This window comes from Talpa occidentalis, unplaced genomic scaffold (assembly GCF_014898055.3).
Source record: "Talpa occidentalis isolate TD23 unplaced genomic scaffold, MPIMG_talOcc4v2.1 talOcc4.3, whole genome shotgun sequence".
NCBI lineage: Eukaryota > Metazoa > Chordata > Mammalia > Eulipotyphla > Talpidae > Talpa > Talpa occidentalis.
The window spans coordinates 123479721-123623181 of record NW_023603184.1 but is presented as its reverse complement, the minus strand read 5'-3'; the positions used below and the strand labels follow the sequence as shown (position 1 = coordinate 123623181).

General features: G+C 43.4%; 3 protein-coding genes and 1 pseudogene across 5 annotated transcripts in view; all 4 read right to left on the bottom strand.

Annotated features, from left to right (window-relative positions):
- LOC119254820 (aldehyde oxidase 4-like) overlaps nt 1-54255 on the bottom strand; it is a 58144-nt gene extending 3889 nt beyond the window's left edge. Inside the window, exons 1-33 of the mRNA XM_037521877.1 lie at nt 54202-54255; nt 49265-49318; nt 46900-46903; nt 45360-45456; nt 43160-43268; nt 41055-41181; nt 37187-37248; nt 34942-35025; nt 34228-34308; nt 32981-33125; nt 32661-32753; nt 29802-29953; nt 27942-28035; nt 26504-26613; nt 24378-24562; nt 22101-22263; nt 20337-20429; nt 19469-19638; nt 19011-19125; nt 18369-18491; nt 16609-16705; nt 13105-13229; nt 11022-11155; nt 9744-9831; nt 9350-9436; nt 8969-9160; nt 8435-8662; nt 6448-6543; nt 5256-5384; nt 3720-3794; nt 2833-2885; nt 2278-2392; nt 2031-2096 (exon numbers count right to left, since the gene is read on the bottom strand). Of these exons, the coding sequence (XP_037377774.1) occupies nt 2031-2096; nt 2278-2392; nt 2833-2885; nt 3720-3794; nt 5256-5384; nt 6448-6543; nt 8435-8662; nt 8969-9160; nt 9350-9436; nt 9744-9831; nt 11022-11155; nt 13105-13229; nt 16609-16705; nt 18369-18491; nt 19011-19125; nt 19469-19638; nt 20337-20429; nt 22101-22263; nt 24378-24562; nt 26504-26613; nt 27942-28035; nt 29802-29953; nt 32661-32753; nt 32981-33125; nt 34228-34308; nt 34942-35025; nt 37187-37248; nt 41055-41181; nt 43160-43268; nt 45360-45456; nt 46900-46903; nt 49265-49318; nt 54202-54255 (3600 nt within the window). The remainder of the gene's footprint in view (nt 1-2030; nt 2097-2277; nt 2393-2832; nt 2886-3719; nt 3795-5255; nt 5385-6447; nt 6544-8434; nt 8663-8968; nt 9161-9349; nt 9437-9743; nt 9832-11021; nt 11156-13104; nt 13230-16608; nt 16706-18368; nt 18492-19010; nt 19126-19468; nt 19639-20336; nt 20430-22100; nt 22264-24377; nt 24563-26503; nt 26614-27941; nt 28036-29801; nt 29954-32660; nt 32754-32980; nt 33126-34227; nt 34309-34941; nt 35026-37186; nt 37249-41054; nt 41182-43159; nt 43269-45359; nt 45457-46899; nt 46904-49264; nt 49319-54201) is intronic.
- Nucleotides 15207-15962, bottom strand: LOC119254148 (small integral membrane protein 20). Its single transcript, XM_037521278.2, has 2 exons — nt 15916-15962; nt 15207-15864 (listed from the first exon to the last, which is right to left on the bottom strand). Exons 1-2 carry the CDS (start codon nt 15960-15962, stop codon nt 15579-15581), a joined length of 333 nt encoding a protein of 110 aa, XP_037377175.1. The 3' UTR covers nt 15207-15578.
- Nucleotides 54256-74096: 19841 nt separating the features above from the next.
- LOC119255178 (glyceraldehyde-3-phosphate dehydrogenase-like) lies at nt 74097-96569 on the bottom strand (annotated as a pseudogene).
- Nucleotides 96570-129478: 32909 nt separating this feature from the next.
- NLRP7 (NLR family pyrin domain containing 7) lies at nt 129479-141563 on the bottom strand. Of its 3 annotated transcripts, XM_037523800.1 has the most exons (11): nt 141464-141563; nt 141053-141134; nt 140249-140427; nt 138525-140096; nt 136081-136251; nt 134414-134584; nt 133295-133465; nt 132827-132997; nt 132412-132579; nt 131253-131423; nt 129479-129771 (listed from the first exon to the last, which is right to left on the bottom strand). In XM_037523800.1, the coding sequence occupies exons 4-11, from the start codon at nt 140069-140071 to the stop codon at nt 129639-129641; spliced, it is 2703 nt and encodes a 900-aa protein (XP_037379697.1). In that variant the 5' UTR covers nt 140072-140096; nt 140249-140427; nt 141053-141134; nt 141464-141563; the 3' UTR covers nt 129479-129638. The 3 variants fall into 3 exon arrangements, with proteins under 3 accessions (XP_037379697.1, XP_037379698.1, XP_037379699.1); XM_037523801.1 differs by lacking the exon at nt 140249-140427; XM_037523802.1 differs by lacking the exons at nt 140249-140427; nt 141053-141134.
- Nucleotides 141564-143461: the final 1898 nt, after the last annotated feature.

Below are 143461 nucleotides of genomic sequence, written 5' to 3'. Positions count from 1 at the left end.
GGTATTTTCTTTGCTTAGCTCTTGCTTGCATTCTCATTTTCCTGTTCTCGAATTTAGAAGCCACAGTGGGAGCTGGCCTTCATGTATTCTGCTCTTTGTATGGAGCTTGGTGCTTAGATTCTCAATAAATGTCTGTCGAATTAGACAAAAAAGAAGCTAACGTTAAAGGAACATGCACTAGAGTAAATGGAACCAGGACACTGTAGTTTATTATAATACCTGGATTTCCTTGCTTTCTATTATAAATTACAGTGGAAAGTAGGTGAGTGTTAGATAAGGTGGGTTGGAAGAAATATCTTTATTAAAATATTTTTTTTTTATTAAAAGCTTTGTTAAGTTCTATTTACAAACTACCATGCTCTAGGAAAAAGACCCCTTTTAAAGGATTTTTTATGATCTCTACCTGGAGATTATACAAATTGAAGGAAAATTACAATTTGCATTTTTTAAATGCTAAAATTGGATAACATGTGAATAATAAGGCAAATTTAAATGCTAAATTTGAAAATTCTAAATAAAAAACATCAAAGAAAAAGAAAAACACTGAAGTGCAAGAGTTCTAGTCTAAGCCACTTCTGGCTTTCTGTCCTTTTCCTGTGGGACAAATGTAGGGTTTTCCTGATCATAACATCTCCCTTTCTGCCTTTGCTTAAGCAATAAAGAGCAAGATTGAGAGGGGAGTAGGGTGAAAGGAGAAGGGGAGGCAGGGCTTGGTGCCAGTTCTCACACTTCACAGGCTTTAGGTGGGTTTTAGGTTCCGGTTAAGAGTGCACACTCCAGGTCCCAGGCCAGCGAAGTTATGACGAGCAAGCCTGGGTCTATTTTTATTTATTTATTTATTTTATAGAGGCATGTTTTATTTATTTATTTGTTTGTTTGTTTGTTTTGTTTATACATGCACTGGGTACAGTCAGAAGCGCGGGAGGGTGAGAGAATTCACCAGAGCCAGAGCGGGGAGCAGAGCAGGCAGAAGGACCGAAGTACACTGCTGAGGGGAGCAGTGGGCGGCAGGAGAGGTCTGCGCGCCATGTGGGACCCTCCTCTGGTGGCCGGGGAGCAGCCGGGGATCGAACTGGCACCGCAGAGGCCGCGGGCAGCTTCACAACCCAGCGCTCAACCACTGCGCCACCGGGGAGGCCCAGCCTGGGTCTATTTTATCCACATTTGCAGAATAAGTGTTTATTTTGCTAAGTCTGAGGACCACATTTTGAGAAATACTGAAGAGCCTAAAAATTCTTCCTTATAAAGCCCCTGGGCCAATCTAGGTAAACAAGTCTCTCAGGACTTGGGATGGTGAGAAGCTGTTGGCAGACAAAAGCACCATGTCTGTTAGGTTTGATGCCAAGTTGCTCAACCTCCAGATGGTTTTCAGGTGCAGACAATGGACCAGCCAGCTCACCTCACCTGGGAGCAGCTTGGCAGGACTGGATGGGTTAATGTGACTGGCCTGGTTGGCTGCATTTTGAGAAACAAGAATAGGCAAAAAAGGCAAAGCTACACCAATAGCTGGAAAGATTTTAACTTGAAGTTTAATAAGACTTTGGGTATATAAATTCTATTTATTGTTGAGGTAAAAATTAGAACTAAATTTAGCTACTGGGGAAAGATTGCATTTAATAATTTCTTTTTCCCTTATATTTCTTTAAGTTGCACGGTCTGCCTAAATTCATATTAATATGAAAATGAATGTAATTTTATTATTATGTGCTTATATGACATTACCTAATTATGAACATTAAATCCATTGAGGAAAAATGAAAGCATGGAGAATTATATCACACATATTCCTGCTACACAAAGACAATTGTTTACTTTTTCTTGATATTTTCTTCCAATATTTTCTCTATTATTTTCACTTGTCATGTATTTATTATATATTCATATTCTTCTAATATGTATCTACTTTATCTGTGTAATTTATATTACCCAATATGTTATGCAGAATACTTGCACTAGGAATGAACAATGTTTGGAGGACTCTGGAATGGAATTCAGCAAAAGCCCCAATTGGTGATTCTGCTATCACGCACCTGTCCAATGTCCAGGGCTGGGTTTATGCTGAAAGCAGCATCCATGAAGATGTCCGTCCTAAGGAGCTGTGCCAAGAGAAAATGTATAATGGAGTCAACTATTTGTTTAAAATTATGTATATATCTATGTATCAATAATTTTACTAAAGTTATTGGGAGGATCAAATTGGTTTTTCCTTACAGCATAGAACACATCTATGTTTATGTTTACACTATTAAGATTGTGAATACAAATGTAGCTTTTTACCTTATGAGCCCCAGTCAAACAGTCAATTTCAACCTCAGAACAGGATGCTCCATAAACCCAGTATGGGTAAGGCTTGCCTTCCTCCTTCTTCCAGTCCATAAACGTCTCATAGCCTCTGAGAAGGGAAGTCAGGAGTGAAAAGAAAATGCACTTTTCCCACCAGTGGTCTGAAAGCCTGTTGGGCTCTGGGCCCTGGGGATCAGCACAGCACCCCTCTGTGACTGAAGATCCCCTTACCTGTCTCCCTCTCGGGGGACCATGGTGATAGGAATGGTAAGAGTAAACTGCAGACCCAGGGAGACCGGTGTCTGACCCCCACCCTCCCGCATGCAGACGCTAGGATCGGTCAGAGAGCGTGTAGATCACGATGGTGTCCCTGCTTGGTAAACAACAGTGGCCCTAAAGCATCCCTGGCCTCACCCAGCCACCGACCCGAGGCTGAAGGGTTGATGGTGGGCAGAGCTCCAGTGCTCTCTGCACATCTGTTCAGATTGATGAACATACCCCAGCATGGCCCAAGTGTCAATCTCAACCAGGATAAAAAATGTCCCTTACTTGAAATATCCAGTGGCTGAGAGATTGATGGATTCTTGAAAGGCTTTTGAAATCTGGAAGAGATGATTAGGTACAAAGAAATATGTTTAGGAAAAGTAATGAAAATGCCTTCTGTACTGCGCTTGCCATCTCTTGTTTGCACCTGGCTCAGTGCTCTCTTTCACCAAGAGTAAGACTTAAGAGTGTACAAGCCGTAGGACTTTTCCAAGGAAGGTGTTAAAGGCTGCTGCTGGCTATGCTTTGTAACCCTCTATTCTTTCTGGCTTTATTGTGTAAAGTTTCTTACTTTTCTTCTTTTTTTTTGAATTAGGGAGGGGTCCAGGCCATACTTATGTAGTAATGTACAGTGGTAGGTATGTAAATCTGTGTATGTGTATATAGATGCGCATCTATATAGATACACATGTGTTTACATGTATGTATGTATCTTCACCCTGCTTAGTACATTATGTCAGCTTCCCTGATGGAATAAACGGGGTAGGCTGGAAAGTTATAATAACATGGTAATTGTTACAATAATTATTAAAAATAGAATAATCCTTTGATTATTAGGACTGCTATATTTTCCGTTGCTCTGGTGAGAAAACCAAGAAGGCCTGGGGTAAGTTGTCCCACAGACCCTAGTAGTGACAGAGCAGAGACAGTGACTGAGGAGTGTTTTATTTTGGAACCCATGCTGTAATCCTGCTCTATAAGAATTCAGACTTTGAAATCATGTCAAGTTTCAATGAACACAGACACCTCTTTTACTCTTTTGAAAAAACAGAAGTAAATGCTATTAAATGTTTTATTCTAGAAAGGAGACCAATCAACTCAGGCACATAGGACTTTTATTCCTCTGGATATAGCTGCCTTTTCCTGGTTGGGATAATAAAGAGAATACTCACCCACTCCTCCCATTTTCCTTTAGGGTTTTTCTTGATGACTGGCTCAAGTCGGGACATAAGAATTTGGCAGGCATTCTAAAAATAAATATTTGAAATGGTACCAGAAGTTAAAGACACAAGAATAATGAAATGTTAAATACTGAAATCAATTAAAATGTTGACTGTCAGCTTCATAAATCCCTCTGGGCAGTTTCTTAAACTTGAATAATGCATGGAATCCGTTCAAGGAAAAATATTCTTGGGGATCTTGCAGTGTTGACTTAAAATTATTTTTATTATAGGGCCTCCCTGGTGGTGCAGGGGTTAAAGTGTCAGCACTATGAAGCTAGCCACAACCACTGCAGCACAAGTTCGAACCCCAGCCAGGGAGATGACCCACATGGTGCAGCAGACCTCTCCTGTCTCACCTGCTGCTCCCCTTGGCAGTATATTTCAGTCAATATGCCTGTTCTGCTCTCCACTATGTCTCTGGTGACTCCTCTCACCCCCTGCACCTCTAACCTATAACCCAGTTCTTGTATGCATGAATAAATAAAAAGAAATCTTAAAAAAAGGTTCGATTTAGTTTTCTGATACAACCAGTCACTCTAGTAGCTACATAGTAGTAAGGGTCTTCAATACCCTACTTTCATCAATGGATAGATCAACCAAATAGAAAATTAATAGGGAAATAATAATAATAAAAGGGATTTAGGCCACATAAACTTGATAGACATTTACAGGGCACTGCATCCCAAGAAAGCTGAGTACTCTTCTCATGCAGACATGGAACAACTAACTACTGAATGACTTGGATTAGTAAATGATTTCAATGGAAAGAAAGTACTGGAAGGAAACTGGACAGAAGTTACCCACACCTCCTTTATACCTGCAGGTGCAAGTTGCAGGTAGACAAATTACAATTAGTGGACAGTAGTGGGCACCCTACAATTTGAAGCACAATTTGTTGCTGTTTTTTTTTTTTTTTTTAATAGGGGCATGTTTTATTTATTTATTTGTTTGTTTTGTTTATACATGCACTGGGTACAGTCAGAAGTGCGGGAGGGTGAGAGAATTCACCAGAGCCAGAACGGGGAGCAGAGCAGGCAGAAGGACAGAAGTACACTGCTGAGGGGAGCAGCGGGTGGCAGGAGAGGTCTGCGCGCCATGTGGGACCCTCCTCCAGTGGCGGGGGAGCAGCCGGGGAGCAGCCGGGGATCGAACCGGCGCCGCAGAGGCCGCGGGCAGTGAAGCACATTTTGGACTGGACATTTTTAGTTATTGAAAGGAGACAGTCTGTGGCTAAACACGATCACTGGAGTTTTAATTATCTTAGAGTAATTAGAAAAAATGTAGGTAAGTTTTTTTGAAGGGGAAGGAAGAAGCTCACAGGGGAAGCGAGAAGCTCTTGAGTCTTGGTTCTATCAGGAATTAGCTGAGGGACCCAGCCCAGCCATTTGACCTCTCTCAGCCTTGGTTTCATCTTTCATAATTGGGGTAGGATAAGATCACTTCTTGAATTGTCACTGGGTGAGCAAGAAGTGAAAGAAAATTCACCTGCACGGCCTTTCCAAAGATATCTGTCCCCATTGAGCCCGCCGTGAAGACTGGATTGGGCACAGTGTCTGTGCTTGTCTCAGACAAGTGTATATAAGATGTGGGGATGTTCAGTTCCCGACTGGCCACCTGCCAGAAGAAAAAAAAAATTATTTCATATTTCATTGACTTCTAGCTTCTGCCCTCCCTTTTCCTTTCTTAAGGCATGTGGCTATGTAGAGACAAATATTTAAAATAGCATCTTTGGCTTTATATGTAGATTATGAGTTTGAAATTTTTAAGTAGCACTGCAAAAGATACATTGCTTTTCAGAGACAAGCGGTCACCAAAAAATCTCTGTTTTATTTTACACCATAAGCTAATGGCACTATGGTCACCCTGGGACATCCAGGTTGGCATGACACATGGAAGTCAGAGGCCTGGTCTCACTATTTTATCTTCATCTTTTCCTTGTGGTTTACAGACAGTTTGGCAAATTTTTTCTCTCATGTGACCTTTTGCAGGCATCGGGTTTTATTATAAAGAAGCCAGATACATTCAAAGAAGGTCCTGTGGATTTTTGTGTAATTCCAAGCACACTATTAAATAATATTCTCTCCCTAAAGGAAATCTCTCTTCTCGATTTTTCATTGGGAGGTAAGCTTTGTCCCTCTTCCCCTCACACACATTTTGGATTCAAATGTCATATTTGACAAATTCGTAATATTAAAAAAAAGAAGGGAAAATTTCCCATTGCAAATAATTTCTTGTTCTTTCAATTGTACTGGAAATACTTCTTTGAATTAGCACACATAATGGCCAATGGAGTTTCTAAGCTGATTGTGATTCGAGGGAACATAATTTCTCATCCTATTAAACATACTCATTTCTAATGGAAAATTTGAATGAACACAGTATTGTCTTGAGCCATTGTCATAAAATTGGGAAGTACGTTATCTTTGAAAACTGGAATCACATTTTTCAGAAGACCCATGGACTTGATTCTTTGGTAAGCAGGAAGGATGATATATTTCCTCAATTCTAATATCCACTTCCCACTCTCACATGCAATTTTACATTACTAAAATCAAGACATGCCTTACAATTGATCTGAGCATTTGGGGAATGATATTTCTCCTGCTCAGCAAGAAGCTGTACGCTTCTTTGTCAGGTGCTATAGTCTTTTACAGTAAGAAATGGACACTTAACTCACCTGAATCATTTTGGTATAAAGGCCTTGTCCCAATTCGCAGCCACCATGAATCACCAACACAGAGCCATCGAGATAGATGTGGACTAGAGCTGCACCCTGGGAGAAAATAATTATAATAGTAGTTTGGAAACCAGTGCAACCATATGTTACTGGGAGTTTAGCTGAGGTTGTCAGATAAATAGTTTTGCTTCATTGATTCAATAGCTCATTTTCTATAACATAGAAGAAAGCCATTATTAGTGTCTGTTGGAAATTTCCTTCAACAAGACTCCAGACTTGAAAACCATCAATGTCATGGGGGGCATGGACAAACTGGGTGAAAGGGGTCAATTGTCTGGTGAAAGATAGAATTGGAATTTTAGGGGTGAGCTTCATGTATACAGAGAGTTGATTTATAATGATATACATTTGAAACTTATATAATGTTATAATGCAATTATTTCAGTAAGAAATTCTTCTTAAAAGAGGAAAAGAAATATGTCAAAGTGGATATGTGAATGGTGGCCCATCTAAAGATGAGAGCCCTTGGGGGGCTGCCTCTCCAGAGTCCCAACCTGTACAGCAGTTTATTATACTTCCCTCCCTGGATGTGAAAATTAATTTTAAAGCAAAAGGACTAATTTATTGATGAGAGTCTCCTGGGTCTGAGACTGTATTCTCAGGACTACATTCTCAGTTCTCTATCAGAACTTTTTAACAATCTGGTTTCACCTAATGATGCTCTAAGAGGAATCAGGGATGACCATGGACATGTAAGAATGAGCATCATGAGACCATGTTGGACTTCACGTTGATGATGATATAAACTTCCAATAGGGGCATATTAGAGATAAGAGCTGGGGATGGGAGACATCCTTTAGGAAAAAGGCTTCAAAATGCCTGCACAGCAGCCATCAGAATCACCTGATTTTGTGAGCAAAGATTTAGCTTTAGAAAAGTGACATCAGTCATCCCATTAAATTAGTGTTACTATTTTGAATATTACTGACATTTATAATAATATTTCTACTTAATTTTCCAAATTTGTGTTTTATGTAGGCATAAGAGTTATATGAAGACTTGGCCCTTGTTTTGTGGTTATAAACAAATAGCATTAAAATAAATAATGAGTTGAGCAACTATTGCAAGATCACAGGATTTTTTCCTTCCAAGGGTCTGTATATGTTACTCTGGCCTGGACAAAAGACTAAATCTATTCCAAGAGGTGTTGTGTTCCTAGCCTTCCCCCTTCTTCCTCTTCTTGTTTTCTACTTTATTATCAGGCTCTCAGGAAGTGTGTGATAAGAAGTTAATTTTAGTGAGAGATAGTCTGGCTACACCTCACTCACACCATGTAAGGGCTATATCTTTCCTTGATAGAGATTTGGTTATAGGGACTTTTATTGATGGACTGAGAGTGAGAGAGAGACAGACAGAGAGAGAGAGAGAAACAGAATTTCCACAAAAAATAGTTTAATGATGAAACTAAAGGGAAGGAACACTAGTTCCTGAGTCTCATATAGTAACTCCAAGTTTCTCTGTGAGTGGGGTAACTCCGTCTATTCTTGTGTATTTTTGAAAGCTCTGTCTTCAAATGACCCTATTCTTGTTACTAAGAAATTATAAAGGACAGAATGGAATCTTCTTGTTTCCTCCACTTCTTGCAAAGACTTGACATTCTATCCCATCCCCCAATGCCCAAGTTCGGAGCTCTGCCCAAAGTCAGCCCCCCAACACCTGCAACCCCAGCCTCCCAAAGCAATCTGTTGAATATTTTCTGAGGTCTCTGATGCTATGTACCATCAGGTCAGCTCTGAAACCTGTGCCTTCAATTGTTGCCCAACTGCGCTTTGTTTTCTGCCTAGGAAGTTGCCCTCATTTCTTCTTATTTCCTCTTTTCTTCTTATTGTGCACACTTGTCTCTTTGTGATAGTGAGTCATTTGGAAAAGGACTCCTGGCAAGAAGACAACCTCACCTGATTGTAGTAGGTCACCTCTCCAACCTCACCTGATTGTAGTAGGTCACGGGGATCCCAATTGTAAATTTCATGGGGACCACAGCAAGCCCCTTCTTCTTCCAGAAATTCTTTTTGTTAAATTCCTCAGCAGCCAATTTCCTGTTATAGAATGAAGATTTCTCCAGACATTCTTTCCAGCATCTTCGCAAGAGCTCTGGATTAAATGTTTCCTTAAAGGCTGTTTTGCTAATTTTCTTATACATGTTTATTTCTTTAACCTGAATGGCAAGAAAATAAAATAGATTTCAAGTATAAAAGCTTATTCCTTATGTGAAACATACATTTTTATTATGTACCTGATATAAAGGAGGTTTTTGTTAAAAAAAAACTAAGTGACTGTAAATATGTAAGTGTAAATGTACATGTATAACAGAAAGATCAACAACAAAAGTAGCTAATACATAGATGATGTACTTTATTCCTTTGAATAATGTGCTTCGAAGTTGACATAATACTACACGTAGGATGCATATTTGAACCAGTGAGTGATGTTAGAATTTTTTAGGGAGGCTCTGACTGATTACCTCTTCAGGGAGTAAGTTACACTGAAATGCCACAGCAGTGACATAAGCTTCAGGTACCACTGTACCCTGGGGAAAGCCAAATCCTCGAAAGGCGGTATTAGATGGCAAATATGTTTTGCAAGCTCTACCACGACATCGGTAATTAGGAATATCGTATGCATTTTCAGATTTCAGCACAATGAACTCTACCACCTAAATGAAAACAGAGCAAAACTTCATATTTATCAAATATTCAAAACCACGTACCTGAATTTTATCTCTAATTAGAGCCTCTCATTAGAATTTATCTAATTTGTAATGCAAATATTCAAGCAAGTAAAATATGACACTTGCAGTTCAATTATTATAGTAGCCTATGGGAAGGGCATGTTTGTTATTTACCATCTCGGACTCATCAGGAGTGCATCCACCATTGACATAATATTCAATATCAGCCGCTTTGATCACACCATTGTTCATGAATCCAACCTGGAAAGTAACATTACAAGTCATGCCATTGTTTTCAATAGTCCTTTACAATCAGACCACACTGTACACAAACGCCTCTGATCACAGTTGCCAACTCATAGCTAGTTCAGGCACGTGGTTTGACCTGACAGTCATCAGAGGAACAGTGAGGATGGTGAGAAAGTTGACCAAGAGCCCATTAGAAAACTTTAGTTAGTTTTAGGCAACACCCGCATGTCCCTTCAAGTGCCATTTAGTCACCGTCTTTATTATTGGTTCTCACTGGACAATATTTTAGACAGAACCTGAAATTTTTGCTCTCACTCACTTTGTACTTTGCGAGGAGTGGGTGTCGGCCAGCAGTTATCAGCATGTCATCACCACGCTCGAGAATAAACCGGATTGGGCGGCCTGTCCTGTAGGAAATGACTCTGTTACCATGTTGGATGCATCATAAAATTATAGTACACAGACATGGGGAAAAGGGGTTTGAGATAATCTAGCTTAGTGGTTTTCAGTAGAGGTAATAATGTGCTTTAAACAATATTTTGAAAGTTGGTGGGGACATCAGAACAAAAAAAGTCCTATTGCAATTTTCATTCCAGTTTAGTGATCTCTGAGAATTTAGATATTAAAGTGATATATTATTTGGTTATAAGTTTTATTTCTTTTTCATATTACTTTAAGGAGCTGTATGATAATTTTGCAGTTATGTATATAAGTAGGTAACATCACTATGAGTTTCACTTTGGGATATTGAGCTATTTGCCATAAGGGATATTGAGACCCAAAGGGTTGAGAACCAGAGCTCTGTTGAACTCAGCTTTCCTTGCATTCAAACTTCCCTTTCATTAAAGCTCATCAAGGACTCCTCTGGCTTCCTCTGATGAAACATTCCCAGTGCCTGCACATCTGTATTTACAAATCAGCCTTTTCTATTGTTTTAAAGCGATACTGAGCTAAGACTTCCACAGTTTTTCTTTCCAAAGCAGTAGCCTGGGATAATTTAAGTTTGTCCTTTCTTTACTTAGTGAACAAGCAGTTGCAAAGTTCACAGAAGTCATGGCTACTCTTGTGTCTGGTTATTCCATCCAGATGCTGCAGAGGCTAAGCGAACATCCTGGGCATCTTCAGACCCTGCTTATCTCACAACAAAATGCATGCCTTGTAAGGTTGGAGTTTTAACCCTCCCTCCAGTCACCTCAGTTTAATTTAATGATTCAAAATACAAACATTTAAAGAGTGAAAGTCAATGCCATTCATTTAAAAATAATCCATAGGAATGTGCATGCTATGAGTCAAAAAAATAAAGTCATTTCACTTAATTCACACAATAATTTTGAGAAACAAGTAGATATTATTTTTCCCACTTTATGGATGAGGAAGCAATAACTTGCCCAAGCTTGACCTGGTGAGCAGGTAGAGCAGGGTGTGAACACAGGTCCTCTGGTTGTGACCTGGTGCTTCTTCATCCACAAGGTAACCACACTCTTTGGAAATGAAAGGCTGTGAGTACTGGGATCCAAGGGGCTGCAGGGTTGGAAGGATGCTGGTGGCATCTGCACCACTAGGACCAATGACACTAACAGCTGTCACTGTGACTTACTTGTTGGCGGCCACGGCACTGACAGCTCCTAGCAGAGCAGGCTTGGTCACTTTCCCCCCAAACGCTCCTCCAGCTCTTTTCATATGGCAGGCAATTCTATTCCTTGGGACCTTTAGTGCTGCAGACACAAATTCCTGGAGGAGGTAAGTCCCCAGAGTCACATAAGAGCGATTTAATACTTTATTTCCTCAGTCCGATACCTCCCCTCTGCCTAGTAAGAGGAATTCAGTGATTCAACAAATATAACAAGTACAACCATCAACAAGATTTCATTTTAAACATCCCCCAAGAAACCTGATTGCTCTTAAACAGTCACTTCTCATTTCCCCACAACCTCGACTTTCTCCAGCACGAGGCAACTGCTAATCTGCTTTGTGCCTAGAGATTTGCTGGTGCTGAATCTTTCATATAAATAGAATTATGCAACATGTGGTCTTTGTGACTGGCTTTTTTCATTTAGCATAGTTTTCAAGATTCATCTATGTTCTAGCATATGTACCAGGTTCATCTCTTTTTGTAGCTGAATAATATTCCATGCAGGTATTACCCATTGAAGGACATTTGTGCTGTTTCCACTTGGGGCTATTGCGAACAATGTTGCTATCAATATTCACATATAAACTTTTGTGTGGACAAATATTTTTCTAGTCATGGAATTTCTCAGTGTGTTAAATACTCTTTAACATACTGAGAAACACTGTTTAACATACATGATTGGTTGTTAAACACTCTTGAACATACTGAGAAACTTGCCAAATTGTTTTCCAAAGCGACTGTGCCATTTCTTCTGTCGCCAGCAGTGTGTGAAGGTTCTGATTCCTCTGCAGTCTTACCAGCACTTGTTATTGTCTGTCCTTTTGATTACAGCCATTCCAGTGGTGTGAAATGGTATCATGTTAGTTTTGATTTGCATTTCCCTGGTGACTAGTGGTGCTGAGCATCTTTTTATGTGTTAATAGTTATCCAGAGACTTTCTCTGGAGAAATGTCTACTTAAATCCTTTCTGAGAACTGCTGTTGATACTGTCCCAAGTTCTGGGCTGTGGGCTCTGGGTGCGGAGAGCCCTAGTTACTACTGGGAAGAGCCTGCTGACCGTATTCTAGAAGGTACTGAACTTGACTGCAATGGTGACCTCGGGACATAGATGTTAGCCATGTAGAGCCCACAGCCACTAGTCTGCCGAAAGAGAGCTCAGAAGTGGTCACAGAAGTGATCACCTCCTTCCATGTACAGAAAAGGACATTGTAGGCACTCATGTAGCCCTTTGGGGCACAGCCTATATAGCCTCAGTCTTATGTCCATTTCAAAACTTGCAACTGGGGAGGTCCTGGCCACATCTCAGCTCAGCATCAGTCACTTCAGATTTTCCTTTTTGCCTTGAATGGCAGCCGGTAGGTTTCTCCTCCCACTGTGGCTACCCAGTACTTTAGGGCTCAAAATACCAATTCACAGCGCTCCACCAGGAAGCCCCAGCTTTCCCCCTCATTGATGCTTGTCATTAATCCTCCTCCCAGAATAATTGTCTAAGAATGCACGTGTGCCTGGCACTACTCTGGGACCAACAACTCATACTTCAGGAGAGGAGAACGTCTGTGGATTTGCTTTACTGGCCCAGATGCAGCTGCAGCTTCTATCTCACCCACTAGAACAGGGCTGGACTTGCCATGCTACTGCTGGGCTGGAAATGTCTTGGAAATGCAATTGCTTCACACATGTAGCACCAAATACATAAAAACCATAGAGAAAAGCAGAGCAAATGGGACACAGAAGAAAATGTAAATGTAACACTAAGGCTCTGATCTCTCTGAGATTAAGTTTTACATGATTGGCTGTTATAAGGGAAAGATACACTTTGTTCTGCTTTGGGAAATAGCAGTGCTTTCAGATTTCTTTGAGAGGTCTGCTCTTTTAGGAAATATTAGCCCAATGTCCTCATCCTGGACTTGAGCTAACATCAAGAGTTCGGGAAGTTTGAGAAGCAGGTGTGTGAGGAATCAAAAGACCCCAGGATCAAAGTGCCCTGATCTAGGGACCTCAGGCCACATGTCATGTGCAGTCTCAGTTCCCCAAAATATCCTGTTACCTGCACGTGGGTTGGAAACTGTGTTCCAAGATGCAAAACCATTTCTTTATCTTCTTGTTTTGGGATAGCCAGGATAGATTGGGTCTCCATGTAAAAATGTTCCTGTCCTTCCACATGGACCTCACCTATAAAGCAAAAACACAGGACAATGTTTAGTTGGAAGTCCCAACCTGGGGATGCTCAGCAGTGTTTGGTTTATATCATGGGGTTAGGCCACTTTTTCTTTTTCTTTCTTTCTTTTTTTTTTTTCTTGGTACAATTTATGAGCTCATAAAAAAGGATTTACAAAAGAAACCTTACACCCCATTGTAAAGGAAAAAGAAATCATTTTAATCTATACATTATAACTTGTTAATCCAGCATGATCTCTACTCCGAATGCTTACCACCCCCCTCCTTAGCTTGATTTGCTTCATATCTATTTCCAACGTGCAGCAATCTTCAACAAGATAGTCAAAATTTCAATGTCATTCTTCAAAGAAATAGAACAATTATTGATGAAATTCATATGGAATCACCAAAAACCCCGAATAGCCAAAGCTCTCCTGAAAAAAAAAGAAGGGAATGGAGGCATCACACTCCCAGACTTCAAACTCTACTACAAAGCCATAATCATCAAAACTGCATGGTATTGGAACAAGAACAGACATACAGACCAATGGAATCAAATAGAAAATCCAGAAATAAACCCACAGATTTATGGTCAACTAATCTTTGACAAAGGAGCAAAGACTATGCATTGGAGCAAAGAAAGTTTGTTCAATAAATGGTGCTGGGAAAACTGGGTCACTACATGCAAAAGAATGAAGCTTGACCACTACCTCACACCATATACAAAAATCAACTCAAAATGGATTAAAGAACTAGACATAAGACCTGAAACCATAAAATACATAGAAGGAAATATAGGCGAAACACTACGTGATTTGCATATCAAAGACATCTTTACAGACACATCACCCAAAGCAGTGATAGTGAAGGCAAAGATCAACAGCTGGGACTACATCAAATTAAAGAGCTTCTGCACAGCAAAAGAGACAATAACAAAAACAAAGAGAAACCCCACCAACTGGGAGAACATTTTTGCACCCAACACTAATGATAAAGGACTGATCACAAAAATCTGCAAAGAGCTGATGAGACTCAACAACAACAAAGAAAATAATCCAGTCAAAAAATGGACAGAGGAACTAAAAAGAAACTTCTCTGAAGAGGAAATGCGAATGGCCAACAGGCATATGAAAAAATGTTCAACATCACTTGCAATCAGGGAAATGCAAATCAAAACTACCATGAGATACCATCTTACACCAGTGAGAATGGCACATATTAAAAAAACTAGCAACAACAAATGTTGGCGAGGTTGTGGAGAAAAAGGAACTCTTCTGCACTGTTGGTGGGAGTGCAAACTGGTCCAACCACTATGGAGAGCTGTGTGGAGATTTCTGGACCTACTAAACATAGAGCTTCCACAGGATCCAGCAATTCCACTCCTAGGTATTTACCCAAAGAACACAGAAACATCAATTCCAAAGAACACCTGCACCCCTATGTTTATAGCAGCACTGTTTACAATAGCTAAGCTTTGGAAACAGCCCAAATGCCCAAAAATAGATGACTGGATCAAGAAGATGTGGTACATATATACCATGGAATATTACTCAGCATTCAAAAAAGATAAACACATGCAATTTGCAGCAACATGGATGACGCTGGAAGGGATCATGCTCAGTGAAATAAGCCAAAAAGAAAAAGAAAAATACCGGATGGTCTCACTCATAGCAGGGATCTAGAAAACTTAAATAAGGGACCAGGAAAATGAATAACTATAAGAAAGTGAAAATCAAAATCAACAAAAACTATGAACCAGAGACACTTTTTGGGGGGTGGGGGGCGGGAGGGGAGGGATTGGGGTCAGAATGGGGGGATTGCAATTGTATGGGGAATATAAAAATAAAATTTATTAATTAAAAAAAAAGAAAAAAAATTAAAAAAAAAAAGAAAAAAAAAGTAAGAGATACTTTGTTCTCAAAGAGTTTTATCAAGTTTAGCATTTTCAAAGAGCCCTATGAGACTGCTCAGCATGGTGGTTTTTCACTGAAATTTCCTATTAGAAAGATGGCAAAACAGACTTGGATCTTCCCAAGTCTGCAGGCTGCCTGTATTCATATCACAGCTCCGCTGGGTAAGTAGTAAAGGCTGAATAACAAGTAGGTCTCCTCCAAACACAGCTGGGTGAGAGAGCAGCATTTTTAGAAAGTAAACGGAATCATGAAAACCTTCCTAATCGTGTGATTTGTTCCAGGGCTCTTTGGAGACTTAGGAAGGGAAATAGGAATCCTTGTGGGCAGTACTCTTATTTACAGAGTTTTCTTCTCCAGCTGTCATTCCATAGCGAGGCGACTTATTGTATTTGCTGCAGAATCCAAAGCATGAGGATGTCTACTTTCATAATCAGAGCTGGTGATTGCCTTCTCACTTCCTGCCAAACGGATCAGACCACACTTTTAATCCTGGTGGCTGCACATTTTCTTGAACGATACCTGCTCGATTTATGGCTTGTTCTCTCTGGTACTCCTCCCGCATCATTAGGGGCCGGAAGTAGATGGGGTAGAAGGCAGCACCGATCAGGGAGACAAAGCCGCCGAAAATAAAGGCGGTGCGCAGGTTCCTGGACAAGGTGCCGGGTCGGGGCAGCCTGACCCGCCGCGCTGGGCACCCGGCGCGCCCAGACTCCCGCTCCTGCCCTAGGCCACTTTTTCTAATTGGTCCTTACCGTGCCCAATCAGCTAAGCGACCTTGGGTCATTCACATCCCCTCCCTTGGTCTCAGTTTCCTCATCTGTTGAGTGATATCCATGTGGACTTAGTGCATGGCTAACATGGTCACATATCCAGGCTCTGCCCTCTCCCTGCTCAGCTAGTCTGACCAAGCTATTAAAGCCTCATTTTCTCATCTCTAAAATGTGGGCAGGTGCATCTCAGGTGATATGAGTTATGATATGATAATTGAATCACAGAGAAGACAAGTAACTTGCTCAAGGACACAAAAGTTTGAAATGGCCAAGCTGAGACTTTTCCCCACCCTCCAATCAGCTCATTCTTACTCGCTAATCTGAGATTTTTGGTTTGTTCAATACATTATTTTGTAGGCTACACCAAGAGAGTTATTTGACCCTAGTTTAAATATTTGGAAGGAGATATTATTTAGACTTCACAACTAACCAAAAAACTTGTGTGATGTTAAAATAAGTGAATTGTTTTACCAGGAGTCAAGGGATTTCAAGAATTTTTTTCTTGGGACAATAGAATGTGAGTCATGCAAAAAAATTGTTGCTTTCTGTATATGAATACTGAGTATGCCTAACATTTCACAGAAAATCAATTCATTTAATCCCCATAACTAATCCTACAAGGCAGGAATTAAGAAATAGATGTGGAGAGGTTAAGAATGACTTAAAGATGACTGAATTTATTTTTCATTTTTCTGGCTCAAGATCACTTACCTTCAATGACTTGATCAACATTTTTAAAGGCTTGCTCTACATCTCCTTTCTCAATTTTTTTCTCAGGACAAAGAAATGAATTGTGCTCTAGGGCTTGCTGAAAGCAAACAAAGAAAAACAAACAAAAAAGTTTTTTTTTTTTTTAACATTCTTATAAGCCATTCATTCCTCATCAAAAGCCCATGCTTCCCCTCTATTTTATCTTCATACACCTAGACCTTTTGAACAATGTGGAGTGTCAGCTGAAATAGGGTGAAAATTGGTCACGAGGATTGGCGACACCTTAGTTTTGAGGGGATCTAAGGAGAGATGAGGATACCTAAGACTAGGTACCACCCTTTAGGTTGCTGAGTGGTCACCTTAGGTCATTGGTATTAATGTGCCAACTTTGTGGTGGCGGTGGTGAGGCAGATAATAAACAGAGGTCAAAAAGGAAGGGGATGGTGTGGCTGGAATGTTCAGAGATATTCCAGTGAAGTTAACTTAAACTGGGTGCTGAACTGGATGGGATTAAGGCAGTTAGAGAAAGGAGGGGGAATCATTTGAAGTTGAGAGTGCCTTGTAAAACAATAGTTTGAAGTTGAAAACAGGCTGAGGAATTAAAGTGAGACTAAGGCCAGGCTGGTTGGGGAGCAGGCTTTCTATCAAGAAACAGTTGAATGAGCTTGAAAGGTGATTGAGGTTAGACTATGAATCTTTTCTAAGAACCTTATTAAGAGAACAATGTTGTATAGGAAAAGTGATGTGATGAAATTTGTGACTTAGCAACGTTCATGTGGTGGGTATGTGGGTTGAAACGCAATACAGGAGTCTCTTTAAGTGATTATTGTGGCAACTCTGAAAATAAGAGGGTGACGACCTGGCTAGAGGGTGGGATGGGAGTCAAAGGGAGAATGGAAAGAAAGGGGAAGACTTAAAGGATACCCCAAAACTTGAATTTGGCAGCTGTTGGGAAGAACTGAGGAAAACCAGTGAGAATGCTGAAGACTACAGCCTACTTGGTTGGCCTTCCTATAGCTTAAGTACACACTTATCCATCCACCCCTCCATCTTGCACATTGAGTTCCCCCCTATGGGTGTAGTGCTTTGCTAGACACCAGAGACATGTTCCTGACCTCATTAATAACCAAACTAAAACAACACTACAGCGAATATTTACTGAATGTGTTCCATGACTCAGGTATTATTCTAAGTCTTTCTCTTGGTTTCTATTGCATAATACTCACAATGACTTCCTTATGCTTCCCATTTCACAGATGAGAAAACTGAGATATGAGGCGTTTAAGTAACTTGACAAAGCTTTCACTGCTATTAACAAGCCATTAAATGGCAGAGTCAAAATATGAATCAGTGTTGTATCTTTAGAGTTTGTGTTTAACTAGGAAGTGGGCAAGGAGGCAGAGGGCCCAAAAGCAGAAATTCAGTAGATGTCACACCTTTTTCTGAGTTTCACAGTGCTCTGGATTTGCCCACTAACTAGTTTTGTATCTGAGGTCATAAGGACATTCCTCTGGTGTTGCTTATCTGTATTCTTAGGTCATGCTTTGGCAAGAGGTCACTTGAGTAGAAGTGACTGTGGGAAGAAAAAGCGTGTTCCAGGCAGGAAAATTCTCACTATTCTGTCTTGACGTGCAGAATGCTAGAGCCTTCTGTGCAAAATGTAGATAATACCAAAGTATAGATGGAGCCCAAATTATACTATTTTATGACTCCAGGGGCTGATGCCTTGCTCATTTTAGAAAACATAGTGACTTGACTACCTCTATTGTGATAATCTTTGGTTCAATGTCTTCATAAGCGATCTTGACTTTTTTAGCAGCCTCCTTTGCATGAGCATAGGTATCAGCAGCCACAGTACAGACGATCTGACCCACGCAAATGACCTGCAGAAACGTCACATGTAATTAAAACAAAATTGTTAAAAAGGAATTATAATCTTTTACTTACCCAATGGGTTCTTATGACCAAAATAAAGATTATATTCTACATATGAAAATAAATTTAAAACAGTGGCTTGAGTGGGATGTAGGGGGTACACACACTGAATGTAGAATTTAATTTCTTGACCTCTGATTTTCTTTTTTTTTTTTTTTTGCTGCTCCTCACCATTTCCATATCACACCAGTGATCCAGTCATCCTGAAATTCCACTGTTTCTTCCAATGTTCTATGTGCTACCTTGTTTCTAAGGCTTTCATGACGGTTTAGAAACTTTCTTAGGGCTTTTATCAGAATCTTGAGGGAGCCACAATTCAAGAGAGAACTTGAGAACCACTAAGTTGGAGTCATTATTTCCCTGCAAGTCTGACTACAAAGCCATGGATGCTGTGGCCATAACCAATAATCCATTTCTGGCATTTCCAGCAAAGGACTTGAATAATAAGCCTCACACAAATCACACACCTCATTCTGTGCATAGAATATCTCTCCGTGATGGTTATTTTCTCCTGGAACATCCTCTGCTGTTATCACATCAACAACACCTGGAAGTGCCAGGGCTTCTGAAGTGTCAATTTCTCTAGGAGGGAAAATTTGAAAGTATACATTAGAGCTACAGGAGTAAGTTCATGGTACAACAAAAGTGATTTGTCAAACACAGGGAAAAGCAACAATGGATCTCATGAGTGAATCATGGGGCAATAATCTATACTGAAGAAGTACTGGTATTTAGCAGGTGTTCTGACTCCTGGCCACAAATTCTTTCAAGATAATATATAAAAAGTGACAGATTCTCATCCAGTAGAGCAAATGAATATTCTTACTTGACTTAAACATATAGATATGTAAAATAAGTCCTCAATTTGAATATGAAATTGTGAATACATTCTAGTAATATATAGGAACACCTATTATTTTCTTACATGATCTTTGCATAAGTTCTGGTGCTAGTGACTACAGCCAGGAAAAGTTCTTCATCAACGGGCGGCATGTCATCAATATAAACAGCTTCCCCTGTAGTGTGTTTAATGGCGGACTGGTGCATCATTGGGTGGCCAACTGGATCTTGTGGGGGTTGGCAGGGATCCACACACTGTTAATCAATAAAGCAAGCTATTTTATCTCTACATTGTCATACCCTGAAAACTGAGTCTGATATATCTGGTTTGCTCATAAGTCAAAAGGACAATCTAGGTGTTCATATCGGTGAGTCAAAGTTAACAACCATACATTGAGTACTATGATAAAATGGTAGAGAATAGATTCTGGCTTTACGTCCTTCTCCCATGAGGGGAGACATTATTTCTGACCTTAAGGATCTACAACCTTGTTGAGGAATCAGAACACACGCGAACACACATTAAAATAATGTGATCACTTCACATAGCAATAAAGAACAGTTTACACAACTACTATTGTTCAAGGAAAATATACAAGTTCTTGGGTGATTTTAATAAAGCAGGGAAGGCTTTCTCAAAGCAGTAAATGTTGAGTCAGCTTCAAAGGAATGCCAGGCATTAACCAAGAAAAGGATATTTTAAATAACAAAACTGAAACGTGGAGAAGGAAGATTCAGAATCTAATTCCTTGTGTAGCCTTAATTAAAGCACAGACAATAAACAAAGCAGGTAGTGTGTGGGTGGCAATGGGTAACATCAGCTAGTTCTAGTGGACTTTATCTTTACAAGTAAAAAAAAAAAAATAACGGTGTTGAAAAGAGGGAAATATATGCAGAATGCACATATCTGAATTCATGGACAGATTAAAAAACAGGCAGTCCCATCTACCTACCTGGAACATCTGAATTCCTTGGGGTGTTTCTATGGGGAAATCTTGCAGAGCACTCATGAACTTTTCTGGGATATCAGGAAACTTCTGGGGATCCTGAAAAGAAGATAATTTCATATTTAATCTCACAATCTGAGGGACTAACTTGGAAAAACACATGTAGAAGTAGGGTATTTCAATTTATTCTCCCAGGTGTTGGATGCCTGTTCTTCCAGGAGAGAGTACTGAGTTTTGAGCTCCCTAGGCTCCCTAAGTTGTTTGAAGAACAACCACATTTTCTTAGCCACACACAAAAGTGAACACTTACTTCCAGGGGAGGACCTCCCTTTATGCCAAGGTCTCTTTCTGAATGGGTGGAATACGTACACTTCTAAAGAGAGGCTTTCAAATCCAGGCCAATCTTTTTGGCATTATCTTTAAGAGGCAACTCAGAATAGGCAAAGAGAGTCAGCTATACGGATGTTCAATTACAGATGATTTGTGTTAATGGAGAAACTAGAATGAATATAAATATCCAACAACAGGGAAATGGCTAAAACACTACAGCACATCTGTAAGTTACAAATATTCTGTAGTCATTAAAAATGATTTTATAGAAATGAATATTAAAAATACTCATGAAATATCATAAATGAAAAAATGGTTTACAAAAATTCATATACAAGATGATCCCATTTTTTAATAAAAAAGATGTATTCCAAATATTAATAGTAGGATTGTTGCATTAAAGTTAATTAAAATTTTTTTCTTCTGTGTTTTGACATCTTTTATAATGTTACAATGTATAACAGAGTAAGTGATTATATGATTATAAGTAATAGATATAAAACAAAACATGCTTATTAGATTATAGATTATAATGTATTAGAAATATACTGGCTTTGTATTTATATGCTGAATATATTATAGAATATGCAATAAAGTATATAAAATATATACTAGAATGTGATATCAATATTACTAATAAATAATGTAAATACAAGTAATGAAAAAAAGCAGGCAGAACTAACAGAGTAAAGCTCTCAGCCATGGAAGAAATATGGGTGCATTTCTTGCTATTTTGGGGTCAGTTCATGACTTGTCATCAAGGGAACACTCACAGTCATGGACCATACTCTGAGAAACAGTGTTATGGAGCTCATTTTAAACTAGGTTAGGTAAGAAAAAAATTATTATGAAAAACTAGAAATAATCTAAAAGTCCAAAACCAAGAAATAGATTAAATAATGGTACAGGTATCTATAAACGCGCCTTGCCACCATCACGTCATGATGTCACTGAGTGTATATGATGACTAAAGCATGTTTATGTTACGATATAAGTAAGCTGTGCTAGCCAGGTCTATAGAAGTGGATGTGTGGGACACACACACACACACACACATGTCCATAAAAAAGGTGCTTAGAAGACACACACCAGAGTATGAATAACAGTTATCTAGGAGTGATAGGATTACAAATGATTTTCTCCTCCTTTTTGCCTTGCTCACACTTTCTAAAGATCAAAGCAGGTATTATTTTATTAAGAACATTTTCTTTGAAGAGGAAAAAGTTATAAATGACTTACTGAAGACTTTTTGCAGCTTACTGTTGATCAACCTGACATTGTGAATTTGTATTTGTTACACAAGTTATAGGGCAAATGGAATTGTGAGGTCGTACTCCCCTGAGCTGTTGGAGGCTAGCAGCATCCACACTGACTCCCCCCCACAATGGTGTGGACTCACAATCAATGTCCAGGGACCAGCTATACAAAGAAGTCATTTACCATTTTATTCAGTCCTCGCCTAACTTTGAGGTAGAATTTGAAGAGTAAGCTGATGATGAGGGTTCGCCTGTACTCTACCATGCCGCCCTCTGCATCTGCCGGGATGTGAATCTCATCCAGGACCAATCGACACGCATCACTCAGCATCTCATCATCCCATTGCCTAGTAGGAAAGGATAGAAACATTTCAAGGAGATGCAAGCACAGATGCTAAACTGACACAGCAAGGAAAGAGGAAGTCTAAACAAAATACCTTGACGTCTAAACAAAAATACCTTCAATATTTCTGGAACTTCCTTCAGAATCTGAAGCAGAGTTTCCCAAATTTTCCTTGCTAAGATTATTCACTATTATTTTTAACCTCATGGCCTAGGAATGTTGATGCATCTCAAATAGCTTGGATAAAAAGTACTATAGTACAAGTTTCCCAAGATCTGGATTTAAGTTGTATTCATTGCTGAAGCTTTAGCAAGCAGACCCTGCTTGACACACAGATGACACAGATAATGCTGGGAAGTAACTGTCTAGTAAAATTTTTCACAAATACAAGTTCCCACAGAAATGCTTTGGAAGCATCAAATAAGTTCAGTATCTGAGAAAAAATGGTATTACTTTCTAATTATTGACAATGAATATGATGGGTCAATAAAAATTATAAAAGCAGAAGTTAGAAGAATTTTAAAAACGTACTTTCCAAATGCTAGAAATAATGAGACTGATCAAAGGAAGGCCATTTAACCTTTTGGCATATTTGACCTAATTTATGTGGCTTAAGGACATTTTCAGTTGTCTTGGATAACTGAAACATTTACTTCTTTTTTACAGGTTAATTAAAAACTTGAGGACAATAGCTAATTAGATTAATTTGTACATTAATCTTATTACAAAAACGGCAACAAAAATTCATTGTAGTCTACTTAGCTATTAAAAAAAAGATGAAATCTTGCCATTTGTGACAAGAATAGAACTGGAAGGGATTATACTAAGTGAAATAAATCAGAAGGAAAAAGGCATATACTGGATGATTTCATTCATGTGTGGAATATGGAGGAACAAAGCAAAGGAACAGACACAACCAAATCAAAGCACCCCCTAGAAATCTGCCTGCAGAACTGAAACTACCAGAGGCAGAGGTTGGGGAGCAGAGGGTAGAGGGTGTGCAGAGGGCTATGGTGGAGGATGGTGGGTGCCTGGATTGTGAGGATGGTGTGGTAAATGCATCTAAGGAGGTATGAGCCTGTACCTTCTACTCATCTATAGTGTTGCAAATCTCAATGAAAAAAAATCCTTGTATCTTGAAGGAGGTTGGATTTTGGATGACTTTTCTTTATACTTTTCTATAGTGCTTAAATTTCTACAAGAACCTTTAGCTATTGATATATTGATCTTTTATTTTCTTACATTGTTGTTCATTTTTGGACAGTATTTGATTTCTCCCCTCAGCCGTAGTCCCTGTAGTTCTCCCACCACCACAGCACCCAGGACCTATCACCACAGTCTCTCGTGCTCTTCACTCTGTTGTTTTGACCCCTTTCCCTCCTCCACCCCTGTTGTGTGCCTCGTATCTATAGTTTGCCTGCAAATTTTGTCTTTTTCCTGACCTTTTAAGGACATCTATATATTTTATAATCAGAAAAATATTTTCCAAGTGTTACTTTCATTAAAATGTTAAAACCAGGGCCTCCCTGGTTTTAGCAAAGGGTTAAGTCTCAGCACTATGAAGCTCTCCGCAGCCACTGCAGCATGACTTTGATCAACTGGCCAGGGAGCTACCCACATGGCACAGCAGACCTCTTCTGACATGCCTGCTGCTCCCCTCAGTAGTGTATTTCAATAAGTCTGCCTGTTCTGTTCCCCACTCTGTCTCTGGTGAATCCTCTCACCCTCCCACACCTCTGGCTTGTACCCCAGTTCTTTTTTTTTTATTAATTAATTATTTATTTATACAAGCACTGGGTACAGTCAGAAGCACAAGAGGGTGAGAGAATTCACCAGAGTCAGAGGGGAGAGCAGAGCAGGCAGACTGACGAAGTACACTGCTGAGGGGAGCAGCGGGCAGCAGGAGAGGTCTGCACGCCATGTGGGATCCTCGCCCGGTGGCTGGGGATCGAACCGACGCTGCAGAGGCTGCAGGCAGCTTCGCAACTCAGCGCTCAACCGTTGCACCACCAGGGAAGCCCTGTACCCCAGTTCTTGTATGCATCAATAAATAAATATCTAAAAAAATATTAAAACCGCAAGGTCTGAGTCCCATGTTTCAGACATGCTGTGACATACCTCCCAATGAGCTGCTTGCAGGTTTGGCTTGCAGAGACCACAGTGGGGCCAACACTTCCAAAGAACATTTGAAGGTCCTGGATCGTGTCTGTGCCACCTTCAAACTCCACACTCATGCCAGCATTGACAATGGCAAAGGCATTCTCTTGACGCTGGGCCAGCCGGAGCCCTGACATGAAGCGCCACTGGAAACAGAGAAGCACCCAGTGGTCACCGCTGCTGGACAGACAGCAGCAACTTTGATGATAATTTATAGTGAAAGTGTCCTGTGAATAACAGAGCTCTCAGGTCTTTACTGCCTTGTGTGTTTTCCATGTGTTAATATTGAACCCTCTCAACAACTCATTTCCAATTTCCTGATGAGGAAATTGAGAGGTTAAGTAACTTGCACAAAGTCACACAGAAGGTGGCAGAGCTGGGGTTCAAATCCCAGCAATCTGGCTTTAGATCTGCGCTTATCTGCTCTCTCCTCTGAATCACCACACGTGGTCTCGGGCAAGTGATTGAAACTGTATGGGTCTAAATTTCTTTTAAGGGGAAAGTTGAGTTTGATCACATAGTGTCTCCTATGCTGCTGAGATGGGTGGGGTAGGGGGAGGATCACGAGGTGGGGTGTATCTCACCACATATCTTCTCTTTTAGTTTGATGTTTTAGGTAAACTTCATTTGAAAAAAAAAAAAGATTACTACTATTAAAAAATAGAAAGAAGGCTTGAAAATCACTGGGACAAATGGTCTCCAACATTCTTTCTAGGTCCAAGTCTGTCATTCTAATTTAAGCCTCATTACTAGTCTGAGACATTAGCTTCACAAAGTGGGAACACCCAGATCAATTGACAGGCACAGTAATGTGTGGCTGGCATCTTGTTAGGGACAGGAGGAGATTAAACTCTACCACCAGGGGCCCTGCAAGGATTAAATATTTTTGATCTAGAAAGCAAAGGTGTTAAAGAAGTATCTGAGACACACTGATTGTATTTACTCTACTATAGTGATTGGTGGGGATTTTCCATTCTTGCTGCCACCACCCTTCTTACCTTCTTTATAACATTAGCCTCCTAAATGGTCATTCAACCTTCAGTCTATTTTCCACCAATGTTTCCTCTAACTTTCTCATGGACTGTTATTCCTAAATACCACTTTCATTCAGTTTTAACTTAGCTTTAAATCCTTCAAAGGTAACTCTCTGTTAGAAAACAAACATATTGATGGAGCAACAGACCAGCTTGGTGATGGAGCCCTGCTCCCTCCCAGGCTCATCCTATGAGGCTGCTCCAGTCACATCATAGGACTGCCCAGCCTCTGCCTGCCTGGCAACCTGGCACACCCTCTACCCCACCCCATGCTGCTCTGCCTGGAACAACTACCCCCTTCTCTCCACTATCTGTGCTGAATTCCCATTGGGTTCCCTTCCTTTTGAACAACACCAGGGGACGGCTCTCCCTTTCATCTGAGCTACTCATTTCCTTTCTGAATAATTAGCAAATTGCTACTTCAAGTCCTTCCTCTTAGATTTAGATTTTTCAAGGCCAGGACCCCATGGCTTATGAATCCATGTCCTATCTTCTGGGTGGAGCACTGTGCCTGGCATATAGTGTTGTGGACAGTGAATAGATACATGCTCTTTTGGTTGACTTGGAAATATCTTTATGATAATGAATTTTTAGTTCACCAGGAACTTTCTGTAGATAGTCTGTAGATAGTTTTACTCAATCTTGGTTAAGTTACATATTTCTCTGAAACCAAAATTTAAACTCTTCACACAAAAAGCCCTTGTTTTGCAGAAAGATAAGGCTCATGGAAATGTTTTAATTTGAACAAAAGAAAAGTATAAATATAACAATAGTGAACATATAACTGAATGCACATTCACCTTCAAACAGACACAGTTATATTTTTTTATGGAAGAAAGGGCTCATGGAGATGAAGTAACAAATCCCAATGTGGCCCTGATATGAAAGCAGATCAAATGATTATGTGGGAATTTCCTGTGAGCAGTCCCCAAAGTCTCCCTGAAACCGTTAGTTGGAAACTGAGAGTACCCCAATTACAGGAACCTGTCTGCACTTTGAGGCCAAGGGCAAGTTGGCTCCTCTCGGTGGGGCAGCAGGTCAGGAGAGCCTTACCTGAGTGGAGTAGGGAATATAAACAGATAGTACAATCTCCTCTGGCTTAAGGTTGGCTTCTGGTAACTTGCCAAGGAAAGGTCCATCTAAAGGAATTTGCCGTTCTCCATCTGTTAGAGAAAATGATCTTGATTAGTATGAAGTATCAGATAGGCAAATACGCAGCAAGGTATAGATGTGATGTATCTGGTAGAAAGAGAGAGGGCTGGCTGAGAGCCAGAGGATGCGGCTCTAATTCCAGCTTCCCAGCCGGGTCACCTTCAGCAACTCATAGGATATTTGGGGCTTCTGGCAAGCTAAGAGTAACACTAGAAAGTTGACTACAGAGCTGAGGTTACCACAGGAAGCGTGGAGAAAGGAAGGTGAGGAGGGAGCACCGCAGACTATGGTGGTGGACTGAGGGTGTCCTGGTGATGGGTGTGAAGGGGTCACAATATCTGAGGGGGGATCCTATACTTCTAATATGTAAACAATGATGGAAATCAATGTTACCTCAATTAAAGAAAGAAACAGTGCGTGTACACACACACACACACACACACACACACACACTCACACACATAGACACACATCTGGGCTTCTGGTTCCTCAACTGCAGAATGACAAGGTTGATCTAGAGAAGCTGAAAAGTCTTTCTGGATCCTTTTTTTCCTCCCTGGTTCTTATAGCTCATTCCACACCATACACAGATTTTGGTTTTAAAGAACATCAAAGCTATTTGGAAGAAAGTCAGTATAATGTAGGTTAACAAGTGGATACAAAGTATTTCATAAATGGAAAGACTGAGATCCAGATAGTGTTAGAGGTGGGCTAGTGACAGTGGCAGGACCTGATGTATAACTTTTTTCTTGAACAGTTGACCACACTCTTACTTAATTTCACCATATTTAAAAAATGTGATCTTAAAGAGAAGATACCAAACATCGATAACCCTCTGAATAATATGCTTTTATTTCTTTAAGTTTAAATCATTTCACCTGCAAAGCTCAAAATGCCTCTGGATAAAGGGAGACATAATGAATAATATGCCCTGGCAGCTTGATTTCATTTAAAATGAAAAGTCCTATGAAAAATTTGCCATATTTATAAAACTCTGAAATAAAATATGCCATTAAACTTTAAGATCACAGAGAAGAGCTTTCATTAATTTTTTCTTTAAAATTTTTGATAGTACAATTTGGACTGTTCATAAATGTGGCCAAATAGTTAAACTGTCTGATGCAACAACTTATCTGACCTACAAGATATCGAACATCTGGAGAACAGGATAATCAACTTCAGTTTCATCTTTATATTTGAGATAAGATAAATCTAGCCTATATATAGTTGATGAGTTTAAGTCAGATGCTCTGGGGTCCCTACTTCACAGTTCATGGAAGGAGCTACATAACTGACAGTGATAATTATAACATATGATGCCTAAAGCTTGATCTCTTACCTTTAGATACCAGATTGATGACAGCATTTCCTGCTGCTAAAATAGGATTTAGGTCAGAAAAATCAGGTCTGCTCACCACATGTCCTCCAAAAGTCTAAAGTAGAAAAAAAAGATGGCATTTTAAAAGCTACACTTCATTATTTGACAAATAACGAACCATGTATATAGGAAGCTTATGTAAAATTTTAATTCTTGTCTTTGTTTTATAGAAAGAGCTGGCAGAGTTTTGATGCACCTAAACAATTCAGACAAACTATTATATAAGATTCCCATGCCTGAACCCAACCCAAAGTTAGTGCTTGTGAAAATATTCCTGTCCATGTGCCATAAGGAGGGAAAATTTCTTTGACAACTGACCTAGTATGAGTGTTTGCTAAAGCAGGAAAGGAGATGAGCAGAGCCTGAGAAACACGCAAGACCTGGGATGGGAGCATTCACATCCCAGCTGTCTTCTGTGCTGCTGTGCTCAGTTCTTCTGTATTGCCACAGAAGAACAGTAAGTCTGCTTCACAGCCTTGGCCGGGGCCACTCAGTGGGGCTAAGAAGACAAGGTGATAGGGAGAGGAGCAACTTGGTTCAGAAAAAGGGCAGAGATGCCAAAGGTGAAACACATGGTAAAATTTGAGAACTGGCAGAAATAAGGCCAGAGATAATCAAGAGAAATGCTTTCCAGCAATGCTCGACTCCCCAGTATGTGTGAAATGGGCAGTATTTTGAACCAATTCCCCTGAAAGCATAAACAATAAAAAGCTTGATAACTGGAAATATAGAAGAATAAACATGTGGGGGCACATATTTAGAAACTAACCTCAGTGCAAAGATTAAAGAGGAGAATCAGTCACAAAAGGGGATTTTGGAAGTGTAGACTCTTGTTTATTATTCTACCTTGGGTAAGACATATTTTACAGACTGTGAAAGCTGCATAGGATCTTATAGACAATCCACTTAACTGAACCACCATTTTTAAAATGAAGAAACACTGACTTCAAAAGATCATATGGAATGATCCAGCCATTCCACTCCTAGGTATTTACCCAAAGGACACAGAAACATCAATTCCAAAGAACACCTGCACCCCTATGTTTATAGCAGCTCTATTTACAATAGCTAAGCTTTGGAAACAGCCCAAATGCCCAAAAATAGATGGCTGGATCAAGAAGATGTGGTACATATACACCATGGAATATTACTCAGCATTCAAAAAAGATAAACACATGCAATTTGCAGCAACATGGATGGCGCTGGAAGGGATCATGCTCAGCGAAATAAGCCAGAAAGAAAAAGAAAAATACCGGATGGTCTCACTCATAGCAGGAATCTAGAGAACTTAAATAAGGGACCAGGAAAATGAATAACTATAAGAAAGTGAAAATCAAAATCAACAAACAACTATGAACCAGAGACAGTTTTTGGGGAGTGGGGGGCGGGAGGGGAGGGATTGGGGTCAGAATGGGGGGTTGCAAATGTATGGGGAATATAAAAATAAAATTTATTGTTTAAAAAAAAAAATCATATGGAGCCTCCCCGGTGGCGCAGTGGTTGAGCACTGTGCTACAAAGCTGCCCGCAGCCTTTGCAGCACCGGTTTGATTCCCGGCCACCAGTGAGGGTCCCACATGGTGCGCAGATCTCTCCTACCGTGCCCGCTGCTCCCCTCAGCAGTGAACTTCATCAGTCTGCCTGCTCTGCTCTCTGCTCTGACTCTGGTGAATTATCTCACCCTCCCGCGCTTCTGACTATACCCAGTGCTTGTATAAATAAAGTATAAATAAATAAATAAATCTTTAAAAAAAAAAAAACTGAACATAACTAGAGGACTGTCTATAACTGTGGCTTAGCTCATCTAATCTAGAGAACATACCGCCATATTCCTAATCTGAGCTCCGGCAAGTGTTCTCAGATGCTTCAGGAGGGCACTGAAGGTCTTTGTCTTCTCCTTTGGTTGGTCCGAAACAATAAATTGCAAGGCATCATTCAACTGGGCCAGGCTGTATCCTGCGCCTATTGTCACCCCTGAAAGTCAGATAGTGGACTATAAGCTTCAAGTGAAGTGTGACAAGATAGAACTGCAGGGAAACAATCTTTCAAATATATCTTCTCTTCTCATATGAATTTAGAATGACAAAAATCAGAGATTATTAAAAATATGGCTGGCAATTTTCTTTATTACCAAATTTAAGTACCAAATTCTCTTTCTCTAATAAGTCAGAAGGAAAGAGAAAAGTATCTCTTTTCTAAACTAGGGTTCAGAAAAAAAAAAAAGACAAAACTAGTAGGCAAATTATAAATTCAAGAGATATACAGCAGGGGAGGGCCAAAACAGGGGCGGGAAAAGCACAAAGGACTATGGTGATGGTTCATGGGTGATATAGTGGTGGGAGATTTATGGGGACTAAATCTGAGGGGAGAAGTCAAATATTGTACAAAAATGAACAATGATGTAAAGTAAATAATAAATAAATAAATAAATATCACCCTCCCCCCAGAAAAAAAAAAACAACAACCCAACAAATTCTCTTTCTCAGTCATTATGCCACACATTGTAGGACATGGGAACCATAGATATCTAAAATATGTTATTCCATTTATTCTCAATTTAATGTTTTCCTCAATAAATTAATCAAATGCAAAAATTTCAGCCAAGGCCTTATAAGACTTTAAAAGATGGTTAATCTTAAATGGGAATTGACATGCAAATTTGCACTGTCTTTTGGGGCTTTCTCCATTGTCATTTCTTTCTATTGTTGTTCCCTTTTCAAAACAGCAAAAGCACATACTCCCTTGGGGTCAGTTTTATTTGCAAGTGTGTTTACAGGGAACACTTTCAGCTGTGACGTCATCCAGTTCATGCATTCTCAAAGTGGGCAATACACTAGAGAGGGTGAAAAAAATCTTGCTCTTTATATTCTGCTCATACATAGATAAAAAGCCTATCTGTAGTGTTAAAATTTCATGGGAGGATGATAAAGAAAAACTGTCTGTTGCTTCTTAGAGGCACAATAATAAATAAAAGGTTGGGAAACACTCATGGAGTTCTAAAGGCTCTACTTATTCTGTCCCTTTAGCTTGGACTTCCCTTCTAGCCCTCACTCCATCTCTTTCTGTGGGACTCTTGATAGGGGCTTGACAACAGCTAAAAAGATGAATGGGCAGGCTGACTTAAGATTGACAGATCAGAAGGGAGCAATTGATTTTCCATCTAATATCTGTTTGCTCACTGGGGAGACTCTGATTTTATGTAGGATTATTAGCTCCTGTAACCTGGTAGTCATTCAAATGCTGAGTTTGGGTACTTCAACAGTGGAGCATGTTTCTCAGACATCTTTATTTCTTGCATTATGTGGAAGAAATATTTGACTAAGAGTATGAAGACCTAGGAGCTACTCCTGCGATGGTAATGTGTTGGCTGTGTAAAGTTGAGGCAAGTTCAATGGAGTTGTTAAGTCTTAAAGTAGAGAAAGTTACTTAAACCCTTTGATTCTACATCTTCTTTAAGAGAATGGAGATGCCAAGGTTACTCGCTATGTCCCCGTCCCAGGGTGACTGTGAGAATCCAAGGAAACAGGGGATGAAAGCATCTGGTAAATTGTAAAGAATATAAAAATAAATAAGGTGGTGTTCACAGCTAAATTTTCTAATCTTATTACCCACACTAAAAAAAAATTGTTTTTTTGGTGAAAGTGTGTGGGGTGAGTAAACTTTGTGATTCTGGCAAGAACCTTTCCCTTTGTCCAGCCAATATCTCAGATCATTCCCTTCAGTTAATCCTTCCATATCAGGCCAAGCCACAAGGCACCTGCCCATAGTTATGACTCTCGGGGCAATGTAGTTCTGGGACACAAAGCTGAGTGGGCCAGCTGGCAAAAGTTCATAAAGGATACACAGTATATACTTAACAAATACATATTTTTTGAAGGTTTCCATACACTTTTAAATATCATTTTGGTCCAAGATGTCCTTAAATATTTGAAGTGTTATGAGTGGTTGCATATGTCCATTTTGTGTGGGGAGAGGGTATATGTTTTAACCTTTAGGTTCTAAAGGAGATCATTACCCTAAGAGACTAAGGAATGTCTGCATAGCTTAAACAAAACATTATGATAAAAGAATTGCATAGAATGCCACCTAGAATATCATCTCTGCTATCAAATCTGTTTTTCCGGATCATAGGCAGAATTAAGCATTTCCCCCCCTATATATTTGGAAAGCAATGTGTTCACACTTTTATTATAAAAGTCATTACAATTTATTTTTAGTTATTTGTTACAGTTGCTACTTGCTGCTAAACTTTCCCACTGTTACTAAGTGTTTTTGAAAGAGTAATTGAAAACTAGAGGTCAGTTAGTCTAGGAAGTGCTCAAATTAGCATAGTGCATGATTATCGACAGCCTGTCAGTAGCTACAACTAATTTGAAAAAGAAGGTTCTTGGGGCCTCCCCGATGGCGCAGTGGTTGAACGCTGGGTTGCCAGGCTGCCCGCAGCCTCTGCAGCTACGGTTCGCTCCCCGGCCACCAGGCAACGGTTCCACATGGTGTGCAGACCTCTCCTGCTGCCCGCTGCTCCCCTCAGCAGTGTACTTCATCGGTCTGCCTGTTCTGCTCACCGCTCTGGCTCTGGTGAATTCTCTCACCCTTCAGCACTTCTGACTGTACCCAGTGCTTGTATAAATAAATAAATACATCTTAAAAAAAAAAAAAGAGAAAAAAAGAAGGTTCTTACCGTCATTTGTGGTGTTCACAAAATGTAGCTCTGGAAGCCTGAGTGGAGATATGAAAACTGGATGGAATTCATTTCTGAATTTAATATTTGGTCCTTAAGGAGAAAAGTATTAAAGCAGTTAGTCAAGGAAGACAGTGGGTGCTAACAGATGTCATTTACTGATGATCCTGAGTTAAAATTGTGATGCCAATGACTCATTTGTAAAATGAAACAGTGGAGTGCTTCAAAAGACCATAGGTCATCATTAGTAAAAATGCATGACATTCGGATTTTAAAAAGACACGTGTTCCGGTTACCTAGTCTTGCCGAAAACCACCTACCCACTGTGGTGTTGCCCATGATGATGGGGGCTTGGGGGAAATTGGCTTTCAGCTCCAGAAGGTCACTCAGGGTCACAGGAGTATACCAGGTAGTCTTCTCCCCTTGGAATGTCCATCTTCTCTTGTTTGGGTCTTCTGCCATTCTCTGCAGAGAAGCAAAATCAATAGGTTTGCAAGCACAACTGTTGAAGGACTGTTCAAGCTGTATTTCCACTGTTCTGGGTGTCCAATTAGCCTGCTGGTCATTGCAACTTTTTGAGGTGACACAACTTCAGGGGATCAGGAAAGGATGGCCTAGTTTGAAACTACCTAGACTGATAAGATCTGTGTGGGCTCCACAGAATAAATGTTAACTAGGTGTCTGTCCATCAACTGGATAGAGCGGAAACTCCATCTATATTAGTAAGTATGTGAGGAGGATGTTACAAGGTATAGTAAAAATACCTTAGTCTGGAATTAAGGGGCCAGGCTTCTTGTTCTAGTTCTGCCCTAATAGTGACTCAGAGGAGCCTCATCTTTGGGAATTAGTTTTTTTATTTTTTGGACAGGTATCACTCAGAGGCAAAATTATCCTTAAAAATAATCCCTTGAGTCATTCACCAAACATAATAAGGGGGATATATATATATATATATATATATATATCTCCACAGTGTATTACATATATCCATACATCTATAGGTATTCACCTATATCTATACATATAATCTTTAAATGATAGTGAGTCCAAGTTCCCATACTCTGAGGGGCATGTGGAGACGAGACTCTAAAACCACGATCATGTCCATAGTCATGGAATGGAATGGTGGGCCTACCACACTGTTTATATATTATATTCTCTCTTTTTTCCCACTGGGTTGACATCATAGAGGTTAATTGTAAGAACAATGTAATCCCATTGTAATAAGTATTTTTTGATTTTTACTTTATTTTACAAAATGCCTTTAACATCATTCATGAGGTGGCTGTGTGACCTTGGGTAAGTTACCAACACTCTCTGAACTCAATATCTTATACCAAGGAGGTTAAACTGAAATATCTCTGAATACTACTCTTCTAAGTTGTTCTCTTCAAGTTACCTATAGTGGAGCTGAACCAGTCCTTAAGTGTGGGTTACTGCCCTACTGTGTGCTCCATGCTGGGCACAGTTCCAACTTTCAGTGTCTAATCCCCAGTGTTTCTATAGTATAATACAAACAGGCTTAAACCGTATCATGTCATAAGACAACAAACATAAAGTAACTTACTATTAGCTCAGGTGGAAATATAGGTTCCTGGGATGGATCCAAGGGCTGGAATTCATCTTCGTTGTACAGTTTGGTACACATCTCAACAAAACACAACAAAATACAAATGGATCTTGAGCTTCTTTGAGAGTCTGTAAGCCAGACTTCAGGGTCTGGGCCCACAGTGCTGACTCTGCAGTCACAAAATGGTGGGGCCCGAGCAGGGGGTGTCCCTGAGAGGAGTCCTTCCTGTCCCTACCTCCACCTCCTTCAGAGGACCATGAAGGGTTCCCAGCAGATTTCATGTCCTCTGGGGTCCCTCTTTTAGTGTCAGAAATTGGGTTTGGAACTTTAGTGCTGGACTTCAGAGGTTACTTGAAGATAATGATTTGCCCCGAGCATGAAGACACACTTCGGCCCCAGGCCTCTTAGTGCTGGAGGGGCAGGGGACAGGTGTGGGGGAGAAACCAGATTAAGGTGTAGGAACTTGGGATTCTTCTGAAGGAAAGTATCTGTGGTGGCCAGCCTCGATAAAGTCAAGGGTTTGCTAATTTGGGGGGTAATCTTCAAGACTGTTTATGCCTTGAGTTCACTAGCTTTGACGTTTCTCACTAAAAGAAAACTTGAATAAATTTGGATGTATATTGTATTCTTCAGGCATGTATATTGTATTCTTCAGGCATGTATATTGTATTCTTCAGGCATCCCAGTTGAAGTGGAATACCAGATACTTACTTTTTCCGGCTCCTCCTCAAAAGGCCTCTCTTCCTGATCCATGCAACATTTCCCTGATCCTTTCAATTGACAAACAGTTGATCCCTTAGGAAGTAATGCAGTTTAAAACAAAATCACTTGTCCATTCTTTAAACACCAACCCAGCAAGAAGCACCAGCCATATCTGGGCCCACAAGAGCTGTGGAAGAAGTAACAGAGTTCCTCAAGGACTGTGGTGGGGGTGGGGGCGTGGGGACCGAGAACAAACTTCTCCACTGCTGGACAATTAGGGCAAACTGAAGGGAGCATACTCGGGATGGAATCTTGGTGATGGTGTAACTCAGTTCTCATGGGAAGAGGAAAGGGGTTAGAGAACAGGGCTCAGACTTCTAACTGGGAGTGAGGTAAAAGGCATGTAGTTCAAGGTGGGAATATGTCCTTCCCCTTTTCCTGTGTCAAGAATTGTATGCTAACTAACCAGTTTTATCAATGTAAAATAGTTGGGTATAAAAGAAACTCTTTGTCTCTAGACCAGTGCTCAGACCTTATGGGACTACGCAGTACTGAGACCTCATGCATGAGTAATAAAACTTTCCTGGCCTCACCACAAAAAAAAAAAGGTGGGAATGAGAAAACCAAAAGTGTTGGCTGGCTCTTGAAATATGGTTCATATGAACTGCCTTTAAGACTTTCCAAGTATAATTATAAATAAACTGAATACCTGAGCATCTATGGACGTTATTGGAGTTATTTTGGACTTTTGTATCAGGTTTAAAATGATTTTAGTCTAATTTCCAGCACATTTCATGCAGACCCCAAGTGCTGAATTCATCGGTCAGTTACTGCAACTCTTAGACTAATCATTTCAGTATTTGGAATTAACTTGTATATCCTGAATTGTTTCTGGTCATCTAATATTGCATAAAATTTATTTTTACCTGGGCCCCTCTGGTGGCACAAGGTGTTAAGCACCGCACTATGAAGCAATCCACAGCCTCTGCACCACGAGTTCGATCCCCGGCTGTCCAGGGAGCAACCCACATGGTGAGGCAGACCCCTCCTGTCTCGCCTGCTGCTCCCCTCTGCAGTGTATTTCAGTCAGTCTGCCTTTTCTGTTCCCCACTCTGTCTCTGGTGAATCCTCTCACCCCCGGCATCTCTGGCCTGTACCCTAGTTCTTGTATGCATAAATAAATAAATCTTTAAAAAAATTATTTTTACCTAAAATTGGATGCTGGAAAAATACATTAACTGAAATCTTATGAAAGGTATGTCTCCTCTTGCCATTTAACTTTCTAAAAACTTAATATATCCCCAAACTATTCTTCTCTGCCATACACCTTAATCATTCTTTTCCAACTTCCTCCTTCTTATCTGGTTTCTTGATCTCTCAACCTTGAAGGTGACTTAGATTCCTTTCTCATCCTTCATTGTCCAGAGTTTATGATTCCAGAACCCCTCTATTTCCTGAAAGCTATTTTTCTGGGCACCTATCTCCCATACTGGTCTGGGTCCTCCTTCCCCCATGCGTGGGATACTGTGCCCACTCTCCTCGTATCTTTCTAGGATTATCCTTATCACAGGCAAGGTGCCAAGAATTTTCATTCTGAAATATTGTCCTTATTGTGTTGACTTCTGCTCTGAGAAAGACAGTAACTGTATATTGGTATAGCTAGCTGAAGTCTAAATTCCTTGGTCACATCAATTTTGTATCTTTCTCTATTTCTTACTTTCATGAATTTTTTTACTTGGAATTTTCTACTGACCTTTAAAAAAAAATCTATCCATTTCTGTCACTTGCTTAAAGACTTAGCTGGAAACTCCTGTTCTCTAATAAGCTTCCTTTATGTCTCTCCTTCCTGCTCACTAATTCTCTTTATCCCATGTTCCCTGAAAACTTACATACTTGGTATATATTGAACTTCTAATAGCTTGCTTTTCAATTATGTTTTATTGTTTCTTAGTCTATAGTTTATTTTCTTCAATAGACTTTGCATTTCTTGAAGTTATGGACTATATACTTCTTAGGGAAGTGCTTAATTTAGGGCTACAACAAGATATATGCCAAAAGTTTATTTAAAAAACAACAAAACAACAGTGGCATTCAATATGTAGAGTAAAACAATGAACATTAGAAAGGTCAACATGGGATCATTATTGATTATTGAATGCAATAGATGATTTTATACAAATTCTTATTAATATAGTAAATCACTGAATATATAATATGATATGATATGACATGATATAATATAATTTTAACTTACCACACTGAAAGTTTTTGCACTTTCTATTATTGGCCGGTATCCAGTACAGCGGCACAAATTACCTGATTGAGAAGAGATCAACTTTTAAGGAATGATATAGAAATATATTGTTCATTTATGTTTCATGATTCTTCTGTGTTTGCCAAACCAGCAAAATGACTCTTTCAAAAGTAGATTCTGTGATTGCATTTTCTTCCTGAAATACCACAAAGATATCCATAGTTTTCCCCAATCAGCTCTTTTACTTCATTTCCCACCCTTGACTTAGCTCATGTAACCTGTCACCCCATAATATCCCATGTGTAACCTTTGCTAAACTTTTCTCATGCAATATCCTTTCCCTCACATGTCCTCTTAGGCAAAGCATGCAATTTTTCAGGGCCCCACTCGCCCTATTCTATTGGGGTCTGGTTTAACACCCTCCTCAGAGCTCGTTAATTCACCATCTAGATCCTTCTGTAGACCTTTCATTGACTGTGCTGAGCGAGGCAGGGTCATTGGATCTTGAGCTTTTGGAGAGGGTAAGGATTTCCTAGATATTCTTGAACCCTCTCGGCACAGCACAGTATGTGTTCAGCAAGTTCAGTATTGTTTTAATCAGTCAACATTTCAAATGCAGGGTGTAAAAGGTGAGGAAACCACTTTCTAAAAAGTATATTTAAATTTTGTAGCCATGATAAATGATATTTAAGAAGAGGCTCTATTAACATGGGGAAGTCTTATGGAATACTGTTAAAATTATATACGTAATATAAAATTAAATATATAACAGTCACAGTATTTAAGATAAGCAAGCAAGAGCTATGCATAGAAAAGACTGAAAGAAAATACAAATAGCTGATTGTGCCTGTATCTTGGCGGCAAAGAGATGAGTTTTTTCCTTGTTTTTAATTTTTTTGGATTTTTATAAAAGGAATGATTGTTTTTATACTAGAAAATTTTAAATGTTTAAATACAGTTTAGAAATTTAAGAAATAATGTATGTATATAGATTGAACAGGTTTAACCACTTGAAAGTAAAGTGTTATGTGGAAGTTTGAGGCCAGTGAGTCATGTGGAAAGATGGTTAACAGACACACTCCTTTGTTTTTTATTGGAATAAGAATTGTTTAGGAAGAAATTGAAATCAAAAGATTGAGCAGCCATTATTTATTTATTTTTGCTAAGAGGAAAGAACATAAAAGGTCAGTTTACTAAAAATGGACTACCATATGACCCAGCAATTCCACTCCTGGGGATCTACGCAAAGGACATAAAAACATTGATTCAAAAGAACACCTGTACCCCTACATTTATTGCAGTACTATTTACAATAGGTAAAACCTGGAAACAACTCAAATGCCCAAAAATAGATGACTAGATCAAGAAGGTGTGGCACATATACACAATGGAATATTATTCAGCAATCAAAAAAGATAAACTCATGCCATTCGCAGCAACATGGATGGAATGTGAAGGTATTATGCTCAGTGAAATAAGCCGGAAGGAAAAAGAAAAATATTGGATGGTTTCACTTATAGCAGGAATATAGGGGAACCCAATAAGACATCAGTGTAAAAAATTAATAACAGTACAAAATACAACAAAGCAAAACCAGACAATTGTAAATCAGAGACATCCTGCAGGGGAGGAGGCAGGAGAGGGATCAGAGGGAGGAAGGGAGGAGCACAAGGGACTGTGGTGATGGTGCACGGGTGCACTGGGGAAGGAAACCCTATGGGGACTACACCTGAGGGGGTGAGAGGAAGCAAATATTGTTTAAAAATGAACAATGGTGTAAAAAAATTATTTAATAAAAAAAACACACACACAAAAATCCCTGAAGCTGTTGACCTAAAAAAAAAAAAAAAAGGAGCTGAAAAGTCTAGAACATAACTTCATGGCATGAGGAAAAACACTTAAGAGGCAATGAACACCTTCTCTACAGTAAAGCAAAAGCAAACATGAGAGATCAGAGGAAGCTAGTATCAGAATTTTTTTTTTTTAATATTTATACACGCACTGGGTACAGTCAGAAGCGCGGGAGGGTGAGAGAATTCACCAGAGCCAGAGCGGGGAGCAGAGCAGGCAGAAGGACCAAAGTACACTGCTGAGGGGAGCAGCGGGCGGCAGGAGAGGTCTGCGTGCCATGTGGCGCTGCAGAGGCTGCAGGCAGCTTCGCAACCCAGCGCTCAACCGCTGCGCCACCGGGTGAGGCCCAGTATCAGAATTTTTTGTCTTAGTGACATAATTAGTCTGGTGAGCCCCACTACAAGGCTCACCAACGGAAAGTTAATAGCACCCATTACAGAAATTCTTTTAAGTAGAAAAAAGAAGAAAATTAAAAATACTTTATTTCCTTAGTCTTGAAGGGGAAGAAAAGGTTAAATAAAGTGGTGATTTACACAAATGGACCTTTTTAAAAGGAATGTGTCATACATGACTGCACTTCTTTGAATTTTATTTTACATAATCATTTTTCTTAAAATACGAACATGAAGTTTATCAGTGTCTAATGCTGATAATTATAAAAAAGAACTCCAGTACATCAATTGTGAACAAAAATATACTCTCCACCTAGGTATATAATACACCTAGAATAAAGTTATCTATTTCACCAATTTAGCCAAATTTGACAACATAATTTCCTGTTGGTTGTGTTAATTACAGGCATGAAATCTGGGCAGAAGTTCCATTTCTGTAAGACTCTGTGCACATTCAAAGAAAGAAACAAAAAGTATGGCAAATCAAAAGAGCTCTGCTTTTCAAAGTCCGTATTACCTCATCTGTGTAGATTACTTCATAGAACGAAGTATCTATTGTTCAAACCCTTTCAGGTTTGGTTAAAATTACCATTGAATTCATAGGGCAAAGTTTTAATAGCACTGAATGAAAAGCTAAAAAAAAAATTGAGTAAAGAAGTTCTGGAGATAAGGTAAAATATTAGAGAATATTTACAGATCAGTTACAATAAAATTTAAGTTAAATTTTTGCCTCATTTTATTTTATATTTTTTCATTGTAAAACTGAATATATATCTAACTCTGTTTATCAAAAGGAACAAAGAGTTTTCTTACAATATTCAGAGGTTTGCTTTCACAACTTTCTTGCAAGAAGTTGTGACCAGTTACTTGAAAGTAGGCATGTTTGTTACAAAAAAACTACACTTATTAATGTACTTTCTTTTGGTAGAAAACTGTGTTTGCTTATTTAAATTTAATAGTTATTTTGTCTTAAGAGATTGAATTGCTCCCCAAGCTTACCCGTGATAACTAATTGCTATCTATGACCTCCTTGATATTATAATGAACTCAACCAGAACATAAAAATGTGAAGTATCTGAAAGTCTATTTTCTTTGTAAAATTAATTTTAGTAATTAAAGGTAATAAATTATTCTACTAGATTAACTTGATTGAGCAAAATCTCATTATTCTGCACTACCCAAATTTCCACATTTGGAAAAGATCATATTAAAAGTGTTAGAGGACCTCCCCTGGTGGTGCAGTGGTTGAGCAGTGGGTTGCGAGGCTGCCCCGCAGCCTCTGCAGCGCCAGTTCGATCCCCGGCCACTGGCGAGGGTCCCACAAAAAAAAAAAAAAAAAAAAAAAAAAGTGTTAGAAACAGCTCATTTGACTTTTGCATGATGACAAAGGCCCCCATTAAGGAAGAAAAGTTTATAATAAAATCAATTTCTGGCATCACTGCTGCCAAAATGAAGAGAGCTCTTCCTGGAAAGGATTTGAGTTAAGTAAGTGCTAAGAAGGTCTGCATCCTGGCCAGGAGATTGGAAATCCAAAGTTGGTCACACCTTCTCCCTCTGGTCTGGGGTCTCCTTCTCTAGACATGTGGGCACTTCCACCCTTCCTGCAGAGGACCAGGATGGCTCACCTCCAAGAGCTTCCATTATCTGCTCAGGGGTCGGCTCCACATGGTTCCTCAGCAGGGTGTAGATGGACATCACCATCCCGGGGCTGCAGAAGCCACACTGCGTGCCGTGGCATTTGGCGAGTCTTTCCTGAGAAGAAGTGTACATTATTTGCACTTGAAACCTCTCGTTTGCCTACTTTGGTCACCAGGCAGGAACAATGCTTATATATTTCGCTTTCCAGAAATACCTGCAGGGTAATAGATGTCATTCTGGGGAAAAAACAGCAACTTTCATTTCTTGAAATCATATTTGTTATTTTCCCCTTCAAGAAAAACCTAGTGTCAGGCATTAAGTCACTTTACTCTTTAGATGCTGGTTTCTTTATAGGTGAAATGGGAAGCGTAGTTCAGAAGAATAAGCAAAAAGCGTTTATGTCTATATGAGTTTTGGTCCTTCCTGCAACTGATTAGTTGTATGATCTTTACTGACTTACTTGACTTTTTCTTCACCTTTAAAATTAGGATAATACAATTCCATAGAACACCTGCACCCCTATGTTTATAGTAGCACTGTTTACAATAGCTAAGCTTTGGAAACAACCCAAATGCCCAAAAATAGATGACTGGATCAAGAAGATATGGTCCATATACACCATGGAATATTACTCAGCATTCAAAAAAGATAAACACATGCAATTTGCAGCAACATGGATGGCGCTGGAAGGGATCATGCTCAGCGAAATAAGCCAGAAAGAAAAAGAAAAATACCGGATGGTCTCACTCATAGCAGGAATCTAGAAAACTTAAATAAGGGACCAGGAAAATGAATAACTATAAGAAAGTGAAAATCAGAATCAACAAAAAACTATGAAACAGAGACACTTTTGGGGGGGTGGGGGCGGGAGGGGAGGGATTGGGATCAGAAAGGGGGGGGTTGCAACTGTATGGGGAATATAAAAATAAAATTTATTATTAAAAAATAAAAAAAAATAAAAATAAATAAAATTAGGATAATAATGGTATCCACTTGACAGGAGGTGGTGAGGATAAATGAATGACTATATGCAAATCATTGCGCATAGCCTCTGGCAAGCCATTGTCATGCCCTTCACCATCTCTATTAGAGAGCTTTTGATGGTTAGATGACATCATCTATAGAAATGCTTTGAATATTGTAAATTCATATTTAGTAGCATTGTGTCATCCTCATAATTAATTTATTTTTAAAAATTTATTTATACATACAAGAACTGAGGTACAGGCTAGAGGTGTGTGTGTGTGTGTGGAGGGGGTGAGAGGATTCACCAGAGACAGAGTGGGGAGCAGAATAGGCAGATTGACTGAAAAACACTGCAGAGGGTGAGACAGGAGAGGTATGCTGCACCATGTAGGTCTCCTCCCTGGCCAGGGATGGAACTTGTTCTACAGAGGCTGCAGGCAGCTTCATAGTGCTGCGTCTCACCCCCTTGTGCCACCAGGGAGGCCCCAAGAGAAGGAATTTCATGGTGATAACATAGCTCATAATTTTCTTTCTACACTCTGCTTTTAAAACAATGTCTGCAGAAATTCCTATTCTTGTATATAAAAATAACATTACCATTTCTTTAAAAAGTTTTCTAAGCTTTATTGAACACTTTGCATTTGGATTAAATGTGTTTTATTGTAGCACGGTATACAATCACTCCTGAGACATTTGGGGAGTGATTTGTACACACAATTAGCCTTTTTATTAGAATTCAGTCATTTTGAAATGTGGTAGACAACTAGTATCTTCTAGGAACTTCTAGTCTCCTATCTCATTTTCTTTTATCATACTGGACTGTCCTTATTTTAGTTTAAGTCAAGGAGAGGTCTGAGAAGTTAAGATATATTAAGATATATCATTAAGATACATTAAAATGAATGCAGATTTATTATAGTTCTTTGGGTTAAGATATAGTTACATCAATGAAGGGATATATTTTATACACCAATCTATGAAAAGATCCATAACTATGAAACACTGAATTATAAAATGAGAATTTAATAATGTACAAAGGATCTCAAGGTTAATGACCTAATGGGAGTCCTTGGAATACTCAGAATGTCTATGACAGTCCCTGCTCCCAGCCGCACTGTGCTCTCACCTGCACAGGGTGGATCCTGGTTTTGATACTTCCTACCCCTTCCACGGTGGTGACCGCAGCCCCATGCAGAGAGCAGATGGGCACCAGGCACGCAGTGACTGGATAATGACTGTGAGGGAATTATGTCAAGAAAACTCATTGGACTTGCAGGGTAATGTAACTCAGGCAGCTATTTCAGGTCAGGAAAGACATAAGACTTGCACTTCCCTGAGCATACAGAGACCCCTAGATATAAAACTATAAATGTCTGGATGTGTCTGAGGAAGGGCTTACATATGACTAGAACTGAATAATAGAAAGAAAAGTTGAGAAAAGAATAATAAAGAGTTTTAGGTAGGACCTCAAAGAGACTCTCATTCTCCATTCCTCCCCTCGTTCTCGGAAAAAGAAGTCTTGTCCTCATCACAAGATGATGTATTAGCTTATATAAGCTGCCATGGGGTTGTTGAGTGCAGTGACTCTCAACTGTGCAAAGTTTTAATAGATAATCTGATTGCACATTCCCTAAATTAAATCAGAATTTCCGGGGTGAGAGCAATTCATCATTTTTAAAACTCCACGCGGACTCCAAGCATGACTGGCCATCTCTCCCGCACAGTGTCTATAGTAATGACTGCAAGTAGGCAGCCCCATAGTCTCAATTCACTTTTTGGGAACGGGGTCCAGAGTTCATCGCTTCAGTTTTGCCTCTTAATTCCCACACTGGCTAAGTTCTAATCTCTTTTCAGGTGTGGGGATTGTCCCTTTCCCTTTATTGTCCTACTCAAGCTGAGAAAATGAAGAAAGGATAAGAATGTAGTTCTTGGCTCCAGCAGCCTTTTGACTCACAGAAGCGAGTCCCCAGTTGGACCGAACCGAATAGAGGCCCTGGAAGAGCATTTGATACACAGAGTCAGGGCAGGTCCATTGGGTGTCTTCCAGTTTCCCTTTCATAAAGTTTACCTCCTCTAATCTTATCTCAGTCTCCTCTTCTCTCAATAATGCTTCCTCCCCTCTTTGCCCTGCTAGCCTGACCTCGCTGCTTTCTGGGAGCTAGAGGTGAAGGCTCCTTCACTTCCAGCTGCCACTGCGCCCCTGAGCTGCAGTGAGTCTCACATCCACTTCAGGTCCAGAGGGTGAGGGATCTTCCTCCCCTGCACCCTGGACACCATCTATTCCTGTCTTGCCATGGTCTTGCTCCATCATCAATTGTCCTCCTAACCTGTTTGCTCCTAAGATCTCATTTCCCTAACCTGCTTTGAATCAAGAAATAGATTCAAATGTTTGCTGTGCTAAAAACAGAATCTCAAAACTTATGTCTCTCCCCAGCTACATGCCCATCTTTTGTGTCTTCATCAAGTTTCTCCGAGAGCTATCCACAATGTCCCAGCCTTCCAGTCAGTCCTGTACCACCTCTACTGTGCTGCCCAGCTTTCTATCTGAGGACATTGCTTGGAGAGCAACTTAGCAGCACTGAGGCGCTCTGGTATTTCATACTCCTTCAGCTCTGCCGGCTCTCTGTCTCCTTGATGGAGGTCTCTTACTTTGCCAGTCTCCCTGGCTGTATTTCCGTGGGGGTCCACACTCATAAGCCCCTCCCGCAGCTCCTGTTGCCTTCCACAGCTAGCACTCAAAGCTTGCTCCTGCCATCAATCGGCCATATGACCCTCGCAAGTTAACTCCCCTTGCCTCTCTTTCCTCTTTTTACAATGTGAGTGATTGTGATGTTTATTTTAAAGTTGTTTGTGTTTGGGGCACCAAATGTGATAATATAGTAGTCCCTTGCTATCCACATGAGACCTGTTCCAAGAATCCCTAGGATATCTAAAACTGCAGATAGCCAATCTACAAATACTGAGTTTTTCCCTGTACATACATATGATAAAACTTAATTTACAATTAAACTCTAAAATTAATTTATAAATTATAATGCATAAATTTATAATTTAATCACCATGGTTCTGGAGCCATCTACCAGAATGATGTTATCTCATCTCTGTGTTTAAGCCACTCTTGCCTGAAGCCCCACCTCCCCAATCTCCAAAATCTACTTAAAAGCAGAGGACGTGGGTGCATAGCAATCGGGAGCATGCCCTGAGAGACTGGAGCCCAGGACAGATATATTCCCATAGGAGCTTAGGAGTGCATGCGGGCCAGGAAAGAGGGAGGGGCTGTTTATCCAGGTGTGCCCAGAGCAGGGCTGGTTCAAGGCAAAGGATACTGGATCTTCTTGGTCTTGGGATCATATCTCGACACCATGACGGTGCAGGCGCCACAGCCTCCTCCCCCACAGCCATACTTGGTGCCTGTGAGGCGGACTGGAAGGAAGGGAGTCAAGGAAATAGCGCTCAGGCCACTTTGCTTTTCAGACTTCTCTCCTCCTGCTATCAGTAACAAGTATCAGGTTTTCTTGAGTTTGTACCAAGTTTTCTTGCTTAAATGCCCAAAAATAGATGACTGGATCAAGAAGATGTGGTACATATACACCATGGAATATTACTCAGCATTCAAAAAAGATAAACACATGCAATTTGCAGCAACATGGATGGCGCTGGAAGGGATCATGCTCAGCGAAATAATCCAGAAAGAAAAAGAAAAATACGGGATGGTCTCACTCATAGCAGGAATCTAGAAAACTTAAATAAGGGACCAGGAAAAAGAATAACTATAAGAAAGTGAAAATCAAAATCAACAAACAACTATGAACCAGAGACACTCTATGGGGGGTGGGGAGAGGGGAGGGGAGGGATTGGGGTCAAAATAAGGGGGTCGCAATTGTATGGGGAATATACAAATAAAATTTATAATTATAAATTAAAAAAAGAGAGATTGTTCTGCTTTCGGCATATAAATGAACTCATTGATGAAAGACTGCTGAGGAGAAATCCTTGCAGACCCACCTGCACACTGAATTATCTAAAAACCTTGGGGACCAGATGCATTTCTGAATACAGAATGTTCCAGATTTTAGAAAAGCATAAGATAGCATTCCCAAGGGGCTCTAGGCAGCAACTTGTAATCAAACACCAGAATATCTCTGCCAGGAACCATATGGATATTCAAATTAAGTGAGATCCACAAAGACTACAAAGAAACTTGTATCTGGTTAGGTGAGGATTTGCATCCAAATGAGATGTGCAAACTTACTGAATTCAAAACTGTGAACCTGCTGGTTCTGGATTCATGGAATGTTCTCACTGAGGAGGTGATGGGAGGTGTGCAAAACTCAGAAAATCCCCGTGGGAGGTTTAGCTTTCCATGGTTCAGCAGTGTGAAGGCTTCTGCCTTCTGATGGGATTAGAGATTAATTTAATCACTTTGGTTCCAGAGCCAGTAATATCAACAGTCCCTGTGTACATTTTCTCCATAAGAAATTTGCATATTTCATAAAAAGAGAACAAATAATATATGGAAATTCTCTGCTTTCTTTTCTATAAGAATCTACTGAAATTCACATTTTTTTTCTTCTTCTTCTAGCTGAGGTTTAAAAAGGATTTCATGGGTGGAGGTCATAATTGACTTGGGTGGAGGTTAAGACTAACTTTATCTTGGAAACTGGACCAAGAGGCCCCTGGGGGTAAGAGCTGGGAAGTTCTCTACCAAGGTCCAGAGGGGCCGCACATCCCCCTTCTGTTATTGGTCCCTAGGTGGAGCCAGTTCTGTCTGCTCAGGCAGTTTGGATTTTCCACCTCCAGTCAGGGGCTGGATTCACGCTTGCAACACCTCAGAAGAGCTCAACGGAAAGGGCACGAGAGGCCAACTCACCTGTCCTCTTTGCTGTTGGCACCCTGAAATGTCCAAGCAAAGCAATCCAGGTGTTGTGTGATTCCAAGAGGGGAGGCCACACTTCACTTTCTTGGGCCTTAAAATAGTGCCTTGATCACATGTTAATGCTGGCCTAAGTGAAAAATTTTGTCCTCTGACCAAAAACAACCAGTTTGATACTCCCACCACCCTCACCAGAAGTGCCTGACTCAAGCAGTTACTTCCCTCCTCCGTGGATGCATCATAAAGGCCATCATTAGGGAGGGTTCCTGGATAAAATATAGTCTGCAGGCGAAATCTGAATTTCAGATAAGCAACTAATACTCTCTTAGGCAAGTATGTTCTATGCATTCAAATTCAGATTTAATGGGGAGTCTTCTATTTGCATGTGCTAGGTCTGGCAACCCTCCTTAAGTTCAAATATAAACTAGACATCGGAAACTTGTTTTTTCAAGTGGAAAAGTTTCTCAGTGTCCCCAAGATACACAGCCCCACAGCATATCCAGAATGTCCTGAGGTGCCAATGTGTACACTGGAATTCTACTGGGATCTGGTCACTCATCAGTGAGTTGCCGTGTCCACTATGCAAGACAGGGCATGTGACAGGGTCAACCTTGATCCTTGGCCTCCAGGACGTCACAGCTTATTTCTCTTCCTTTATCTCTCATCACTTCCTCCCACCACCTACAACTCTTAAACCACTGTATTCTCTTGTCTCAGCTTCCCGCACTCCTTTCTTCCCCTCCTGCTAACAGGAATACCCTCTCCCCCAAACTTCTGTTTGTCCAGAAGATTCTTCCTCAACCCTCATCTCTTTCTTTCCTCCCAAGCCCAGTGTGAGTGCCAGCCCCTGTGTCCCCACAAGTCACTCTTGCCTCCTCACCGCTGTCTCTCCCACTAGACTGAAGGCAGATGCTATCTCTTCCAGCTGACCTCGGAGCACCTGCTAATTGGTCAAGTCTGTTAGCTGTGTGAGGAATTATCTCAAAAACTGTAATAAGTGTTAGGGCTTCAGTGATGAGCACGTAAAGGGTATAGGCAAACAAGACCAATGGTTAGGGAACCTCTGAGCCATCCCATTTCCTCAGTTTTATCCTAGGGTCAGAATCTCACGGAAACAAAGCAGCTCTAAAATGACATACCCTCCTTGTCCCAAGTAGCTGTGGGCTCTTTGGGGTGCATTATCTCACTCTGCAGATCAGATTGCTTCACACCTGGCCAGGAGGTGACAAGGGAGAGGTGATACAGGATCACACCCAGCAGGTCTGGGCAGGGCAGGGCGTGGGGTGGGTGACTCAGGGATGGCAGGTGATGGGCTCACCTCCAAACACATTTTGTTCTTTGTGACTATGTCCTGTTCTGAGAATGACACAGAGGACAGGTCCCAAGTCAGCAGTGAATTAAAGTTTTGTGGGAGCCTGAGGAGTCTATAGAATTACAGATCTACCTTAAGGAGAAGAATGTAAAATCATGCATATAAGTTTATTATTATTGTTTTTCATCAGCACACAGTTTTTTCACAGCAAGTTGATTGAGGGAATGAAAAAAGGAAAGAAAGACACCTGCACAGACACAGACAGGCAGGCTTAAAAGACAAGAGTTGCATTTTTGAAAGGCTTAAGTTTAAGAAAAGAAATGCCCGCATGCACACAGGCAGGCAGTGAGCTGCCCAGACATAAGTTTATGTGCGGAGCTTTGAACGCGGTCAAAAAAGCCTTATAAAAAGCAAAGGCGGCTGGTGCTGGTCGGTGCTGATTCCGGCAGAGAATCTGCGCTACCCACAAATATTCAAGTTACTCACAACTTGAGGAACAAATTAAAAATAAAGCTCCTGACTCCACTCTGGAAAGGAATGGGCAGAAGGGGCGCTGGGGAGAAGGGGTGGGGCCCGAGACAGTGTTCCTAGGGCCCTCTGGTCAGGCTTATTCAGGAATCCACTTTCAGCTGAATACAGATTAATTTCTTCATTTAAGTTATTGACAGAAAGCCTGGGAAAGTATGTAGTGGATTTAGAACTGACAGAAAAGCAAAGTGATGGGTGACTACTAACGACATTTTGAAGCTGAATAAATTGGTGATGGAGCAGAACCAATGAGGAGAATTTGGATATTGTGTGTGTGTGTGTGTGTGTGTGTGTGTGTGTGTGTGTGTGTGAGACTATAAACCCAGTTCCTGGAACGGGGCCTTAGGGAACGATAATGGCTATCGTAATAAAATGACTGGGTAAGAAACCAGACCTTACAAGCCAACACAGGTCATTTACCTAGAGCAAAATCAAGGTGCCTCTCTTTATAAGTCATAGTATGTTCTCTTTTTACCACCCAATCCAGATTGATTGCAGCCAAATATAAGGATATGGACTTTCCTCAGGTAGAATAGCAGATTCACTTCAGGATCAGCATTCTTCTCTATGACCTATGTTGTGAATGAGAGAAGGGATTTTAGAAAGGTATTACCAACATGTTATACAATTCTGTTCATTATTTGGGGGGTTTGTTATTGAAAGAAGGTGGTTTCATGGGAAAAAATAATAAACTTTTCTAACACTTGGGACCAGAATTTTCAAGAAGTTATGGAGAATTTTTTCAATGTCTGAATTTTCCAATTTTTGTGACAATTATAAAGTCTGGATTGTTTTTCCTTAGCATTACTGAGGAAGGGCCCTGAAGGCGTTCCTGGACCCAGCTGCAGTGTGGGTGTATGTGGAGGCTTTCCTACACCAACAAGCGAGCCTCAGACACCAGCAGGGTATCTAAGTATCTAACTTAATTCAGCTCAATCCTGACACTATCTCCCCATAGACAGAATCAGATTCCACAGGGTTAAGGACTTGTTGCCCAAGATCACCCTCTTCAGATACCAGCTGCAAACCCAGGCAAAACCAAACCTGTGACCTATGCTTCTTACCCAGGATTCCAGATTAGAGAGCCCCATAGCCCTTCCTCTAGCTTCAGCTGCTAGTCACGAACTCAGGTTATTGCCCATGTTTCTGACTGACTGGGATAAATCAGAGAGGTTCCCATAACTCCCTTCTTCGTTTTGATTAATTTGCTAGTGTGGCTCACAGAACTTAGATCTTTCTGCTCATTAGATCACGAAATTATTACAAAAGGATATAACTCAGGAGCATCCAGACGGAAGAGATGTACAGGGCAAGGTGTGTGGGGAGGGGTGGAGCTTTCATGCCTTCTCCATGTGCTCCCCTCTCCCAGCAGCTCCACAACCTGGAGGCTTTCTGAACCCCATCATCTTAGTTTTTATGGAGGTCACATTAGTTAGGCACAATTGACTACATCACTCATGATTGGTGATTGTTTCAACCTGGAGCCCCTCTCGCTCTGTGGGTGGCACCGGAAGTTTCTACCCTCTAATCACTTAGTTGGTTCTCAGGCAACAAGCCTTCATCCTTAGGTGCTTCTGAAAGTCACCTCATTCATATAACAAAAGACACCTTTCCCATTCTAGACATGAAATTCTGAGTTTGGGGAGTTGTGAGTTGGGAATTAAGGGCAAAAGCAAATTCATATGAAAATTATAATTTGATCATCGGAATGATCAAAATGATCAAATCACCGGAAATATATATTTCTTAGCAATAAGTATCACAAACCCAGATGGGAAAACATGCGCAGATTACAAAATTGACCCAGATAACTCAAGGCCATATATAGTCATAAAAATGGTTAGTCAGAGATTTCCTAAGGGAGTCGCAGGGAGCATGTTATGCAGGAGGCAATTCTGTCCATACTCCCTCTCCATCAGGTATCTCCACTCTGGCTGTCAGATTGTGCTCCAGGCTGCTCCGATAATCAAAGCCAGCAAATGAGATGAAAGCTGTGTGCTCTCCTGGCCCAGGAAGTACCTCTGCTAGGAAGAGTCAGGCAAGATCAAAGGGAAGAATTGGAGAGAAATTTACCTGGAAGGATAGTGACACTGAAGGATAGTGACACAGAAATAGAGGGCATCATCCCACTAAAAGTGTTATTTATTTTTATCACCCCTGACAAAGGCAAGAGACCTGCATTATTCTTCATATACTGCCTCCTATTTCCAAATCTCCTTTTGAGTCCTCAGAAGATCACTCAGCCAGATCTGAACTCACCATCCAATCTTCTTGGAATTGTAGCATGCAGAAGGGACTAAGTATGGTGGCATTACAGAAGCAAAGCACTACAGTAATATTTGCTGTAATACCCTCATTGTGTGACTTTGGAAATTTTTTCCAAAGGTAGAAAAATAGGAATTAGGGGAACAAGATGATAGGTGGGCTAGGACTACTATTCCTTTCTCCCGTCTGCCTTGTATTGAGGGGACACAGCCTGTTAACATTATTCTCTGCTATAAAGACATCAGTATTCCTGATACAGCATTCCATGTAAACAATACTTCCTCCCCAATCAGTTTTAGCTGCCTCTCAGTGCAACGCTTCTTTAATGCTTCCATCCATCATGATATTGTCTCAGGCCCAATATATGATATATGGCATTTGGAGAATGAAGATTCCAAAGGAGGAGGCAAGTCTAGATTTGGGGTATTTAATTAAAGGCTGTCAACTGCAATTCTGATATATCAAATGCATCCTATTTCTGGCCATTTATTTCTTTATTTATCTATTTATCTAAAATATTTATTTATTTATGCATATAAGAGCTGGGGTAAGGGCCAGAGATGTGGTGAGTGAGAGGATTCACCAGAGACAGAGTGGGGAACAGAACAGGCAGACTGACTGGAATACACAGCTGAGGGGAACAGCGGGTGAAACCCTGCACCATGTGGGTTTCTCCCTGGCCGGGGATCGAACTCGTGCTGCAGAGGCTGCGGATTGATTTATAGTGCAGTGCTTGACCCCTTGTGCCACCAGGGAGGCCCCTTCCTGGCCATTTAGAGACTACTTATATATCATGTAAGAAATACTGTTCATACCATTAGTCACACTACTATCCTGTCCTGGTATGTTCTATTTTTTCAACAATTTATAGACAGTTGGGAAATCTTAATTTTTTTTAGTAAGCAAATGAAAAGCATACAAGTGCTTCAGTAAACTCTTATAATCAGAGAGGCTAATGAAACCACAACAAGACACCACTTACATTAACCTTAGCCAACCTCAGATTAGCTAAGCCTGGGAAGTTTGATTATACCAAGTACTGGCACTTCATAGATTGGCACATCTATAAGGCAAGGAAACAGCATCGTTATGCAATACATTGCAAGAAATTTAACCGGTGCAAGCCTGTGGAAAGTCACCTGGCGTGACATTAGCAGGCTACAATCTCACTTAGAGATTTCCTTTCCAGAGCCAAAGAGGAGGCACATGGTAGGCTGTTCATTGTAGCATTTCTTGGGTAGTGGAGAAATGTCCCGTGTGTATCTGTCACTGTGGTAATAGAGAAGAATGAAGGATATGGTATCCTGGAGAACTATGTGTGCAGAAGGAAAGAGCCAAGTGTTCAAAGAGCAACACTGATAGATCTTATAAACTGTGCTGAGTCACAAGAGAAGCAAATGGAGATTGATAAAAAATAATACCACTGTATAAGCAAATAATACACACATCTGTATTTCTAAATAACCATATGGAAAGTAAATAGAATATATATATATATTTATATGTATAAATATTTACACACAGATATATAGACTATATCTCTATATCTCTATATGTAATTTTAAAAGCACAAGTGTATATATGCAGGAAGGAAATAGAAGATAGGAAATAAAAAGAAAAAATAAAATAATATAAAAAATAGGGCCTCCCTGGTGGCGCAGCGGTTGAGTGCTGGGTTGCGAGGCTGCAATGCCTGCAGCGCCGGTTCAATCCCCGGCCACCGGGCGAGGGTCCCACATGGCGCGCAGACCTCTCATGCCGCCCACTGCTCCCCTCAGCAGTGTACTTTGGCCCTTCTGCCTGCTCTGTTCCCCGCTCTGGCTCTGGTGAATTCTCTCACCCTCCCGCTCTTCTGGCTGTACCCAGTGCTTGTATAAATAAATAAATAAATCTTAAAAAAAATAAATAATATAAAAAATAAATGCGAAGTCTTGTCCAGATTGTGATAATGATGTATTATTGATCAGGGAGTATGCTTTGCCCAACCTATGTCCCTCAGTCTAAAGAAGGTCAAACAACCACAAAAATAAAAACAAAACCATTTTGTCATAGAATTGTATTTATATATACTTTCTTCTGATGCCATCTGTAACTTGTCTTACAAATTTGTAAAACAGAAAAGGGTAAAAACAGCAAAATATAGGCTGCATTTGAAAGACCGCAAACTTGAAGAGGGATAACCATTCTAATGTGCTTCTAGAGATTAAGCCAACAGAGCAGCAAGACCCATTTTCTTCACATTTAGAAAGTTCTTAGGTTTTGAATATCTACAATTTGTTACTCAGCAGTCGTTTTTCTGATTTTTCCAGTCAGCGTGTTCAAAATCCTGCACTATCAGCAGACAGTATTGCTAAACCCATTTTCTTCACTCTTTTCTTTCTTCTTCACTTTTTTTCAGTTCATAGTTTTCCTAAAAATGATGTTTCCCTGCTATCTTGCCTTAATTAAAAGTTGTTTTCTCCTTTAGAGATGAATGGAATCCAATAAAATTGAGACTTGGAGAAATGAAAGCATTAACACAAAATCCTTTTCACAATAAATATCTATTTTAAATTTTTACTAGGCTTTTTTCTAATTGTTCACAAGCACCTCAAGCTTTCTATTCATTTTGTAAATTAAAGTACTGGGTTGAGAAGGGTTGGCATAGCTAAGCTTTAGAGTTGCCACATCTCTTCCATGGTGCAGAAAGCAGTCTATTAATTCCATCAGACAGACAGAGACGCTTCAGTCTGTCTCCTCAGTCCGAGGAAATTAAGTAAGGCAAAGGAAAATTATTGAGTCTTGTGATTTTTATTGTCCTCAGTGTCACAAATGCCTCCCTTTAAAAAAGCAGTGGTGAAATCAAGTAGAGCTAGTTGAAATAAAGGGGGAATGACAAAATTTTCATATCTGTGTCCTGGAGCCCAACTGTCAGAATGCACCCCCATTGTAATATAAGATACAAAAATGAAGCTCTTCACTGATTCTGAAAAAAAGTAAAGAACTGGCAAAGTCCCCTGGCTTTCAGAATTTTGTACTAAACCTTGAACTAATGATCCATGTTCAAGGCCACATCTCGATATCTGACTTCAAAAAGACACAAGAGAGAGAGGTTAAGGAAATAAAAAGCAGCATCCTAGTGTCCAAAAAAATTAGCTTTACTTTCATCCCTGGTATATGAAAATTCAAATTAATCAGCACACACACTTACCTTTTTTCCATTCACAAAAAAAATGAGCTCATCAGAACTGGGAAGAGAAGGCATCATGCCAGGGAAATATACTCCACCAGGAGAGAGCTTTTTTTGTTTTCTAAAAAGCAGATATGTGGGAACAAAAACCTGGACGCCTAGGAGCTTTGGGGAAGCCCAAACTGCAGCAGCAGGCTGACAGGGGGTGATTTATAGCCTCACTGCCAGAAGAGGCGCGCCAACTGCAGCCTCCGCCTGGCCCAAGAGCACCGCAGAGGCTCTTGGCAAAGGCCCGCCTGGCTGCCGCCTTCCCATGAGTCAACTTGAGTATTTGCCTGTGCCCTTTGGAGTCCAAGAGTGGTTTCCCTAGGGGTATGAGCTGAAAGCCAGGGATTAGCAAATGAAAGTGAGTTTTAAACATGTTATTATTATTTTTATTAGACTAGCCAAGCTATCCATCAATAAAAAGCTATTAAAATTCATCAACCTTTAATTCTTTCTTGGGTTTTTTCTTGTGTTAAAGGGCAAAGGGAAGATTTCATCATGCACAGAAAGTAAAGACTTCATAAATATGTTTTTTAAACTTGATTATAACCACCTTCAAGTTCATTTTCTTTCCTTAACTTTTTGGTTCTCACTTATTCCCTCAAATGTAAGGGTTCAGATCATCCCCCTGTGGAGGACTGTGGGCATGGCCACAAGCTTGCATGTGCCGAGACTGTTCTGAAGATTCCTTTACTCCCCCAACAGCTTCACTTTATGGATGAAGAAACTGAAGCACAGAGACATTAAGCAACTTGCCGATCTCACAGGGGCAATGGGTGGGACAGTTGCCCCAGAACCCCTCTCTCTAACCTCCTTCCTGTGTTCCAGATGGCAACATGGAGGAAGTGAGGCCGGTCACAGATTTTGCAAGAGGCCTTGTAGGCATGGAAAGGGTTTTGTCGAGCATTCTGAATATGATGAGAAGCCATTCCAGGGTTTTGAAGAGTGGGTGACAGATTTTGATTTAATTTTAAAAAAATATTCTTTGCTTCACAGAGAATGAAGGGTTTTGGCAAGCCTGGGGAAGGAGACATGATTAGATATTATGATGGTGATAGAGTTAAGAGATGATGAGGTTTGGACTAGGCTGATAGTGGGGTGAGACAGATTAGAAGTGAGTGAGTGAGAAGGGGTGAGACAGATTAGAAGTGAGTCACATGTGACGGATTGGGGGACCAGAGTGTCTCTACAGCATTTGGGCTGAGCAGTGAATGGGCTATCTTTTACATCATGCGTTCTGTTTGAACATGTTAAATTTGAGAAGTTTAAGAAACATGTAAGTGGAGATGGTCAATGGGTTGTTGGATTTTTAAAGCTACTTTCTTTGCTTTCTGTCTTTTTTTCCCCCCAAGATTTATTTTTATTTATTTATGTGTACAAGAATTGGGGTGTAGGCCAGAGGTGTGTGGGGGTATGTGTGTGTGAAAGGATTCACCAGAGACACAGTGGGGAGTAGAACAGATGGATTTACTGAAATACACTGCTGAGGGGAGCAACGGGTAAATCAGGAGAGGTCTGCCGCTCCATGTGTCACCACCCTGGCTGGGGATCGAACTCAGGCTGCAGTGGGATCGAACTCAGGCCATAGTGGCTGGTGATAGCTTGATAGCACTGAGACTTTAACCCCTGCACCACCAGGGAGTCCCTGCTTTCTGTCTTGAGGAAAGGAAGGACTCCAGATTTGGGGCAGAATTTCACCTCAGAGACTCCAGCACAGTGTTCTTTCCAGCCCCAAACAGGGGTTTGAAGACTGAATAGGAGTTTACCAGATGACCAAAGAAAGGACTATTTGTGAAAAGTCAAAGAAATCTGAAATCATGTATTACATTTCAGAGATTTACATGTAGTGTAACGGGGTGGTCCCCAGGAAAGGGGGAGGTTCCAGGTTTCCTGCCCCACCCAAAGGGAGGGTGGAGCTGAGCAGGGAGAGAAGCTGCAGAGGAGAAAAGGAAGGAAGGAAGGAAGCAGGATGGAGAGCCAGAAGGAGACCTGGAGGAGGCACGTGGAGCTGAGAGACACGTGAAGAAACTGCGCTTGCCTTTTGGTCATGGACTGGGTGACACAGATGTGGGTGAGAGACCCGTGGGGAGGTGACAATGGCAGTTTTTGTCTTGATTTTGATTTTGTTCTTTTCCCTCCAGACCTGTCTGGTTGTTTCTGATCCTTTTCTGTGGGTCCCCTCTGGAAGATGCTTTAGACTGTGGCAGACTTTGGGACCTTGCTCTAGGCCAATCCCATTTGGATGGAGTTTTACCACAAGGGGACGGGTAACTTCGGGTTCTTGATTTAGAAACTGTATTCTTTGTCTTTTCTGTATTGTTCACTAATTGTATTAAAGTTCCTTCCCACTAAAGTCTCATTTGTTTTGTGTTGATGCGGCGGATGGCAGAACCTATTTTGAGCAGGCAGGTTTGTGGGGTCTGGGGTGCCCCTCTCCCTGCCCTGTAACAGTAGTTATATTATATATATGTGACTTGCATGGGATGAGTGACAGGAATTTGAGTATCAAATAAAATCATTCACCCATTCAAAAATATTTGTGTACCTGACAAGAAATCTCTTCTCATGTAGCATAAGGTGTGTGTGTGTGTGTGTGTGTGTGTGTGTGTATGCGTGTGTGTTCATGAGAACCATAAAGTACTATACAAAATACCACATATTTCTAATACGGGGGAATAATAAGCAAGCAGAGAAACAAGATAACTTCAGGAAATGGTAAAAAAATCTGATGGACAGGGTAAGGGGCGTAGGAAGTAATTTGAAATACTCTTTTACGTACTATTGGGTAGTCGTTGCTGGAGTTGTTTGAACTGCATTCTAAAGGCAAGTCTGTGGAGAGAAGGTACAGAAAAAGAGTGGCTAGTTCAGTGGCCCCAAGGAAAAAGGGAGCTTGGCATGCTTAAAAGACAGTCACTATGGCTAAATGTGGACAGCAAGAGGAAGAGAGTCTGAGAGAAGGTCTGCAAGATGGCAGGAGCCAGGGCAAAGCATCTGCAGATTTGTAGGTGGGAAGAGAGTTTTGAACTAGGACGTAATGTAATGCGATTTGTGTTAAATCATTCTACTGTACAGAGTACCAGGCAGTATAGAGACCAGGTCTGAAGCCACTTCTCTGTGCCCTGATAGAGATTGATGGGGGCTTGAGGGAGGGTGTAGAGTGGTGCATCAGAGATAGAGAGAAGGGGCAGATTTGGCATGGATTTGGAGGTAGAACCAAGTGGATCAGTTGATAGATGAAATAGGGGCAGGGAGTAAAATAGAAGTCCTAGGGTTCTGGTTTGAACACTGGGGTCATTCTCTCTTTAAAGAGATAGGAACACTGGGAACAGAGTACTGGGAAGTGGCCCCTCTTGCATCTATTCAGTTCAAGTCGGCTATTTGACTTCCAACGGATGTCATTTGGATATAGGCATCCAGAGGTCCTGCATCTAGACTAGGAGGCCAATTTGAATGTCATCGGTTCATGAATAAGATAAGTGAAAACTCTGTAAGGACTATAAAATGTGAGGGAAAAAAGTCACATTCTGTTGTGGCAGGATCATTTGAAATATTAGCTGATGTGGATCTCCCTTGCGATTCCTTTCTTCACTCTTCAAACCTGGGTGAGAGCATTCCACAGCTGGGACTTCCTAGGAGGTTCTTATGGCAGGAATGCAAAATGAATTTACTCAAGGCTCAAATGAGTTTCAAAACAGGTCTTTGAAACTCTTGGCAGGGACATCAGGCACAAAGGGGAGGAGGGTAGCCAGGGCTGCCTGAGGTCCATGCCTCTCCCAATGTGCAGGTATACTGCAAGCACTTTTTACTCCTGGGCTTCCTCTAATGGAAGTCTGTGAGGTGGAAGAGGACCTGAGGTAGAATTTATGTATGTGTGCTTGTGTTTAAATTTGTGTCATACCTAACCTTTACTCCGTACTGAGTTCCAAAGGAGAATGCTCCCCTGTGTTTGTTCATTTAATTTTCCTGCTATTCTCTGAGGTGGGACTATAACCTCCACTTTACACAAGAGGGTTCTGAGACACCCAGAAGAAGATGGAATCCATGTCTTGTATATCTGAGTCTGTGTCCTGTGAAATTCCTATTTATGTGTTCACAAGCTTGTTTCCTCAACCGCCTAGTGAGACTGACTAATTCTGTTTCCCTGGAATGCTGGAATAGTCTACCCTAGCAAAGTAATGAAGTCCCCATTGCATGTGAAATAGAAACGCTTACAGCTTTTAAATGTCGGGGCAAGTTATGCCCTCACTTTTATCCATCCTGTTTTCACAAATCTTAAGGCCTGACTCTTGAGGCCTTCCAGGAATCTGATTGGTTGGCTTGATTTTACTACTGGTGAGACATGCTTGGTAGGACACCCAGCTGACCCTTCTGAGATGTGTTGGCGATTTCAAACCCAGACTATTCTGATGTCTTTTCGAGCAGATGGAACTGCCACGTCTCCTTGGTGAGTAGAAATGCGTATATATAGAACACCAACTGTTCTTACAGATTTAATAGCACACAGATCCTTCCGAGCCCTCAGGCTCCCTGTTCAAGCTTGTAATCAACCAGAGATGTGGTCACTCCGGAGCAGGTTTAAATCAGTAATTATGTCCTGGAGTTAGATATTTCTTAAGATCTAAGATAGTGGGAAATTTAGATCTTATCTTCTCAGTGAAATAAAACTATGGATTCTTCATTGTCTGGGTAGTCTCACCCTCACTGGAAATTCAGGCTTTTGGGGAAGTTTGGGTGCCTTGTCTACCTAGAACCCTCAGGTAAAATTCCTCTTTTAAGTCTAAAAGCATTCTCTGCAGAAAACACACAACACTTGCCGTGTGTAATAATCAGATATCCAGACAGAAATAAGGTTCCTCCACATAGAATTGTTACCCTTGCAAAACTTTACTCCTGTCCCTCACTATGAAAAAAAATAAATAAAATTGAACATTTCACGGGTTCCTGTGGCAGGCTGTGCCTCCCATGCTGTCTCTTGACATGGTCCGGGCATTGGGGGAGACTCCCGAGAAGCGGGGAGTTTCTGTGCTCCCCCAAAGAGGGATAGTTGTACTTCCCAGAAGAGGGGAGTTCTTGCACTTCCCAAAGAAGATCTGAACTAGGGAGTCTCCATGGCAATGCCTGCTAAAGCTCTCCTCTTTGTTCTTGGTTAATGCAGAAGTTAGCTAGTCATTAATTGGCATATGAAAACCCAATTCAGACCTAGAGTTAATTGGTTAATTGATTTGTTATTCTTGCACTTGAATTAGTATCATAGAAACTAAATAATGCAAAAGGTATAGTTAGGAAAGAAATGTTCTGGCCCTGAGAACTATGGAGAACAAGCTGCCCTAAACCAACTGTGCTTGGAAGCCATAACCTGACAAGGGGGGTGCATGTTTGCACCAGCAGTACATTTCTTGGTGTTTGCAAGAAGTCAATAGTTCGCAGGCCGTGTGGAGGTTAGGAATTTCTAGTTAGGAGTTAGACTTCAGTAGAACTTACTTAAATTTGATGAGTTGTTTCAGACCACTTTGAAGTAATCAATATATTAACCGAGTTAATTGAGTGCTAGGAGATAGATAGATTTTAGTAATTGAATATAGAATAGGAATTTTACACCCACTTTATAACTGGGAAAGTTTAATTGCTGACGAATGTTGTGCTGTCATATGTGATTGATCATGTTAGTAAATGAGCTGTACCTAGGAAACTAATTGTTTTTAAGGTTACCAGAGAATTGCCCTTTAGGTGTGAGACCTAGGGAGTCTTTGCACATTCATGAGAAAATATGTATTGATTGTTTCTGTTCTGCCTCGATGCTTACACTGATGTAATCCCACCACTCACCTTAAGGCATAAATAAAGACCCGCTGAGACCCTCAGCAGGAGATATTTGCACGAAATAAGGTGTCTGTGTCTTCCTCACTCCTACCTCGCTCCACTTCCCCTCAGCCCTCCGAGAGAAAGATAAGAAAGAGAAAAAGGAACTTTCACCAACTCCGTCCTCTCCCGTCTGAGATCTAGCTGGGGCGGGTCTCCAGCAGGTTCCTGGTCTCCCAGTTGTTCTTTTCTAGGCGGTATCTTTTGTAGGAGCTGCTGCTTTTAAAGGTCAAACCGCAGAACCAGGCAAAACCAGCTTGGAAAAAAAAAACACCTCCAAGGTTCCACCCGGAAGAAAACCCTGTCGCCCTGTTGCCCTCAAGTTAGCCCCCTCTGCCTTGCTGCTTCACTGGACCTGGTTGTATTAACTAGCTGGCCATCACGCGACTTCTTATGGTCGGTGACTGAACCATCTAGAGGCTACCACTTTCCTCAAACATTTCCATAGCTTTTACCTATAATTTACAATCTGTACTTGGTTTTGAGTGTTTTTTGAGTTTGGTACAACTATAAAATGGAACCTTGCCTCTGTGGCCAGCCATGAATTTCAAAGCCTTCTTCAGCCTTGCAGTTGCTATTTGCTCTCTGTCCTGGAGCGAAAACAAACTTGCAGAGAGGGCTGGATAAGATCTCCCATTTCTTCCAGCCAAGGATGGGCTCATCTTACAGGGTCCTACCTGAGACCTGCCCTCCCCCATCCGGGGGCCTTCTACCTTCCCCTTTTCTACCTGGCTGGGGACAGCTGGTCTGCAAAGGATGTTTCTATTAGCACATTGTATGTAGTCATTGTTGCATAACAGGCTTTTAATTTTACTTTATATCATTGTTCATTTTTAAATATTTGCTTCCCCCCACCCCCTCAGGTGTAGTCCTCATAGTTTCCTTCGCCAGTGCACCCATGCGCCATCACCTCAGTCCCGTGTTCTTGCCTCCCTCTCTTTGATCCCTCTCCCTCCTTCTCCCCTTCAGTATGTTTCTGATTTATGATTGTTTTGTACTGTTATTATTTTTTTACACTGATGTCTTATTTGGCTCACCTATATTCCTGCTGTACACTTACAGCAGGGTGGTCTGTAACAGGGTGGTCTCCAGGAAAGGGGGAGGTTCCAGGTTTCCTGCCCCATTCAAGAGAGGGTGGGGTCTGCAGGGTCTGAGGTGCCCCTCTCCCTGCCCTGTAACAAAACCATCTGATATTTTTCTTTTTTCCTTCTGGCTTATTTCACTGAGCATAATTCCTTCTAGCTCCATCCACACTGCTGCAAATGGCATGAGTTTATCTTTTTTGATTGCTGAGTAATATTCCATTGTGTATATATACCACATTCTTTTATTTGTAAAGACTTTCAACTTTTGCAGGAGTAGGTGTTTCCTCAGCCCTCCTCCCTCCCCTGCAGCCCCTTGCGGGGAGAGGTTCCCCTTCTGTCCCCCACTGGCTTCTAGGCTGCAGGAGGGTGGAGAGGAAACCCAAGGCAGGCAGAGTTGGGGAGGACAGACAAGCCAGTCTCAGGTCAGAATTTGGTGGGCTTTGATGAAAGCACTTGCAAAGCTTGAGAGAATGAGAAGGAAACAGTGTTTCTAGAAGTGTTGTGATGAGTTTTAGGTGTCAATGTGTTATGGGGCAACCCCGATATAAAATGGGTTGCCTGACTGTGGGTCCTCACCCACGCGCTTAAAAGGGGCTTATTAATACTCCACTACAGGCACACACAAAAAGGTTAATAAAAGGTTTATTTTCAAGGGAAAGAGAATTAAGGAAATGTACAACTCAGGGAGAAAATAGGGAAATAAAGTCTTTAATGCATCCTACCCAACCTGCCGACCTGGAAACCCAAAAGCACTCTCAGAGCTGGCTGAATGCTGCGAGCTAGCGGAGAGCCAAAATGGGGGATCCCCTCCAAAGCCCACGTGTCTGGCTTTATACCAAACCTGGCTGCTTAACCCCACCCTCAGGTCCCAGCCACCTTCCCTTTGGTGGTGATGGGATTTGGAGTTCCCAGTGTCTTTTGGCTTTGGTCTGGAATGGGGGGTGGAGTCCACAAAGCCTGTATGGAATTAGCTTTAGGACATCCTTTTCCCCCTAATAATTCCCCCCTTTCCTGTGGCCCACCCTGTTACAATCCCAACGTGGAGCACCAAATCTGTTACAGGGCAGGGAGAGGGGCAGCCCAAACCCCGCAAACCTGCCTATTCTAAATGGGTTCTGCCATCTGCCGTATCAACACAAAACATATGAGACTTTAATGGGAAGGAACTTTAATAAAACTAGGAAACAATACAGGAAAGGCAAAGAATCTAGTTTCTAAATCAAGAACCCAAAGTTACCCGTCCCCTCATGGGTAAAACTCCATCCAAATGAGATTGGCCCAGAGCAAGGCCCCAAAGTCTGCCACAAGTCTAAAGCATCTTCCAGTGGGGACCCACAGAAAAGGGTCAGAAACAACCAGATAAGCCCGGAAGGAAAAGAGCAAAATCAAAATCAAGATAAAAGCTGCCATTGTCACCTCCCCACAGGTCTCACCCACATGTGTGTCACCCAGTCCATGACCAAAAGACAAGTGCAGTTTCTTCACATGTCTCTAGGCTCCATGTGCCTCCTCCAGGTCTCCTTCTGGCTCCATCCTCCTTCCTTCCTCAGTTTCCTCTGCAGCTTCTTCTCTTCCTGCTCAGCTCCACCCTCCCTTGGGTGGGGCAGGGAACCTGGAACCTCCCCCTTTCCTGGGGACCACTCTGTTACAAATGGACATTCTTCAAAGATGAGGTACTATCTTCAGTCACCAGACTGGTTTTCTGAGTACCATTCTGTACATCAATTCTTGGGAACAGGGATCTGTTGGGATGCAGATCCTGCCACCTAGAACTGAAATGTTTGTTTGGACCCTGCTGTGCTTCGCTGAGGGCGACTTGACAGGTTTGAGGTGGGGCTCTGGGGAGTGACTCTGGCGCTTTCACTCATATACCTTCTGTCTGGGGACCCACTTGCCTGGGTTTCCTGGGTTCTGCCATCTGCTGGGAGGACACATCCCCATTTAGGAGTCCACAAAAATGTTTCTCTTTTGAAATCAGGATATAAACAAGAGTGGATTATGTTTTTGTACTAATGCAGTCATAGAACATATTTAGTATTTGCTGATAGAGGAAGGTGCTCATTGAAAGGTACGACGCGGTAAAGAACAGCCAGGCCAAGCTTCCTCAGGGGAAGGGAAAGTTTATTGCTCCTGGACGGACCTCATGGACCCAAGGTGGTTGTCAGTAAAGCCACACACGTTGTCAAGGCAATGCAGGCCTTTATAGGGTGAGGAGAGGTCAGGTGGGAAGTTGGGCTCATATGGCGGGAAGAAGTTTGTAGGGCGAGAAAAGTCGTAGGGCAGGTAGAAGTTCTTTGTCTGAGAAGAAACCCGTAGGGGGAGGGGGGAGGCTCATTGTCTGAATCCTCCAGGCAGGTTTCCGCATTCCTGCCCCCAGATAGGCTTTTGCATTCCAGCCTCCTGCATGGACCTTTCATTCACAAAGGCTAAAACCCCAAAACAGGCCTGGTCTTGCACCTCCTCACCCAGTCACAGGACCATGGGGGCGGGGGTGTGAACTCAGGAGGGAAGTATCTATAGCATTGTGGGTGCCCACAGACCTTAGCAAAAATCTTTGCCTTTTGCTGTTAATCTATACAATCATTTTGTTTCCATCTGCCTAATTCTTCTATTGCTCAATTGTCTCAAATTTACGTGACCTCTTCAAGCCTCAGCACATCAGCATAACCCATCACTTCTCAAGCTCACATCCTCTGCTACTTCTTTCAGTGGAACAGATCCCTCCCTCCACCCCCCATCCCTAAACTTCCATATGGCTAAATGTTATTGATATCTTTTAACTAAATTTAATTAAGTAATAGTTTTACATCTTGAGGAACTTCCACTCCTGAGGTTTGGGTCTGGCTCTGTAGTATGTGCAACACCCCGACGATGTGAGCCCTTGGGACCTGATACAGCACAGGGGTCTCTGCCCTGGCTTGTGCTCACCACATCTGTTGGTGACCCCGATGGCATGAAAAGTGCTGAGATGATATCTGGGTCATAGCTGGAAGACTGGTCATGGCTAAAAGACTGATACACACAGGTTGGAGGACTGGCCCGTGCACAGACCAGGGTATTCTTTCTTGTGTCAGCAAAACTATGCCTGGGAAAAAAACTAGATTAGAAAACAGAATAACCTGATAGTGCAGATCCTTGGCGGTGACTGTGTCAAGAATAATGCTGAATAGTAAGAAATAAAAGAATAAACCACTGGCCTCCCCGGTGGTACAGTGGGTTGAGGGCTTCCCTGTGAAGCTGTCCACAGCCTCTGCAGTGTGGGTTCGATTCCCGGCCAGCCAGGAGATATCCACATGGTGTGGCAGACTTCTCCAGCCTCTCCCGCTGCTCCCCTCAGCAGTGCCTTTGGTCCATCTGCCTGTTCATCTCCCCACTCTGTCTCTGGTGAGTCCTCTCACCCTCCCAAGCCTCTGATCTGTACCCCAGCTCTTGTATAAATAAATAAATCTTTAAAAAAAATAAAAGAATAAACCACTGTATAGTAACTAACCTGGGGGGGTGGTCTGTCTCAATAAATATGAGTTGCTCCAGGCAGTGGGGACGCTTGCGCTTGAGAAGCCTGTGTCTCCCGGGTCCCATTTCCCTTAAATTCTAATTTGTGTCTGTCATTTCTTTGTTTCCCATGGTTCTTTCAGGTCCCTCTCCACAACCCTGTTCACCGGAGCTGGGCTCCGGCACACATCCTTGGGTCTAAGGGCCAGGCTAAAATCCTCCCGCACACGCTTCTCTTTTCCATTCTCTCTCACTCGCTTTCCACACCGCAACAGGAATGACTTATTAACAGCACCAATGTGAGTATGTGTGTGCCTAGAACCCTTCAGTGATTTGCCTTGTACTGGTAAGAAAACAAAGGTGCTAACACGGCCCACACGGCCTTGGGGAAGGGCGGGGTTCTGGCCTTGCCCACTCGAGGGTCCCCATCCCACTGACTATACTCCCAGTCCCACTCAGGCCACCCTGAAATTTTCCCACCCCAGGCCTCACGCAGGCCACTCCTGGGACCATGTAGCCTTTTCCCCACTAACCCCCTCATCCTTCTGGGGCACGCTGGGGATTACTGTTGCCCTCTCAACGGCTGTTTCTGACTCCCAAACCCAAAAGCCCCTCCTGTTCCCTTCACTGGTCCCTTCTTATTTCTTCTGACCACCTGTCAAAGCTTGCAATGACATCTGTGTGATTGCTCACGTCAGTCTCCTATTGGATCCTAAGCTCCAAGGAGGGAGGGTCTGTTCGGGTCTTGTTTACCATGTGTCTCCACCAGCTAGCACAAAGCCTAATCCGCTTAAGACCTTATAAAGACAAACGGGTGTTGTTTTAAAAGAATGACTGAATCTCTGTACTGTAATGAGATCTTTATACTGAAGATTTCCGAGTAGGTCTGCTCTCGATGTCCTGTTCTTCCCCACGGAGGAACTGATAAGTCTAGATAGTGTGCCTGAGAGAACAATCTGTTTTCTCTGGGCCCTCTACTGGGTGGTCTGCATTGTTCCTGTCTTGCTTTGAGTCCCCCTATTTATTTCAGGGCCCTTAGTGCTCATCACAGACAGTTTTTAACCTTTGCTTATGCACTTGCTCAAAGGAAAGTCTTCAAGTATGATTTGTACCAAAGTCTAGGCACCTTTCCAATTTGCTTTGCACCTTCCTGGATGACTGTTCAAGTTTTTAAGGAGGACAGCGTGATGCTGGGACTGTTTAACTCGAGAATCCTGTAGCTGTGTTCTCTTTGGTAGCTTCATTCTCTCTGCAGGACCAGCATTGCCTCTGTGCCTGTGCAGTGGTGAGGGAATCCGCATTCTAGAATAACAAGAATTTGCTTTTAATGAGTGCTTATTATGTACTAGGCACTGTTCTAAACACTCTCTCATTTTATCCTCAACACAAACTAATGAAGCTGGCAGTATTATATCCCCACTTACAGACCAGAAAACTGAGGCATACGAGTTCAAGTAACTTGCCCAAGGTCAGACTCTACTATATATGCAGTGTAGACAGGATTTAAACCCAGTCAAGGGCCTCCCTGGTGGCGCAAGGGGTTAAGCACAGCACTGTGAAGCAATCCACAGCCTCTGCAGCACGAGTTCCAGGACAGGGAGCTACTCACATGGCGCAGCAGACCACTCCTGTCTTGCCCATTGCTCCCCCCAGCAGTATATTCCAATCATTCTGCCTGTTCTGTTCCCCATTCTCTCTGGTGGATCCTCTCACCCCCACATCTCTGGTCTATACCCCAGTTCTTGTAAATAAATAAATAATGCATAAATAAATGCATAAATGCATAAATAAATGCATAAATAAATAAATCTATAAAAAAATAAATAAAAAATAAACCAAATCAGCCTAGTTCCAATATCCTGGCTGGTCACTACAACACACCAGTGTGTCTCCCTAGGGACTTGTGAATGCCACACCATTGCTGAGTAGCTTTGTTCATGAAATTCCTCATTGAAAGATATAATGAGGGAGGCTCAGGGAACTCATCCTTTCTCCTCCTCCCCCGGTGACTGCAGAATTATAGGTAGACAGGGGTTTGCGCAATCTTCTTTTGACAGGGAAGTGACTACTATCTTGGCCATTTATAATTTCTCCGGTGGGAGTGGCTACTTTCTGTTCAGCAGGAGGAGAACTGGCATACATATCTGGGCTGTAAATAAGTTAGGTGTTTAGAAGCTGGAGATGCCACATGTATTGTGTGACATGGTGCTGGCATCACAGGAATTAAAAAATGACCACTGAATGAAGAAAAAAATACGAGTGGCTGTTGTTCCTCAATCCAGGCTCCTGATACATCATCAATGTTGAAATTCTCCTGTGGGTCTGCTACTCCTAGGCAGCCTATTCGGCCACCATTTTGTCACCTAAACAAGGTCAAAGTGGTCTGGCCAGTTAGGAACAGGAGCCCAAACCCTTAAGCCCTTCAGATCAAACAAGGGCACAAAGCTGGATCACACTGGGAAGGTTATGCATCACAAGGTATGTCCAGAATGCCCAGGGGGTTGAGGACCGATGCATAACATATACTCCCGATTTATACATCACGAGGTATGACTGGGAATGCCCGGGGGCCGAGGACCGATGTATGACAAGGGACCCCAGAAGCTGATCAGTGGAGAGCCTTGTTGATAAGATTAGAACCATGGCTGGGGATTAGGGTGTAGCATCAAGTAGATTAGAAGTGCCTGGAGGGCAGACTCACAATCCCTAATCTTCTACACCCTTCCCCTTTCCTTAATCTCCCTAATCTCCTTAAAATCAATTACATGTGCCAATAGAAGGGCAATGATCTTGCCCCTTTGTCAGTGTGGTGTTGTCTCCACACAACATTCTCCAATGTAGTGAAAGAAATGGAAATAACTAAATTCCCAGAGAGGCTTAAAGCTGGAGGGCTGATGCAGGAAGGTTATCATCTTAAGTTTTCACACTTAACCCATCAGAGCAGATCAAGCAAGGCATTTCTTGCTGGACTTCAGTTAGCCAGCACCACAAAGGAGCAGCAGGAGTTTCTCAGAGGACTGTTTTTCGTGTGCATGTCTTCCCATCCGCCCCATATCCTTTGGGTCTTCTGACACGATCTTGCATCATGTGCCCTTTTCAATTACGCAAACCTGCTGTCCTAACAGTAACAGACACACTGCAGTCCTCTGCTGTGTCCAGGCACATGGGCCTATACACTTCCTCTTCTTATTTGTGCCTTGTTTTTCGTACCTTTCTTCACTTTTTCATGCTTACATCCCCAAAACCAGTTTTTCCATTTCCACTTGTTTTCCACTTAAACAGTCATTTCTGAAAATGGGCAGAAGAGCTACAAAGACACTTCTCAAAAGAGGAAATGCAAATGGCCAACAGGCATATGAAAAAATGTTCAACATCCCTTATAATCAGGGAAATGCAAGGGCCTCCCCGGTGGTGCAGTGGTTGAGCGCTGGGTTGCGAAGCTGCCCGCAGCCTCTGCAGCGCTGGTTCAATCCCCGGCTGCTCCCTAGCCACCGGAAGAGGGTCCCACATTGTTATAGGACAGGGAGAGGGGTAGCCCAAGCCCCGCAAACCTGCCTATTCTAAATGGGTTCTGCCATCCGCCGCATCAACACAAAACATAGGAGACTTTAATGGGAAGGAACTTTAATAAAACTAGGAAACAATACAGGTAAGGCAAAGAGTCTAGTTTCTAAATCAAGCACCCAAAGTTACCCGTCCCCTCGTGGGTAAAAGTCCATCCAAATGGGATTGGCCCAGAGCAAAGTCCCAAAGCCTGCCACAAGTCTAAAGCATCTTCCAGTGGGGACCCACAGAAAAGGGTCACAAACAACCGGACAAGCCCGGAAGGAAAAGAGCAAAATCAACATCACGATAAAAGCTGCCATTGTCACCTCCCCACGGGTCTCACCCACATCTGTGTCACCCAGTCCACGACCAAAAGACAAGCGCAGTTTCTTCACGTGTCTCTAGGCTCCATGTGCCTCCTCCAGGTCTCCTTCTGGCTCCATCCTGCTCCTTCCTCAGTCTCTTCTGCAGCTTCTCCTCTTCCTGCTCAGCTCCACCCTTCCTTGGGAGGGGCAGGGAACCTCCCCCTTTCCTGGGGACCACCCTGTTACAACATGGCGCGCAGACCTCTCCTGCCGCCCGCTGCTCCCCTCAGCAGTGTACTCTGGTCCTTCTGCCTGCTCTGCTCCCCGCTCTGGCTCTGGTGAATTCTCTCACCCTCCCGCGCTTCTGACTGTACCCAGTGCTTGTATAAATAAATAAAAATAAATCTTTAAAAAAAAAAATCAGGGAAATGCAAATAAAAACCACACTAAGATATCACCTTACACCAGTGAGAATGGCACATATTAAAAAAAACTAGGAACAACAAATGTTGGTGAGTATGTGGAGAAAAAGGAACTTTCCTGCACTGCTGGTGATACAGTTAACAAGTTTGTCTTTCCCCCATTTCTTGCAATTCCCCTTATCTAGCATTGGCAGGATTGATGGCTTGTCTTTCCCATTTGTTGCAGCTTCCCCTCCCCTTGGGAAGAAAAACAAGCTGGCGCCCACCGGTTTCCCTGTAGACCCTTCCCCCTTGTCCTAAGGAAAACAAGCTGGCAATCACCTACCTCTGTGCCTTGACACCTTCCCCTTCCCTTAAGATGAATGAGCTGACACCCATCCATCTCCCTGTTGAGCTGGCGCCCACTTGTCTCTGTGCGGACCCCTTCTCCCTCCCCTTCACGAATCCCTACCCATCTCCCCCTGTATAAATACCCCAGCCCACTGCCAAAGAGCAGGACGGTGGTTTTTGGGACATGAGTCTGCCGCCCTCCTCATTTGTCGACAAATAAAACCACTTTCCTTTTCCTCAAACTCAGTTTCCTTTTATTGGCTGAGGGAAACTGAGGCCGGCGTTCCATAACACTGGTGGGAATGCAAACTGGTCCAACCACTATGGAAAGCTGTGTGGAGATTCCTCAGACTACTAAAAATAGAGCTACCATATGACCCAGCAATTCCACTCCTAGGAATCTACCCAAAGGACACAAAAACAGTAATTCAAAAGAGTACCTGCATCCCTATGTTTGTTGCACCACTATTTACAATAGGTAAGATATGGAAACAACCCAAATGCCCAAAAATAGATGACTGGATCAAGAAGATGTGGTACATATACACAATGGAATATTACTCAGCAATCAAAAACCATAAAGTCATGTCATTTGCAACAACATGGATGGACCTGGAAGGGATTATGCTCAGTAAAATAAGCCAGAAGGAAAAAGAAAAATATTGGATAAAAGGTTTCCTTATAGGAGGAATATAGGGGAACCAAATAAAGGATTAGGAAAAAAAATAACAATAATAATAAAAACCAAAATTAACAAGCAACTATAAATCAGAGACATTCTGCAGGGGAGGGAGAGGGAGAGAGATCAAAACAGGGTTGGGGGGAGGAGCACAAGGGACTATGGTAATGGTGCACAAGTGAATTGATGGTGGAATTTTGTGGGGACCTCACATGACAGGAGAAAGCATACACTGTACAAAAATAATGATGTAAAATATATGTAAATTAAATAAAAAAACAATCATTTGTGATGACAATGCAAATTAGAAATTAATACTAAGAAAAACCCCACAAAAAATATCTAACCCCTGCTAAATTTTATGAGTCTAAATACACAGATTCAAAGAAAGAGTAAAACAAAATACAGGGACTTATAAAAATAAATGACAATGGAAGTTTACATATCAACAACTGTGAGGTGCAACTAAAACTATATTGAGGGGGAAAGTTCATGACTTTTTCTTTTTAACCTAGAATGACGGAAAATAAAAGAGCTTTCAGCTGAGGAAGGTAGAAACAAAAATAAATCAAGAGGAAGTAAGAATAGGTACATGACAAAGATAAAAGCAGAGAAAATGAGAAAAGAGTAGAGTTGATTAACAAAGTCAAAAACTATTTTTGTAAAATCTAATTAATAAATATCTAACAGATTTGCTTAAGAAAAAAATAAAATAAACATCAAATAAATTTGCATTGTCTGTGCTGCCAACAATTGGTAATAAGACAAATGCACTTTAATGGGCAAAATACTTGAATATATCACTACACAGAAAGCAATTTTGTGCTTAAAGTAATGAAGATTTTTATATGCAGGATTTGAACAGCTCTGGCCCAGAATTTATCCCTGACAGGGGAATTCTAGTGTCTTCTCTCCCTGGCCTTCCTATGTCCAACCCCCTTACTTTTTGGCTCCTTTGCCAAAGATTTTCTTATAATCCTCTTAGATGGTGTCATTGGTTTCCTTACAGCCTTAATACCTTTCATCATCAAACCCAGCAAATGGAGTGGAAGCTTTTAACCACTTGGCAGTCAGCTTAAGAATGTTTATTTGTAAGCAGTTTTTTCTGTGTGTATATATTCATGAAATACCAGACACAGTCCCTGCCCTTGAGATACTTAACAGGTGCATATGATTCAGTAAAAATTACAAAGGGAGATTTTGTTAAGAACCAGGAACAAACTTGCAAGGCTGTTCTGAAGCTCAAGGTGGGTAGAGCATGTAAAAACACTTTAAAATGGTAACTGGCAAGCAAATATTGGCTGTTCTATCGTAGTCTTTTCTTGCTATTGTTGCAACAAAAACTCCTGGCAACCTGCTCATAGCATACAAATTGCTCAATAATTGCTTGTTTCTGCATAGCCCTGCCCCTTTGTAACCTCCATCTCACCCTCATACTGCTGAAATTGGTGAATGCAGAAGGGGGAGGGCACCCCAAAAGAAAAAGTTGACAGGGGAACAGTGGGAATTCAAAAAGGATTCATTGAGTCAGGTTGATTTATGGCAGTGCCATGTACAAAATCAGCTTGCTTATATGTGTAAAAATTGGGGGGAAAGTTTGATGTGTGCTGTTTGGGATTTGAACATTTGTGTTGGAATACTTCAGACTGGAAAATTTTTGAATATGCTCTGATAGTAAAAATAATGAGTGTTTATATCTTTTGAAACTAATCTACAAGTACATTGCTTGCAATTTGGTCATCAAATACAGCCAGTCTTCATTTTGAACATTACATGTAAGGAAACAAATTCAGTGAACAGAATTAAACTAAAAATTACTTCATTGAGGTTATGGTAGCAAAATTTCCACAGGTTTTGTGGAATTATTATTATAGTTCCTTTAAATTTCCCTTCAAAAATTATTGCAAGACTGCTTATTCAACAATTTACTTAGTGAATTAATGATTTTTTGATAACTGAGGCTATAGAAAGTCAAGGGAATTGCCAACAAGCTTGTGCTTTATAATAAACAAGTGAATATCATTATACTCCATAATCTAATACAGACTAAGATAAAAGCTCCATAATTTTTATGCAGAACATCTTAAATATGAAACTTCAAAATAGCAAGCAAGCATACAATCCATTGTTCTCCTATTTTTTATTGGTATAGACTTTCATCTTTTTTATAAAATCAGCATGAAAGTACCACACACAACTGAAAAGCCACTATATTGATTTTGTTGAATTAAATACCATATTTTGTTGAAAATGATTGATTACATGTATAATTGGAGATTATATATGAAAAACATGCAAATTTGATGACTTTTGTAAATATGAGCATGTAAGAACTGTCTAAATTTCCTATGTATTTTAGATGGTGTTTATACTAGTGATTTGCCAAGTCTTTAAATCCATGAGAAAATCAACTTCTGTTCTTGAGTTCCAAACATTAGGCCACAGAGACAGATTGAAGCTTATAAACATTTAGAATCAATTCAGAAGATATGGAATTTTGCTTAAAAACAGTAAAACAATTTACATAACTCACTGTAATTAAAGTAACATAGTTTTAAAAACCATGTAATCTAATTCTCAAAAATTATATTACTTACATAAGCTTGTTTTTCTATATCTAAATTGGTCTTATATTTTTTCTGGGCAAATTGAAAGGATTCCTAATCTTTTGACATACTCAGATTAAATGTACACATTACTTTCTCTGAAAAAAAAAAAAAAAAGTCACTTTAAAAAAAATAGAGCACTAAGCTCAGGGAAGCAACATGTTTAAAACATGACAATGTAATCTTATTTTAAAGTCATCTTCTATGTTTAATCTTCTATTTGAGATCTTTAGACATCAGTATATTTTATATGAAACTCCTATTAGCCTTATAACTGCAGCCAATACAGAAGTTAAAATTTATGAGGTCAAGTGGGAATAACCTTTTATTAAAATTGAAACAAAAGAACTTATGAATAGCATCAGATTTATATATAGTGATTATTTAAAACTTTGCAGTCTGTTTTAAAAACAATACATAAGCAAAGGAATGGCCTTATAAGATCTAGTATTTTTTTTTCCATGTGAGCATGTTCAAAAATTTTAAATTGAAGTTTTTTTTTAGCAAAGCCAAATTAGCATGAAGTAATCTTAAGTTAAAAAGGTCACTTTTTGTTTTCAAAAAACCAAACAGGTATGTAATCTTTAAAAGTAAGTACCCACCACTGGAAGGGTATGGAAAACTGAACCCTTCAGTATGTAATAAAAACAAAAAGCTAAACACACCAAGTAAAACAAAATTTATATTTAGACTATCAAATTTTTTCTTTAACAAACTTTTACTAATTAAGAGAAAATTTACAGTCGGATAACTAGAATTCACTAATATTTGGTAGTGCCAAAATTTATCTAAAAAGCAAATTTCTATTTATGGCACAGAATAGAATTTCCCAAATATTTTCAGTGCTTGTCTGTTAATGATCAACCAAAAGCACAAGGTGACATTTTCATAACATAATTAATTTAGAAGATGTCTTCTTGGCTTTAAATCTTTTTCTTAATGTGTGCAAAGGGGCATGGGAAAGGATGGTCATACAGAGAGGGCCTTTTTCACCTTAGCTTAGTTCAGTGGGGTCATTAAATTTAAAGTAGGCATAACAAGTTTGCAAAGCTCCAGTTGATGAGACTATATTCTCAGCTTTTGTAGCTGACAATCATTTGCAGTTTTCCTCTCTTTCTTTCTTTCTTTCTTTCTTTCTTTCTTTCTTTCTTTCTTTCTTTCTTTCTTTCTTTCTTTCTTTCTTTCTTTCTTTCTTTCTTTCTTTCTTTCTTTCTTTCTTTCTTTCTTTCTTTCTTTCTTTTTCTTTTTGATGATATATACAAAAGTTAGAGCAGGCACACAGATCAGAATTGTATAATGAGGTTTACACTGAGGTTTTTTTTTTTTTTTAAACTTCTGTTAAAATAGATAAAGATGTTTGTTAACATCGTTCAAAGCACTTCTCTTTACAAATTGGATGCCCCCTGGTACATACAGTTTTCAGTTTCTCTTTCCTACCAAGATGCTTTCCAAGAACCGCTGGCCAGCCAGAAGAGCCTAAACATACTTTGCTTAAATACTTTTTGCCCCACACCATCGGGATAAACGCCACCCCTTTTGCCTTGTGCTCAGGGGTCCTTAAGACCCTCGGGGTGCTCTTCACAAAGTTCTGGAGGGAGAACTGAGTAGCGGCTGATGATCCACTTGGTGGTGATCCCGCGTCTCTGCGAGCCGGGCTCCGCGCACAGCCTGGAGGCTGCGCCGCGGGGTGATCTGTGCCCGCCGCGCGCGCAACAGCTGCGGGGTCCCCGCGCGCGGCTGGCGGGGCGGGCGTTGTGCGTAGGGGCCCCACTAACAGGCCGTGATCGCCTTTCCCGAGCCCTGCGCTCCCCGCGGGGCGTCTCCCCGGCCCACAGCGCTATCCCTACTGAGAGTGGCGGGAGGGCGCGGCCACACTCTTCGCTGGTCCTTTTCTGAAAAACAAAATTTCGCGTGTCCTCGTGGATTGGAAAGCGTCAGCTCAGCGCCGCAGTAACGATTTGGGGCAACCAGGATCGCCGCGCTCGCGGGTCCCGCGCGCCTTCGGGGTGGGGTGTTGTGGCACCGGGAGATCCGGGGTCAGAATGGCCGGTTGCCTCAAGCCAGTGCTGGGTTAGTTGGGTGCAGATCACCCAGTTCGCTGGGGAACCGGCTCGAGTCTGCGCATTTCCCCTCGAGGGTCTCCAAGACGTCCCCGCGGCCCCCACACCTGTCCCTATCCACCGCTCCTTCTCTGGTGACGGGAAGGGCTACAGCCTCCTAGGTGGCCTCATCACGCCCCAGACGGCCAGCCCTGACATTGGCCCCGCAGTCCGCAAACTCTCCCTCACCCCCACCCCCAGTCTTGTGCTTGTGGCAGCAAGGCTAGAGAGGGCTTTTAGTCTTCACCCCGACCCTGGATTAGGGGGCACACTAACAAAGTCTTGCTGAGTTTGGGGTGCCTTCATGCGCATCAGGGTTATGATTCTCCATCTCCAGCGTCAGGTCAATAGAGGAGAGATTTTGTTTTGCTTTTAATAAGTCTGGAGGGACGGGTATGATAAGGGCCCTTAAAATCTTGCTGTCTAGTGGTAGCCTGGCCAGGGCGGAGCTAGCTCTGCAGGAAGCAGGAAGGTGCCCCCCCCCCCCCCCCCCCCGCAGCCTGAGCGCACAACCTAAGCCTCTCTGAGTCCAGGCCTGTAGCTTGCCTGCTGCTCCACCTCTCAGATCTACCCTCTCATCTGCTGTTGGCCTGGAGGCATCCCTGCCTAGCGCCCTTATGTCTCCCTTTTCCTTTCTTCTCTTTCCTTCTCCATCCCCTCTCTTCCTGCTCTGTAGTTTAACCCTCTGGGGAGTTGTATCCAGTCTCATGACTCATAAATCTGTCTGTATCCCAGACTTCTTGGCAATCCTAATGAGCTGCCTGGTGAATAAATTCCTTGGCTGACTATCAGGTTTTAAGTCTAAAACTCAAATTCACTATCTTCTGTTTGGAAGCAGCTCTTCCTCCTGCCTCCCTTGTTACCTGTTCCTATTAAAGCCCCTACCCCACTGAGCACAATGTTAGACTTAATATGTGACTCCTTTCCTGCCCAGCCATCCTCTCTGAGGGGGCAATCCATCCTGCAATGTTCTTGCACAAGCCTTTGCCATCTCTTGGCTATTATCTCCCATGCTAATGGGAGATTATGTCACAACAGCCTGCCAGATTAAATCTTCCTAGTCATGACCTCTGCTTGATCAAAAGCCTCAAAGGCCTGCACTGTTGACTAAAACCTAAAGATTGAACTTGTATTTAAAAATATCTGAGATCTGATCCAGGTCAGTTTTCTAGATTTAATACCAGATTTCCCCCTTCCTTATCCACCCTTCAGCCAAACCAAATTATCCATGTTTCCCTCCACTTGGAATTCCTTTTAATGTCCACTCATCTAGATTTTACTCATTAGCTAGAGGGGTCTGGGCTGTGTCAGTCACAACTTTGTGTTGCTTGCTTTCATAAGATCATATATAATTAAATTATAAACTCCACGAAGTCAGATCTCTGTTGTTATTCAAGTATCTGGCCTGCACCTGATAACAAATGCCTGCTTTCTGGTCTCTCTTTTGTCTTAGCTTCTGAAAAGTGAGTCTAATAATTTAAACCACCAAAATCTGCTGCAATGCAACTACTGATGGGTTGCCACACACCTTATACATCCAGCCAGAGGGTACTTTTTTTTTTTCCACATGCATCTTAAAGTATATTATTGTTTAAGTCAGGTTTGGGCACATCTGGTGGCTATAGCAGTTTTCAGCTGACCTTGAATAATGGATTATTGTTTATGGCATCCCTGCCAAACTCCCGACACCTTTTCTGCCACTGTGACTCAGTCAAAAAAAACTCTTTTTACTCACTTCTCCATTAGGTGTTGCCAGCCAGAAATACGCAGAAATCTTATAGCTGGAAACATAAAGGACCAGCTGGGGAATAACAACAGTTGGCCTGATAATAATCACCACTGACATTCATCAATAGCTGTAAAAATGTGCCAGTGCAGTGTTCAACACTTTCACAGCTCAGCTCATGTAATACAAGGACTCGCCTAGGTAGCTACTGTATTTTCTCTATTGGACAGATGCAGAAGCCAAGGCACAGACAAGTCATAAATATGCCTAAGATCACATTTAGAGCTAGTTTAAGGGGCAGAAGAGGTATTCCAAATTGTCAGCATTTTATGAAGCTCAGTGATGGAAGCAGAAAGTTTGCAATCCAGTTGGGGACAAAGAGGGAAGTAGAAAATACTTTGGATGAGCAAATAGCTCTCAGTTCTTGGTACACAGCTTTGGCATGGGAAGTTTGTATGACAGCAATCTGTTCCTCCTCTTGGCTGTCCCTCCTTGGTCACACAATGCCTCACCCACAGAGTGGGTGCATGGAATGTGCTATAGAACTAAACTGAGGGCTTCCCTAGTGGCGCAAGGGGGTAAGATGCAACTTCTGAAGCTGTCCCGCAGCTACTGCAGCATGGGTTCGACCCCTGGCCAGGGAGCTGCCCACATGGTGCAGCCAACCTCTCCTGTCTTGCCCGCTGTTCCCCTCAGCAGTGTATTTCAGTCAATTTGCTTGTTCTGTTCCCCACTCGGTCTCCGGTGAATCCTCTCACCACCCCCCCACCCCATACCTCTGGCCTGTACCCCAGTTCTTGTATGCATAAATAAATAAATCTTAAAAAAATTAAAGAAAAAAAAGGACTGAATTGAATTGCTAAATGGTGTTATTACTGCCTTGCCCAGTAGCAAGGCAGGTGTGGCTGGGGTTGCTGGAGGGCTGGAGGGAAGAGGGCAGACTTGAGGGATGAATAAGGTTTAGAGGATGTTATAACATCCTGAATGTTTGTGAACCTCCAGTCCCCTCTCCCACTCCCACCAGATCCTTGCTACCCACGCACCCCCATTTCATGTGTTGAGATCCTAACTCCCAGGGTGATGGTATTTAAATGGTGATTAGGCCATGAGGATGGAGCCCAACCAAAAAGGATCAGTGCCTTCATACAAGAGACCCCAGGGAGCTTCCTCACAGTGACAAAAGAGCATGACGACCATCAGTGACCCAGGAACTGGGTTCTCCCTAGACACAGAATCTACCTGCACCTTGATCTTGGGCTTGCTAATCTCCAGAACTGTGAGTGATGTTTAAGTTACCCAGTCCCCTGTGCTTTGTTATGGCAGCCTGAACAGACTGAAACAGTTTCTTTTCCTTTGCTGCCTTCCAATTCCCACCCCTGTCTTCTTTCCTGGTAGGTGCTTTTTAATTCTGAATCTTGTAAAAGTTTATTTTTTTATAACAATCCAAGGATGGATCCGTTTTCTTCCTGAGCCTTGACAGCCACTAAATCTCTTCCATTTGCTAATGCCTCTAAGTCTTGTCTTTTCCCCCCAGGTCAAAATGCTGTAAGGATTGTCCAGAGCTGTGCTGCCCCAATAGCCGTGTAATGTAACCACGGAGGCAAGTTTTTACATTACCAATTACATTACAAATTACAAATTTTCTAGTAGACACACTGTGAAAAGTAAACAGGTGAAACATTTAATATCTTTTATTAAGCCAATATGCCCCAAATATTGTCATTTCAACATCTAATCAATATAAAATTATTAATGAAGTATTTTACATTCTTTTTTTTGGCAACCATCTTCAAACTCTGGCATGTGTCTTGCACTTAAACAGCGTATCTCTGTCTGGATGAGCCTCATTTCAAGGGATCGAGAGCCACATCTAGGTCACAGCTATGGTACAGGACTGTACAGGTCTGGAGCCATAGGCAGCTCTTCCCAACCTTTTCGAGGTCATGGGAGTCTTAGGAAGTGGTACCTTGTGTGGCGTGCCTGGGAGAAGTGGAGAAGGTTGAAGGTTGATGCACAGCTCAAAGGATCCAGCCTCCTTCCTGCCCAGGACCCAGATGGCAAATACCATTTCTCAACTTTTTAAAGTTTCATATTCACTTTCGAAAAATAGAAAAACCTTATAGCTCTCTATTAGAAAATTCAAAATGAGTAACTTTTACTTTGCAAATGAAACTTTTTCCACTTGCTGAAACTGTGAATTTACTTTCAAATGGACATATGCCCCCGGCCCCCATGGGCACTGGGATTCGCAGACCAGAGCGGGGGTCCCATAGCAGACCTGCTGACCCTTCCTCCCATGCCGTTCGAATCAGCTCTGGTCTAGTTGGGCTGTCTCCCGGTGAGCTGCCGTCAGTGTCTGAAATGGTGAGAAGCACAGAAATCCCCAGAAAGTTCCTGACTTGCCTAGTTCCTGGGGCTTTTTAATTGAAAGGGAGAATTTTAAATAAACACACCCTAGGACACCCTGCCCCGGCAAGGAGAGATGGGGGATGGGGCGTGGGTTGGGCACTGATTACTTGCCTAATGGATTTAGAAAAGCATCTGAAAGTCCCCTCCCTTCCATCCCTGGACCATGTGCCAGGCAGGCTGGTAGGTATGCACAGAGCAGCACCTCTCACTTGTTCACTGCTGTGTCCTCTAGCCTGACCCCGGGCCTGACCCATGCAGGGGCTCTGCGAATGCCCCTTGGATCAATACACCTCTGTGTCTCCACTGATGGCCCAGAAGTTGTCAGAATCATTGTCTGGCTGGGTTCATTCTTTCTAAGGTGACGGTGACGGTGTTTTCAACTGTCCCCCCAGATCAGGGCAGCTCAGTTTCCACTTGTGCAGGGTCTGTTTGGGCTTGGAAGGCACTCTGTTCTGGAGCAGGGGAGTCTCAGGCAGAAATTTATCAGCCAGCAAAGCTTGCCAAAAATTGAGAGACCAACTGAGGCTTGGGATGCACATGCTCCAAGGACCTGTGTGGGGTTGGTGAAGCTGCCCCAAGTTTTGGGTACTACCACAACTCTGAGTTCCTAAAGGATGAGGAGGATTTACAGAAGGCTTGGTTTTTGGCTGACACTCCTAGTTAAATCTTGCCAAAGGTTTATCCTCTGTACTTCACATTAAGATAATAATAGGTTTAAAAGCTTTTTCCACTCTGATGGTATTTGTTCTCTGTCTTTCCAGTTTCGAGCTGACATTGACACCCCATCCTGTCTTTTCTCCTGCTCAGGGGCGGTCCTCCTTGCTATCCTACATCCTCATCTCTCTGCCTTCCCCTTCTATGGTGGCGGAGGCCCCCCAGCTGTCTGCATCCCACTCCCTTCACACATACACAGCTCAAGTCCTGCCTCCTCATGCCCAAGATCTACATCTCTTTATGTATCTTCCCTCCAAGTCAAAACCCAAGCACCTCAGAACCTGGGTCTCACGCAGTTGTGTCCGGGACAGTCATTCATCCTGTCCTCTGGGGAAGGCCTTGTGACCCATCCTGCCTGATGGACCATCCTGCACAAGGGCTTCCAGTCACTGGGGTGAAATCCAGTCCCTACTCCGTGCCCAGGCCCTGACCTATAGGGCACGTCCACCCAGAGGAAGGGAGCCTTTGTCTCATGTACGCCAAGGTGATCTAGGGGCTAGAGCTGCTATGAGGCGGAGACAGAAAGAACCTCATGGCCCCGCCCTGACGGAAGTCAGGTCCAGGAGGGGGAGATATGGTGCAGAAAACAACAGACATAAAGGTGTGCTTAGCACTGGGCAGGGCAACACAGGAAAATCAAAGGTGTTACTAGACAGAACAATAGTGACTCCTTCATAAATGAGAGGCAGAGCTGGCTTCATGAAGAAGTGCTGTTTTGTTGATATCTAAGAGGAGAGAGAGTGAAGTCGGGTATACAAAGAGAGAAGGGAGAAAGGTAGTGAGAGAGGCAGGGAGGGGAAATCCCAGGTTGAGGAGTGGTGTGATGGTTAAATTTATGCATCACTTGGTGCCCAGTGGTTTGGTCTGACACTGGTTTAGATGTTGCTGTGAAGGTATTTTGTAGCTGTGATTAACAGTCAGTTAGCTTTAAGTCAGGGACATTACCTTTGATAATGTGGGTGAGCCTCAAATTGAGCTGAAGACCATAAAAGCAAAAACCAAGGTTTTCCAAAGGAAAGTGTTCTGCCTCAAAATTGCAACACAGAAGTCTTTTTTTTTTTTTTAAAGATTTATTTATTTATTTATACAAACACTGGGTATAGTCAGAAGCGCGGGAGGGTGAGAGAATTCACCAGAGCTAGAGTGGGGAGCAGAACAGGCAGACTGATGAAGCACACTGCTGAGGGGAGCAGCGGGCGGCAGGAGAGGTCTGCACACCATGTGGTACCCTCTGCTGGGGATCGAACCGGCGCTGCAGAGGCTGTGGGCAGCTTCACAACCCAGCGCTCAGCCGCTGCGCCACCCGGGAGGCCCTGCAACATAGAAGTCCTACCTGAGCTTCCAGTCTGCTGGCTGCCTTACAGATTTCAGACTTGTCATATCCCATGATTGTGTGAGCCACTTCCTAAAGACAAATCTCTATGTGCATATGTGTGTGTGTATATATATGTATGTGTGTATCTGTGTGTACCTGTGTGTGCATGTTATGCATGCATGTTCATATGTGTAGGGACATAGTGTGATTCTCTGGCCATCGTAACTGATGCAGGTGGCTTATAGAAAGGCCTCGAGGAAGGGAAATGTTAGGTCCGTTCAAAGAGCTAACGGAGCTCGTGTGCAGCTATCCTGGTACAAGGAGCCTCGGGAAGTGTTGCCGGGAAGATCATTAAGACTTTGGAAGCCATATTATGAATGGCATGTTTTCCAACCCATATGTCCCCAAATAGATGAATGGATCCAAAAGTTATGGTATATTTACACAATGGAATATTACTCAGTGATCAAAAAAACAAACTCATGCCATTTTCAGCAACATGGATGGAGCTGGAAGGGAATTAAGCTGAAATAAGTCAGAAGGAAAAAGATAAACATCGGATGGTCTCACTTACATGTGAAATATAGAGAAGCCAAACAAAAGGTCAAGAAAAAGACAAAACTTGCAAGCTGACCATAGATATGAGGCATACAGCAAGGAGTGGGGTGAGGGGAGTCAAAACAGGGCAGGGAAGAACACAAGGGGATATGGTGATGGTTCGTGGGTGATGTGGTGGTGGGAGAACTATGGAGACTACAACAATGTAAGAAAAAATTAATAAAAAAAGAGAAAGAAAAGAATTGTATGTTTTTGTTGGACTGCGGTATGGAGTGCGGGTGCTTTGGTGGTGGTTGCACTATGGCAAAAAAGGGGAGGGGGTGCTATACTTCTAAAATGCAAGTGATGATGTAAAATAAAGAACACACTGCAGCTAAAAAAAAAAAAAATGGGGGCTTCACTAGTGGCGCAGCGGGTTGAGCGCAGCGCTGTGAAGCTGTCCACAGCCTTTGCAGTGCCGGTTCGATTCCCTGCCGGCCAGGGAGCAACCCTCATTGCATGGCAGACCTCTCCTGTCTCACCCTCTGCTCCCCTCAGCAGTGCTTTCTGTCCATCTGCCTGTTCTGCTCCCTACTCTGTCTCTGGTGAAGCTTCTTACCCTCACGTGACTCTGGCATGTACCCCAGCTCTAGTATAAATAAATAAAATCTTAAAAAAAAAAAAAGACTTGAGTGTTTTATTGTTAGCACAAAGGAAGTCATCAGAAGCTGTTTATTGTGAATTATGCATTTTTCTCCCTATTCATGCACTCTGTGGCTGATCTGTGGCCTAACAAATCAACTGTACCTCAAACTGTACCTCACTACCTCAAACACCCAAAACACCCCCAAGCAGTAAGGGGAGTGACTAATGCTGAGAATTAGCAGGCAGGTGTGTGTGGGTTATTTTGATCTGGAAAGGCTTCCTAAGGCACCACCTATACTGGTTCAGTCGGCTCCTACAGCAGTGACCACAAGGCTGGTCCTCACCAGCACTCAGGTCTTCTCTGCAGCTGGAGACACACAGACTCGCCCCTCACTTCCCTCTGGGTGGGCCAGTGAGCTGCGGGCAGGTGGGAAGGGTCCTGAGGTGCTTCTTACACCCACTTCAGCATGAGGACATCAGTGCCTTTCCACATAAGCTCTTCTATGGCATCCTGGCCAACAGCTGGAGGGAATGAAGTCCCATGCTCCCGAGTGCCCAGGCCAGGCTCAGGTGGTGAGATGTGGCAGAGTTGGGGTCAGTGAGAGGTCCTCAGGGTCCAGGTTCACATCTGGTGTGTCACTGCATATGAGAGCAGACAGAAGCCAGTCCCTTGGCTTCCAGAACTCCCAGGACTTGGAGACCTCACAGGGTGAAGGAGTGACCTTCGTTATAGCCTGGGGTCTGTTCCTTCACCCACCAGAAACCTAACTTTATTAGAGCTCTAGAGTCGATTGGCCACTAGGAACCCAATCCAACTCCCAGAGATTATTTTATAATACAGACCCATGACATTAATTTACAAGGAGAAACCAGACCATGCAGATAATATTGGGCCAGTGTCCTTCTTCCCACAGGCAAATCCAGAGGAAGCCAAAATGTGATCAAAAGACTCTTGGTGGGCTGAGAATTAGGCAGAAATAATTGAATGCTATTTCACTCTATTCATAGAGAAGCTTGATGGATGATGCCAACATCGTGGCTAAAACAGGGGTCACATGGGTCACCTTGGTGATCAAGCCCCCATATATGGGTACTTGATGTAAATATTTGTTGAATGAATAAATGAATTAGACACCTGTCTAGGATGAACTCATGAGTGATAAGAGGCGAAAATATCCTTAGCAGCTCACACTTAATATGTGCTGCTACCTGCCAAGCTCTTTGCATGGGCTGCATCCTTTAATCCTCCCAACAACTCCACGGCGTGAGCACTGGGGTGCGTGAGCACCCCATTGTAGTTGAGAAAACTGGGACTTGGGACAGTTAGACAACTCACTCCCCAAATCCTACAACTTGGAAATGATGGGGCTGGGGCCGGATCCATTCAGTGCACTCCCAAACCTTAAGTCACATGTGTTGTGCTTTAGTATCACCCTCCCCAGAAGGAGACTGCCTCTACTGTCTTCCTCTGTGAGACCCATTTTCTATAATTGATCAGAACATACAGATATACTCTTCTGTACATAGGGAAACACTGTTTCCTCTGCACAAGGGTCATATTTGCTGATATGCCTGATTTTTTCTTTAACCTACTTTCCAGGTTTCATGTTTTCTCTAGTTTCCTGCCTTGCTGCATTGGATGATATTGAAGGTGTACACCTGTCTCTGTTGAGCAGAACTTCTTTATTTCCATATGGGCATCTCTCCATTTCCCCCTGTTGGCTTGTAGCAACTATATAAATATATACATGTAATTTATATATTATAATTATAAATAACTAATAAGTTAGTTATTTATAGCTGTGAGTGTGGGCCAGGGGAGAAGTCCAACACTTAAGACAGGTGATGAGACTCAGTCATCTGCATGTATGAACAGGAGTGCCAGTGAGTCAAGAAGGTACTGGGAGAAGAAACGCTCCCATCCTGGGCAAAAGGCAGGGGTGACAAGTTGACAATCTTAGCTCTTCACTGAGGTCCCCCCACTCTCTGTGACAGGCAAGTAACGTGTTGTTGTGAGGAAGAGGAAGAAGCCCATGGTATATGCTGTGCTTTGGTTTCTTGTCACCTGTATACATCCAGGTATAGGGTTGAGAAATGAGAAGGGTGTAAACTATATAAATGAGTTTAAGTGAAATTCTATCCATAGACAAATCTTTAAAATTAAAAGCTCCGAGAAACATCACCTTGGCTTTATTAACATTTCCCAATCTAACATCCAACCCCCCTTGTGTGGGCATTGTGATTGAGAGATATTGTAATTGAAAGAGTGTTCAAGCCCAACATGTTTTTGTCAATATATCCAGGACTTTCACCAAGATCAAGAGAACATGGTCGAGTATGTTCCCTAGGGCCTGGAAGCCCCTAAACTCCACAAATTAAAATGGGATCCCAGGACTCAATTCCCTTATATGACACTGAGGTGATTGTGTAACATGCTCTATTGCCTGTAATAGGAAAGACAGATACTCCAGCGGTTCCTGAGCAACTGGAATGTAGTGACTCTAGGCAGGAGGGAGTGGGTCAGGGATCCTGGGAAGCAGGATGAAAAATCACTCACCCCCACAAAGGGTTGGTTGTATTAATACAGGACGGGTTGCCTTCTGTGTACAATGGCACCTCCGAGCTTGACTTGAGAAAGGGGACCCTGGCTGCACGTTGGAGGTGCTGAGGAAGTGCAGTGGGATATTTGGGAGTCATATGGGTGAGGAAGAACTGGAGGGAAAAGCGATAAGGATACAGGACAGCTTTCTGCGTTAGCCCCTGAGTTGATCTAGCAGGGGCCAACTTCCCTCCCTTAGGGTGTAATTCACATTTTGGAATATTAGGGTAGCCCTCTTACTGGTTTCAGGCTTCAGGAGGGAAGGCCTTCTGTAAAAGTTATAGTGTTGTGAGTAGAACTCAACCTACTGCTTGGTTGAAGGGTGGTGTGGCAGTGGTGGGGTACAGAAAGTACTTCCCCCTCTAGTAGTGGAACCGGCTTTTCAGGGTCAGCTTCTCTGCCGTTTGAGGCGGTGAAAGATGTTCTTTCTCCTTGCTGCAGGTCTAGAGGTGGAACAAGCTTGGAGGAATTTGTTGACCATCGTCTGCCAGTCCACCTGGCCTCTCAGAGGTGGTTTGCATCGCCCCACTGCCCGTTTGCTGTGGAGAGACCCAGATCCTGAGAATGACATGGGATATTATGTATATGTAATTCCACTGTTTAACATTATCTTTCAAGGTTCTACCTTTCCTTGATTTCAATGATTTTTTTAAAACTTATTTTTTGGGAAAGCAATAGACATCCACAAATCATTGGCAGAAATATTGATATCTTCTCTGCAGTATTCCAGTCATTCCAGTTGCCTTTGCTGGAAAGAGTGGTCTTATTTTTCTAGAATTAGTAGAGCCATTTCAAAGAAATGACAAAGGAAGACCCAATACCTACAAAGTTTGTTTTATCTTCTCATTCATGTTTCAGAGCATTTATCCACCCACCCATCCAAATGTCCATCCACCTGTCCCTCCTCTTATCCATCCATACTTCCATCTAGACCTTTACGTCTTGATGCCAGGCAGAGAGAGAAAGAGAAGACTAAGAGGAGACTTTTAATTTATAGCCTGGAGTGAGGAGCCTTACAGGGAAATTAACAATTTCACCATTGACTCACTATAATCAGGTAAGAATCAAGATAGGTGGTGCAGGGCAGGGATTGCAGGTGGGAAAAGCCTCCCAGAGACTGCTTAAGGATTACACAAAACCATGATTACTCTGTTAAATGGGATTGTGACTCAGAAGTGATTTGTATCTTAGAACTGTGGTCTTCTTAATATGTTTTCCTTGCAGAACTTCTTAGTTACCAATAATTTTTCATTAATCAATAGCCGTATAGCTGCTGTGGCAAAAATGACACACACGCACGCACAAAGCTGCCAAGCCAGAACCAATACCTCAGGAGTTGATAAATAATTTTCTAAAAATTAGCATCACTAGATCTATTATGATAAGCTCTTGGGATGTTTTTTTTTAAGAAACAAGCATTTCTGAAAATTACCTGACAACAAAATATTTTTGGGTATCCAAATGAACATTTCATCTCTTTTTCCAGTAACTATGCTGGCTAATTTCTCTGCAGTTTTTTTTCTCTAGAGGTTACTATACATTTCTGCCAGCATCTGTCAGATTTTTTTTGGATCAAGAATCTTGCTTACAAGTTGTCCTATCAATCATTTTGTACATATTTAACTATCCAACTGGGAAATTAATGATGCCAAACTTCACAGGACCCATAGAGCCTATCTGTGATAGAGATAAGCCTGTAGAATATTATGGAACTAGCATGAAAGAACATATTGAAAATAAATTAAGCATTTAAGATCCAACAACTTTGAGAAGTGAAAGATTGTGTTTTTACCTGTTTAAAGACTTTTCTCAGATGGTCTCTACCTTGTTTGGTGGAGGCAGCACCTGGCTTCTCTAGCTGTCATCCAGGTCTTTGTTATAAATACTCCTGTGGAAAACCCAGCCCCTCCAGAAGGCTCTAGTGGAGGACAAATTGGTCTTCTAGGCTTGGTTTTGAGTGCACAAGCTGAGACTCTTATAAGCATTTTATTTGATTAAAGCATGTTCCATTACCTGAAAAGTGTCTCAAGGTGAAAAGTGGGTTAAAATTATAAAATCTGAACTGGCACCATCTTAAGTGGGTACTAGTCAAATTTCCTGTCCAAGTTGCAGGAATGTCAGCCATTCTGAGGTATATTTCTCTACTCAATTCTTAGTAGAATGAGAGAAAGTGAAGGGGAGAGTGAGAGAAATCCCCCAGTCACCTCCTTCTGTCACTAGCTACTTAATATTTAGTTATAGACATTTCGCTGGTATATGTCCATTTATGTGGATAAAGATATTCCTACAATTTAATCCAATTTATGTTCTGTATTTGGTAAAATAGAAACAACTGTATGGCAACTTTTTTTTTTTTAATTCCTTGACATCCCACAAAATGTTCTGAGTATTATGGACACATGGAGTTTTTCTTCCTGTAGGCTGTAGACTTTCAATTTCTTTAATATTTCCTGAGATCTTTCCCTTTTTTTTTTTTTTTTGCATACTTAAAACATGAATTTCAAGTAAAGCCCAAGCCTCTGGGCATTTTGGTATTGATGGCACGGAGCAGCTGTCCTGAATCACAATGTCAAGAAGAGCCCCATGCGCAGCTCTGCAGAAGGCCATGGTCCTCCCACCTTTTGGAGAGTTAGGACAAAGGGCTGTTTCCTGCTCTCAGAACAGCATCTCCTCCTCCCAGTTTCTCTTGTGCCTGTCACTTAAATTAGAGTATTTTTGTTTTGAGAATGAAAAAACCTGCTTGTTGTAAAACGTTGGGTGTGTTGGGTGTGTTCCATCTGTGAGTGGAGTGTGGGTTTCTATTCTAGGCACATAAGGAAGCAAAAGTGACAGGTGGGGCTTCCCTCTCATGAAATGAGTGAGTAGCACAGAGATGAATTCTGAAACGTCTAGAATAGGCAGAAACATCAGAGAAGGTGAGGAGAGCTGGGGGAAGCCGAATAGGTCAGCCATGTTCTCATACCTGTCGTCAAAGGAGTTTAGACAGTGAGTGAGGGGACATGGTGGGGATTCACTTTGATTATAGAGCATGAGACCCTGCAAAGGCAGCTGGCCTGGACAAGGGCTGAGGAGGGCCTGCACTCCTGGCGGGAGGGTTGTGCTGGAAGTGTATAGGCAGCAGTTTCTCTTGGCACAAGTAGAGGAGACATTGCCCAGAACAAGCTCAGATCTCTGCCTCTTCTAGAAACCAAGGTGTCTTTCCCTAATCCCTACTGGCCTTGCCCAGTGTGAGGGAGTTGGGAGGGAATAGAGGAAAGATGATTGATCTATTTGTAAGTTGTTTTGAAAACCTGAGGTGTTTCTCAAAGGAAACATGCCAGGTGATGGGAGCTGAGCAAAGGGAAAGTGAGCGTTGGGCGTTCTCCTCAACAAGGTGCCTCAGCAGCAGCGGCCCAGTGGGTCCCCACTGCCTCTTGGGCAGAGGGTGGTGGAGAACTGGGAGCGATTGAGTCATCTTGTTTACAGTTTAAGTTCCACACAGTGTAGGTATGGGCTGTTGTACACGACAGGCCTTCTAAACCTATACTCTAAGAAACCAAGCTTACATTTAACTTATCACTGCAAGTAACTGGAGCCCTGATCATTTTTGCAAGTAACACAGCTGCTCAGGATCATTTTATGTGCAGCCTCTGTTGATGTGATATTCAGTGACTGCAGCCTCGATTTCCCATTGGCCGTGAAGCTGATCTGTGAGAATAAACTTTACTTCTGTGAGCACTTGGGGCTCAAACACTGCACTGTGGGCATTTGAAGAATCCAGTGGGGTGGCTTCCATTTCTGGGTAGTCAGTCTGCTGCTTTCAAACTCTGGTTCCACCAATGCCTAAGTGACCTAGGGCAGCCCCCCCACATCCCCCCCCCCCCATCTTTCTGTGCTCCAGCATTGCCATATGTAATCCTGGGGGCAAAACTGCTGCCTGGGATTGTGGTCTTCAAGACTCAACATGCATCAAAATATCCTGAAGGGCCTGTGAAAGCAAAATGCTGGGCCCCAGCTCAAGTGCTGACTCAGTAGCCCTGAGAATTCTAACAAATTTCCAGGTGATGCCAAGGCGGCAGGGCCAGGGACCACACTTGGAAAGTGATACAACCCATAGGATTGTTGTTAGTGTCAACAGAGAATTCATGTAAAACCACGTTGTAAGCAAATAAATAGCTTGGCTCCTGTTATTGCTGTCATCACCCTGGTTAATCGTGAGAAATGCGTAGTCGTGTGCTAGGACTGTGCTCTTTCTAATGAATGGGAACTGGATATTTTCCGCCTGCTCAGCACACAGATCCATCCACCTTCAGGCCTCAGGGCATCATGTGCCTGGACCCCTCTGGCTGTTAGCTATGGAGCTGTTAATTAACTTTCTCCAGGTGCTCACCCTGCCTTTCCAGCAGGACCCGTGCCATACACAAGCCTTGTTCTGTACCCGGTCCCATCATAAAATACACTTGCAGGTCACAGTCACATGGTCTCATGGCTGGCCTACAGCATCCTTCCTGCTGGTCAACAGGAGCGGCATCCTAGACTGACTGGGATTTAATCAGCTAAAGAGGGGTTTGCAGAGGGTCAGAGTTGGGGAGCTCTGATGTTGTCAGAAGTGTGGAGGAGATCCAACATCCAGTGAGCGCTTGCTTAGAAATTTCAGGGAAGGGATTGCGTGAGACAGGAGGGATGGGGATGTCCTAGGCCACAGTCTCTGTGTGTTTTGTTTTCAGCAGCTATAGGTGCAGCCCTTCCTCCCCAGGGGACTCTCTGTCTTCCAACAACCACCCACACTCAAGCCTCAGCTCTTCTTTACATAATGATGCACACCTGAAATTTACACCCTGTTCACATGCAATGTTACCTCGATGTAAAATTAAAAAAAACCCTAGATCTCAATAAATTCTATTGACTAATGAAATCACCTGTTGTGATTGCCTTTAATTCCTTTGCTGTTGAAAAATGGGGATGATTTTAGGTTAAAAATAGTAATAATGGGGCCTCTCTGGTGGTGCAAGGGTTTAAGCACCGACTATGAAGCAATCCACAGCCTCTGCAGCACGTGTTTGATTCCCAGCCATCCAGGGAGTAACCCACATGGTGCAGCAGACCTCTCCTGACTCGCCCGCTGCTCCCCTCAGCAGTGTCTTTCATTCAGTCTGCCTGTTCTGCTCCCCACTCTGTTTCTGGTGAATCCTCTCACCCCCCCCCCACATCTCTGGTCTGTACCCCAGCTCTTATATGCATAAATAAATAAATCTTTTTTTAAAAAGTAGTAATAATGTTCAAGTAGTTTGTGACCACCTCTGCTGACTCAGGTACAAATGCCCTGAGTTTCTTTTTTCTTTTCTGAATTTTAATGATGTAGTTCTCCATCATTGTCCTGGCTGACTTACCTGGTGCCCTCTCAGAGTCCCGTGAAAGGTCCTGCACTGGTGATCTAGCCATTGAATGAATGATTGCTCCCGGGCTCCTTTGGCACATTCTGTCACACTGCACGTCAGCAATACTTTCTGGGTATCTTTGTGTATTTCTGTGCTAGGTACTAGGAAGAGAGAAATGCAAAGACAGGACCCTGCCTTCCACATGAAGCCGGTGGTCTGTTAGGGAGACTAATTTATAACTCGTCATTTGATGGAGCATGAGATGTTTCGAAGTCTATACAAGGTCCTGGGAGCGAGAGATGCCCCCTGGCATGTGGGAACAGCTCACGAATTATGGTGCTGAAAGTGCTGACTCCTTAGGGAATGCAGGCTCACACGAGGCCTCCTAGAGGCGGTATCTGAGCAGGGGTTTACTTCTAATCCATCGTGGGGAGTAGTAAACCACCTATGCTCATAACTTAGAGTTGAAAGAGCTCTCCATGAGAACCAAAGATCCTCTTCTATGGACTGAATACTCCTGGGGTTTAGTGCAGGAACTTTGCAACTCTCAGCAGTATTTTCTGCTTGTTAAGAGTCAAGGTTATGTTCCATGGGGCTGAATTTGCCAGAAGAATATCCTTCAGCAAAGTGGGAGCATGTGGACAACTTGATCAGAATAGCATAGGATGAATCAGGCTTGGATGTCACCCCCAAGTCGTAGCATGTCTCTACTCCAGAGGTCCTCAGGAATGTGGAGATGAACAGATGCCATAACTTTTCTGCTTACACCTTTCTTTGCTTCAATCTTTCCTTCACTCCCAATGTTACTGTTCCCTTTTCTTTCAGAGCAGTGATTCAATGGACCATATAGTGCAGTAATGAGGCTGGATAAAAATGTGCAGCCACTGCACTGTCTGAGAAGCATATGGGTGAGCACAGGGTTCTGCAGATATTTGAAACTGCAAGTGAGTGAATCACTGAATGTGCATTGTGTAATGACTTTTGACTCCCTTTTTATTTCCCAAGTAGTGGGTGGCATGCTCCAGTTATTAATATGTCATTCCCATGATCTAGAATAAAATACATTGGTCACAGAGAGAAAGAGGTAGAATCACACTTTTAAATTATTCACGATCACAAGTTCAGATTTGTCGAATGTTCCAGAAATCACTGTCATTCCCTTGGCTACACAAGACACAAAGGGTAGAATTACCCTTAGGAAAGAGTAGGAAGCTGTGATTTCTTGTTTCTTCTTGATAAATGAGGCAGTTAGAAAACTATCTTTATGTTTAAGAAGTTGGGTTTTTTTTTTTTCTGTTGCTCTTTCTTAGGAGTCACGATAGACCATTTTTGGTGTTTTTTTTGATGCCTAGCTCAGTTTTTAAGATGGTATTCAATAGATATTCATTGGATTTCCTTTAGTAGTATGAGATTTTCCTGATTCCTTTATTGTCATCTTTTGGTAAGAATCTTCATTTATATTAGTGACATCAATGATTGATTGTTCTGTAGAGTTTAGTTTTGAATCTTAATTTCTCAGTCTTCATCCGAATCCATGTTCAAATCCTGCCATCTGCTTCTTCTCCCACAACATTTCTAGGATCCAGCTTTTCTCTTGCATCAGTTACCCCTTTCTCTGAACCTGGATGTCTTTATACACAGACTATTGCAGAAACTTCTTTGACCATTTCCAAAAAAGCAGAATTCACTTTCTGAGAAAATATCACTATAGGCACCTATTGGCTTTCCTTCAGTATACCAAACTCCACCCTTTTCTTCTTTCAATATTTCACCTAATGTTACTGCCTTGCTCAAACTCAAGAATTTTAGTCTATCTAATTTAGGTTGGGTTGCTAAAATTGAACATAATGCTTCGTACCTTTTAAATTATGTTCTTGGTTTTTTTTTTGAAAATGATATGTGTGTGTGTGTGTGTGTGTGTGTGTGTAATAGTACATGACCTCCAGATACTCTGCCTAGAAACTTGACCTATAAGAACATAGCTGTTCTGCTTTAGAAAAGTAAAATTTATGATGTGGTTCCTTCAACAGATCAGTGTCCTTCTAATACCTGTATATTACAATGGCTACATATTTCTCCAGAAAACAGTCTTGTTGAATAGATTATCCATGTGCATATTATACAATTCAAAAGTTTTCAAAGATATTCAACGCAGAGCCTCTCTGTGTTCTTGTCTGGCAGTGGCATAGCCCTTCCAAGGAAGCACAACTGTCGGCAGTTTCTTGAGTATCCTTCCAGAGGCACAAAAGTTTTCTTGTGCTGTCAGATGTTTCCTCCTTCTAGAAGCAGTAAGCTACCCAAGGACAAGATCTGAATCTTGCTACCATCTAAATCAACTACCATAACAATGCACACTTGAAACTTAATGTTGTACCACAATGTTACTTCAACAAAAATTTATAAAAAGTTACCTATGTCTCAATAAATTCCATTGACTAATCAAATCACCTGTTTCACTTAACCTGAATTCCTTTGCTATTGAGAAATAAGGAGGACTTCAGGCTAAAAGCATTAAAAATATTCAAGTAGAATGCAACCACCTCTGCTGACTCAGTTACAAAGTGCCAAATGAAGAATGCCTGGCTTTGTGCCCTGTGCTGGTGGCCTTAATTAAACCCGATGGGAACAGCAGTCTCTTGGCCTGGAGTATCTTTGCGAGATTCCTTGGGTGTAGTAGGAGTGGAGGAGCAAGATATAGAATGTGGAGGACCCCAAGTCTGTGTGAGTGTGTGATGATTGTCATCATCATCAGGGGTGCAGTCTTGCTCGATTTCCTGCTCAAGACTCCTCAACCCAGCTAGAAGGGATCATGCTCAGCGAAATAAGTCAGAAAGAAAAAGAAAAATACCAGAAGGTCTCGCTCATAGCAGGAATTTAGGAAACCTAAATAAGGGACCAGGAAAAAGACTGATTAATACAAAGTAAAAATCAAAATCAACAAGCAACTATAAACCAGAGACACACTACGGGGGAAGGAGGTGGGAGAGGAAGGATTAGGGTCAAAATAAGGAGGAGTGCAATTGTATGGGGAATATAACCAAAATGAAAATGCATATATTGTGCAAAAATGAAAAATGATGTAAGAATTATATAAAATAAAATATTAAAAAATAATAAAATAACTAAATAGAACTTAAAAAAAAAAAAAGACTCCTCAAGCCCTTTTCACATGGTGCTTGAATGTCCTTCAGGTTGCCCAAAGCACTGGCCACCTCTCCATGGTGTCAGGGGTTGGTTACCAGCCTCACTCCCCCACCCCCCTATTATGCAGAAAATACATTATAGCAAGAAGTTCATTTATAAAAAATGAATGTCCTTGTTATTTTACATGTTCCTTAGAATAAAAATCTATTTCTTTATTTTGGGGAAGAGACTAGAGGAATTTATTTCTTCATTGATTTGGGGAGAAAGACTAGAGAAAATGCTATAAATGCCTACAAAGCCACGGCTGAAGGCATAAATTGGCACTGCTTTGCAAACTCTACTCACAGATAGCACAGCAAAATGTAACTGAGATGATCACCACCAGCTCCCCATTCTCCTTCACCCTAGGAGGGGTTCTTTGCAGGGAGTAATGGTGAGATAACAGCCTCTTTGGCGAGATGATGGTAAATGGATTTAGCATCTGTCGGAACCAAGAATAATCTGTACAGTAAAAGAAGGGTCCTGAATTAGACATGCCATCCACACTGCAGTGTGGGGTAGGAACGGTACCAGAAACACAGATATATCTAGAACTGGGGCAGAGAACCAAGTCTATAGAGTCTAAGGAAAGGGTTTTCTCCATGGATTGTTATCAATAAATATCTGGATTGAGTGGTATGCTGAGAATTTTTTCCCCCAGTATGCAAGATTGATATGGAGTGCTCCTTAGAGCAATGCATTAAAAACAAAAACAAAAACAAAAACAAAGCCTGACTGACAAAACTCACACTCCCAGGGATTTTGTTTTAATTGTTCTGGGAAGGAGAAACAAGTATCAGCAGTCAAAGAAGTCCATAGGTGTTTGCAATGTGCACCAAGGATTAAGAATCCTGCTCAAAGAATGGTCTCTGCTGGGTCATTTCTGCCTGGGGTGCTCGTGAGTCCCAGGAGTAACCCAAATGTGATGACCAGGGAGAGGGACTTGAGAGAAGGGCACCATGAGTCCCAGCTATGGCCCATATCCCCAGGGTTCACGTCAAACTAATCAAGGCAGGTAGGTTTGTAGGAGATGGTATAACACACAGGACACTGGGGAGAACAAATTACTGGTAATAGTTGTGGAAACTCGAGTTGTGACACCCCTGGAGAAATCTCATGAAGTCTGAAAATAAGCCTAAAACCTTATTAGTGGACTATCAATAACTGAAGTATTCAGTATATGCAGTCATTAATATTTATAAGAATGTTTTACATAATAAAAAATTAAACAAGTGGCAATGGGGAAAATCCTCTAAAATTGAATATTAAACAGAAGAAAATGAACCTAGCTGTAAATAAAATTGATGGCCTCACCATAAGACATTAATCCAAGCTATATTCTCTTACTAGGATAGATCATTATAAAGATTAAAAGAACTTTACTAACCAAGTTTGTGGTTGATGTACTGAGTGTAGTGATTCTGAAACTATTTTGTATGTATTGCAGAATTAAGCAAATGAATAATACATTCATTGTTGGGAACTAGGTTCTCACTCTGGGCGAAAAGGAGGTACAAATATGGAATGAGGGAAAGTGGGGAAGAACCCTGTGGTGTTGGAGTGGAACTAGAGGAATCAGTATAGCTTCATTTCTTTAAAAAAAATTCACATTTCCTGTCCACTAGCTCTGTCCACTAACGTGCCCCAAGAGCAAAGTTACCCCATTAGCACGAACAATCCTGGCAACATATCTGGTGTCTAAGTATCATTTCACATTAAAAATAACCAAGGCTCCCTGGAGAAAAAGGCCAACTACAGATTTGGGGCAAGGAGATGCCACAACTGGTCAGGAAAGGACAAATAAGCCTGAACATCTTGTTGAGCCAGAAAGTAAGGATGAGCTCAAAAGCTGATGGAGCTACATCAAAAGGGTACAGGTGCCAGATGGAAGGGGTGCTACTTTCCAAATTTAGGATGATTTGAGAATAAAAACCATGATGGCTAGTATGGGTTTTGTCTGTTTGGGGCAGGATATAGTATACTTTACTGATGGTACGTGGCAAGGTAGAGCTCCCTCAGCCCTTTTGTTTTCTTGGGGACCTGGGATGGAAGTGTTATGGAGTCAGGAGATTCTGTGTGTTGGATGGGTGGGGGGAGGGCTCAGCAGTTGCTGAAGGCCTTTCTCTTCCACTTGTGCTCTTCCTGGGCTGGTAATCTAGGGGAGCCTTACTCCTACATGGACCAGCATGTTTCTGCAAACAAATTCATTGTCATACCAGGAAAAGAGCTTGACAACATGGTTATTGAGGGCAATGCCAGCCCCCGCATCAAAGGTGGAGTAAAGGGTGTCACTGTTAAAGTTTCAGGAGACAGCCTAGTCTTCGGGGCAACACAGGATACCCTTGAGGGGACCCTGGACTCCTCCTTTACCATCTTCTTGATGTTGTCATACTCGGAAGCTTTTCTAGGTATCACTGAGCTCCATGACTGACATGTAGGGGTGGGGACATGGAAGGCCATGCTAGTCAACTTTCAGTTCAGCTCAGGGATGACCTTGTCGACAGCTTTGGCTGTTTCAGTAGAAGTGAGGATGCTGTTCTGGGTAGCCCAGGGGACATCACATGACAGCTTCCCAGAGCCATCTGTGGTCTCCTGGGTGGCAGTGATGGCATGGACTGACTTCATCACAATTCCATCCCAGGCCCTCTAGAGAATGGAAGGGGCTTTAGGAGCTCTGGCTTATCATACACCATCACTAAAGTATCCTGTCCCTCCATGATGCCCCCTGGGTGACCTTGGTCAGGAGGGTCAAGTGCAGGAGAGCTGCTGACAATCTTGAGAGAGTTGTAGTTCTTGTGGTTCAAACCCATCACACACATGGCAGCATCAGTGAAAGTGGCAGAGATGACCCTTTTGGCCCCACCTTTCAAGTAAGCCCCTGTCTTCTCCAAGGCAGTGAAAACATTTAATGGATTCTAGCACGTATTCATCATCACCATCACCCCATCTGATGTTGGCTGGAAGATGGAGATGGGCTTTCCACTGCTGACAAGCTTCCTGTTCTCAATGTGACTGTGCCATTGAAGTGGTGTTGGGTGGAATCATACTGGAAAATGTAGTTGAGGTTTAATGGAAAGTCACTGATGGCAACAATAGCCACTTCACTAAAGTTGAAAGCAGCCCGGCTCACCAGAGCACTCAATATTGTGAAATCATTTCTGTCCACTGTTCCCCATGGTGTCTCATGGATGCAGCTGGCACTGCATGAGAAGAAGAGGTGGTCTGTTGAAGAGGAGGAGCAGAGAGTCTGGAGTAGATTTTGACATTTTTTTAAAGGAATGTGTGAATCCAGACCTGATGGTCTTTGTTGTTGTTATTGTTGGTGAAGTAAGGGACAGTCTTTATCTAGTAGACTTGACTAACATTACCTCTTGTACTTGGGCTCCACAGTGCTAGCCAAAAAAAGAAACACCTGATTTAGAAATGCATCAGCCATGACCCCAAAGTCATGAGTGGAAAAGAACCCAGCTGTGAAAATGCTGCTTCCTGACTGACACCTATATGTCCACGGCCTTACCCTCCACCTTCAGCATCAAACTTTGAGTTTCCACATAGAAATGTTCTTGTCTGTCTGACTGCATTTGTCTTGTTAAATACAGCAAGAAAATGAGGGTCTTATTTTTATTTTTATTTATTTATTTATTTATTTATTTTTTAATTTAATTTTTTTTTATAGAGGCATGTTTTATTTATTTATTTGTTTGTTTGTTTTGTTTATACATGCACTGGGTACAGTCAGAAGCGCGGGAGGGTGAGAGAATTCACCAGAGCCAGAGCGGGGAGCAGAGCAGGCAGAAGGACCGAAGTACACTGCTGAAGGGAGCAGCGGGCGGCAGGAGAGGTCTGCGCGCCATCTGGGACCCTCCTCCCATGGCCGGGGAGCAGCAGGGGATCGAACCAGCGCCGCAGAGGCTGCGGGTAGCTTCGCAACCCAGTGCTCAACCGCTGCGCAACCAGGGAGGTCCTTATTTTTATTTTTTTAAAGATTTATTTTATTTATTTATGCATACAAGAACTGGGGTATAGGCCAGAGGTTTGGGGGTGGGGTGAGAGGATTCACCAGAGACAGAGTGGGGAACAGACAGTCAGATCGACTGAAATACACTGCTGAGGTGAATAGCGGGCAAGACAGGAGAGGTCTGCTGCACCATGTGGGTAGCTCCCTGGCCGGGGATCGAACTCACACTGCAGTGACTGCGGATAGCTTCATAGTGCTGAGACTTAACCCCTTGCTCCACCAGGGAGGCTGGGGTCTTATTTTTAAAGAAACCTGATTTAAATATATTCAAAACTGAAAGTATTACACTTTACTAAATGTTAATATTGCTTTCTTCTAGGTCATAGAGGTAGCATCGGGTCGCCTGTCTTGATTACAAAGATTCATCATCATTTGGTGATGTTTTCACAGGCAGCTATTATTATACACAAAATAATTGAGCAAGTACTTGCAATTAGGAAAAATCTGTCACAGGTTTGGCTCTTTTTCCCTACCTGCCCACACTGGTGTGTTCTCAAGAACTAGAAACTAATTATGATTAACTTGAGCAATAACTCAATCATCATCAGATAAGAATAAAAAATTAGATGTTCTTAACTAAGGGTGAATTCATTTCTATAATGAAACTGTCTGTGACAGGGATGACTTGACATTGCACATGAAAACTTGCATTTCAATAGTAACACCCAATAAGTCATTAATTTTTCATTTACTTAATGGAAAGAGCAACCCTCAAAGAACAATTCAGTGCCCATTGAAAAAGGCTTCGTTAAAATGCACAGCAGCCCCAGCTATGAAGAATGAATAGTTATGTGTGTGTGGGGGGAGGGGGGGTGAAAGAGGGAGGGAGGAGAGGATAAAATCAGTTTTTCTAAATTTATCCAAATAGGAAGTAAAAAATTTGGAAATCTATAGTTAATCACAGGTAACAGAAAATAAAGTTTGTATTTAAGAAGCTGAGATAGTACAGAAAAATATCAGGCAATTGAAAAAATGCAGAGAAGCATTTTGTGATCAGCCCACCCAGATAAATTTTAAATTGACCTGGATTAAAAAAAAAAATCATATATGAGTACTCCTTGCATTTATTCCCCTGAGTGCTCAGGACAGTCACCCTGAAATTATTAGTTTTATGCAATTTTAGTTCTTGAAGTTGTGAAAGAGGATGTTCAGGCAGATTGAACCAACTCCACCCTGTGCCTGAGATTTCCTATTACTGAACTTTTACCTTAAAACAAAAACACTAACTGATTGGCAAGAACCAGTTTTCCAACTAGACAAGGCCTTCTCTGAATTGTTTAAAGAACTGTTGTTTTCCCTTTTCTCAATAGTAACCAAGGCCAGCTTGACTGAAAGCCAACGAACTCTAAGGAACGCACTATGTCAATTCTTATTCAATTGTATCCCCCCAGCCCTGCAACTTTTTCCTTTAAAACCTCCTTAAATGAAGACCCTAGTGGGACACAATTTAGGCTGATATCTGAGTTTATGTTCCCCAATTGCAAATCTAAGACCCCAAATAAACACCATTGTTTTATTTTTGCCTTTCCATTTTCTTCTCAGTTGACAAGGTGATAGAAGTATGGAAATTTAGGGCCTCCCTGGCGGCACAGGCAGTTGAGCTCAGCACTGTGGAGTTGTCCTCAGCCTCTGCAGTGCGGGTTCGATTCCCAGCCAGCCAGGGAGCTACCCACTTGGTGCAGCAGACCTCTCCTGCCTCACCTGCTGCTCCCCTTAACAGTATCTTTGGTCTGTCTGCTTGTTCTGCTCCCCATTCTGTCTCTGGTGAGTCCTCTCACCCTCCTGCACCTCTGGCCTGTACCCCGGTTCTTGTATGCATGAATAAATAAATCTTTAAAAAAAAGTATAGAAATTTAGCAATGACTTCAACTGAAAGTGCTCTTTCTAAAGATTCTATCTTAAGACGTCTTTCTTGCTCCTGTCTCTCCTTGTTGCCTCCTTCACAGCTTCTGCCACGTGTTTCGTTGTTATAGTTTTCATTTATCATAGTGCTGATTCCTTTTGTGTCTCCACCCCTTTTGGTTTAGGTTTTGGTCTTAGAGTATTTGTTTTTTTAAAGTACATGTCAAAACCTCTGAGGAACAAAGTAAGATCATCTAAGATATATATTTTAAAAGTGGATAATCACATCTTAGTCACTCTTTTGGTGATTTCATTCATTCTCACAACTCCTCCCAAACCTACTTCTCCACTCTCAGCCTTTCTCACAACACCAGAACCCCCTTCTACTGCTGATAGACAGTGCACTCCGAGTGCCCCTCACCTTCTGCTTTGCCTCCAAGCATGACATGCTGTCTCCATATTGATGAAGCTCCTTCCCAAGCCCATCAACCTCTAATTTCAAGCTTTCATTCAATTCTCCTTTGCTCTTCATGCTTAGTCAGTGATTGTACAAATATTCTCCTCTTTACGCCATCAGACTGGTCATTTTCTCTCACTTGTCATACTATACTGATCTTTGACCTTGTTTATAGTGGACACTTTCTTCCCACTTCCATCTAATAGCACTCTCAATTTCTCTGAAGGGAAATTTTGGCCTATCATCATCCTATTCAAAATGTCAAATGTCTTCCATAGTCTACAGGCCAGCGCTAATTATTTGGCCAAGGAATCAAGTTCCTTCATAAAACTATCCTCTTCTCTCAGAGTCTGATGCTCAGGATGAGCTATCTCTACTACATGAGTAAAGAGACAGATCTTTACTAAAGGTAATTCTATTGTCCCCAAGTTCTGTAGAAGCAGCATCATCAGTTACAATTGTATCAATATATTAAAAATTCTCTTGATGACAAAGGGACTTACGAATTCACCTTTAATGATTTGATCAACAGACTGAGATGCCTCTGCAAAGCTTCTTTGTTTTCATTTCTTTCCAGGCCCACGGCATGCTTTGTGCTGTATTGCATCCTGTGGGAGGTAAGAAATTAGGTATTGCCAATGTTGTGCACTCAAGATTTCTGACTTTGGTCACCTGCACATCCCTCACATTGAAGATTCTACATCATGTTAACCATCACCCCTAGAATTCTTTAGGCCAGCACAGGTTTCAGACATGATATCCCAGTGCCTCACTGGGAACATCACTTCTCAGACGATACACCCCAACCTGGCCACCACATAATGGATGCCCATCAAAGGAAGAGTTCATTAATCTGTGACCTTCACTCAAGTTAGGACTGGTCTATCTCCTTTAATTGTCACAACAAACAGACCTATTTTGGAAGCTTATTATTAGATTAGACTAATCTCTACAGTCAAGCAGGTGCTTTTTAGAATTCTCCTCCCACTCTTACCAGGTTTTGATAAGTATGTTAAAGAGAATGATTTCAACACTCAGACACCTGAATAGTAACTAAACTTATTTTAATGAAATTTATTTTGCTTATTTTAATGAAATCATTCTCAAACTTTAATCTGCATAAAGCTTAGGGAGCCTCGTCATACGTATTAATCCTCATGTTCTGGATTTTGTGGACAATTTGCAAACTTTTCTGCCTTTCCTTCTCACTGTGCAGGAGATTCTTACATATTGAGAGAGTTAGGTTCTGTGTGACTTGGTTTTCCACTACCTTTCCCCAGTTGATGCTTATCTTTGAAGTCTGCTTAATTTTCATTTGCAAAAGTGTGTTATTTTACATAATTATGCACTTACACACCTTTTATAGAATTTAGAGTTTGAGTCATAGTTAGAAATACTATAAGGGAATTCTCCCATGGTTTCTTCTTGTGCTCTTTGGATTTTATTTCTGGCATTTTAATTTTTAATCTGTTTTATCTTGATGTAGTGGTGTGGTATGCTAAGGTTCCTTTTGCTCAATTTTGATTTTCATGTAGAACCTGATTCCAAGTGTGATTTGATTCTTCTGTGTTCATTTGTGAACAAATCTTCAGTTTCTGCCCTTAGGGAAGGGAGCAGGGGTTGTCTTGTAGGTTGTCAGCCTGGCCAGTGTCATGCAAAGAATTCTGATCACAGTCCTTCCTCTAAGTTTCTCTCCCTTCAGTGGATCTATCAGGAATACACAAAAAGAGTCAGTGCAGCTTTACCTGGAAACTGGAAAAAATGTACCAAACATCCCAGGGAAAAAAGCAATCCTCTGCACACTCAGTGGTGAGTAAGTCAGTTCCTCAGAGAGCAAGAGAAAGCTACAGGAGATAAAGAACTAGGACAGTTGCAATATAGGACAGGATATAAGGTAAAAAATTTAAATAAAAAATGTTAAAAGGCAAGTGTTTAAACTTTCTGAGATTTGAATTTAAGTTTGGAACGTGGACCTTTCTTCAGCGGTTTCACATTAGGGAAACCAGGACATGTCTGGTGTACATAAGAGCAGTGGGCACATTTCAGGATCAGTTGAAGCTGAGAAGATGCATTTTCAGATAGTGGAAATAGAAAGAGCAATAGACTGAAATTTTTAGGAGAAAATAAGTTTTCCAGTCTGGTAATCTCTGTAGCAGCTAGGAAATGCCATAAGATGATGAGGTGTACAAGTACTGTGGTATCAACATGCTTTCTGGAAGACTCATTCAGGACCAAGCATCCAATTGAATTCTGACAAATGCCACAATGTCAGGTTCCATTCTTGGTTCACAATATTCACCTTTGTTTTGCAGCCCAATGGTGACGAGAATTTAAACCAGGAGACTCAGTACGGATAACAGGACCCACGCAAATGACCTGCAGAAGAAACAGATTGAGTAACATCAAAATGCACCCATGCAATCTCCCCAGCAGCCATGGGAGACACACCCTGGAATGATAAATGTGGGACTACTTATAGGGTAGGGCCTGCACCTGGCTTTGAATACTGTTCCTGCCCCCACCAGTTTCAGGACCTCAGCCAATTTACTAGAACTCTCTAAGCCCCAGTGACTTCATCTTACAATGGAGATACCTGTGCCAGTTTGACAGGATGATCAAATGCCTTAAATTTGCTCTGAGATAAGGGGTAATATAAATAATCTAAGATTGTTGAGAGGATTGCATGTTTATGGCCTGGAAATAGTAGCAGGGAATAGCAGTTGCCATTATTAAAATGCTGTGAGAATCATAGACACTATTGTTGATGACTTCATCTGAGACTCTGAATCTGACACCTTAAAAGATGTCAGTTCTTCTATCTGTAATTTCGTGTAACCAGAGTTACAGTGAGCACTCGGGCCCTGGCAGATGTCTTCTGGTATTCTTGGGGATGAATATCAACCAGGCAGTTCTCAAATGACATTCTTCTCTGCCATCTGGTAAACCTACACGGACCAACAGCCAAGCCAGCTACAGCCAATTAATCAGTCCCAGTGGGAGAACCAGGCTGTGTGATCTAGGAAACAAATCTGACCATTGCTCCATTCTCTCTTTCCTGATGTCTGGGTGTATAGCAGGTGCTTAGCCTGGGACCCTGAGGGTCACGTCCATAGTACTTACAATCATTCTCTTTGTCCTTCCAGCTATAGGGGTAGAGACAAACTCCTTTCCCCCCACATATGCCCAGGCTTCCAGCTGCAATTTTACTATATTTCTGTTCTTTTAAGTCCATCTTTTGTGTTTATTTTTATGAGGGTTCATTGGCACAAAACATGACAAAACTAAGATGACCAGTAAACATCTGGGGAAAAAAGGTATAAATTCACTAATAATCCAAGTAATCATTAAAGTAATTTTGATTAAAAATAACAAGATCTCATTTTTCTATAAATTGTCAAAGACCAGAAATATATGATACTTGGTGTTGGAAAGGGTGGGATAAAATGGGTGTAATCATACTCAGTTCCTGAGAGTGTAAATTTAACCAAACTTTTTAAAGTAATGTGAATAGCAACTTCATTTGTAGGAACAATTGGAATTGGATCTAATTAAGAATGTGCATGAAGATTTAGGTAATAGACTATTCCCTAAAATGTAATTTGCTCCCAACAATGCAGGGAGATGGGTGTGGTTAAATAAGTTCTAGCACATCTATTTGTTTTTTAAAAAACGCATAGACAGGGAAAGAGTAAATAGAGGGACTGCATGACCTTCCCAAGTCACATTGGAGCAGCTCAGCAGGCCCATTCCATGACTGTCTGATTGTTATAGGACAGGGAGAGGGTCAGCCCAAACCCCGCAAACCTGCCTATTCTAAATGGGTTCTGCCATCCGCCGCATCAACACAAAACATAGGAGACTTTAATGGGAAGGAACTTTAATAAAACTAGGAACAATACAGGTAAGGCAAAGAGTCTAGTTTCTAAATGAAGCACCCAAAGTTACCCATCCCTCGTGGGTAAAAGTCCATCCATATGGGATCGGCCCAGAACAAGGCCCCAAAGTCTACCACAAGTCTAAAACATCTTCCAGTGGGGACCCACAGAAAAGGGTCACAAACAACTGGACAAGCCCGGAAGGAAAAGAGCAAAATCAACATCAAGATAAAAGCTGCCATTGTCACCTCCCACGGGTCTCACCCACATCTGTGTCACCTAGTCCACAACCAAAAGACAAGCGCAGTTTCTTCACGTGTCTCTAGGCTCCATGTGCCTCCTCCAGGTCTCCTGGCTCCATCCTGCTTCCTTCCTTAGTCTCTTCTGCAGCTTCTCCTCTTCCTGCTCAGCTCCACCCTCCCTTGGGAGGGGCAGGGAACCTCCCCCTTTCCTGGGGACCACCCTGTTACAATCCCCCCTTTTAATTTTTATTCCACCATATCTATGGTGGCACATTTCAGGGTGTAGTCTTAGGAGACAGTCTTTTTTAGGGTTACAATGTGTGTAAGAGAAGCAACAATTAGTCAGCAGCATTGTCCATGAATGTCCAGTATGACAGTTTCATTACTTAAAAATAGTCCATTATCCAAGCCAAAAGAAAAAAAAATCTGGAGAACTGGCTAAAACAAGATAGCAAATATATCAAAATCACAGGGAAAAAAATGTTAAAATGGTTGAACTGATGTAAAAAAAAACACAAATTTTCTCAACCTTGATCCCAAACTTTTAACAGCAAAGCAAAAGTTTGCAAACCAAATCTACTTTTAAACCATTTTCCTATTTTTGCATAAAATCACAGGGCAGAAACAACCAACAGCAATTTCTAGCTGGCTTTGTTGAAGTACTCCATATAGGATCAGAGCGAACCATTGGCATCCGGTCGATGTAGGCTTCAGGTATAAGTTGGTCTCATCAGACTCCACCTGGGCTTTCCTCTTCTCGAGGGTACCAGGGCATTTTCGTTGGCTGGGTTGTCCAGTCCTGCCAATGGAGGCAAGCTTCCTCACCTTCTTTGGAGGTCTCTGGAACCCTACAAACAAAGCAAACAGGTTCTCCTCTTCTTGGTTCAGCTCTTTTTCAACTTTCTGGAAGAACTCCACACAAAGCCACACAATCAAACTCGCGTCCAATTTTTTTTGTAAAACAGACAAAATCCCTATGGAAGTTATGCAAAAACAGACTCTAAGATAAGTAGCAAAAATTACTACCACTATTTGTATGCTGTGTTGGTATCAAGGGGAGAGAAAATGTGACAAGTTAGTTTTGCTGGAAAAAAAAATTACAACCTTGCTGCAGATCCTGGTTACTCAAAACAAAACAAACAAAAAACTTCCTGGATTCAGGACAGAATGCATAAAAAATTTTCAATATTATGTCAAAGAAACCTTAGTAAATGTCAGGTGTATTTCCAGTCTATTTAGTCTTTTGTAGGAAAGTTTTTTTTTTCTCAACAGTTTCTTAGGGAAAAGGATTCCAAACAGTTCCATCAATAGGAATCTGTTGAGACCTTTTTCTCCCTATATTTCCAGAAACAATTTCTGTAGATGTGAAACAATTGAATTATACAATATTACAAGGTGACAATCACCACTGACAATGTACATTACATACCAGATACTACTGTTAACATATTGGACATACCAAAGTTTTTTACCATTTTTCCAAGTGACAATGCTTCCCTTCCAGTTTACTTCATTAGGTAAAAGCCAAATAGAACAAATTCATGTAATGCCTTCCCAGGAGGAAAAGGAGAAACTTCGTGGAGTGTCTCAGGAGCTCTACTGAGGTTCCACGAAATTTCTTGCATCAGTCAAATGACAGGCCACCAAATTTGTACTTGAATTTAGATTTCTGGGAAGCTTTGCCATAAATATCAGAAAAGTAACAGAAAACAACAAATTCAATCTCTAAGAAGGCACCGCTTAGTTCAGTAGCACATGTTGACAATCAAACCATAACTTTTTGTTTTTCTCATAACCGGAGACTTTTTTTTTTTTTTCAACGTCTATGGGCACCATGTATACCAATCTGTCAATCACTGGAGGTCAAGACAGTTAGACACAAGGACATACAGACATACAACGTATAGACAAAGACATTTTTTTTTTTTTTTATGCCACGTAGAATGTTATGTATAACTTAAGTTTTACTCCATAGGCTCAGAGAAAAAAGTCAAAGTCCAAAAAAATGTGGAGTGTTGCTGGCAGAAAAATTTCCAGTTGTCATCCTGCAAACCTACGACTTTAGAATAGGAAGGAAAAGTTTTATTAATCACAAGAGTTGCATGACCTGTTTATCACCTTAGGGTTTCAGTGTTGAAGACTTTTTATTAGAAGTCCATCCTGGGGTATTCTGTTACAGCAACTGAAAGAATAAAAATAACAGTTAACTTTTAAGCAAAAAGGAGTCATCTCTTGTTAGCCACCAAGCAGGCACTCCTTGGGTTTCCTGGAATAGAACCTGAAAAAAAAAAGCAAAATCAAAATATCAGTAATTAACTTTCAATTAAAAGAGTCATTCTCCTTACTTCTGTTAGCCACTCTGGGACAGAAGCTGAAAGAGCAGATTCAACATCTAAGCACAGATTACACCTCCCCCACACTAGGGAGGGACAACAACAACACAACCTGGTACAGTTACATGATGCACCCTAAAGAGTGCTTTCCATAACAGACCTTCCTCAGTAGGAAGCAGAAACTTAGAATCTTGTCTTACACAGCAATTGAACAAATCCAGTATTCAAAATGGCAAACATGCCAAACAAATTGTAGTAGACAAAATTCACAGTAAGCAAATTCAGACTCAGACAAAATCTTGTTAATTTTTCTGATCCAGACTTTGCAAAAATTCAAGTTATCTCCAAGAATCCATCAAGGATACAGCGATTACCAGTTACTGCTTAAGGCTACTCTTTCCTTAACACCCAGGCATACATTTGCTAATAAAAAACACCACCACTCCACAGTTGGCTTGCAAAACCGGTCAGACACAGGGCAGGAAGTAGTCAAAGACAAAGCAACATACCACTGAAGAACCATTATTGCCTTTAGAAATGCTAATGAGACAGCAGAGATTACAAAAAAGAAAGAGAAAAAAAAAGTTCCAAGTGGCCTCAGACGCCATCTTTGATCTGGCCACATGGTCCATGTACTGCCTAATCTTTTGAGTAAAACTGGCACAGGAACAATTCCACAAAATCAAAATCTCTTAGCAAGTCACTACAAACAAATTACATACAGACACACAGATCTTCACAAAGCCCAAGCCAGTTTTTCAACAGCAAATCGACATATGAAACAACACACCGGAGAAACCAAAAATCACATTTGCGCTTATGGTAGCCAGTGCCATAGGGAAGCCCAATTTCCCCATGGGGCTGACTACCACGGATGGCTCTGTCCTAAATCACGTTGGACGCCAAAATCTGTTATAGGACAGGGAGAGGTCAGCCCAAACCCCGCAAACCTGCCTATTCTAAATGGGTTCTGCCATCCCCGCCGATCAACACAAAACATAGGAGACTTTAATGGGAAGGAACTTTAATAAAAACTAGGAAACAATACAGGTAAGCAAAGAGTCTAGTTTCTAAATGAAGCACCCAAAGTTACCATCCCCTCGTGGTAAAAGTCCATCCATATGGGATCGCCCCAGACAAGGCCCCCAAAGTCTACCACAAGTCTAAACATCTGTTCCAGTGGGACCCAAGAGAAAGGGTCACAAAACAACTGGACAAGCCCGGAAGGAAAAGAGCAAAATCAACATCAAGATAAAAGCTGGCCATTGTCACCTCCCCACGGGTCTCACCACATCTGTGTCACCTAGTCCACAACCAAAAAGACAAGCGCAGTTTCTTCACGTGTCTCTAGGCTCATCATGTGCCTCCTCCAGGTCTCCTGGCTCCATCCTGCTTCCTTCCTTAGTCTCTTCTGCAGCTTCTCCTCTTCCTGCTCAGCTCACCCTCCCTTGGGAGGGGCAGGGAACTCCCCCTTTCCTGGGGACCACCCTGTTACATGATCACCTAGGGGAGCATTTCTTTACGTTGGAGTTACTATTGAGCAGACTCTAGGGGCTGTGAAGTTACACCATAACACCTGGACTATTTTTCCCTCTGTTGCAAATTAAACTATTTCTCCTGGCCAAGGTTACAGTTTGATTCTCTGTAAGACAGTAACTGGTCTAGTATCTAGACTAGTCCCCTTTCATTGTCCCTTCCCAATCTGTATACTCAGCCCCTCATAGTCACTCATTCACCTTGATCGTCTTGCTTGTTCCCTCATTAGTTGAGCTGAATGAATCTTTGACATGTGCTTGCTTTAGATTTGTGTGGGTATTGCGTTTTTAATATTTTCAAAATACTTTGACAGTGACTGTATTTGCTTAACAATGGGTTACAGGAGATTTCCACTTTCTTCTTTACAGTCTTTAGACCCTTTGCCAAGGGTCTGTTAAAAGACAAGTTTCACTTCTCTAAATAAGAAACTGCAAATGTGTGTGTATATGTGCGCACATGCATTCCTAATTAAATTCTCAGTCCATGCCTCTCTTGACCCAGACCCTGTTAAGCCCCCCTAACTCCCCCCCTCCAATTCCTGAAAGTGGTCTGGCAGCTGACAGGGCAGACTGACTCCAGCAGACAGAAAGGGAGTTATTATGCAGCCTGAGACTCATCTGCCCTGCTGGATAAGTGCAGGGTTAAGACTGACAAATCCATTTCCACAGCCAGCCGAGGACTGGTCAGAGAACTGGCTTCCTTGGTAGAAGCCGAGGACAGGCATCTGAAAGGGCACCCCCTTCACTGATGGAAACTGCAGTGTGAGTTCCCTGAGGGATGAGGCAGCACAGGGAGGCCTGAGAGGGCGGAGGGGAGCCAGGGATGAAAGGGGCTGTGGCCTGGGAAAGAGGAAGCTGGTCAGGACCTGGTACCCCACCCCGGCCAGGGAGGGGAACTGGTTCACACCCTGGGCTTTTGAGCTCACACCCCGATTTCATCCTCCACCTTCCCTCCCAGTCCCCCCTCATTTTCAATCCCAAAGCCTTGCAGATAATGCAGAATATGGTTGCTGGTTGGTGTTTGCTTAGAAATGAAAATGAGAATGTTTGGCAGTGTCCTAGTTTCACCACTTTCCTTTGCCTAATTTATTGACTAGTGGAAAGAATTTTTAGTGAAAAATTCAGACTTGAGCTCCAGTGCCTTAAATGCCAGTTTCCTGCTTAGACAACTGTGGGATTTAGAGTCAAGCTGGATCCCCACTGGGCTCTGAGGGGTGGTTCTGAGGGGTGGGATGGACATATTCTTACCTGGAGGGAAGGCCCCAGAAATGCCATCAAGCCAGCCCCACCTGATTACTTACTGCCTCCAGGGGGATGACAAGACCTGATTATACATCTGCCTGCTTATTGCACTCTGTCACCTCAGAAATGGCATCCAGCAGACAGTCACTTTCTGAAAATTGAAACAGGTTAACAGGAGGCAGGTGAGGCGACCTCTGTTGCCCCCTATTGGTGGACTCTTGTTAACCCTAAATGTTTTATTAGAAAAATATAAGAAGGCTCTTTAATTTGATGTAGTCCCAGCTGTTTATCTTTGTCTTCACTATCACTGCTTTGGGTGATGTGTCTGTAAAGATGTCTTTGATGTGCAAATCCCGTAGTGTTTCGCCTATATTTCCTTCTATGTATTTTATGGTTTCAGGTCTTATGTCTAGTTCTTTAATCCATTTTGAGTTGATTTTTGTGTATGGTGTGAGGTAGTGGTCAAGCTTCATTCTTTTGCATGTAGCGACCCAGTTTTCCCAGCACCATTTATTGAACAAACTTTCTTTGCTCCAATGCATAGTCTTTGAAAAAACTAGCAACAACAAATGTTGGCGAGGGTGTGGAGAAAAAGGAACTCTTCTGCACTGTTGGTGGGAGTGCAAACTGGTCCAACCACTATGGAGAGCTGTGTGGAGATTTCTGGACCTACTAAACATAGAGCTTCCGTATGATCCAGCAATTCCACTCCTAGGTATTTACCCAAAGGACACAGAAACATCAATTCCAAAGAGCACCTGCACCCCTATGTTTATAGCAGCACTGTTTACAATAGCTAAGCTTTGGAAACAACCCAAATGCCCAAAAGTAGATGATTGGATCAAGAAGATGTGGTACATATATACCATGGAATATTACTCAGCATTCAAAAAAGATAAACACATGCAATTTGCAGCAACATGGATGGCGCTGGAAGGGATCATGCTCAGCGAAATAAGCCAAAAAGAAAAAGAAAAATACCGGATGGTCTCACTCATAGCAGGAATCTAGAAAACTTAAATAAGGGACCAGGAAAATGAATATAAGAAAGTGAAAATCAAAATCAACAAAAAACTATGAACCAGAGACACTTTTTGGGGGGTGGGGGGCGGGAGGGGAAGGATTGGGGTCAGAATGGGGCGTTTGCAATTGTATGGGGGAATATAAAAATAAAATTTAAGATTAAAAAAAAAAAAAAAGAAAAATATAAGAAGGCTATTTGGCTTCAGTATTTTTTGCTATACAGGAGTTTTGGTCTTAGTTCTGCTACTACTTACTGTGAAGCATTTTTGAAATAGTTATATTTCTTTGTACCTCAACCTCCTTACCTATTTAATGAGTTTATTAGTCTCTTTCAATGACATGATATGTCATTCTAAGGATCCTAGCTTATTTGATTTTTTTTAAAAAAAATTTTATTTATTTATGCATACAAAAGCTGGGGTACAGGCCGGAGGTGCAGGGGTGAGAGGATTCACCAGAGACAGAGTGGGGAGCAGAACAGGCAGAGTGGGGAACAGAACAGAACAGACTGAAATACACTGCTGAGGGGAGCAGCGGGCGAGTCAGGAGAGGTCTGCTATGCCATGTTGGTCACCTTCCTGGCCAGGTATCTAACTCGTGTTGCAGTGGCTGTGGATTGCTTCATAGTACTGAGACTTATCTATTTGCACAACTGGGGAGGCCCCGCTTTTTTTTGACCTTTTGAAGAGGATAATGTAGGATGGGTTTCCCCCAACTTGTTCAGAGAGGCCTTTTTTTTTTTTTTTTTTTTTAAATAGAGGCATGTTTTATTTATTTATTTGTTTGTTTGTTTTGTTTTATACATGCACTGGGTACAGTCAGAAGCGCGGGAGGGTGAGAGAATTCACCAGAGCCAGAGCGGGGAGCAGAGCAGGCAGAGGGACCTAAGTACACTGCTGAGGGGAGCAGCGGGCGGCAGGAGAGGTCTCCGCGCCATGTGGGACCCTCCTCTGGTGGACGGGGAGCAGCCGGGGATCGAACCGGCGCCGCAGAGGCCGCAGGCAGCTTCGCAACCCAGCGCTCAACCGCTGCGCCACCGGGGAGGCCCCAGCGAGGCCTTTGATAAGCTGGCCAGAGAAGGAATTTTCCAATGGCTGTCACCTTGGTGTGTGAGACTAAGGTCAATCTAGACCCAGCGCTTCTCAGAAGAACGGTTAACATTACCTTGGAGAATACAGATTGCCTAGACTAAGGTCATCTGTAGAAACAATCTTTTTATTGGAGAAATTTATCTTAAGGCAAGAAAAACATCTAGAGACAAGGTTTTGTCCTATGAAGTTACCCCTCCTCCTTGTCATGTCAAACCTCCTTGACACCTCTCTCCTTGATGTTCCAGGCTCCTCCCATGTCTTAGCTCAGGATATAAACCCTCAGTCTACCTCATTTAGTGTAGAATTAAAAGCCATGTAAATTATATATATATAAAATTAAATTTGATCCTTTTCTTTTACTAATCTTTTTGATGTTAATCTATTTGTGCAACCAGCCTGAGAAGAACCCAAAAAGTTGGGGAAATTCTCTCTTGTGTCCCTGCAATTAGAAAATAATGCACTTTTCTTATGTTCTCTAGCGAAGTGGATCAACAGTTAACCTGCTTTTATTGTTTGCATCTAGGGATATCAAAACGTTAAAATGCAAACTATTTTTATTATGTTGAATATAATTCAAAATAAAAAGAAAGTAGCAAAAACTTAACAGATGAAAGTGGACACCATAAACGTCATAATCTTGTATCTTTATGGAGCTAGGAATGAAAAGAGGATTTAGGTTTGCGTTGGTTGCTCTGGCAGGAAAATGATCACCTAAAGGAATTTGCTGAGTTCCTCTTGTTAGGAAATAAGAAAGCATTTTACTTAAAGGTAATACATTTCATTTAGTAGTGTCACTGAAACTGTGTTTTATGAAATCCAGCAGTATTCAAGGAATGCATTCTAAGTTAAAATGAAATTGAAAAACAGCTACATAGAACATCAGACCTCTCTCCAGATGCACCTGGGACCTGACTTTGGAAAAACAGCTTCACACTGTACCCACAGAGCAGAATTCCTTCAGCTTATGGGGCTCAGTCTGCCAAGTTGTGTGCTTTCTAAGACAAGCATCTGAATAAGTAGGTTAGTATGTGACAAAGGCAGACAGATGGGTGTGTTGTTACAGACACAGAGAGCATGTGGGTGCATTTAGAGATGAGATAGCTCAAGAGGCACAGGGGTAAACCCAGATACACATCACTCAAGCAAATGTTGGGGCAGCCTGGGGCAGCTGAGCCCTGTATTCCCTTAGCGTTCCTGGGCAGGGACAGAATGTGCCTGCCAAGAGGAGAGTCCCAACTCTGCCTCCTAATGTTGGGACTTGTGTGCAGTGGGGTGGTCTGAACTCGCCCCATGAGGTCCTGAGCAGGGAGCTGCTGGGAAGGGGTTGGAGTGAGTCATCATTTTTTGGGGGAATATTTAAAAGGGAAAAAGTCATGTGGGCTGGCTCTTTTTCATTGGAGGCACTGCAGAAGGCAGCATGTTCCCCTGTTCCCAGACAGGAGAGCCCCCCAATACAGCAGCGGTAGGCCTCTGCAGCACCTTTGTGGCTTCTATAGCGGCAACTCCTTCATTGGTAGTAATTGGACCTTCTCCCTCTGCCTCTACCCTGTTGGCTAAAATAAGTTGATTTTTTTTTTTTTTTTTTTTTTTTTTGCTGCACCAAAGTTCCTTTTGTTTGCATTCTTGGTGGCAGGCAGCCAAACCCAGAACCTGTGAGAGAGGTTACAAGAATAGTGACAACAATGAAATGTAAGTGACAGCAGTAGCACCAACAAATAAAAGATGGCCGTAAAGCAATGCACTTATTTTCAGTCCAAACCCTGAAGCCTGGACATGGCCTGTCACTCCTGCAGTCACTCTCCTTGGAGAGAGCACACTTCTATTCCAGCAGTGCTGTCCTCCCCAGATATTTGGGAACTCTTTTGGGGGATGTTTTATCAGAGCCTGCAGCCTCCATGGTGATAATCTTTGTCCTTTGAGGGTGGATTTGCTTCCTGGTAAGAAGGAAATTTAGGAGCTAGCTTGATAGAGAAGCCAATGGGTTCAATTGCCTAATGCAGTTTTTGATCTAAAGTCAAAGGTAAAAGAGACTAATTTTGATGTCTAGTTTGTAAACCAAGAAGTATTCCGATTTGCTTCCATCTCAACATACAGAGGGTCCACTTCCCCAAGCTGGTCCTATTGGGAATTAGTTTTCAAATTAATTTGCCTGGGAAGGTCAATCTAAAATTGGATGTTTTAGGGCCTCCCTGTGGCACATGGAGTTAAGATGCAGCACTGTGAAGCTATCCACAGCTACTGCAGCATGAGTTCGATCCCTGGCCAGGTCGCTACCCGCATGGCACTGCAGACCTTTCCTGTCTTGCCTGCTGCTCCTCTCAGCAGTGTATGTCAGTCTGCCTGTTCTGCTCCTCACTCTGTCTCTGGTGAATCCTCTCACCCCCTGCACCTCTGGCCTATACCCCAGCTCTTGTATGCATAAATAAATAAATCTTTAAAAAATAAAATAAAATTGGATGTTTTATATTTAATAAGTCCTTGACACCATGGGAGATGTCTTGTAATCTTAATGAATCTATCTTGTATGATGGTACATTTCCCCATAAATTACAACATATAAACTTCTAAAAACGTAAATGATCTCTTTCAAACCTAAGACACAAAGTGAGCCATATCGTTATTAAATAAATCTGCCTCTAAAATAAAAACTCTATGCTCCATTACATCACAATCTTGCTATTTAACACTAATCATAAGCTGATTTCATTTGCAAAGATTTTTATCTCTGAATCATGAATAGATAAAAGAGAAATTGAGCTGCTTTCCCTGGCTGTCCTGATCACCCAGAGCCTCATCTCCCTACTATCTTCCCATGTGTGTGCTTTTTAGTTCTGTCAACAGCAACTGAAAAACTGCCTCTGCACACAATGACATAAATGTGGGTACAGGTTATCTCATAATTCTGCATTCATTATGTTTATTCAACCGACATCAGTACTAATGAGGGGGTTCAGCGGCTCACCTTTTAAATCAAGTTGAGGTTGCAATTACCTACTCCCAGAAAAGGATTAGGGAGAAGCAGAAGTCTGCTCATAATATGGCTTACTAAGGGACTAAAAGGGAGGTTAACCAGCAACCTTGGGTTCTTATTGTGAATGCTTATTTAAACAGAGAATGGCTTTTTTTTTTTTTTTCAGCCTAACTAGGAGTTAAAGAAAGCCAGCACAAATGATTTTCTTGAAAGTTCTAAAATGTTTTACAGAAATCACACAAATCCCTTTACTTATTTACAAAACAAATCTTGAAGACAAATAGTGAAAATGACTTCAATGCTATCCCATTTTAATTTCAAACGTGAAAGAGACTGCAATTACGACTTATGTAGAAGAATTCATTCTGAAACTATGCATATGTAGCTTGCATGAGGATAGATCCCAAATGGTTAAATGGAGTAATCTTGGGTGCTTGCAATGTGGTGGGAATAGAAAGGTGGGTAGTGGGTGGGTGGGTAGGGGTGGGTGGGGTGTTATGATCTGAATGTGTCCCTGCGACATTCATATGTTGAAATCCTAATCCCCCAAAGATGATGGTATTTGGAGGTGGGGCTTTTAGGACATGTTTGATCACCAGGGTGGAGTCCTCATGAACAGGATTTGTGCCTTACAAAAGAGGCTCCAGAGAGATCTCCAGTCCTTTCATTCATGTAAGGACACAGCAAGGAGATGCCCGTATCAACCAGGAAAACAGCTTTCACCAGAATATGACATACTCACACCAGGGTCTTGAATTTCCAGGCTCAGAACTGTCAGATTTGGTCTTTTGTTACAACTGGTCCTGGTGTGACGGGGGCTGAGGGGAGATGGTGTGTGGCTAAGACAGTCACCACCCTCCCGCTGGCAAAGCTGCCTCCTAGGATAGGTGACTGGTGAAGATTTCACCTTTGAGGAATTCACTTTGAGTTACAGATTACAGATAGAACTGTTGTAGAGCAATCCCGATACAAAACGGGGTGCCTGACTGTGGGTCCTCACCCATGTGCTTAAAAGGACTTACCAATGCTCTACTGCAGGCACACGCAAAAGGTTAATAAAAGGTTTATTTATAAGGAAAGGGAAAATGAGGAAATGTACAGCTCAGGGAGAAAAGCGGGAGACAAAGTTTTAAATGAGTCCTACTCTATCCACTGATCAGGAATCCCAAAATGGCACCCTGAGAGCTGGCCACAAGCCAGGAGCCGTGAAGGAGGGAGGTGAGCGATAGCGAGCCCCCCAAGGCCCACGTGTTTGGTTTTTATACCCAACCTGGCTGCTTAACTCCACCCTCAGGTCCCAGTCACCCTCCCTTTGGTGGGATTTGTCTTCCCAATGTCCTGATGGCTTTAGTCTGGAGTGGGGGTGGAGTCCACAAAGCCTGTATGGGATTAGCTCAGGGCATCCTTTCTCTCTAACAGAATGACTGCGATTACCTTTGCTGGTTAAGGGCCCTCGTAGAGATGCAATCATTCTAACTCCGGCAGCTCGAATGAAACATCACAGGGTCCAGAGTAGGCCGGCGGAAACACAAAGCCACAGCACTCAATAATTCAGGTCACACACAGGTAGAGGGACCAGGTGTCAGTGCTCGCTGTCCCCAAGAAACCCCCATTAAAACCTAGTCATTTAAATAGCTCATGCTGAGCCTCCCTGGTGGCTCAAGAGGTTAAGCACAGCACTGTGAAGCTATCTTCAGCTACTGCAGCATGAGTACGATCCCCGGCCGGCCACGGAGCAACCCATATGGTGTGGCAGACCTCTCCTGCCGCCTGCTGCTCCCCTCAGCAGTGTATTTCGGTCAGTCTGCCTGTTCTCTTCTCTGCTCTGTCTCTGGTGAATCCACTCACCTCCCCGTACCTCTGGCCTGTACCCTCAACTCTTGTATACATAAATAAATAAATCTTTTAAAAAATAGCTCATGCCACCGGGCCTTGGCACTGGTAATCCATCTGAGTCAGTCATGTGAAAACACAGATGGATCTAGCAGGAACACAGCAGGAACATTGAATGATGCCTTTCCTCACCCTAGTATGGTAAGTCCTCACTTAAGTCATCCATTAGTCCTTGGAAACTGTGATTTCATATATAAATGATGTATAACAAAGTAAATTTTACAATAGGTTGGTTGACAGAAACAACAGTTAAGTTTCTATGGCACATTTCTGGTCACACACACATACACACATACACACTCACACACAAATCACTAAACTTTTAAATACAGACACCCAACACTTCTAATACTAGACCATAATTTGCATTTATACGTTCATTTCATTCATTCATTTTTTTTTTTAACCCACTTATCTTAGTTCAGGGGCTGTAGTGGCTGGAGCCTATCCTGGCAGCTCAGGGTTAAGGTGGGCTTGACATATTGTGGACATGTTAGTGGAGGCTCATCTTGGTCAGGGAACCAAAAAGTGACACCATGCAAAACTGAGGGGAGCCAAGTGACCACGTTGCTTGTTCTATGGGTCCATGCCACCCATCCATATACAGGCAAAGAATGTGACTTTTATTCTGCTCAGCGAGTTTTAATGGGTGAGACGTTCAAAGGCAGAGGGTTGGGGGTGAGACTGAGAGAGAGAGAGGATTGGCAATAACAGACATACAACCCAACTCTGAAATCACCCTTCCCCTCATGGGCAAAAACCTAGCTGATCACACAGGGCCCAGAGCTGAGTGGGAAAAGGCCCAACAACAAAGTCACTGGGAGAACAACCTAAAAGCACATATTGGCAGGAGCCACAAGCAAGGGGTCAAACAGGTCCCAGAATGCTAGGGCAAAACGAAGCTCAAAGCTGCAAAGCTGCAAGCTGAATTCAACAGAGGGCCAAGATAATGACTGCCATGGTTTCTGAAGAGCTCACCTGATAGAGCACTGAGGACCAGGAGCAGCCTCCCCCTGTGCCCTTCCTTACTCACCGTTCTACCCCCAATACATGTGACTCAGAAGTCTGTTTCATGGCGTGCTGGGAGCGGTAAGAGGAGGCATGCCAGTGGCATGGAAATGGCTGAGATAATGGTGCCCATTCTCATGGCCACTGCCATGCTCCTGTAATATTGCAGGGCGCGCTCACACACCCATGCTCACTCACGCAGGGACAATTTAGACAGCAACGAACCTAACGTGCGCATCTTTGCGATATGGGAGGAAACCAGTATTGGGAGAAAACCCATACAGACGTGGGGAGGAATGCAAACTCTACATAGTGGTCTTGCTGGGAATAAATTTCTTTTCCCCATCAACATTATAACAAAATGACACTGAATGAAATCACACTATTTGAGGACTTGCTGTACACACACTCACATGGGAGGGAGAGACTTGCTCCCATGTTCTGATGTGTTGTCTAGCCAGGGTTCTCAGATGAATTGTCTGTGTCTTGTCCCTTGGGAGGTTTGGGGTGGTCCTGTGCTTGGGCCCAGCTGAGGCCAGCACCTAATCTCAGCCCTGACCGTGAGATGCCTTCACTAATATTCTGAAAACCTAGAAAAGAAAAAGATTAGCAAGGAAAGACTATCCAGAGGCATATAATGCCACCTTTCTCTTTCATAAATATGTCTTTTTATTATTATTATTATTATTATTATTATTATTATTATTAAAGCAGCACATTGTAGAGCATCCTATAAATATAGAAAAGTAGGGAGAGGAAAGTAAAAATAACTTAAAGTTCCTCTAAAACTCTGGAAACCATTAGAGAGAGTTCTCGTCTCTGGGTCAGGCAGTCCTTCTCTGGCTGTGAGGTCCTTCTCCCTCACAGCTCCAGCTGCAACTCTTTTCCCTTCTGGCACTTTGTCTACACTGCTCTGCCCTTTATCTGGTCTCTCCCACTTACCCTCTGATCTCAGCAGAAGTCTTACAAATCTCTGCCTTGTAAATGACTTTTGTCTTTCTTTCCATTCCACTCCACATTACAGTCATTTATTTTTTAAATTTTACTTTTATCTGTATGTTTTTTACATCATTGTTCATTTTTAAACAATGTTTGCTCTCCCCGCTCAGGTATGGTCCACAAAGAATTCACCAATGCACCCGTGCACCATCACCTCAGTCCCCTGTGCTCCTCCCTCCCTCCCTCTGATCCCTCTTCTTCCTCCTCTATAATCATGATTTAAAAAGAAGAAAAAATGTTTATAATTCATAATTGCTTGTGTTTCTTAAAACATCATGACCGTCTAGGCAGTGCACAAATGTTTTAGATTCTGTTTCATGACATACATAATTCACTCAACAGAGGGAGCTCATGCTTTAATTTTGGAAGTTGGGCAGACAGCAAATAACAAACCTGAGATAAAATTTGTGACTCTCTTTTTAAGTAAGATTTCTGTTTGGTACTTCTTGAACTAAGGCCATTTGATTAGGAATGGTTTGATTTTCCTCTGCATAAATAGATGTGACTGATGAATTTGAGGGGCAGAATTTTTTTCAGTGAGATTCTGTTTTGCTTACAAAACAGTCTAACCTAGTAGAATAGGTTTCCCCACTCGGGAGTCTAAAGAGTCATCTAGAAGAAGAAACCATCTATACTTCCATCTATCTATGTTTTTCTCTTTTTTATATTGCATTGTGAACTCAGGATATAAATTCGTTGACTTGTTTTCATGTGACCCTGATTTTATATTGGACACTTGATATTGCAAGAGAGGTCTCTGACCTTTGGGATTATAAAACAGTATTTATTTAGACTTCAAAAGATGTTTTCAACAACATGATCCAAGTTCAAAGACACAGTAAATAAAACTGAGAATGAATTAATCTCTCAGATAAAGAGGAAGAACAAACAAGATGACTCAGCAGTACTGAAGCCACAGGTGAAATCGGCAACACTAACAGATGGAGTTTTTTGTGTGTAAACTACAATTTTCTAGTTATCCTTTAATAATGACAGCAAAGGGTGTGTTAGCTAGAAGTTTCCATAGCATCACCCATGCCATTATTGTACATATCTAATTAATATGTTGCTATAAGATACCAACATTTTTGAAAAACCCTCAATTTTCCCTTATTATCAAAGTCAGTTTTGTTAATAGAAAATGCAGGAAAATGTGTAAAGAAGAGAATTAAAATGAAAGATTTATTTTACTTTGAGCTTCCAACTTTTTATCTAGTTTTAAAATTAATGTTTGAGGCATTTTACATGGGTATTTAATTTTTGTCTTTTCATTCCTCAAAAAAACCCCAAATTCTTCTAATTTAAAAATCACTATACTTGGGCTAATCCCAAAAGAGAACAATTTTGAAAGCATTCCTCAGATTGTAGAGGAAGATTTTACTGATGATAAGGGAAAATATTGACTAATAATAGACTTATATTACTGTAAATCCTCCTTTTATACAAGTATCTTTCCTACCACCCTTCAAGTTCCTCAGGCAGAAATCAGATTTCTTCAGTAGTTACCTTACCAACATGCAGCCCAGCACCTGGCATAGGGTAGCTTCATAACTAACAATGAATGTTTAAAGTGATTTTATTTTACTTGTACCTTTCACAGAATAATACTATTTAAAGAATTGAGAGGTAGGGGCCTCCCTGGTGGTGCAAATGGTTAAGTTTCAGCAGTATGAAGCTATCGGCAGCCATTGTAACACAAGTTTGATCCCTGGCCAGGGAGCAACCCACATGGCACAGCAGACCTCTCCTGTCTCTCACCCGCTGCTCCCCTCAGAAGTGTATTTCAGTAGATCTGCCTGCTCTGCTCCCCACTCTGTCTCTGGTAACTCCTCTCACGTTACACACCCCCACCCTACCCACGCCACTCCCTGGCCCGCAATTCTGGCCTATACCCCAACATCTGTATGCATAAACAAATCTTTAAAAAAATTAAAGAATTGAGAGGTAAACTGTGAAAAAAAATGCATGCCTCTGCTTGTTGGATACTTTTGGGACAATCACTGAAATTGATTCTGCAGAGTTGGAGAAGAAAACACTGAAAGAATACTGGGTGACAGTTTGGACTGTGAAAATGCCCTGGGTTCTTTAACAGAGAAAGTGGTTGTTCTCAACCACTTCCGGAGGGAAGAAACTAACTCCTTGAATAATAGAGGTAGTCAGAGATAGTTGAATGAGCTTTCTGGATGAACCAACATTTGTTGAGTTTCAGATACATGCACAAAATTGAGTCTCGAGAGAATGCACAATCTTTACCAGGGTTTTCTGACTCTGGGAGATATTTTCAATAGACCAGATATGAGTCATCATTACAGTGCAAAATACAGCTTCCTTCATCCACATGATCCTGTGATTTGATTTAGTGTGAAATAGCTTTAGCTTTCTTCAGTAGAACCATCGACAACAGAAGGACCTTATTATAAGAAATGAGAACACAGCTGTGTTAGAGACTATAAGTAATTCCAAAATCCTCACAGAAGAGATAATAATTGGAAAGAAAACATCTTTAACCTTCATATCAGACCCTAAAAGGAAGGAGAATTACCATTTGTGGCAAAGATGCCAGGTAGGTTTTGTTGCAAATAATGTAGCACTAAAAGCAATTATTATAGGCCTGCTAAACAAAGTACCCCCTGGGCCCTCTACCCCCTGGACCCTCTATCCCCGGACCCTCTATCCCCAGAGTTCCCTGTCCCCCTAGTGGGGAAAGGCCCAGCCCAATAGGGTTGTCCCAAAGCAGGGCCACTGAAGCCCAAGAGCTGCCCCAAGTCAGAAAAAGAACCCCCGACCCTGGGCCCTGGGGCAGAGGTCACTCCATCCATAATCCGACACACCCTCCTGTGCTTCTGGGCTGGGCATCCTTGTTTCCAGGCCCGTGTTCACACTGGGAGGTGTGTGGGGTCAGCTCAGCTGTTGTCCACGGGGCCCGCCCGCTGCTGCATTTCAGGAGTTATGCAGGGTTCTCTCCTGGGCCCCTCAGCACTCGGGCTCCTCTCCCGTGGTTCACTTTAGTCTTCCTAGAATCCTGATGGCAAAGTGTCTGCCTGTGGGTCTGCTAGACTTAAGTGGCTGCTAGACTTAAGCGGCCTGCTCAGCCACCATTATGGTTACCTGCAGTTCTGCATTTTATACAAAGGTCAGAACTGTCCAGTCACAGTCACATGAGCCAAATCTTACAAGGTGCCTTTCATATCAATCAAGAGCAGAAAGCTTGATCACTCTGGGAAGGGTATGCATCAAGAGGTATGCCCAGGAATGCCCAGGGGGCTGAGGACAGATGCATAAACTTACTCCTGACTCATACATCATGAGGTATCGCCAGGAATGCCCGGGGGGCCAAGGACAGATATGACAAGGGACCTCAGAAGCTGATCAGTGGAATGCCTTGTTGATAAGATTAGGACTGTGGCCTGGGGTCTGGGATGTAGTTTCGATTACAACACTTGGTCATCAAGCTGATAACATGGTCAGCAGTCTCATGTCCCCCGAAGCCCTAGATGACATTCCTGAGTTTCACCCATCCTTTTTCTCTTTGTCCTCCTAATGCACGTGATGCTCTGTGATTATTCTATCAATAAAAATGGCCAGGATCTTACTTTCAACAGCATCCTGCCTTGTGCAGCCTGCTCCAAGACTCCCATGTCTTTATCAGTGTGGTGTTGCACGACGCAATGTCTGCACATGTCTACAGAGATGGGGTCTCTTCTCTGAGAAGTGACCATGGGGCTCCTTTGCTTGCCATATGTCGGGGTTGTTGGCTTCATTGCTCTTGTGTGTGTGTGTGTCTGTGTCAGCTGTGTGTGTCTATGTGTCTGTGTGTGTGTGTCTGTATTTTGCACTGTTGCAGATGAAGCCGTGGTCAGACACAGGGTGTGTGTGTGAACACTTTATCCCTTTTTGGGGGTTGCCTTTTGTGTGTGTGTGTGTGTTTTAAGATTTATTTCCTTTATGCAACCAGAGCTGGGGTACAGATTGGGGAGGGGGGAGGTGAGAGTGTTATAGGACAGGGAGAGGGGCAGCCCAAACCCCGCAAACCTGCCTATTTTACATGGGATCTGCCATCCGCCGCATCAACACAAAACATAGGAGACTTTAATGGGAAGGAACTTTAATTAAACTAGGAAACAATACAGGTAAGGCAAAGAGTCTAGTTTCTAAATGAAGCATCCAGAGTTACCCGTCCCCTCGTGGGTAAAAGTCCATCCAAATGGGATTGGCGCAGAGCAAGACCCCATAGCCTGCTACAAGTCTAAAGCATCTTCCAGTGGGGACCCACAGAAAAGGGTCACAAACAACCAGACAAGCCCGGAAGGAAAAGAGCAAAATCAACATCAAGATAAAAGCTGCCATTGTCACCTCCCCACGGGTCTCACCCACATCTGTGTCACCCAGTCCACGACCAAAAGACAAGCACAGTTTCTTCACGTGTCTCTAGGCTCCATGTGCCTCCTCCAGGTCTCCTGGCTCCATCCTGCTTCCTTCCTCCGTCTCTTCCTGCAGCTTCTCCTTTTCCTGCTCAGCTCCACCCTCCCTTGGGTGGGGCAGGGAACCTCCCCCTTTCCTGGGGACCACCCTGTTACAAGAGGACTCACTAGAGACAGAGTGGGGGGCAGAACAGATGGATTGCTTGAAATACACAGCTGAGGGGAGTAGCAGGAGAGGTGGGAGAGGTCAGCTGCACCATGTGGGTGACTCCTTGGCCGGTGGGGGATTGAACTCGCACTTCAGTGGCTGGGGAGAGCTTCACAGTGAAGTCTGTAGCCCCTGCGCCACCAGGGAGGCCAGCTTTTTAAGTATGTATGGATCTCACTTGTTTAGTTTCCCTTTGGACAAAGAGAGAAGGGAGGGGCGAAGCTACAAAATGTGCTCCATCAAGGGCAGGTGGCATCAGGGGTCGGGAGTCTGCCCCCAGGCACTTCTCAGCTGCAGGAGGCCAGGGCTGGTCGGTCACAGAGATCATGGCCACCTTCTTATCAGAAAGGCACTTCCTGAGTAGCTTCCATGGTGCCTTGTCCTGCATAGGTCCTTGGCCCCCAGGCAGGCATTCCCGGCCACACCTTGTGGCTCAGTCCGCCTGGAGAGATGTGGCCATGAGCTCAGGGTGGATTCGAAAGTCACCTCCTAAGATTTGGCTCTGACCTAGGGACCCAGCGGCTCTGACCCAGGGAGGAAAGGCAGAGCTGCAGGTCACAAGATGGCGGCCAAGCAGGTAGCTTGAGGTTCCCAGACCCCCGGCCACCGGCCCATGGCCTGCACCTCGTTCTGTTACAGGGCAGGGAGGGGGCACACCAGAACCTGCAAACCTGCCTGCTCTTATTAGTTCTGCCACCTGCGGCATCAACACAAAACATGTGAGATTTTAATGAAAAGGAACTTTAATACAATTAGGAAACAATAAAATGGCAAGGCAAAGGAAAAGAATGGCAAAGGAAGAATGGCAAAAGAATGGCAAGGAAAGGCAAAGTATATAGTTTCTAAATCAAGCACCCAAAGTCACCCGTCCCCTCGTGGGCAAAAGTCCACCCAGCAGGATTGGCACAGAGCAAGGCCCCACAAGCTGCCACAAGTCTAAAGCATCTTCCAGTGGGGAGTCACAGAAAAGCATCAGAAGCAACCAGACAAGTCTGGAGGAAAAAGAGCAAAATCAAAATCAAGACAAAAACCGCCATTGTCACCTCCCCACGGGTCTCTCACCCACATCTGTGTCACCCAGTCCATGATCAAAAGGCAAGCGCAGTTTCTTCACATGTCTCTCGGCTCCATGTGCCTCCTCCAGGTCTCCTTCTGGCTCCATCCTGCTTCCTTCCTTCCTGAGTCACTTCTGCAGTTTCTTCACTCCCTGCCGAGCTCCACCCTCCCTTTGGGTGGGGCAGGAAACCTGGAACCTCACCCTTTCCTGGGGACCACATGTTACAATCTCCCCTTTTAATTTTTATTCCACTATATCTATGGTGGCACAGATCTCAGGGTGTAGACTTAAGAGACAGTCTTTTTTCAGAGTCACAATGTATCTAAGAGAAGCAACAATTTGTTAGCAGCATTGTCCATGAAGGTCCAGTATGACACTTTTCCATTACTGGAAAATAGTCCATATCCAAGCCAAAAGGAAAGAAAAAAAATCTGGAGGCATTAGCCAAAACAAGACAGCAAATATATCAAAATGACAGGGAAAAAAAAATCTTAAAATTGCTTCAACTTATCTAAAAACAAGTTCTGTCAACCTTGATCCCAAATTGTTTCAACAGCATAGCAATAGTGTGCAAACTAAATCTACTTTTAAACCATATTACCTATTTTTGCATACAATCACAGGGCAGAATAAGCAAACAGCAATCGTAGCTGGCTTTGTCAGAACACTCCAGAGTGAACTCTTGACGTCCGGTCCACGTAGGCTTCAAGAACAAAGTTGGTCTCTTCAGACTCCACCTGGGCTTCCTCTTCTTGAGGGTACCAGGGCTTTTGTTTATTCCGGGTCATCCAGTCCTGCCCAGGGAGGCAGCTTCCTCACCTCCCTTGGGGGTCTCTGGAGCCCTACAGCAGGTTCTGCTCTTCTTGGTCCAGCTCTGTTTCAGCTTCTTGGAAGAACACCTCTCAAAGCCACACAATTCCAATTGCTAACCAATGTTAACATTTCTGCACATGTCAAAGTGTTACCTGTTTTCCCAAGTGACAAGGCTTCCCTTCTAGTTTTACTTGACTGGGTAAACCAAATAGGACAAGTTCATCTAATGCCTTTCCCAGGAGGAAAGGGAGAAACTTTGCCGAGTGTCTCAGGGGCTGTATTGAGGTTCCACAAAATTTCCTTATATCAACCAAATGACAGGCTACCAAATTTTTACTTGAATTTAGATTTCTTCCCCTTTTAATGGCCAATAAGAAGTTTAAACATTTTCCAACCAACTGGCAAGCTTCCTTTACAGCTGATGAGAAAGTCTAAAGTAATTTTGACAAAACCAACTGAGCCTGATCCCAGAAGTCCCCGAGTGTGATCTGAAGAGGCCAGCGAATTCAGAGGAAGAAAAGACCCCCTTCAAGTGGAAAACACTCTCTTCAGCTTACTTTACATACCATTTTCACAGTGATGGTAGATGCTGAATGAGCTGTCTGACAAACACATTGAAATAAGAAAAATACCAAAAATTTAAATAACCAAGACCTGATTCCAGACACTTGTTTGAATTCCTTACACAGGCACAGCGTTCAGATTCACAAAGTTATTTGCACAAAGTGAGGACCAAGGAAGGTAAGTAGAAGCCCCGGTCCAGGCCCACTGCTCTCAGGGGGATGACCCAGCCCTTCCAGCCACCGGCCCATGTCCACAGAGGCAGGGTTATCCTAGGTTGCCGACAGCCAAAGCGCCTGAACTTACCCTGGATGTCAGGAGAAGAGGACAGTCACAAGGAACTCATGCCCGAGCCAGCCAGTGTGGACAAGGAGCGCTTACTGCCTGGCTTTTGTGTTAGGAAAGCACCTGTCTGTTCCCCACTGGAAGCTGTTCCTGGAACAGTGACAGGAGCTGCTTCTTAGACATGGGTTGGTAGCTACAGGTCCCCAACTCAGTGAATACTGTCCCCAAGGGGCTTTCAGATGAAATCAATACGGCAGCTCTCACAATTTTAACTAAATCCCTGGCTTCCGAAAACGAACAGGAAACTCCAAATACCAGACACCCAATGAGAATATACCAATGTTTCCCAATTCCCACTCCACCAGGCCTGACGCACCAAAGGAGCCCCAAATGGAGGGAGACTCACAGACTCCCTCCCAACTGAGGGGAACTGGACTCCTACTTTGTTTGTTTGTTTTTAAACTTCAACACGCTTTCTTGGCTGCTCAATTTCGTCTCGTGTCAAGAGCACCGCGCGGCGACGCCCGCTGCGCTGAGAAGCGTGTGGGGGCGCACAGGCTCTGGCAGCGTCGGCGTCTCCAGGACACCCACAGCCGGCCTGCGCCCTCGCCGTCACGTCGTGTTAACAGCAGAACAAGGAGCCGGAGGCGGCCAGGGGCGGCCTTCCCTGCCCACCAGTCCCGGGTCAGCCGCGCCGATCCCTCGCCAGGGACAAAATCTCCCCAGGGGTGTGCCCGGGGAGGGGCGGGGGGGGGGCGCCACGGGCGCGGCGCGGCGTCCGGCATCGGGGGCGCGCAGGCGTCACCGCGGAGCCGGGCAAGGGCGCCGGGGGCAGGGCGGACCGAGACGCCCTCGGCTTCTCCAGCTCCGCCACTTGCGGCCGCGGCGCCTGGACGGGGAGGCCGCAGCCCGACTCCACCTGCGTCCAGGTGAGGCCGCGGGGGCGCTGGCCTGGGCGCGCTGGAGCTGCTCGGTCCGCGACTCGCGCCTGGTCTTGGGTCTGCGTAGGGCGCGGGGGGCTCGGGGGGGGGGCGCGGGGCCCTCCGAGCCGGGCCTTCGCTCCGCCTCCCGCGGCGACTGGACGTGAAGGGCGAGGGCAGGAGCCACGCGGGGGCCTGAGGCTGTGGCTCCAGCATTCCGGGCGCAGGGAGCTGAGGGCGGGGCTCATGAGGTCCGCAGGGCCAGGCCCAGAACTTTTGTTCAGGTTTTTCTTTGTAAACTCTCTCTCCCTCTGCATGTTTCCAAGCTTTGCTTTAAAATCTCTCTGATTGACAGGAGCCCTAATGCCCGCTCTCAAGGAGTGTCTGACGCCAGGCCAGTTGGGAGACCCGCCCTGGACTTGCAGCCCCGCCGCTCCTGCGATGCAGCACTCAGGGGGGATGTTTTCCGGCAAAGGACCAGCCTCAGCGGTTGGCATTGGCGGCCAGGTAATTCTCCGCCTGTGACCTGTGGGTGTTAAATTGCAGCAGATGTCAGTGGCACCCCTGCCCCAAGTGATAGGCCCAAAAGTGTTTCCGGAGACCGGGAGGCAGAGGCCCCCCTCACCACCTACTGAGAACCACGGGGGGCCAGAGGAGATTGGGGGCTGCCCGGGTCCCAGAGCGAGATCTAGGCGCGTTCTCAGGGAGACCCCAGAGGGCCGAGATCCAGGATGAAAGGTGCGCCCACATTCATTTCTGCTAGAATATTCCACTGCAGGCTGCCCCCTGCTTGTGATGGAAGGTTCCAGTTCTCGCCTACCTCTTCTCAGATGTAATGGTCACCACCTCCTGTTTATGACGAAGGTTCCCCCTTTGGCATCATTGAAATTGGGGGCTGGGTCATTCTTTGTGGGGGGTGAGTGGCCCGTAGACTGGGGTGTTCAGCAGCCTCCCTGGTATCTACCCGATTGGTTGCCTGGAGCACCTCCCTAGTTGCAACAATGAAAATATTGCCCAGAGTCGGCAAATCACTGCACTCAATCAACTCTGCTGTTTCGTCCCCAAATTCCCTAAGACTTTAATTTCTGCACAAAGGGAGCTACAATACAAGCCACAGACATTACAGTCCGAAGGACGTTGGTTTCAAGACTCGGCTGGCTTCTTCGAGGCTATACCAGATCAGGCCATTGACTCTTCTTCTTGTGTTTATAGATACAATAATATGATTTTTGCTGGACTATTTACAAGTTTCAGCCAAAATGTATTTAATATATTCAGCAGAAGGGTCTAACCCAGATTTTTCAACCTGTATGTTTTTATGGGAGATAGGACGAGACAATATAGAAGATAGGAGAGAGACAGTAAATAAAGAAGACTAAATTTTTCCCCAAAATTTCTGAATCCTGAGCATTAAAAGGTAAAGCAAATAAAATGTGAAATAAACAAAAGGAAATGTATATCTAAACAGAACAGTTCCCAAAAAGTAGTTCTAAAGCTAAGGAACTGTCTTGACAACAGTCAGAATGCCAGGAATGATTGGCTACAAGACATAGTGGTCAGACCCAGCACAGATGCATTCACAGTGAGGACCAAGCCCCAGCCCAGGGCAGGGAGGCATGAGAAGTGGCCGCTGTCAGTTGTGTGCCGAGCAAGTTATTCTTTTCTTTTAATTTTTATTAATTTTTTTATTTTTTACATCATTGTTCATTTTTAAACAATATTTGCTTCCCCCCACCTCCTAGGTGTAGTCCCGAGAGTTTCCTTTACCAGTGCACCCATGCACCATCACCTCAGTCCCCTGTGCTCCTTCCTCCCCCATCCCTCTCCTGCCTCCTCCCCTGTAGTATGTCTCTGATTTATAATTGGTTTTTTGCTTTGTTGTGTTTTGTAATGTTATTTTTTTTACACTGATGTCTTATTTGCTTTCCCTATATTCCTGCTATAAGTGAAACCATCCAATATTTTTCTTTATCCATCTGTCTTATTTCACTGAGCATAATTCCTTCCAGTTCCATCCACGTTGCTGTGAATGGCATGAGTTTATCGTTTTTGTTTGCTGAATAATATTTCATTGTGTATATATGCCACATCTTCTTGATCCAGTCATCTATTTTTGGGCATTTGGGTTGTTTCCAGGTTTTACCTATTGTAAATTGTGCTGCAATAAACATAGAGGTACAGGTGTTCTTTTGAATCGGTGTTTTTGTGTTCTTTGGGCAGATCCCTAGGAGTGGAATTGCCGGGTTGTATGTAGCTCCATTTTTGGTAGACTGAGGAACAACCTGAGCTGTAGGAGAGATGGCGCTACCATTGGATTCATGATGGAGAGAAGGAGCTCAAGAGTATATTTCTGTTGTCTGCCTTTCTGCTCCCTGCTCTGTCTCTGGTGAGTCCTCTCACCCTCCTGCACCTCTGGTCTATACCCCAGCTCTTGTATAAAATAATAAATATTTAAAAAAAGTAATGTTCAGCCTCTAAAAAAATTAGATTTAAAAAAGACATCTTTGTCTGACCTAAAAGTTTAGAACATGGGGTTTTACATCCTTAGGATTATAAAACAGCAGATAAGTACTGTTGGGAGTAAGTTTCACTGAGTAAAATGTAATCCTGAATCAAGAAGTAAAGAATTTTCTGTCATTTAAGCTTTCCACTTAAATGATTAACTATAGTTAATACCTGTATGTTACAATCTGTAATAATTTTACCCTGAATCATTTTTTTAAAGATTTTTATTTATTTATACAAGCACTGGGGTATAGTATAGGCCAGAGGCGCGGGAGGGTGAGAGAATCCACCAGAGACAGAGCAGGGAGCAGAATAGGCAGGACCGAAATACACTGCTGAGGGAAGCAGCAGGCGAGACAGGAGAGGTCTGCCCCACCATCTGGGAATCTCCCTGGGCTGGGCGGGAATCAAACTGGCACTTCGAAGGCTGTGGACAGCTTCATAGCGCTGCGCTCAACCTGCTCCGCCACGGGGGAGGCCCTCACCCCGAATCATTAACCTTGATTTCATAAATGAGGTTTTCACTTCTCCAGGTTAACCTTCTCACAAAGGGGTAATGCAGCTTCCTGCTAAGCTTGGTGGAAATATTCAGGAGGAGTGAGATTATTCAGTTTGTTGGTGCCTGGGGGTCTGTGCGCAGTAATTGGGGATACAGAATTACTGTTTATTTAAAGCTACTGTTTCATGATGTATTTCTTTCTTACATCATTGTTAATTTGGGGACCATATGTGATTTCTCCCCTCAGGTATGGTCACCGAGTTACCTTTTAAAGAAAGTCCCCTGTGACTTACCAGCAGTGGGTTGTGACAAATGTAGGGAAAGGCTGATTTCCATGACAAAGGGATAGGAGGGAAAGCCAGGGAGAAAGAAAGAGGAGAGAGGAGTGCAGTTGTTGGTGTAATGTCGTACCTGCAGATCTTGACATGTGTATCTTTATACGGAAACCTAAGTAACATTATAAACCCATGTTACATTAACTTTTACCTTAAAAAGGACTTTACATTTTATTACCCTCATAAGAAAGAACAGCCATTGGCATCAAATGGGTATGCAACTTTTGCAGGATTTATTGTAGCCCAGGGCCCGAACATCAGGGCTAACTTCTACACTATGAACACACGCCCCTGCCCTCCAAGACAGAGGTCACAGGCCTCCACATTCCTTAGGCCCCGCAAGGCAGCAGATGCTGCCCTGACCTCAGGCATTCAGGACAGGAAGTCACAGCATGAGGACCTGGCCGTCCCGACGTCACTCCACTCGACCGTCAGCCAGGGGTTGCTGCCCTTCACTTCTCTCAGCAGCGCCTGGACTTCCATGCTGGGTGCATCCAACTTCAGCCTAGAGATTGGGGAATACAGGTGATTGCAGAGGACCCAACCTTGTTACCCAACTCTATACTCTGAGCCACAGAAGTGCTCAAAAACCTATTTCTGGGCACTCGTCATGGGGAACATTTTTTTTAAAAAGATGACTTGGACCCACAAAGTAGGGTTTCACATAAATATAGAAAAAACCACCAGGCTGAGAGACAGAACATGACCATGGGCTGGCTGTGGCTCCATCATTCTGTAATTGCTCAGTGAGGGGGAGCCCGGTGTCTCTGTCTATGATCTAACCCCATCTCCTGAAAGTTTCTCAGAGCTCCCCCACTTCAGCAGGCCACAGCTGCTACCAGCTGAAGAGCTGAGAGGAAGAGAGAAAGGCACAGAGCTCTCCAAACCAGCTGACCTCCACGGGAAGTCTGGTCAGAGATAAGAGCTGTAAGTACCTGCAATGTAACTGCGTCATAGTACACTTGGACGTAATGTGGTCCCCATCCCCCCTTTATGAGGAAGTGGGGTGATGATGGTAGGGGGTGATGATTGTGGTAACAAGAGACAAAGCAGAAGTAAACCCCAAATCTATCAAAGCATAAAAAAAACCTGGGCTTAGTTAGCCATCCTGGCTCTCGTTGGTGGTTTAGGTCTAGGTCTTACTAGCAAAAGAAGCCTGAGACTCGCTGTTTAGGCTCTGTGATGGGTCTCCCTAAAACCTTAACCCACTTTGAAAATGTGTCATAGCAACAACTGGTACACCCTTGAAGAAGACCAGTTCCACACAGTCTCACAAACGTCTGAATATTGCATTCCTTGACCAAATGTGACTGTGGGTCTTTTCATGAGCCTTCAAATGTAGATGTAACTTTCAGCGCTCAGGCAATGAACAGAACACCGCCAGCACCGAACCACTCCTCTGCCATCTGGGAACAGAATGATACTATGTTAACAGAAGCGGAGAAGGGCTGTAAAGGACTGGGGTAGGAGCCACTTGGCCTAGAGCCCACATCTGGCCCAGTCCCTGTGTTTATAAATAAAGTTTTACTGGAACACAGCCATTCCCACTTGTCGACATACTGAAGATGACTGCGTCCAGCCTATGCAGCGGAACATCAGAGACAAAAATCTGAGCTGTGGATTTCCCAGTCCTTTATAGAGAGTTCCCCTCCATGGTCCAGAACATGCAATTTAGATTCATGTGGCCGAAAGAATGATGCTAGAGCTCTTTGGTTAAAAGAGTCACAGAAGTGGGAATGGCTTGTTCTCCTTTGGCTATGAGGATGTGTGTGCTTGTATCACTGAGTATTCTGTGGAATGTTACCTACGTTCAGTTCAAAAAGGAGCGTTTTGGAGGAGTAGCTAATAAAAATGCTCTAAACTAGAAAGCATGCTAATGTAAGATGACTTTGATGCTTATAAAATGTTCTCCTTCCCAGATTAAAAAAAAAAAAAACAAAACACCACTGCTCTCGGGAAACTCACCAGGTGAATCAACGTCCATACCTGAGTGTCTTCAAGGGGCCATTACTTTGCTTTAAAGCCTCAAGGAGCACCATCACTCCCCTCTGCCTCAGGTCGTTCTGCCCCAGGTCCAGTGTCTCCAGCCTCAGATTGCTGACGAGAGCAGCCGCAAGGTCCTGACACCCAAAGGCAGTGATGGAGCAGCCCTGGAGCCTGTTGAGAAAGACATTGAGCAGCTTATTGAGGACCTACTGTGCGGCCAGTACTCTTTCACTTTCTGGAGACCTAGTAGTGAGGAAACGGGGAACAAAGCTATGTTCCTCGCGGAGCTTATTTTGTTGGTGCTGGGATGTGCTGGGGTAGAACAGAGCATAAGCATGAAACACGCAGGACAGGAGGAGTCACCCAGGGTCATGGTGAGCATGCCACTAGGGAAGATGGAATGTCAGCAGTCAGTCATGGAGAATATGTTTCAGGTGGAATCTGAAGCCCACTCTGATATCGAAGCCCTATTCAGTGCCATTTTCTAGTGTGCAATGTCGTTGTTCAGAGATCCAGAGAGGTAAATCCCAATCTTTGAAGTTAGGGGATCCAACTTGTAATTCCAAAAAGCTTACATTTGACTAATACTGGAATAATCTGGAATGCCTTTTAAAATTCTGATACCTGGCTCTACTTCTGTATTGGATCATTTTGGGGGAAAGCTATCAAGAATTTTAGGAGTCCCCCAGGGACAGCAGGATATAAAACTAAAGGACCTTGTGTTCTCAAATTCCGGCCTCTGCAAGGCTAGGAAGTGCTCACGTGGCCCAGACCCTCTTTCTGTGCGGCTCTGGCTGTAAAGTTCATTGCTTCAGTAGGAGGCCCTGGACTGGACTCAGCAGAAGGTGAGGAAGAGAGTCTGGCTCACCAGCCTGTTGGAGCCAGGCATTTCCTGGGGCTGGCATCCATCGTTCCCTGAGGATTGAGCTGGGGCAAATCCTAGTCTCCCAATCCAGGCAGCCCCCACCCCATTATGTGTGTCTTCCTGAAATGCACTTGACCGGAGGCCGTCCCCCACACACCCCCAGCGCCTGCATCCAGTCTCTGCTGGAGGCTCCTGAAACAGCAGCAGGAGTGATGCTGTGGCTCCGGCCTTCCAGAACACCTCAGAGACTTCCAGTACTTCTCAAACGCCTCTTAGGAGGACAAGAGTACCTACCCTAGACATTTTAGGTTACAACTTGGCTTCTTCAATGCCTCACAGAAGAAGCACAGCCCAGCAGCTATGGGGTTAAAACCCAGGTCCAAGCTGGTCAGGCTGCAGTCTCCTTGGAGAAGCTCGGAGATGTATTTACAGCCACGTCTGGTGATATCACAGTCCCGCAGCCTGCAACGACAACCACAGAAGAGAGCTCTGTGAAGACAGTCCTATGAAGGGAATGCTCTGAACTGTGAAGGGTCGTTACTTCCAGCACCAAGTATTGTTTACCTCCAGCCTCGGACTTTCAGGGTGGCTTGGACCTGAAAGCTTTTGAGTGGAATGGTGATCACCCCGGCGGTAGGGGGCTGAGCTGGACTTTGCCACCTTTTATTATGGAGAGAAACACACACACACCCGGGCAGCAGGGACTTACACCAGAGTCTGTAGTTTACATTCAGGGTAACTCAGGCCCTCACACAGACGTTTCACCCCATCATCTCCAAGGCTGTTGTTGGCCAAGCACAGGTGGGTCAGTGTCTGGTTAACGAGCAGAGCAGGAGACAGCTCCTCACAGAAGGCTTCTGTGAGGTGACAGTTTTCTAACCTGCAAAAGCACCCCGCGCACAAGTAAGAGGATGAGAACATTCCTGAATCCACCTTCCCAGCAGCCTGCCCTTTTTCATCCCCTGCCTTCTTTGTCTTGGGCTAGTGATCAGGTCATGAAGAAATCGGGGTGAGGGAGGGTCTAGCCAGATGAAAAGTCGCTTTCCAAGGACCAAAACTAAGAAGCAGGTGTCACCACCAGCAGGGCCCCTGGGTTGGCCCGAGTCTGGCTTTGCCAATGCATCCTCTGTGGCCCCAGGCCTGCCGAGAAGCCCCAAGGGACAACAGGGGGACTCACGACAACTTCCGTAGGAAGCACTTTGGGTGTCTCAGCGTCAAGCACAGCACCTTGACCTTCTCATCGAGGAGGTCCCCGGCTGTGAGGTCCCAGCAATCCAGCAACCTGGCGTTTCCCCTGCCTGAGGAGCCGCTGGCCTGCTGCTGAGGGGATTTAGAGCAAGATCCCAGCCTGTGGATAGAGGGGGCAGTTTGCTCCTCTGAGAGGACAGAGACCCTGTCAGCTTCCCTGAGGACTGTCTCCTTGATTTTCATCTCCCTCTTCCCCACTGTTCCCTAATCTGGCCTGAGTGTTTCCAGACTTGATCTCCTTTGCTTCCTCAAGTACCCCCACAGGCCATTTGAGCAACATCCCACCTCAACTCTTTTTTTTTTTTTTTTTTTTTATAGAGGCATGCTTTATTTATTTGTTTGCTGGTTTGTTTGTTTGTTTTGTTTATACAAGCACTGGGTACAGTCAGAAGTGCAGGAGGGTGAGAGAATTCACCAGAGCCAGAGCGGGGAGCAGAGCAGGCAGAAGGACCCAAGTACACTGCTGAGGGGAGCAGCGGGCGGCAGGAGAGGTCTGCGCGCCATGTGGGACCCTCCTCTGGTGGCCGGGGAGCAGCCGGGGATGGAACCGGCGCCGCAGAGGCCGCGCGCAGCTTCGCAACCCAGCGCTCAACCACTGCGCCACCGGGGAGGCCCCCACCTCAACTCTTAAGACAAAAAAAAAAAAAACAACAAAAAACAAAACCTGTAATACAACCCTTTGTGAGTTTCCCCAAAATGCCTACTCCTCAGACCCAGTTCAGTGGGACAGTGGCACCCCAAAGGCAGAGGTCTCATCAGGCAAGCTCCCTGAGGAGAGGGCACTCACCTGACACTGAGAGACCAGGACCCAGGACCCTGTGGCTCCACATGCATTCTCTGCATGCACGAGGCCACCAGGGGACAGTGAAGGCTGGAAGCCCCTCTGGGTTCTCCTAGCTATGTCCCCCAGTTTTGCACGGCATCCAGTCAGCGGATGCCCACTTCTCCTGAATCACCCAGCAGTACCCCGTAACTCACAGCCTCCTTCCCCCACACCATGGGGAACAGTAGGGGCCCCGAGCTCTACCTCAGGTTCTGCAGACTCTACCTCAGGTTCTGCAGATGGCACCGCGGGTGCTTCAGGGCTTCCCCCAGCAGCACCAGCAGCCTGTGGTCCCCGAGGCTGCCGCCCTCCAGGCCCAGGTGCGTGAGCGTTTTCTTGCCGATGAGCGCCAGGCAGAAGTCCCCATACGCAGCTGCAGGGGACACGTTTTTAATCCTAGGAAAAATAACGAGGGGCCTGTCCTCAGTGCCGTCTGTAGCTGCACTGCGAGCAGAGTGAGAGGCCAGAAGTGCAGGGGGCGCACCAGGTAAGCCAACCACAGCCCAGCAGAGGCAGCCTCTGGGGCTTGAGCATGTGCTGACCATTCAGAATGGAGGGAGGCTGCAAAATGGGAGACCGAGGATGATGGTTTACCTAATGACCTCGCAGCAGAAAACAGGAAATAAATCACCTCTGTGGCTTGCAGGAACCTTTGCAGCCTTATCACCCCGGCAGGGGCAAGGGCTGGCAATTCTTGCTTTCCATGCATACATGGATTAAGCCCTGCAGAATCCCTTTGTCTTTAAATTGCAAGGTTTTCATGCTGATTTTTCCCTCTGGAATTTCTTGCTCCCTTTCTGGAAACTATAAAACCTCACTGAGACCAGAGGAAGTTTCCTTGTTCTATATATGGACCCCTGCACTCAAATGCGTTTCTTTTCTCTTGCTAATCTCTCTCTAGTCTGCTTAATTGTTTTCTAGCCTGTGGACCTTGAAGTGTAGAGGAAGATTTGCTTCCTCCCTTACAAGTAGGAGGAGGTGTTGGTGGCGAAGCGGAATATTCCACCAGGTGTCTTAGCCAGTTTTCACCTAGTATTTCTAAGCCTGGCGATCCTCCCCCATGAACTAAATGCTCTTCTCCCTAAGTCCACAGTCAGCCTGATCCTACTTGATCCTTCATTTTCAAATGGCGAGCATTCCCTGTGGCTCATCAAAAAGAAACACAAAAAAACAAAAACAAAACTCAAAATTAAATTTGCAGCACAAAGAAGTTACAAAAGAAATTCCCAGCTCTTCAAAGCCCCTGCTTAAACTGCCCTTAACTCTCAGCACCTTCCAATTTGTGTTTGCTCACATAAGATTTTACAAAAGCAGTCATGTAAGCATGAAGGTCATAACGAAGACAACAGCCACCTCTGCTGGCACCAAGTAAACTGCATCTGTTTCAGGCGTCAGTTAAATGTTCTAAGGCATGTAGTTTGGGGCGGGCAGGGGGGATAGGAATGCGACTGTGATTTTGAATAGAACACACAGAGTTGAGCCCTCGAACATGCGTTAGTTTAAAAGGGCATCCTGAGAGTCATCTGCCCGGGTGCCCAATTCTGTGTGAGCTGGCCCGTTGGCTCCTGTCACCACGCGTCACCAGCTCACAGCACATATCTGACACTGAGCTCTCTGTGACTCAGACCCCTCCCCATCCAGGTCTTCTGACACCTGTGCCTGCACTTTCCTAGAGGCTCTCAAGTCCATCATATACAGAGAGACTTCTGACCCCTTGGTCAGCTTCTCACTATAATACGTGCTTCTCTTACCAGCTATGCTTAAGGGGCCATTGCATTTCTTTGCATTCAGAGCAGTGGGCAGGTTAAAGCCAGGCAGGCACTCAATCTCTGCTCCCCTTGCAGAAGAGCGCAGCTGTGCCCAGACACCCTCGCAGGGCAGATTCTACTTACACCACTTTCTGGAGGCGACAAGTGACATGGGTGATGTGCTCACAAAGAATCCTCACGGAGGAGTGACTCAGGAAGCTCTGACTCACTTCCAGAAAGCTTAGGTTCTGGTTTGAACTGAACACAGAGCAGAAATCCATCCAGAGGCACAGAGTGTGGTGGTCGTGCTGAGACCTGGGAGGAGGGGAGAGACGAGGGCGCCCGGTAAGTACATGTGGGGAGAAACAAGAATCAGACATGAGGGCCTCCCTGATGGCTCAAGGGGTTAAGTCTCAGCACTGTGACACTATTCACAGCCACTGTCTCCCCGCTGCTCCCCTCAGCAGTGGATTTCATTAGATCTGCCTTTCCTTCTCCCCATTCTGTCTCTGGTGAATCCTCTCACCCCCCACATTCCTGGCCTCCACCCCATTTCTTGTATTCATAAATAAATAGGGAGGGAGGGAGGGAGGGAGGGAGGGAGGGAGGGAGGGAGGGAGGGAGGAAGGATGGAAGGAGAGAGAATCGGACATGAGGGCCTCCCTCATGGGGCAGGGGTTAAGTTGCAGCACCATGAAGCTATCCGCAGCCTCTGAAGCACGAGTTCAATCCCCGGCCAGGGAGCTGACCCACATGGCACAGCAGACCTTGCCAGCCTCCCCGCTGTTCCCCTCAGCAGTGTATTTCAGTTGCTCTGCCTATTCACTCTCTCCGGTGAATCCTCTCATCCCCACACCTCTGGCCTGTACCCCAGCAATTGTATGCATAAATAAATATTAAAAAAAAAAGAAGAATTGGACATGTAAAGGCCTCCTTCCAGACAGGAAGAGAGCATTTTCTGAATGTGTCTGATATGGGACTGACACCCAGGATACATGAAGAATGCAGACATAAATGCAGAAAAAAATAGTCAATTAAAAAATGGGTGGAGGCTCTGAATAGATGTTTGCCAAAGATGATTTGTCCCAACTGAAAGGGCCATGCAGCAGGCTGGAATGCAAAAGCCTACCCGGAAGCCCACCTGGGGGGCAGGAATGTGGATACCTGCCTGGAGGACTCAGACAATGAGCCTCCCCCCTCCCACTACGAGTCTCATCTCAGACAAAGAACCTCTACCTGCCCTACAAACTTTTTCCACGTAGGAGCCCAACTACCCACCTGACCTCTCCCCACCCTATAAAACCCTGATTCCCCCTAACAATGTGCGCGGCTTCACTGACCCTCACCTTGGGTGCGTGAGGTCCGCCCGGGGCGCAATAAACTTTCCCTCCCCTTGAGAAATGTAGCCTGGCTCTCCTTTTCTTTACTGCACCGAACCTTTCACCAACAGGTGCAATAAGAGATGCTCAACATCACTGTCACCAGGGAAACACAAATCGAAACCACAGTGAGCATCACCTCACGCATGGTGATGCTGTTATCAAAGACATGAGGAATAACCAATGGGAGAGGCAGTGGACAAAGTGACCACGGTTGGTAGTGCAACAGGGTGGTCCCCATTACCTGTATTGTTTCCTAGTTTTATTAAAGATCCTTCCCATTAGTCTCATGTGTTTTGTGTTGATGCGGCGGATGGCAGAACCCATTTAGAATAGGCAGGTTTGCGGGGTTTGGGCTGCCCCTCTCCCTGTTCTATAACAGTAGGAAGAGTCATTGGTGCAGCCGCTATGGAAAATGGCATGGAGGTTCTGCCAGAAAATAAAAATAGAGCTACCATATCATCCAGAAATTCTGCCTCTGGATGTTTCTCTGAAAACAAAAATCACCATCTTGAAAAGACCGTGCACCCCGTGTTCACTGCAGCGGTAGTGACAAGAGCCCTATGCTGGAAGCCAGAGCCCACGGGGTGGGGGTGGGGGGTGCACGCGCAGAGGGAGGGCATGTGCATGTGTGCCCAGCAGAGTTCTCTTGGGTCCCACTGTTAGGGGGAACACCACAAAGGGCAGCTAGTCCTGCAGGCCCTCAGGCTTTATGCAGAGTGAAGTAAGTCAGATAGGCTGATCTGTTTGAGCACCCTTGCCTGTGAAATCGAGAACAAACCAAACCACCAGACTCCCAAACCACCAGACTCCTCACAGACCAGCTTCAGGGTAAGGAGTGGCAAAAATGAGCAAAAATGGTCAAAAGGCACAAACCTCCATTTACAAGATAAATGAAACCTGAGGGGTGTAAGGTACCACACATGCCTGCACTTGGAAAACTTTAAAAGAAATTGGTAGGGAGAGAAATAGTTGAAATGGCAAGTGTCTAAGGAAGCCCTGCAGGTGAACACTGGAGTCCTAAAGCAAAGCAGGGCTCCAAAGCCCACCCCTAGCCCTGGCCAGGCCTGTCATCTTAACTGGAGAGCTGGCCAGGAGACACTGCAGCTGGGGGGAAGCTGAGCTACGCCACAGTGAACAGGACACTACCCCCTACCTCGTGGAGATAACCGGGGACACAGAGGCAGTGGGTGGGATGAGCGTCCTCACCTGGCAGCCCCAGTGCCCGCAGCAGCATCGGCATCATTCTCCAGGAACAGCCCCTTGTCCACCTGGAGGGACATTTTCTGCAAATTCTGACAATGCTTGAGGCAGAAAGAAGACTGTGTCAGCTCAGGGGTGCTGGCCAGGTGTACGGAGATGTCCTTGACCTGGCCCATCGCCTCCTGCACGAGCTGCCCGTCCTGAGACTCGTAAAGACAGAAGAAAACCTCCTTTGCGTCCATCACCGAGGAGAAGGGGTGCCTCCCGCTGGGCTCGGACCCGCACTTCAGCATTTCCCGCACCACCTTCGTGGACACCCGGCAGCCAAAGGTCGTCTCCAGCTCCCGGGCGGGCTCCTCGCCTGCAAGGCCGAACAGGAAGCGGGTCACCTGGGCCAGGCCGGGGTTCTGGAGTCTTTCCTCCCTGGACAGCAGCTTCTGCACCTCCGCCGTGCGGCCCCTGGGGCCGTCCTCCAGGGCATAGAACATGGCGGAAAAAAACTGCTGGACACTGAGGTGGATGAAGGAGTAGCAGCCCCCACAGTCCCTGTCCTTGTGGAGGAGCCGCTTGTCCAGGAGCGGATGGAGCTCGGCCTCCTTCACACCCAGTCTGGCCAGGTCGTCCCCGTCGAACACAGACGTCTGGGCCCAGGTGCCCCGGGCTGCCAGGAGACTGGCCGCCTGCAGGGCCGCCCGGAGGCTGGGCCCGGGGTGGCTGCCCGGCGCAGGCGGGAACTGGCCACAGAGGAAACGCAGAAACAGCCCCGTGGTGGTGCGGCAGGTGGGGCCGGGGTCCTCGCCGCGGTCCAGCTGCAGCTGCAGGCAGGTGCAGACCAGCCAGCACACGGCGGGCGCCGCGCCCAGGCCGAACAGCTCCGTGTTGCTCTTCATCAGGCCGAAGGCCCTCCGCGCCTGAGCCTCCTCCCCGAAGTGCTGCAGGAAGTAGCGCCTCCTGGCCGGCTCCGCCAGGCCCCGCATCTCCAGCAGGAGCGGCCGCTCCACCAGGGGCCGCAGCTCGCCCAGCGCCCCCGAGCGCGTGGTCACCAGCAGGGCGGCGCCGGGCAGCACCTTCCTCCGCAGCAGGCTCCCCAGGAGCACCGGCACCGGCTGCGGCTGCCGCCAGTCCCCGCTCAAGTCGCAGAGCAGCGCCCCGGCCGGCACCCTCAGCTCCTCGAAGCCGTCGAGGATGAACAGGATCTGCTGCTCCGGGGCCAGCAGCTCGGGAACGGCCTGGCCCGGGGGCCCGGCCCCGGAGACCAGCTCCGCCAGGCTGCAGGGCGCGCGGCGGTTGAGCCCCTTGCAGCTGAGGTAGAAGGCGGAGCCGGGGGGCAGCGGCAGGCGGCCGCTTGACCAGTCCAGCATCCACTTTTTGGCCAGCGTGGTTTTCCCCACTCCCGCCGGGCCGTGCAGAACGGCCGTGAGAGGGGACGCCTGTGGGGGCCCCTGGGGATTGGAGAATGGGAGGTCTGGGCTTTGCAGAGTGACGGTGTCAGGGACATCCCCAGCGCCTCCTGGCCAACGTAGGTTCTTCCAGATAGAGGGAAACGTCTCCATCGCGGCCCTGTGCGCTCCACTGCGCCTGCAGTGATATGCGAGGGGTGGGGCTGGAGTGTCAGTGATCACACTCAGCTGAAAACTGCACCCCGTAAAGAAATACCCACCGAGACGGGGCGCCTTCCCTTACCTGCCCCCAACCCCCAACTGGCGGCTGTCCAAACAGTGTTTGCTCACCTGGCCTTTCCCTCCAAGCCTCCCTGCCGCGCTGTGCCTGGAGTTTCGCTGTGCCTGGAGTTCCCTGCTCTGCACCTCTGTGCTCTATCGCAGCCAGGAGCACAAACGCTCCTCCCAGGGACCGCCTGGTGGCCACAGCGGACTTTATTCTGTTCAGGTCTACCCTCGCCCACCCACCTCTGCAAGGAGAGGGAGAAGAAGGCACTACCACTCCCATCTGACACGTAAGCCAGATAATAAGGGTGTGGCGGGTGTGGCTGTCCAGGGCCTGGGTATATGCCTCTGGGTATATGCAGGGTTTGAAAGTGACCCTTGAATGCATGCAAGTGAGTTGCCCTGGAGCCAACCCCAGTGGGACTCCAGTGCCCTGCGGTGGTTTTTACGTGGAGGGAAGGCAGAGCCAGGTGTTTGTCTGAAAAGGGGCTGAGGGTGAACAGGAAGGAGCCAGATCACGCCCCAGAGGCGCTGTCCAACAGCAGATGAAAACAAAGGCACCCGCTGAGAAGAAGCATTAGCTGCAGCCCATGTGCCACACCCATCAGGTCTCTGCCTTCCAAGATGCTCCCTCGCCACAGATATTTGAGGGGTGGGGGGAAACAAACCCACAGTTCCCAGGGGCACACATTCTCCTTCAGCCTCTTGGTGAGCATGTCGCGTGCGTGTTTGGGGCCCAGGAGTGAGACGAAAGGCGGTTCCAGAGCGCAGGTGGAAGACGAGCAGCAGGACAGGGAGCCCCTGTGAAGTTAGTAAGATCGCAGGGACAAGTCTGGTCTCAGAAGACCAGGACCTTCCGAAACCAGTTACCTGCTGTGACTCCGTGTCTCCTAGAGCCAGGTGGGCGTCATGGGGTGGAAACCATACCTCCCCGACACACGTGAGAGTAACACTGGGAAACAAAATTATATGTGGAGTCCCTGGCAGCTGCACCCTCCAGATCTTTTTCTCATCCCTTTGAAGAAAGAGCTTGGCTTGAGGACCTGAAAGAACCTAAAAGTCTCAAACCAGAAAGGATCTTATATTGAATTAGAGCAATTGGATAATGACCTAAATAAGAGTGTGGAGTATTCTTTATAATGCTTAGTTATTCTACATGTCCCAAAGATAGATTGCTGATGTGAATACTTACTAAGAGAATTTTCTGAAATTCATGTCTCTTGGTGATCATTGATATATATTTAAAACATGCCCCCCCCCAAAAAAAAGGGCCACACCAACCTTTAACACTTGAGAAGTTTTATGGTAGAGACTCCCGGTAACTACTGGACAGATGAGCGAGAAACAGATGCTGGACTCAGTACTCGCCTCCCTGGCTGCTGCTGACCTACAGCCTGGGAGGATTCCCTGCAGAGGAACCTCCAATAAAAGGAATTTCTCTGCCTGTGTGAGCTCTGTGATTGGCCAAGGGGAGCTGGGTGGGTGGGTCTTCCTGGCCAGGTTGGAATGACCTGCTAATTTACTAAAGGTGCTTCTCAACCTTAATAGGAGGCTCACATTGAAGTTACCTGGGCTCTGTCCTCCGTGGTCCTGGAGGAACTGGTCTGGGTTGGGCTTCAGGAAACCAAGAGTTTTCCTGAGCTCCCAGGGAGCTCCTAAGTGCCTCTGTTTCCCAGACCACCTGGGCCAGGGTACTGGAGCTCAACAGTGTTGACATTTTGAAGTGGAGGTTGCTTGGGGGGCTCAGGCCGTGGTCCCAGAGTACTGGAGGGCGTTGTCAGCATCTCTGGTATCCATCCCAGTTCTGACAAGCAAAATAGCCTCCAAATATTGTCAAATATCTCCTGAGAAGTAAAATTGCCCCTGATTGGGAACCATAGTTGCAATTGGCTGCCTCCTTCCATCAAACCAAGTATATTGAAATGCACTTGTATTCTGTTAAATAAATAGGTCTCTGTTAATTGAGTAAATAGATAAGTGGATAGATCATAACAATCAAGTTCTTCAGTTTTGAGTTGATGGTGTTTGTTTTTTGTTGATGTTGAAATGTGTATTCACAGGACTTGTATTGATTTTTATGAGTATTAAATTTTATTCATTTTGCTTTTGAAAAAAAATTGAAAATCTGTGACACTCCAAACCGGGAAATAGTCTACAGCTAGAAAAGAGGGAAGAAAGAACTCAACAAGCTTGGATGACATTTTGGAGAGGGATTTTGTTTAGGTTTGGGGGAGATTGGTTAGTTTGGGATTTTTCTCTCTGACTCATTTATCTTCAAGATTATAGAGAGTTTGTGATGGGGGAGAGAGAGAGAATTTTAGACTTATTTAATTTTGACACTTAGGAAAAGTAGGGAGAAGGCATTATAAAAACAAAACATCAAAGTAAAAATGTCCATGTTTAAATCATGTTATAACAGTAATAGTGTAACAGGGTGGTCCCCAGGAAAGGGGGAAGTTCCAGGTTCCCTGCCCCACCCAAGGGAGGGTGGAGCTGAGCAGGAAGAGGAAAAACTGCAAAAGAGACTGAGGAAGGAAGCAAAATGGAGCCTAAAGACACGTGAAAAAACTGCACTTGTCTTTTGGTCATGGACTGGGTGACACAAATGTGAGTGAGACCCGTGGGGAGGTGACAATGGCAGCTTTTATCTTGATGTTGATTTTGCTCTTTTCCTTCCCGGCTTGTCCGGTTGTTTGTGACCCTTTCCTGTGGGTCCCCACTGGAAGATGCTTTAGACTTATAGCAGGCTTTGGGGCCTTGTTCTGGGCCAACCCCATTTGAATGGAGTTTTACCCACGAGGGGATGGGTAACTTTGAGTTCTTGATTTAAAAACTAGACTCTTTGCCTTACCTGTATTGTTTCCTAGTTTTATTAAAGTTCCTTCCCATTAAAGTCTCATATGTTTTGTGTTGATGCAGCGAATGGCAAAACTCATTTGAAATAGACATGTTTGCGGGGTTTGGGCTGCCCCTCTCCCTGTCCTATAACAATAGTGGTAATAATAATAATAGCTATTATCATTAAAACAATATAATAGTAATCATTATCATCATCATTATTATTATTATTAAAACATAAATTTTAGTGATGGTTTTATGTCATGTACTTTCTCTACCTCATTGCATCTATTAGCTCATTCAGCCCTAAAACAAGGGGGCAAGCAGGAGTCCCTATTATTGAAACTGTTTTGCACACATAAACCTGTGGCATGGATTGTGTGACAGACAAATTCCAGAGGACGTGATCTTAACCGGGGGCAGCAAACCTTTTTCGTAAAG

Excerpts from the sequence above, each read along its gene's own strand:
- NLRP7 (XM_037523800.1), bottom strand. The coding sequence starts at position 140,071 with ATGGAGACGTTTCCCTCTATCTGGAAGAACCTACGTTGGCCAGGAGGC. Across the intron at positions 134,585-136,080 it reads TGTCGCCTCCAGAAAGTGGT|GATTAAAAACGTGTCCCCTG; the intron begins GTAAGTAGAATC and ends TATTTTTCCTAG. Across the intron at positions 129,772-131,252 it reads GGCCCCTTGAAGACACTCAG|GCTGAAGTTGGATGCACCCA; the intron begins GTATGGACGTTG and ends CCCAATCTCTAG.
- LOC119254148 (XM_037521278.2), bottom strand. The coding sequence starts at position 15,962 with ATGGATATCACTCAACAGATGAGGAAACTGAGACCAAGGGAGGGGAT. Across the intron at positions 15,865-15,915 it reads CTGAGACCAAGGGAGGGGAT|AAAAAGTGGCCTAGGGCAGG; the intron begins GTGAATGACCCA and ends AGGACCAATTAG.